The 140354-nt window shown below is 39.5% G+C and overlaps 3 protein-coding genes and 1 pseudogene across 4 annotated transcripts; 3 read left to right on the forward strand and 1 right to left on the reverse strand.

Moving 5' to 3' along the window:
* Positions 1-6234: 6234 nt before the first annotated feature.
* Positions 6235-116160, reverse strand: LOC135713614 (kelch-like protein 17). Of its 2 annotated transcripts, none has more exons than XM_065236747.1 (10): positions 116016-116160; positions 65593-66177; positions 40299-40491; positions 39974-40070; positions 26423-26544; positions 26196-26310; positions 21626-21732; positions 7510-7985; positions 6937-7449; positions 6235-6867 (listed from the first exon to the last, which is right to left on the reverse strand). In XM_065236747.1, exons 2-10 carry the CDS (start codon positions 65616-65618, stop codon positions 6657-6659), a joined length of 1860 nt encoding a protein of 619 aa, XP_065092819.1. In that variant the 5' UTR covers positions 65619-66177; positions 116016-116160; the 3' UTR covers positions 6235-6656. The 2 variants fall into 2 exon arrangements, with proteins under 2 accessions (XP_065092819.1, XP_065092820.1); XM_065236748.1 differs by lacking the exon at positions 116016-116160 and adding an exon at positions 97960-98522.
* On the forward strand, positions 28578-29131 carry LOC135713633 (probable valine--tRNA ligase, cytoplasmic; annotated as a pseudogene).
* Positions 50895-51948, forward strand: LOC135713634 (odorant receptor Or1-like). Its single transcript, XM_065236776.1, has 5 exons — positions 50895-51035; positions 51099-51277; positions 51337-51474; positions 51693-51825; positions 51898-51948. The coding sequence occupies exons 1-5, from the start codon at positions 50895-50897 to the stop codon at positions 51946-51948; spliced, it is 642 nt and encodes a 213-aa protein (XP_065092848.1).
* Positions 75781-76740, forward strand: LOC135713635 (nucleosome assembly protein 1-like 1). The gene has a single exon (XM_065236777.1). It carries the CDS (start codon positions 75781-75783, stop codon positions 76738-76740), a length of 960 nt encoding a protein of 319 aa, XP_065092849.1.
* Positions 116161-140354: the final 24194 nt, after the last annotated feature.

The following is a 140354-nucleotide window of genomic DNA, read 5'->3' on the forward strand; positions in this document are numbered from 1 at the left end:
GCTTCCGCAACAGGGTCTGACTTACTACAGACTTCTTCGCATATGTATCTTCCAGTGCCTTCCACATTTCTCGAGCAGTCTCCTTGTCCCGTACTATGCCTAGACATTCATCAGAAAGGAATACAACTAGCAAGGACTTCGCTTTCCGATATGTCTGCAAAAACTTCGCCCTTCCCTGGTCCGATTCACCGGGAACTGGCTTGGTTAATACGTCCGAAACTTCTGCCGCATCCAGGTACAGTTGAACTCGAAACCGCCAATTTTCGAAGTTCGTTCCATTCAACTGCGGAATTCCGGAGCTTTCCTTCGTAGACGAGCCCATAACCTGAAGAAACTACGTGGACAGGATGGGGCAATAATGAACAGGCCGAGACTTAACGAACAAAATAATGTTTAATTAAAGCAAACTGGAATTGCTCTCATCGAGCTCTTGAATTGGAATGACAGCGAAAAATAACAGGAGTGACCAGGTCAGGTAATCCAACGACTACTTTGATTTCATACAGTGAAGCTGAGCACAATTTAAAAACTATTATGGATAAATCCAAGGGGTGGTCACTCTACACACTTATTTACGCCAACATTTTTCTCAGCGTGCCTCAAGTGTGCCGCGCTGTACCAAGAGTGCCATGTCATCGGACTGATTTCTGTGTGTGAATTATGGTATGTTTGGCAACCCGGTATTTTGACAATTCAAATGTTTTTTTTTTTAATATCAAACCGTACGAGCTGTCGAAGACGATGGTCACGATAACGCCAGTCAACAGAATGGGCAGCCCATCAAGAATACTGATGCTGCGCAGCACTCTGATCGGCCCAGTTCCGTCTCCCGTATGTCGCAGTGCGATGAATATTTGATCCACGGAGAGCACAGCAAACAACTGACTTCGGATCGGTGACGTTCGTTCAGGAAAGACAACTTTTTTCTACCTTCTACGGTACGGCCGAGTACTGCAATCTGGAAGTGTTGGTAGGCAACCGCTACTCCTTCCCTAAACTGGAAATGTGGGCTCTCTGTGTGACACTGTACGTGTTGTTGTTCTTCGAGAACCCATTCGTGGACGTTGATGAAATTCGTTGACAAGCATCCCAAAACTCGGATCACCATCCAGGAACTACTGCAGGCGGATGACGCAGGAAATCAATTCGACACAGTTCAATTTTCCCAAAATCGTCCCCTGCTAACCGTACGAAATAAATCCATAGAAGTGCTTCGTAGATGCAAATATCTGCTCTAGCCAGACGGGACTGTCCACGTCACCGCGCAGCCTTTCGATGTTGGATGATGTCGATGGTGAAGATGAGAATGAGCATGTCCAATGTCGAATAAGTTAGAAAATATATGAAAAAATGATTCCCTGTTATCTAATTAATATATTTTTGGATTCATTTTTAATGATTTTTATTCGGGGACTGAGGTTAAAATGTTAAGTGGCGAAGTAGCAGTGATTCTATTTTAATCAATCCTGAACTAGTCCAGGTTGAGCTTACAATGCTTCCTGGTGATTCGGTCGGTTGGTGGTTCTGTGTTGTGCCGGATAGCGTTATGCCTGGAGCTTTACAATGTTTTGCTTCAAAATCCGTGAAACATCTGGAAGTCAATACAGATGTGCATAAACTTCCCAATTCCGTTGCAGTTTCTGTACTCTTGCGTTGGCTTTCAAAGATTAAATCCACCAAGTCGTCGTCGTGATGTCGGCATCTTCCGTTGCTTCGGTTGTGGATCATAGTAGTAAGGGTGAGTTGGAGGCTCTGGCGAAATTATTTGTTGCGGATACCGAAATTTTTTTGAGTCAACAAACAAATTTTGACACATCCTCACTGCGCATGCGCAGAAATAATGCAGTGATGCCAGTTACTTTAGATATCACAAAAAATATGTACCATGGGTGCCAAATGAGTGAACCATGGTGTGCCCTAATGTGTTTTTGTCACACTGTGCTGAGTGACCTACCCCTTGGGATAAATCACACCAGCACCAGTTGAAAATACATCAACAGCCACAGCGCATTCACCAGCAGTGGACCATCAATGAACACATTATCAGAAAGCACACCCCCAGAAAATGACCAAACCAGCTCCATCCAGAGTGGGACTGGATATAGGAAAACACAAAATAACAGTGAAACGAACCATAGCAACACATAGGGGAAAAGTTGGCTTCGGCAATGCCTTAACCTATAACCTAGGACTTTGTTTACCCCCCTGAGGATAATAGGAAGGTATTGCCGAAGCTAACTTTTCCCCTATGTGTTGCTATGGTTCGTTTCACTGTTATTTTGTGTTTTCCTATATCCAGTCCCACTCTGGATGGAGCTGGTTTGGTCATTTTCTGGGGGTGTGCTTTCTGATAATGTGTTCATTGATGGTCCACTGCTGGTGAATGCGCTGTTGATGTTGATGTATTTTCAACTGGTGCTGATGTGATTTATCCCAAGGGGTACCCGGCGTTCATTTTCTGTTCTGGCAAAGCCTCCTCGAGTTCTTTCATATGAATTGCTACGGGCCTTCAGCCTTGAATGCAAGTTCAAATCTCGAATTGAGCGCGTTCAAATGTATCAATGAAATCAGGTTTCCAGGACGCGAAGGACGCTGATCAACATGTGTACCTTTGTCATTCTAGACATCGCCAAGGCGTACAACTGGGCTTGGACTTTAGACATTCTGGCGCAGCTTCCGGACTGGGGTTTGTCTGGCCACATAATCCATTTCTTCAGGAACTTTCTACGGCATCCTCTGTCCAAGTGTGCAAGCGAAAAACTTCCCCAAGGATATTTTCATCTTTGTGTGTGCCGATGGACTCGTCTTGGTAGCAAGTTCGTGTCACAATGAAGGTGTTACGCAGGAAGTTTAAGGCGGTCATAAATGCGGTTCTGCGGAATTCTTGTCAGTGTCTGCCATCGGGTGTACCCGGGTGTACTTTCGAGACCACCTCCATGAGGTGAGGAGGAGCTGCTACATCCTTTTTGCTAAGAGGCACCTCAAGAACAACCGATCCATCCGCATGCGCGGTCGCAGACTCTAAGCAGACTTGTGGAATTGAGCTAGCCCCAGCATAATCAGGCTGACATCCAGACTTGTTCACTCTACTCCTATGCCGGCGGCCTGCGTGGAAAGCGGAGACTAGGCTTTAACAAATATGTACATTGCAGCAACTGTGTGTAGGAGAGCTATCAGTTTCGCGGGAAAACTACAGAAGTAGATGACGGAGTGTGCCTCCTCGTGGAGGCGAAGCGAACAGGCTTCCCCTGATATCCAGGGTCCACTGGGTTGGATCCAGGGATTGGAACCTGCCCGGACTTTCAATCAACTTGGCGACAATCAAGAACTTTTTTCGGGCGGAAACAACTCTCTCGCACTGCTGAGATTAGTCGCAGATAGTGTTCCCATTTCCCGGACATTTTTGGCTTCCCGGGAAACGGGGAACAGCTAATGGCTCTTCCCGGGAAGTCCTGGGAATCAGGAAAAATTTACGCTAACTCTGGAGAGTTCCTTTTTACTCAAGATATTTCCGAATTCTCCCAGAGGTCTCTTCCAGATTTCCTATGAATTTTCATATGATTTCATCTAGAACTTCTTTAGAAGTCCTTGTGGCTTCCACAATAGCTTCATTTGACTTCCTCTGGAAGTGCAATTCAACTTCTTCAGCAAGTTTCTATTCAATCGATTTTAACTCCCCAGAAGTTTTTTCGACGTCCCCAGAACCTTCGTCTATTTGGCTTCGCATGGAATTGTCTTCTGACTTCCCAGGAATATTTTCCTGACCTGGATTCCTCTGGAAGTTTTTTTTTTTACTCCTTTGGTGAATGCAACTTTCACCCAAAAATCCATCTGAAATTGATTTCTTGGGAATCGGGAAACGTAATTTTTGCGGGAGGTCTCGGGAAGGAAACACTAGTCGTTAGTCACAAAGGAGCAAATACCAAGGTCACCAAATCCGTTACTCAGACGAATAAAGAGCCAGGTATAGAAATATCGGACTCAGAACTAAGCGTTTTCCATCGACTTCCGGATCCTTGATGTGTCTTCTCGATTGGTGTGGCCTTGATTTACCTACTAACAAACCGATTGCTGTTTTTACAGATCCAGATGGTGTCCTATCCGCACTCGGCTCTGAAAACATGGATCCAGTGGATTCATAAGCTCAAAAACATCTTCTATCTGAATACCGGAGCACTCTGGGATCATGGGCTGATCATCTCATGGCCTTCGGCAGGCAATATAGCTTCTACACCAGAGATGTCCCGGCCAAGAACCTGAAACGCTGGATCCTCCCGACCATCTGGAACTACTGTTCCACAGAAGGCTTCCATTCAAGAAATTTGTTCATCAGGAAGATCAAGGATACCCGGATATAGGAGGATCTACCGGAGCACCAATTCCAAATTATCTTATCCCGGTTACGCTCTGGACACATCAAAGCTTCCCACAACATGCGACACTTTAAACACGATGGAACACTACATATGCAACTTCCCCTTAATCCTGGGAACGCGCTCGTTATTCGGAGTTGCCGAAACTGTCCCTTGGAATGGAACCAAGTCGAATCGACTACTTTCATACAAGCGGTGACTACGACAACTTATCACAAGAAAAACGAACCACATCCTGGAACACTTACTCAGACTCCGGCAACGGACAAAGACATTGAAAATGAAAGAAAGACGATACTGACCTACGGTCACGTTGCTGAACCAGAGAAATTCAGAATCGTTTAGCAGTGCTCTACTATTTCCTTCAGATGGATTTAGGCAACGTGCTTCCCTTCGGTTGCCTGAAAGAAACGCACTTCATAGAAGTGGCTGATGGCGTGTCTACGAAATCAGGTCATGTCTGCCATTTACTTAAATTCCTGTACGTTTTAGAAATGGTCATCTAGGTGCTGGAACGATCGGTTCAACAAAGCTATTCAAGCGCTGGACTTCACATGGTCAAAACACGTCTACTCAAAGCCGTAGACAATATGTTTCAGGTATTATGGCACTACTCAAGCAATCAAAAAGCCCGATAAGGGCACTTTTAGCCATATAAAACTGATACAAAACTTGGAAGCCCTATATTAACCTTATATTGCAAAAAGGGCTCTTATCGGGCTATGAGCGGGTTTCGTGGTTACTTTGATAGGCCAGATGCCATTAGGCGAAACGCCATTTACATGCTAATGTCAAAAATGTTATTGAATCGAATTTTGAATAATTATCCATAGTACGTCTGAGTATGGCCCATGTTGTTGTACCCGTTCCGTATCCTCCTGAAGCTGGACAACGAATTTCAACAGTCCCTGTATTTGCAATTGATTGATTGATTGCCTCATTCCACAAGTTTAATCACGAGAATCTGTGGGGCGCCCCAAGTCGCTAAAGAGTCCCCGATAAAATAGTCAACATCATCGAATTACCGTACGACGCTTTAACGTGCAGAGTTTTGTATAATTGAGCCTTGTCCTACTCTATCTGGGTAGTGTTGAGTGTTAGGCAAGCATGTATACTATTACAACTACTATTCCTCACCGTAATCGTCGAGATCATGGCAGGTGCAGTTGATCGTGTTGGAGCATCTCAATGGCTTCGATTTGTTGGATAATGTTGATCTTCAAACACAATCCCCCTTATTCTGCGCCGCTAGTGAGGCGAGGTTACTCGCTGTCACTAGTGACTCTCCGTGCAAATCAAATGGAGAGTCACCTCACTAGTGACAACGAGTCACCTCACCTCACTCGCGGTGTAGAATAGGCCTCAATGGCACTCTGACATGACATGATATGCAGCTTAAGCTCGACAACCTAGCCTAACGTTCCTCCGCGCCAGGTTTTACTAACAATGACCAAATAACTGAATGTCAACAAGGACATACCTTTTAACTTCTACGGTATCTGAGCAAGCAGTAAGAAAATATAAAAATTTCAATACCTTTCACCATGATTTAAGAAGGCTGCTGTTGCGAGTTAACGAAATATTTGGAGATCATACCGGATGTTCACTGAATTTTTATACTGTTTGTTATCCTCACACTTGGATCTCGAATGCTTAGCTCCATCGCCGTTGTCATCAGAAGCCGATATCAAGAAAAAAAAAATCGAGAAAGTACGTGGAGGTGGCCTCCCTTAGGCCATTCGGTAAAGGCGCAGCTATAAAGCAAGACGCGGCTGGGTTCGATTCCCGGTCGGGCCCTGGCATTTTTGGGTTGAAAAATGTCTCGACTTCTGAGAATGATTTTACATGCCACACAACTGCCTTAGAAAATTCTCAATTAACAGCTGTGGAAGTGTTAAAAAAACACTAAGTTTTGAGGGTCGACGTTAAGTCCCAGTAGGGACGTAATAAAGCTAAAGAAGAAGAAGAAGAAGAAGTGAGTGTGGGTAGGCTACACACACACAATCAAGCGCACACGAACCCCAAAAATCGTTGTTCAAATCCGTGTTGGAATCCGCCTCTATGGCGACACCGATAGATTTTCTACTTTGGCTAGCTAGCAAATTGGAAATTTCCTATTCGACAAAACTGTTTTCTGCGCTTACTACAAATTCTAATTTATGTTTGACTTTTGGATTCCTTTACAACATTTACCTCCCTGGGTTCTCACTGGGACCCACTTCCCGTGGTCGTTGTGCAAGCCGCTACACTTACAACCGGTTCGCTCAGATGGGCTGTGACCGGTCATATGCTGGTTTGCAGCAGACCCCGTTCCAGGTTGAAGCACTCCAGCACTGAGGCACCGATCGAGCTACGCCGCGTAAGCATCGATGTAACGATCGTCCATTTGTTGAGCTTCGGTTCGTAGCGTTCGACGGAGTTGAGTGAAGAAGAACCATCGTTTCCGCCCAGGGCGTACAGATAGCCATTGGCCTCCACGACTTCGTGAGTCGATCTGTGGAAATTAGTGTGCATCGATCAATAATCATACGACTAAATTCCAGCTATCTACACAGAAACTCACCTTCTAGAGTGCATCGCACTGATCGGTTCCCAGCTGTTGGCCCTCAGATTGAACCTTTCTCCCGTTTGCATACACATGGTTCCATCGCTTCCACCTATGCAGTACAGATACCCATCTAGTGCTGCCACTCCGCAGCTGCTTCGCCTCGAAGTCATACTGGGTACCGCAGTCCAACTTCCAACCCGTGGGTCGAACCGCTCCACTGACGATTGATAGTTGCTCGAATCGAAGCCACCCAGAGCGTAGATACAATTGTCCAAAACAGCAACTCGACAGTACCGTCGCCTGGTGTTCATCGCTGGACAGGAAGTCCAAACCGCCGTCAACGGGTCATACCGTTCCACGCTGGCCAAACAGGAAGCACCATCATAACCTCCGCATACGTACAAGAGTCCATCGAAAGCACACGTTCCCAGACACGATCGCTTGGTACCCATAGGAGTTATGTTGCACCACTCGTTGGTCAATGGATTGTAACATTCTGCCGACGCCAGATCGTTTTCGCCGTCATAGCTGGAAGAGAAATCTTTCATTAAACCCTATCCCCTTAGGAAATCCTCCGTAGAAACTCACCCTCCAACGACGTAGAGCAACTTCCTTAAGGCCGTTACACCGGCCCGCGATCTCCGGGAGCTCATCGGTGAAATGGTCATCCAGGCGTTCGTCTTCGGATTATAGCACTCGCACTCGTTGTGAATGGCAAACAAACTTCCGCCTCCTACCGCAAAAATGTACTGCCGCATTCCCTCTGGACGCCTCTCCAGTGTGCGTTGAGTCACCAGCGAACTTCTCTGCTCCGGCAGGAGGTGATATTTCATGGCTTCCAGTAGGAGCTCCTTGCAGTGGAAATCTTCCCGTACCAGGGGCTCGGTTTCGACGCAGGACATCAGAAATTCCCGATTCACCAGTGGAAGCCGCACGTGGGACATCAGCTCCGAGATGTGCTTTTTACGCTCGCTCAGGTCGTGCTTGACCCAGTTGAGAACGGCCATGAATACCTTCTCCTCGGAACAGATGTTCAGCTGACTGTTGGAGATGAGATCTTGGACCTGTTGGATAGTGTTTAGAAGTTTTAAAATTAGAATTGTTAGGAATTCATTAACAGATAGGAACGTTCACAGGAATTCCCGAAATAACTAGTAGTTACGTTGATTTTTAGGTACATTGGTAGGTACCTAGCATTAATGTCCCTAATATCGACCTAAGTTTTCCTAATATTGGGCCGATTCTTAAATTTCGAGGGAATGTATTTATGTTTCACTAGTATCCAAAATATCAATTCGTATTGTCCAGATGACGCATTGTTCTGAGAAAAACCTAATCTTTAGATCCATAGGCCAACATTAGAGCTATTTCCTCTATATGGAATAAAGGCGCAGGCGGTAGGTTGGCCTTACATCTAATTTTGGGCCAACTAAGCACAACCCGCGCTTTACCTCTATTTTGGGAGCGGATTTGGTTTTCTCAAAATGGAATGTTTTCGCTGAAGATGACTTCTAAATATGTTTACCTTTCCGTACGTACCGTAAAATTTGGTGAAGAGTACCTAATTGTTGAAATATTGTTAAAAATCTAACACTGCTTCTTGACCCCAAACTCGGCCTACGGATTCGCAATTCGGCCTAACGCATTAAAACGCCATTGAATCGCCATTGAATTCGGTCTATCGGAAGAAGATAAAAATTGATTTGTTCGAAGCGCTTATGTTGCTTTTGAGAATAATGGGTGCAAACATTGATATCACGCGTTTTTATTTACTTCGTTCGGTAGCTTTTGAGAATCGTACCAAACACACACTCACACCAAACACTGAACGCTGAAATCATGGATTTATTTGATGTTTTCTACTCGATAGGCCTAAAATGGGCGATTATGCCGAAGTAGTTTTCTACCTTATTTGATTTCAGGACGCTGTTTGAAAGGACCATGCGTCTCCATAAAATGTCTTATCATGTAGGGAACGTCAATTAATTTGAGTAGGGAATGCGGCAGTGGCCAGTGGGTTTGAAATGGAAGTGCGGTTTTTGACGTAGGACTACGTCTGTAATTTCTATATGGGGGTACACTTTGTGAAAACCGAGAATGGAACTTGTAACAAAATTATGAAAGATTTTGAACGTTAATAACTCAGCTATCCCTGGACCAATTTCAATAATTTTATCTTAAACCGATCAGATATATTTCTACGCATCTGTTACATTTAAGACTTTATCATTTTTCAAAATGTAACTATTGAAAATTGCACGAATGTGCAACTGTTGCTATGATAATTAAAATTATCACCGATTGCCTGCGAAATTCAATTTCCCTAACACAGATTTCAAAGTTTAATTCCATCCGGTCTCACCAAACGGTGTTTATTTAATCAACGCGTGGTGAGTGGTGGTGTTCACCAGTACACAACGAAAGGCTGCCTGCAAGCAGCGAGCTGCAGCCCACATAAGCATCCATAGAAAGAGGACGAAGCTGCACCGCTATTGATCGGAATCATTAGCTCTTCGTGAGTCGCTGTGGGCAATCTATGTCAAGCGCGTAATACTAAAGAGCATAAACAGAGAGAACCCCACTCAAGTTCTTAATCCTACACAAAACACAAGCTCCTGCTGCAATTAACAAATAAGATTTATTTTATAAGACCACGTAGTCCTACGTCACCAATGCGTACAACCCCATAGGGCTGTCCCTTGTAGTTTTTCTCTTATTTTTCAAACTTCAAGTTGCTAACTTAACAGTGGTGCGGCGATGGGTGGGTGGGTAGGTTTCATACTCGCTTTCGATTTACTAAACGGGAATTGGAGAAAATCGTAGCAAGTTTGTGCGTTGGTGTACAAAGTTATAAATAAAACGCATGGCTTGCTTGAATACTCGAAAGCATAGAAAGAACACGAAATAAAAAAAAAAAGATAAAAAATCATTGCATCGTCTGCAATGCCAACTTATACCATTCTTTGTAGTATTCGCTGCGGATGATGATAGGAAATGTTAGTAACATTTAATATAATTTATTTTTGGGTTTGCGTGTACAATTCAATTTTATGCACATTTCAGAATCGGAAATGTGTATATAATCAAGGTATACTTGCAGTAATATTCTTTTGCAAACCCTATTTTGTTTGAAATGCCACAGTTAAATGTTTAGTTCAAGAATACTACACTCAAAATAATCGACACGTCAAAGTTACGTGAAAAATCACATAAGGTATCTCGTTTCCCTATTCTATCAGCTTTACGTGACTCACGTAGCATATATGTGATACCACTTGAATATTAAAGAAAATTTATGTTGAATACTCTAACGCTCCCAATGAAATTTACGTGATTTCCACATAGACAATTTCTATGTGCGTTTCACGTAAACCTTACATGGTTTCTACTTCTGAAAAAAAAAAACAGTGTGACACTCAGCATGGTGCACAACATGGCGGCTAGATACAGAGATGTTTTCGTTATTTTTATAAATTAATTTCAAGATGTAAGTATAAAATACGGGTTGTTTTTCCCCATTGTCAAAACTCACTTTATTATTTTATTATTTTTCACAGGTAGGTGGAAAGCAATCCAGCAGTTCCCCGCGGAAAAATAACTTGGATTATCACCAACCTTTAGGTTATCACCCTGCACCTGATTGGAATTATTAGTGTTTCATCGGATTTCATTGCGACTTTTTTATTGAATAAAAGGGCATTAGTCTGATATGTTGTGAAAATTCATTATAATAATAAAAAAAAAGTATATAACTATCGCCAATAACAATAGTACTTAAAACCACCATGACATTCATTAGCAAAATCACGTAAGTTATATGTGATACTCATGTGACGTTGATGCTTGACGAAATGAGTGCATCTATATGAGAATCACGTAATTCTTACGTGAAAAGTACGATGGAAAAAATCTACGTATGTTTTCACGTAGCATTGACGTGAAGATTATTTTGAGTGTACAGTTCGGCCAATCTGTATGCGAGAAGGTCGTCCCATGCCAGCAAACATCCCAACGGTACTCTGAAACCAGTTTTGAAAGCGGTCACCGTCGATTGTCCTTTATATAAGGTCCGGGCCAACAGGCTTATTGGTGTTAGTGAAATGTGCAAATGTTTAGTGGTGTTCGTATTTCATTGCACTCAGCAATGTTTACCATATTTTTGCTTCTGACACCAGCAAACTGCCTGTTGGCCTTATATAAACGTTATTGGTCACCGTCAAGGGCGTAGCCGAGTTTCGAGCTAGGGAGGGACGAAAAAAAAATTAGTATGGAAAATTTGGCCAAATGCCATTTCAACGAACGCCATTTCACCGAAAGCCTTTGTGTTGCTGAGTTTAGGGGGGCAACTTCCCTCCTTTGGCTACGCCTATGGTCACCGTAGTCGACACATTTTCTGTGATAATTGACTGCCTTTGCGTCCGACACTTGCAAAACAAGCTATCAAATTACAGTACCAAACTAAAATGTCATATGACAGGATCTGTCATTCGGCACTGTCGCCGAAGACGGTCATTTTAGTTTTTCTCATACTAAGAGTTGCTGATGTTGTGCTTATGTGAATTCTGAAAGAAGCAAGCAACGGTATCCTAGTAATATCATTTATGATCAGAAATGGATTAATTTACACAGGAATTAGAACAAAATCACACATGTCATTTTAATGATAATATTATATATTTTTTTTGCTCAAACGATGTTCTACCGTTTGTGTTATGTAAGAGAATCAACGGTAGAGCATGAGAGTACGAAAAGTACGAAAACAAACTGTCGGGCACGACAAAGAAGCGAGTGTAGTAAAAAAGTCAACTGTTTCAACCCCTGGCTGAAAAAAACCTGGTTGCCAAAATCCGTGCTTAGAAGCTGTACCGAGCAAGTCATGATACCGATGTATTTTGATGGAAGATGAAACCTACGTAAAAATGGACTTTTGACAAAATCTGGGTCAAAAATTTTACCTTGCCAAACGGTGGGGGGGGGGGGGGTGCTCCGGTTAGGCTCAAATCTGTCTTTGTAAATAAATTCGGTCGCATGTTGATGACTTGGCAAGGTATCTGCAGTTGTGGAAAGAAAACAATGAAATAATTTCCTCAGTGGAGCGTCTATGAATGGACAACTTTACAAGTAGGAATGTCCCCAGAAGAGAATTTTGCCATTCATTCAGCCACACGAAGGTCCCGTAAAGTTCTGGCCCGACTTAGCCAGCTGTCATTACAGCAGAGATGTCATTGACTGGTATAAGAAGAATAATGTCGATTTTATTGAAAAAAAAGTATCAATCCACCAAATTGTCCAGATTTTCGTCCCATCGAAAATTTTTGACAATTATCAAGCGTAAATTGAAGGAATGTGGTAAAACAATCAAAACACCATCTGATTTAGATAAGTGGAGGAAAGAGATGGCAGATAAGGTTGACAGTACTACCGACCGGTGGAAACTAACGATTTTAAATTGGCTAACTACTTGACTAACCTATTGATCCTTAGTACATCCATAGAGGTAACTCTAAGACCAGAAGGTCCCGAAGAAACGTGCACAACTTTTTGGCTCAGCACTGGTATTATCTTCGGTCCACAGCTAATCGATGCACCCCTCGAAACATAGGAAAATCCACGAACCCCTCATTTTATCTGTCAAACTTTCATAGCAAATCAAAACAAACATAGTATAGTACTAGAATTTTGACTAGAATGGGGTACGTTAATCGATTTGCTTGGGACCAAAAGGCTAGTCAAGCAGTGAGCAAATTTAAAATCGTTAGTTTCCACCGGTTGGTACTACTGTGCAAGACATGATGGGAGGTTTTCTTTTTCCCTTAAAGCAAAATAAAAACCTACCAAATGATACCCTTAGCGTTTTTGTATATTTTTTCTTTTTGGAGAAATGACCCAAATGTGACAAAAAGAGATGAACTAGCCTCAGGCTAAAAATCTCTAAAATAAAGATTAAAAAAAAAAAAAAACAAATGTGACAAAATTCTAAATGCAACAGGCTTTAGAAACCGTTTTTGCTTACTGAACAGAAGATAGGTACACCAACATTCAATGCAACTTGAACCAATAGATCAGAAACAACTCAATAGTTAATATGGTATCCACAAAAAGTTTCTTAGTTCACAACAGAACAAGACAATAGAAAAGGTGTGGTTGCTTTCATTTTTTCATTCCTTTATTTAACGTCGGTCTCTGTTCCGCAATCTAGTGCCAATCACCGACGGACATCGATTGCCATCCATTGACGGCAGCTTCCACACCTGCGTAGGATATCGCACCCATTCAAACACACATGGGCCGGGACCAACGGCTTTACTTCCCTTCCGAAGGAAGACGTGACTAGAGATTTTTATGCCTCAGAAAAATTCCACCGACCTCGGCTTGGAGTGAACCCCGTCCCATTGGGATGAGAAAGTAGTCACGCTTACCACTACACCACCGGCGCCGGCGCTAGGTGTGGTTGTTGTTGTTATAAAAATTGAAGATAAGTGGCGGCGTTGAAGTCAAAGTTAGCTTTGGAAATGGTGCTGGAACCAGCTTTGTCAGATTGTTTTCATGCTTATCGGTATTATAGGTTTTAAAAATCGGTATTTATCGGTATTTCTTATTTTAATAAATTTTATATTTTTGCCGTTTTCAAAGGCGAAAATTTAAACTTTTGGACTAAGAGCGAAAAATCTACTTCCATCAGAATGAGGGACGTTCAACTTAATAAATCAGCTGAATTGTAAATACACACTTCAGAAAATACATAAAAAATACGTAAATACGTACACGCTGAAACTAAAATACCTTAATAAAAATACTCAAAAATACCTCGAACATACTTTGTACACGAGAATTACATTTCATAATGAATTTAATACACTTAAATACAAAAATATACTAAGCTTGCAAATGCTCATTACAGCTAAAATGCTATTTTTCGGATTTATGAAGCTAAGAGATATTTTAATGATGATTCTTATTTACAAGAACAGAAGGTAAAGTGTGTGTATGACACATAAAACATGTCAATTTAGCTTTCAGAGGGTTACAATAGCGATTAGCTGTAACGATGAGCAACGCGATGAGCGAGCAATCAGCGATCATAAAATCGCTAGTTGTGACCTTCTTTTTTTTCCTTTATTTAACGTTGGTCTCTGTTCCGCAATCTAGTGCCAATCACCGACGGACATCGATTGCCATCCATTGACGGCAGCTTCCACACCTGCGTAGGATATCGCACCCATTCAAACACACATGGGCCGGGACCAACGGCTTTACTTCCCTTCCGAAGGAAGACGTGACTAGAGATTTTTATGCCTCAGAAAAATCCCACCGACCTCGGCTGGGATTGAACCCAGACCCATTGGGGTGTTAGAAAGCAGTCACGCTTACCACTACACCACCCTGATGTAATGAACTAGCCTACGGCTAAAAATCACAAAAATAAAGAAAAAAAAAAAAAAACCACTACACCACCGGCGCCGGCTAGTTGTGACCTTCTGAAAGCAAAATTGACAAATTTTATATGTCATATACAAACTTTACCACCTCTTCTTGCATCTTACAAATAAAAATTATTATCATAGTATCCCATTGTTTCATAATACCGAAAAATAGCATTTTAGCTGTAATGAGCAATTGCAAGCCTGCGTTAAAAATACATAAATACGAAAATATACAAAATACACATTTTCAAGTCTGGTAGATGAATCGTTAATACTCAAGTTGACAGCTCCTCGCATCAGAAGCCAGAAGGAATTTGCGGGAAATGTTTGAACTAGAAGGAAGCTGGAAAACCCGAATTGGAAGAATGAAAACCCCACCTGGAAGAAGTTTGAAGAAAGTTTTTTGAAATGTCGGAAAAACATCCAAGGAACTAAATGTGTGGAGAAAATTTAAACGAAATTTCGGAAGTAAATGGATGACACATTCAGAGGAAGCTAGAAAGGTTACGGAAATCGGAAGAAAATACCAGAAGTATTTCCAGTGGAACCCAGAAGAAGCTCAGAAAAATCTTCCAATAGATGCCGGTAAAAATCTCCGAAGGAAGCATATTCCCTAATAAAAATTGTATGGTTAATTTGCTTAACGACGTGTTCTGGGTATCATCCAAACCATTTGTGGAATAGTTCAATGATTTGGGTTATCGTTCGTTTATGGTTATTTTTATTAGGGTTGCGTTTTGCGTCAATTACTGTTACAGTAGTGTTTGCTCGTTCTGATGACACAAAACTTGTCGAAACAATTACCCCACATCTCCTGTTATGGCAAACCGGTGCAAGCTAGAATGGACGACGATGTTTGGAGAAGATCATTCAAAGGGAGCGGTTTCTGCTTTTGGCTGAACAATCGAACTCGTCTTTAAATTTGGTTGTAAATCTTGTAATATTTTAAATTGTGATTAAAAAAAATCGGTATAAATCTGTATGAAATTTCCAAAATCGGTATTCTGAGGAGCTTTATCGGTATGTCGGTATCGAGCTTGGAAATTGGTATAAATACCAATAGATCGGTATATCTGGCATCACTGGCTGGAAGACCGTCGTTAGGCGAAATTATTAATTTCACTAAGGCGCACGACGCGGATCCTGTCCAGATGGAAACTAACTACAAAATAGCCGAGGAAGAATCCATGTTCATAAAATTTAAGACCGAATAAGCGAAGCTCCATGCACTACCACAAACGAAGTGACAGACGACTAACTGGCGTAGAAATCCATTTAAATAATGTGGTTCACTGTAATAGAATTTTCTTGGAAGCTTGTGCCATCATCCACCAGATGGGTTAGTTTTTTTGTTTTGATTTGAACAGAGTTGATTTTGTGTACAATGATTCTTTGACAGTGTGCAAAGAGTGCGTATCATTTTGTCATTTTTTTATGCATTTCAGTTTTGAGTAGAGTAAAAGAGATAGAACCAAAACATTCTAGTACATTTGGTGAAAATGCTAGTTCAATCTAGTAGTAGTGTTGCCATGTGGCACAATCCAGTAGTAGTGGTGTTGCCATGTGGTACACTGAAAAATTGAAATAGCAGGTTAGTCACCAAAGCTTTCGAGCCACTCCGTCTGTCACTTCGTTTGTGGCACTACTGCATAACACTGTGCTATTAATTTTCCGTAATGACGATAGAAAGGCAGTTGAGGTACCTATGCATGTCGAATGCGGGAGAATACATCAAATATGTGCAAGTATATGATCTGCCACCTGAAGTTCTTGACAAAGATCCAGCATTGGTACTGGTGAAATACGGTAAAGTGTAGAAGTCCACCAGAGCTGGGCTTCGATGCTGGGGTTCGTGGAGCACATATGGATGTGAACGAATAAATTCCTACATCTCTGCATTTCCTCAACCGGAAGCGGAATGTATTCTCAAGGGACCAAGAACGTGTGTTTTGTTTGCAAGATGAAGGGACACCGGATGAATTCCTGCCCCAAGCGGAAGCAATCAGTGAAGCAACATGAAGAAAAGCGCAACCAGGATGAAAGCTAGTTCGTACGCAGGAGTGCTAGCCAGATATGTCACAGCGGACGCGATTGAGGTGCTCGACGGAGAAGTGATGGCAATCGACAAGACGACCTCGGATGAAGAAAACATCGAAAACGAAGAACAAGCAAATGGAAACCAGGTTCAGACGCGGTTCGATTACTGTAAAGCCCGACTTACTTGATGGCAAAAGAATTGTTTGATCAACAACAGCATACTATGGGAAGCGAAGAAAATAGAAGAAAGGGAAAAGTTTCGGGCGCGGGAGAATGCAAGCAGCAAGCAGTCGCCTCCTTGAGCTTGAGCTTGAGCTTGAGCTTGATTGACCGCCCACGGTTGCTACTCTGTTATTGCCAGATCAGCTGTAATTACACAGAGAACCAATAGACGATGCTTGGGACTAGCAATCATCCTCAATGTGTAAAAACTGGTGATCTTGAATTAGGCAATACCAGCGCCGGCCGCGCCCGAACACAGGTCAAGAAAGGATTGTGTTGACATGACACTCGCTTTGATGGAAGCCGAGAACACCTCTGCACTTCCACGAGGAATCACTGGGATGTTGGATAAAAGGGTTGGGTTTGCAGCAGGGTTCGTTTTGGTAAACGATAAGCTGAATTAATGTCCTAACGATCATATAACGCGAAGGAGCTTGGGACTAAACCCACGGTCTTCTGCTCAGTAAGCAAAAACGTTTGCCACTAGGCAGACGAGCACCTTTTTAATCACCGAGTTGCTGTTATTACCATGTAGTCATATTAACAAATAAAACGATTGACGAATCTTGATTGTGGATGGGCCTGAGATTAGACTCATGATGTTCTGCTCAGTAAGCAAAAACGGTTGCTCTAAGGCCACCGAGCCCCTCATATCACATAATACCGTTGCTCAAATTTTTGTATCCATTCAAACCCGGAACCAACGACAACAACGAGTTTCGCAAAATACACGATACACAAGCGATTTTACTATAAATCTCTTTGATATGTAAGGACCTGGGACCGCGTTTTTCTGCTCAGTAAGCAGGCCACTGTAACCGACGATCTGTCAAATCCGAAAACTAAAAACTACGAAAAAGTACTTAGGCCTTCATTAAGTTCCACATTCACGCGACGTACAATGTTTCAATTTGCTCTTTACGTATTGTTCAGGCTAGGCCCTTTTCAAAATTTACGCGAGAAATACGCACAATCGTCACCTACCTCGCAAAACTGGTTCCAAACGACAACAAAGGCATAAGCAACGATGGATTGTTGAACTTTGCTGGCTCCGGTGGTGTAGTGCACAGCAAAAAAAAAATGTAATATCGATCAACGTAATTCAAGCTGATGTATGGAATAATGATGTAGGGTAGATGTACCAGCCATGGCTATACGCTCCTATTATGTTGTGTTCCAATCATGGCATATAGGATTTCCATAGGCCATGATTGGAACACACCACAACAGGAACGCACAGCCATAACTGGTACATCTACCCTAATTGTAATTTTGTAATTTATCCGCACACACCCTGGTCGACCACTGTAAACCAATCTGCCGTTCAGCGTTTTCGGTTTTTGTTTCTGGATCTTTAGTTGCCTCTGTGATATACTTACTTGCGGCATACTATTTTGGGAGTGTATATGAGCGTGTACCATGTACGGTAGCTCATCTCTCATCGTGATGGTGGGACATAGCAGACAAATTAGAGAGAAAACAAGGAGGTATTAGTATTAGTTATATGTAAACAAACAAAACAAAAGTTAGATAATGCGGCACTGTAACTACTACTATTTTAGAGGCATGATTCGTCCTGTTTAACTCAATGTTTCAATTGAGGCAAACTATCTATCTTACAATTACAAAAGCAAACCTAAACTTACAATTATATGCAAATGCAAAATGAAACTTGACAAATCATCGTCAATTCCCTTATTCCAGGGCAGGGCCTGACGATTTGAATCTAATTTTGATCAGTGAACGGGCACCATATGGTACATTTTCTCACCATGAACCTATCATTTCCAGCCTATCTGAACTATTTAATAAATGGAAGCCATAACATGGGTTACGCTCCCCCTAAGCGGGCCCTCCGCATCCTGTCTCTGTCTTATCTCAAATACAAAATGCCAATGGTATGAATGTATCTATATATAACTTGGAAATGACGTACAATCAAATAAACCCGTAACCCACTCACTTGGTCAGGCTTCAGAATCGTCCAGTGGGCAGTGCACTCTACACTCCAAGTTCCCTTTTTTCAAATTTACCGCAAATTTGATATTTTACCCATTGAGTGTTGATTAGTCACAATGAAACATTGTGACAGAAGTTGAGGTTACTAGTGTATTAAATAATCTAGGTCCTATTTAGGATTATATCTGAAAAATCCAAATCTGGCCAACGTCCACCCTAAACCTAAACCTGTTCTAATCCACCTGAAATGACTAACGAATGGAAGACTTTGACTACCCAGCCATGCAATAGTCTCATTCCGTGCCTTATGGCAACTTGATGATTCTATTGCGCTCATCTTCTGGCACCACCCAGGGGAGACTTGGTCCTGTACCCAATGCTTAACTTATCTCCATTTCACTCAACTACTCGCAATTTCGTGTGATATAGTGGGCGGAATATTATTATATGAGACAATTCAATGCAGACGTCTTTCCAAATTTGGCAGATCGACAGGTAATCGGTGAGTTAGCACGATAGTTGCTATTCAACAACTCGACAACGTCCCATCGTCAACGCCTGCTATGAGAATTTCCCATAGCAGACGCCAACGAAATGACGTCATCGAGCTATCGATCAACTACCCTGGTTATCGCCTGGTACCTTATAGCACGATGCTAGGAGGCGAACCGGAAGAATCGATGAGCTACCTCCCCCGCAGCAAGCAGTCGCCTCCTAGGAAGAAATTAACTCATTTATGACCCGCTTTTTTTTATCAAAAATTTATTAATCGGCTCCGTAAAGCTAACGTGGTTGAGCCTTCCAAATAAATGAATGGATAAAAAAATGTGCAAAAAACAAGAATTGGGTGACCTCTCATTAGCTACGTCAACAGTATTTATGTGTTTTACTTGCACTAAGGCCTGTACTCGAAAAAATGCACCAGACAAAAGTGTTCGCCAAACATTTATTTTAAGTCGGATTTTCTTGAAACGTTCAGGGAATGAAATAATACACATGGATTATGTTTCGGCATTATTACTTTATTCAATTTCCTTTGCATCGCTGAAAGCCCGCACCTTTCCCTTAAGACCCCTCATTACATTTTGTGCAATGGTGGAGCCGACCTTTTTGGTCACTTTCATCCATTCTTTCTTCAACTCCAGCTCGTTCTCAAACACCTTGGACGATTTTCGAACTTTGGCCTTCATTATGGCCCAAAATCTTTCCACCGGATGAATCTCTGGTGAATTTGGGGGGTTGGCGGTTTTTGGTTAAAAAACAACGTTATTGTCTCCGGCCAAAATAATGTCTCGCCTCCGTGGAACCGCAGGAAGGGCAACAGACGCTTCTGGAGGCACTCGGTGCGATGAAATTTCGCTGTTGATGGTACCCATTGTGATGTACGGTTTACTCAGTTTACCGCATTGGCATATGGCCAGGGTTGGCAAATGTTATTTTCAATGAAAGATCTCACGCGATATATTCTTCAAAATCTCATCAAATTTTTTGTCATGACAGAACGTGACAGTGTTGTGTTTATCGTAATTACTAGCTCATTTATTGCTATTAATGTTACTAGTTCCGAGAAAATCTTAATAATATATTCACTCTATCGATTAAATACGGTTGCTTGCCTTAATTCATCTAAATCAGTTAGAAATGCTGATGTCAAAACCGTACAAAAAATATTCTCATGAGTGCTTAATCATTGGAAAATGACAAGAATGCCAATGATAGGTAGTTTCGTCTCGTGATAGTGAGAGGGCCTGTTTTCTCATTGTCACATGACGGCTGTGATATTTACCAGCTCTGCATATGGCCAGCCAGAGCAAGTATTTTTTTAAGGAATTTGTCCATTTTCTTCTTCCTTATGTCTTTCGGAACATCAAACCGTGATTTGGCAACGTAGAACTCCAGCCCCGGTATCTGCTTTGCGTCTGCCTTTATGTAGGTTTCTTCATCCATAACCACACACATCGGTTTCGTTAACCACTCTCGATACAGCTTCCTTGCGCGGAATTTGGCCGCCGTGTTTTTTTGATCACGCCGGTTCGGTGCCTTCCGGACCTATAATACACGAAGCCCAGCTCGTTTCATGGTTTGCTGAACGAACCAGGCGGAACACTTTGCCTTCAGAGCCGCGTCGCGAATCGAAAGGTTCGGATTACGTTTGAAATAATCCAACACCTTCCGGGCCTTCACAGGGTCAGCTGTCTTTGATTTTCTTTCACTTCCAGCCCGCCGCTCGGACGTCTGGGACTCCTTAAACGATTTTACCACCCGAGACACAGTTGTATGGGTGATTCCCAGTTGTCTTCCGATCCATCTCATGGTCGCAGTGGATTTTCCATGACGGCGCGTGAAATTCTCCGGCGATTTTCTTCTTGTTTCGATGACATTTCAACAACTACTGAACCGATTGTTATGAAATTTTGCACATGTAAACAATTCACTCCAAACTAGTTATAAAGATTTTCATCAATTTTTACTCACGGATAAATGGCTCCGAGGGGTGTTTTGTATAAGTTCTCCTTACCGAGCTCGCTAACCGAAAAGGGACCTATAAACACTTGACCCTATTATAGCGAATCATTTGATTGAGTCCCATCAGCACACTTACACGCAAGTTGTTCAAGAGTTGTACCGTTGTACCTTACTTTCTCGTCCCCGTGGCCTTGCATGGTTGTTTACATGCATATATTATATGGGAAATTACATTTTACGGATCTAGCCACGGTAACTTTCGGGCAAATTTAATGTTCCCCTTCGCTTGAGCTTTTCTTCCGTTCAGTTACATAACAGAAGAAGGGGGTGGGAAAGCTTTCGAAGGTTGCATGATGTATGTATATGTTCATTGTAGTAAATCTTTTCGGTCGGTGCGGGAAATTCCCCCTTATAAACGACCGAACGGTTCCCTAGCGGTGTATTCATGGAGGTGTGTTTATATTTTTAGGGATGAATTAGTTTTGTAGTAAATCTTTTCTTGGGGGGTCGGTAATCCCTACACCTCATTTCCCGTAGGCGGCGATGCGGGTCAGTCGATACTAGTATGGTTACTGGTAAAGTGGATGTTTATTTACCTCATTAAATCCTAGCAATAAAAATTCCTCCGTTCCGACAACTTGTTGAAAGTTTTGCAGAGCATAACGATGCGAACGTGAGTGAAGTTCCTTGCACGAGTGGGCATCTGGAAATGGAAAGAATGGAAAATGATGTAGCAGAGAACAGAAACATGAGTCGTGTCGCGGTTTCGGCCTGGAACACTAACATTACGTGCTAATATAGCATAAAAGGCATGGAAACGTTGGCAAAGAAAAGGCAGAGCTGAGCTGGATACACCCTCTCCCACTACTGAACTCTAATGGCTTTTGGTCCGTAGCTGAAGGAACGTCGACAGTCAGCATATTAGTGATGGCATGAATCGGATGTACGTGATATGAAACTATTGAATAATGCATGAGGACCAAATTTCCTGAATGGATGCGAATGGGAAATGGAATGCATGGTTCGGCATTACGGACCGGAAGCGCAATCGATTATACGGTTTAGTGGGAATTGATGAACTATTGATTGCAATATGTAGCATACGGTATTGGACATAACAAATAATACACCGTGCTTTTTTTTTCTCTCCATGCAAGTTCGAAGAACTGTTACTTTTCAGCATCTTCATCAAAACTTTGAAATATTTGGCTGCTGATAAGTATTATTTGCGACTTGATTGGTAAATCGCATCTTATTTGACAATAATTTATTCCAAATTTGTGTAATTTTTAGCATTTGTAGGTAGCCATAATATAGTTCTTTTAAACTGCTCAAAATTTTATTCATTCCGTTCACAACGAAAAAAGTAACAATAGTTTGACTTGCTACGGTTGTGCTTCATACATACTTCAAGCTACAAATCTTGAATACTTTATTGACAAGCAGCCAAAATTTCAATATTGTTTTATGCAAATTCTGAAAAGTTACAGCTCTTTGAACTTTCATGCGGAGTCAAAAATTATGGTGTATTATTTTCTATGTCCAGTACTGTATGGGTTGCACTTTGATCTATGATGATAATACTGCCCTGAGAGGCATAATATATGGGAATTGATTTTCAAGTACCATAACTTCATAATAAACAACCTACTTTGGTCAGAAAATGTCGCGAAAAATACCAAAACAACGGTCTCCCGTCCATAAGAGTTCTTAGAAAAAAAAAAACTTCACCAGTGTTTTTCTCAGCTTGTTGTTTTCACAAATGGGACAACTATGCTGAAAAGGGCAGAGTATGTCGTATGAATAAAATAGTTTACTTTACTCGCCTCGTAAGAAAAGCACGGGAGAGGAAAGTAGTCTTTTTATTCATACGGCCTAATATGCGTCCTACTTTTGGAAACGCTTGCACACTCCTCTCATCCATTAAGTAAATCGAATTTCACGTTCCATCGTATAAATCATCACCACATCCGACAGAAGCAAACAACCGTTCGGGGCAATCATGACAAGTGTAACGATTAATTAAGAACGTCAATCAAACGGGGAATCGGTCTGGAAATCAGAAAAATGTACTCCGCAAGGGATAAAACCGCTCTCACATTCAACACCCTCCCAGGGAAAGAGGGAGTCCGGTGAACACGGTGTACTCGCGAGGGGTTCGTGTTGATTGGAGCTTTGCCATTTTCAGTTACGACATTTTCTGTTCTGTATTTTCCCCAAGAGGACAATATCACTGGCATACACACTCACACTCCGTAAAGGCACTCATTCGACTGTAAACAAATCCATTATTCATTATGAAAATTGAATTTCGTATTAGTCGTGTGATCGCAGTCCGGTATGTGATTTATTCGGAGTCGAACTTTTTGCCCATTTACCATGTTCTGTCAATCTTAATCGATCTCGACGAATTATTGTTGCGGGTTTTTTATGATGTTTTGAAAGAAAATCAACTTTCATAACGTGTTTCGAGTGGGTCAATAGAAACCGGTGTGGATATGTTGGGTGTCACCCCATTTCTTACCTTTTGTCATTTTCTTTTAAGTTCAAGCCCAAGTAACATTTTAGGTTTTATGAAGGTTCTGTAGACCATGATTTAGACTTGTAGAATACTATAACACCTCGATAAAACTTTCAATGTTCCTTGGTAGGGTACGCAGGCATTGGCGTAGCTAATGTGGGTTCCATGGGGGCCAGACCCCCTCCAGAATTATCTAGCCGAAATACGTATCTGTCATGGATACCAAAATTAATTAAGTGAAATTAAATGGAAGATAACCTTTTTTTGCTGTTTTATTTAAGCATTCCGCTAACAACCCAATTTCATTACTTCATTATGATGGCTACCAAGCCTTTGGGATTTTCCTTATTAGAGAGTTGAATAGATATTTTCTCCTTTAGTTTACTTAAATCTTTGGTTTTTATTAGTTAGGTAGGTTCCGATTTAACACATTGTAGTTTCATTTTTATACCTGTGATCTTGACTTTTATACCTAGGGATGAGTGGTTAGATTTTGATAAGTTCTTTAGTGGGAATGACACTGAGTAAGACTGCACATTGTAGTCGAAATACGCTCCTTCAACTTCTGGGAACTTCCTAAAACTTCAAGGACTTCTAAGACGTTCAGGGAACATCGTAGAAATTGAAGAAACTTAGTAGAAACTCTGGGAATGTCCTGAATGGCCTTCAGAAAAAAAAAGCGGAGAAACAAGGAACTTGGAAAAGTTCCTAAAAACTGCGTAAAATTGGAAAATTTATTTAAGTATGAGGAGTTTCGTAGAAGTTAAGGAAACATTATTTTATTTAAGGAAGCTCATTATTGATTGGGAACCACTATATAATTTCAGAGAACTTTTTTGAAGCCTCATGAACATGGAATGGTTGGGGAAATTACGTACGTTCGTGAAACTTCGTGGAAAATCAACAAGAAACGTAGAAGTGCAACACACTTTGTAGATGGTTTGCGAATTTCGGAGCATTTTGAAGAGCTGCGTAAAACTTCATATAAGGAATGTGTAAGGAATTTTGAAAAAGTTCAGGGAATTTAGTAAAAGATCGATTTGAAGGATTCAAACCGGTGGCCTATTTTGCTTACTGAGCAGAAAATCATGAGAAGCTCCTACATATTATAGGGTTATATGATATAAAGCGTATTGAAATTCGGGTGGAGGGACGGATACGTAAAAGATATAATATTTGAGTTGAAGGAAAAACGTGTTGATTGGGAATCCATACCAAATCGTTCTTAAGAGCAGTTGTTGTTGTCGTCGGTGTAGTCGCCGCCGGGATCGAAAACTAGTAACAACAAGTTGAACGGATATTTTATTGTAATTGTTTTGTGATATAAGGAGCTCGGTGGCCTAGTGGCGATCGATTTTGCTTATTTATTTATCTATTTATTTATTACTGAGTCTTACTGAGCAGAAGACCGTGGGTTCAAACCCTAGCTCCTTTACGATATTGAATCGTTGGGATATCAACTCAGCATATCGTTTACCAAAAAGAATCCTGCTGCAATCCCAACCCTTTTATCCAACATTCCAGTGATCCAGTAAAAGTGCAAAGGTGTTCTCGGCTTTTATTAAAGCGAGTTTGAAGTCCCATTCCTTTCTAGACCAGCATTCAGACGAGGCCGTCTCTGTTATTACCTATTTTTAGATCACCAGTATTTACATATTGAGGATGATTGCTAGTCTCAAGCATCGTCTATTGATTATCTGTGTAATTACAGCTGATCTGGTAATAACGGAGTTGCATCCTCGGTCAATCATGCTAATGCTCATGCTCATTTAGTATTTTCATGATTGAAATACCATAAATCAGGCATAACATTTGATAACGGCTCACAAGCTTTTGTAAACAAACTTTTTAAAGCAATTTACACGTGAATCGAAGTACGCTTACGCAAACCAACAACATCATCGGATAGGGGCAACTCTCATCTTTCCGAAAGTGGTATTGGTTTGCGTGGGCCTACTTTGGTTCACGTGTAAAGGGCCATAAAAAGTTTGTTTACAAATGCTTTTGTGTCGTTATCAAATGTTACGCCTGAAATTACTTCAAAATATGAATGCAACGGTTTCAAATTTGATGAACACCAACGATCTAAAAGAATTGCAAAATCATTTGCATGTATTTAATTAAAATGCAGCGATTGACGAACGCAGCATTTATCTGAATTCGAAGTTCTACCAAATTTATTCATAACATCATTACTTTAAATCATATTTTGTGGACAGGAACACGACATGGACAAAATTCAAACATTGTAGAATCATAATGAGCAAATTGTGTACCCGAGCCAACCATCTATCATGATATCCCAAGGCTAGATGGTGGTGGCATCCCCTCACACAGTTCATGAGCTACATTATGGCTGCTAAATGGTTTTGGTCTCCACAGTAAAACGGCAATTATTAGCCCCTAAATGCCAATTAAATGGACAGCAAACAATGGGTATTTCTGGACACTGATAGGCGAGTTATTTAGGTATCACTATGGTGGTGACCTGCGTGTATATAATACACACTGGCTGTCATAAACGAATAATGGATAATAACTGCCTGTGTGTGTGGGGGTGGGGAGAGGTCGTTGATGGAAACCAATTCAGTAATGATTTACCCAATACACGAAATCGTTTTACTGCTAGTGAAAATGGTACATACCTGCGAAACTTCGAATCCCCAGACAGTTGGATGGGTGCAGCTGGCGTAGCAGGAACTTGCAGCAGGCTTCCCGAACCGATTGAATCTGGAGCAAGCTGGATGCTGGAAGAAGGACCTGAACCGAGGAAAGGAGTGAACGGAAATCAAACATGAAAAATGAGCGCTCGACAATCGACCATGTTGTATGCACGGATGGGGTGTGGGTGAACGACCGTTGGGCCATTTACCTGTACGTTCTCCTCGGTGATGGTGATTTCTCCACTGTACGCATATTCTATGAGTTGCTTCAGCGACGATGGATCGATGTCGTGTAGGGTGACAACATCACGATTTCGTTCCAGCATGTCGTCTGAAATAGGGGAAGAAGAGTGGAAAAAAGTCCGTAGGATTGGAAAGTATTCAATTTCAATTTGTGAAATGCATGTTCCGTTGAGAATCACGTTAAATGGTGCCAGTTTTGACATAGGAAGGTTTTCATTGCCTGCACCAATGGCAGGGAAAAAAAGTAACATAAATCATGACCGCGATGTACTTTGAAGCACACTTGCAATTGACAAGATTGTCGGTCCTGTTGAGATATTTTTTAAACATTCCTGTTCAGGGCAAAGAGTATCATTGCACTTGCCAAACATTTTATACGAATGTAGAAATGGCACATCAGGCGTAGGAGCTCTCAATTTAAAACCTGAGCAAATATACAATTATTACAATATAACAGATTCATGCGAAATAACGCTTAAATTTATATGAAGGATCGTTTAAAATTACGCCAAATCTAGTGTTAATAACTTGTACGCTATACTGCCCCTCTTCGCATGTCGATCTTATAGCCGTTTTTGACAAAACTGAGTTTTTCAATGCAAATGGTAGCTATCACCCATATTTTCATAATAATGGATGAAATCAACAACATTGTTCTGAAAAAGCTTGAAAAGAAACACACTTAGAAAAAAATCCTGTAAATTTAGGTGCTCTAAGAGTAACATATACGGGCGTCAATTTTGACATAAATTTGAGTCATAACAGACGCGAAATATAGCTCAATCAAACGTACTTTACGTCAAGCAACGAACTTTTCAGTCTCGGAGTGCTTAATATTGCATGACATGTTTGTTTACGTCTCATCTTTTATGTCAAACACGGATTCCTTTCTCTTTTCTTTTTTTCCTTTATTTACGGTGGTCTCTGTTCCGCAATCTAGTGTCAATCACAATCACCGACGGACATCGATTGCCATCCATTGACGGCAATCGAATGTGCAGGAAGGCAGCTTCCATACCTGCGTAGGATATCGCACCCATTCAACATACATGGGCCGGAACCAACGGCTTTACTTCCCTTCCGAAGGAAGACGTGACCAGAGATTTTTTTACCTCAGAAAAATCCCACCGATCTCGGCTGGGATTGAACCCAGACCCATCGGGGTGTTGGAAAGCAGTCACGCTTACCACTACACCACCGGCGCCGGCAAAACAAACACGGATTCCGTCACGTGTAAAATTAGTTATTTCTAAGTGTGAGGCTAAATTGGATGTCCCATCATCCCATGTGAGGCTTTGGATGTCTCATATCTCGACTTGATGATTTTCGGACATGTGAAGAGCGGCAGTAAACAGTGTATCGCAAAATTGAGCGTACACCCTAGAGGAACATTTTTTTAAGCATTCTGAATAGATTTTTTTTAATTACTTTATTTGTACAGGCTCAATCGAATCTTTACACATTATAAATGTCTTAAATCTAAAATGAAAGGATTTGACCGATTACTCGCGGTCTTCTCGAGGTTAGTGGATGACAATTGTTTGGATCGGGAGAGGGAAAAGGAGATTTGGAATATGATTTATGATTCAAAAAATTCACTATTTCTAAAACATATACTCCAAACCTTTGAACCAAATCTCTGAATAGATATATTTTTTAAAATCTTGGCTGGTGGTTAAACAGATTGATTTATCGTTGTAGTTTTGGACTTTATTGGAATAACCTGTATGAAGTTAGATTGATTTTAGTAAAATGCTTTTGATTTGAAATTTATATGGAGATATTGGTTAAAATGTACGGAGAAATAATATTCCATCACTTTTCCTGCATAGAACTCTTGTAATAAATCTGCAATTTTGTTTATCGCAGCCAAGGACCAGATTTTTTTTCCTTGATTTGTTTTTCGTCGATTTTGTTACTCAATACGATAAACTCAAGAGTGTCTGCAGTGCCGACAATGCCGGACATCATGGTGACGTTGTATTTTTGTGAATAATTAAATTTTTGGCAACCCGGTATTTTGACAGCTCGCATGTTTCGTTTTGCTTGCTGAAACCACAATTGAACAAAAAAAATACATCGGGTTTGCGTGAACCGAGACACGGAACTGCAGCGAGATAAATGCTCACGGACGCCAGTGAGTTTGATCCAATGGATGTGGTTACCGACATCTCGCTGAAGGACCTGCACCTGCAGCTATATAAGTTTCCAACCTGCACTCGAGAGAGATCGAGAAAGCCAAGGCCGGCCAGAAACAAGACTCCCCAAACGGTACTCTGGAGCGTGGAACGGACCCGATGTATTTTGTCCTGTGCTCGTACAACAGCTAGGAACGGGACATCAACTTGGACATGATGCGCATCCAAACTGAGAAACGTGACTAAGTTTGCGCTAATGTACTTCACCGAAGAGAAGCAGTACGACGTGCTGCATGGCATGGTAAGTTTGTCACGCTCCACTTTGAAGTTTATAAAATAATTTTATTCTACTCTAAGAGCAACATCCTGTCCCGGGTGGCCAATACCATCCACATGTCATACAAGGGCTTCGAGAAGTACGAATTTGCCCAAACTACCAGCGCGTGCCTCAACTTTTGGCTGTAGTATCTATGTGATGTCTATTTGGAGTGCTTGAAGTGGATCCGATCCGTGGCAGCTAAAGTCTTAACCCGGTAGACGTTCTACACTTGCTTGAAACTTGATCGGAAGCTTCTATCGCCCTGCATGCCTTTTATCATAGAGCAGCTGTACTAGCGGTTGCCGTGTGCTAGCCACAGTAGGTAGCCAGTATTAGCGTGGCCCCGTAGCCGGAACTAGAATCATGCAACTGGCACAACGAGAAGCTCCAGAAAGACGTTGACATTGTGCAGCGTGTGGCCAAGGTCAACTCAAAGCAATTAAAATTTGGCAATTGACCCGAAGCGGTTACAACTTGTCGAACAAGATGAAGGCGGAAGTGTTCTTCCTGTGCAGTAATCATGCCACTTATGAGAGCAAAATTCCTGAGGAAGTTCGGAAGAACCACCAGGAGAAGCTCGAACAATCTACTACAGAAGCATTTTTTTTTTTGTTAGGCTTACTTGATACTTGATGGGCTACGAATCGCCAGGTTGATTCAACGCCGAACGAAGTACTCTTCTCCATTGGACTCGGTCCTGAGCCAATCGCTTCCAGTCGCCATGAACGTTTAGCGACCTGATGTCCTCCTCAACTGCAAATAGCCAACGTGTCCGAGGTCTACCCCGGAGTCGACGACCTCTACCGGGTTCTCTGCTGAATATAATATTTGCTTGTCGTTCTTCCGGCATCCGCACTACATGCCCAGCACACCGTAGTCTGCCGTGTTTTATAAGCTTCACTATATCCGTACCGTTATACACTTGGTACAACTCGTGATTCATGCGACGCCGCCAGATGCCATTCTCCTGTTTACCGCCGAGTATTGTTCGCAGCACCTTACGCTCGAAGACACCAAATGCTCTCCGGTCAGACTCTTTTAACGTCCACGATTCGTGGCCGTAGAGGGCTACCGGAAGTATCAGCGTCTTATACAGAGCGAATTTCGTTTTCGTTTGCAGGCTACGGGACTTCAGCTGGCTACGTAATCCGTAAAAGGCCCTGCTTGCAGCTGCAATACGTCTCTTCACCTCGCGGGTAACATCATTATCGCATGTCACTAGTGTTCCAAGATACACAAATTCTTCCACTACCTCAAATTGTTCACCATCTAACAACACTACACTACCAACACCACTATTGCTCCCACGCTGTCTACCGGCTACCATGTACTTCGTTTTGGTAGAACTTATCGTGAGCCCAATCCTCGCCGTCTCCCTCTTAAAAGGCACAAACGCCTCTTCCACTGCTCTACGGTCAATTCCGATGATATCGATGTCGTCCGCAAAGGCAAGGAGCATGTACGATCGTGTGATGATGGTACTGTTCCTCTGCACACCAGCTCTCCTAATCGCTCCTTCAAGAGCAATGTTGAACAGTAAGTTTGAAAGTGCATCACCCTGCTTCAATCCATCTAAGGTCACGAACGAGGTCGAAATCTCATCTGCAACCCTTACACTTGATTTCGATCCATCTAGCGTTGCGCGAATCAGTCTAATTAGTTTCGCCGGAAAACCATGTTCTAGCATAATCTGCCAAAGCTCATTTCTCTTCACTGAATCGTATGCTGCTTTGAAATCAATAAACAGATGGTGAGTCTGCAAGTTGTACTCCCGGAATTTATCAAGGATTTGACGCAGGGTAAACATTTGATCCGTCGTTGATCGGCCCTCACGAAAACCAGCCTGGTATTCACCGACGAAGGACTCCTCAAGCGGTCTCAATCTGTTAAACAGAACGCGTGACAGTATTTTGTACGCCGAATTCAGAAGAGTTATTCCTCGATAATTGGCGCACTCGAGTCTGTGCCCTTTTTTGAATAATGGGCAAATGAGGCCATCCAACCAGCTAGCAGGCAGTTCTTCGTCCTCCCATATCTTCGTTAGAATACGGTGGATTGCTTGATGCAGCTGCTCACTTCCGTGTTTGAAAAGTTCGGCCGGGAGCTCGTCCTTCCCAGCAGCCTTATTGTTTTTCAGCTCACGTATTGCCTTTTTAACCTCGTCTAGCGTTGGAGGCTCCACAGCTTGATCGTCGTCTGCGATGTTTACTCTGTTCCTCGATACTCCCTCACTCTCTCCATTCAACAATGTCTCAAAATGTTCTTTCCACCTGGCAGCCACCATTGTTTTATCTGTCAGCAAATTCCCCTCAAGGTCATTGCACATGGCGGGAGATGGCGCTGTTTTACTCCGCACACCATTGACAGTCGCGTAGAACCTTCGCATATCGTTCTGTTCCATACTTTCTTGCGCCTCAGCAATCACGCGTTCTTCGTATTGCCTTTTCTTTCTGCGGTGGGTTCGTTTCTCAGCTGCCCTTGCTACCTTGTACCGCTCTCTGTTCAGCCGGGTACCAGACACTAACATCCGGCTTCTGGCAACGTTCTTCTCATCCGTCAACCTCTGGCACTCCTCATCAAACCAGCCATTACGTGGTCGTCTTTGAGCTGTACCTATCACTTCTTGTGCTGTTGTGTTCACCGCTCCGTGGATTGTGTTCCACAGATTGTTGAGGTCCTCGTTCACGTTGATTTCGCTAATCCGCTCATCAAGCTTCTGGCGGTACTCTGCAGCAACACCTTCTACTGACAAGCGATGGATATTGAAACGCATCGATCTCCGGTTCGTTGAATTCGTAACGGTCGATAGACGCGCCCGAATTTTGCAGACAACAAGATAATGATCTGAGTCAATGTTAGGCCCCCTAAAAGTCCTTACATCAATGACATCTGAGAAGTGCCGGCCATCCACCAACATGTGATCGATCTGGGTGCAAGTTTCGCCATTTGGGTGTCTCCAGGTGTGCTTTCGGATATTCTTGCGTGCAAAGTAGGTGCTACTGATGGCCATACCTCTAGCAGCGGCGAAGTTTATCAGTTTCAGGCCGTTATCATTGGTTACTGTATGTAGGCTCTCTGTACCAATGATTGGACGAAAGAAATCTTCCCTCCCGACCTGCGCATTTGCATCTCCGATTACAATCTTCACGTCGTGTTTTGGGCACTCATCATAAGTTTTATCGAGACTGTCATAAAACGCGTCCTTCACGTCATCGGATTTATCGTTGGTTGGCGCATAGATGTTGATCAGGCTGTAGTTGAAGAATTTGCCCCGAATCCTTAATACACAGATGCGGTCGCTTACCGGTCTCCACCGCATAACACGCTTCATCTGCTTCCCGATCACTATGAACCCTACTCCATGTTCTGCCCTATCGCCACCGCTGTGATAGATATGATACTTGAAGGAAGTGTTGGCGATGGGATCCACCGCCCGGAATTCACGTTCTCCGGATCTAGGCCACCGTACTTCCTGAATAGCAGCTACGCTCACATTCACTTTTTGCAGTTCACGAGCCAAAAGGCCCGCTCGTCCAGGTTCATTTAAGGTTCTGACATTCCAAGTACCGAGTTTCCATTCATTGTCCTTATTTCGTTGCCGGGTCGGTTGCCGAAAATTCCGTTCGTTGTTTTCTCTTTCTTCGTTTTTCTGAGTAATGTTGGGGGTTTCAGTATGCTACCTTACCGGGGTCGCGATACCTACATCATGTTGGTGGGGCTGCCACCTTAGGTGTAGCTGACGTGATACAGCATTTCTTATTCAGCCGCTCGGAGCGAGCGAGACAGACGCTGTTTGAGCCGCACCTCCATGGTGAACAGACGCTCGAGGGTCGCACCTCCTCACTTTGCTATCACCACGATCCGGATCCATGTTTTTATCGTGGTGACATTGCCCAGGCTACGCTACCAGCATCTTTTGCTGGCGGTCTTTGTCATCGGCTGACCCGTGGAAGCGTGAGGTAGGAACTTGTGAGGACCAGAGCTGTTGGGACAACACTCCTTCCAGTTTGTCGACTCACCATTTGTAGCTTGTAGTTAGGCTATCGGATGCTAAAAAAATACTAATTGCTTATAGCAGAAGTAGTAATTTATTGCCTCTAAATACATGTAATTAACCATCAGCGTTGCGCCTTTATATACGTACATAGAACAAAAATGATATCAACACAGTTGGAATAAAATGAGCAAGCTGCTCCATGCATTTTTTGACATTGTTAATTTAATCCTCTAAACCCTTAAAGGGTGTCCATTCAAATCCAATTTTTTAATTCCCGGTTTTTCCCGGTTATTGAATAACACTGTGCAACAAGGCTTTCTAGGATGGAAAAAATCACTTTATTTGACTTTCTCGTGGTCCCCTGAGTAAAAGTCTCGAACAAACTTATACCCTAAAACGTCCTAATTTTTTTGGTACCGCCCTCTTTATGAATTTTGGTATGTTGTCCCGATGCCGTTTGTATACTGTCTAACTAAAGCATGTTAAGACATTGCCGTCCAAAAGCTTTTTTTTAGAAATTTACTTGAGGAACATTTTTTTAGAACATTTGAAAACGATATCTCATTGTCTTACCCCTCGTTTGGGTGATTTTTCAAATTGGGTACATTGAGGCATACGGTTCCAACGGCATTCCATCTCCTCGATCAGTTGTGTCCTTGTGGTTTTAGCTGGTGTAGGTTGTTATACAGCTTCTTTGTTTTGTATCTTAGAATATTTGTTAGTGGGTTAGTGGTATGGCCATTATTATGGTAGGAAGATCTTATAAGGATGTCTGCAGTTTCTTCGATATCCGGAATGTTAAAAGGGTGGATTATTTTGATGGTGCCTATTTGAATTTAGCATGTTCTCTCTTTCACGAGTAATAATGGGTCGTCTTGCAGTTTTCGTTTTGATAATTTTTGTGCGTGATTTGAAGTGCCCATCAATACAAGTAGTATGGTTATCTCATTCACAGATCGACTGGTGTTCCGCCAGCGATGCCAGAAGCAGATGAGGCCTCGTAGGTTCTTTTAGGGGTTAGGTTACGGAATCCTTGATTCTTGCCGCTGCTCCCTCCTGATCTTGGTGCTCTGGTACACGCGACACTTTCAGCGAAACAACACAAGTTTGCACCAATGACGGTATAACTCGTGGCACACTTAGTCGATTTTCAGTAGCGTGACGAAGATAGAACTCGATCACTCTCCCCTGGGAATTCGACTGCCTTTGACAAAAGATTGTTTTCGAAGACTGTACTCTTCTCTAGCTTCCTTATATCCGCGCCATTAAGTATTCCTATTCCTATTCCTATTAAATTAAGATTGTTTTATCATATAGATATTTACTTGCTACCTTATTTAAGTTTAGTTGGTCTTAGAACACGTCACGCAAACATAGAAACGCTGGCATTTTCTTGTCCAATGACTCAATAAAGTTTTTAACTATCCCTAGCGGATATGAAGGGGAAGAAGCAAGATTGAGTCTCTGGGAACGAGTGGTGGGCGGATTACTTTGGATTTCCTTAGCACGTGTTGTCCACGCATTTACCAAACAGTTTTCAGTATGGTCGTATTGGGACAACATACCAAAGTTCATAAAGATGGCGGTACTAAAATAACAATAAAGTATGATTAATATCATAGGATTTAGAATGTTTTCATTCTTTTGGGTTGTTAAAATAATTAGTTAACGGAAATCTCAACATACCAGCACATACTTGGGTTTTACAGTGATTTGACATAAATTCTAGATTTTTAGGGAAGTATCCAATTTGATAAATCACCCAAACGAAGGGTAAGACAACGAGATATCGTTTTCAAATGTGGTAGAAAAATGTCCCTCAAGTAATTTTCTACAAAAAAATTATTGGACGGCAATGTCGTAACATGCTTTAGTTAGACAGTATACGACCGACATCGGGACAACATACCAAACTTCATAAAGAGGGCGGTACCACAAAATTAGGATATAGGTATGTTCAGGACTTTCACTCAGAAGTCTACAAGAAAGTCAAATATAGTAAATTTTTTTCAGTCCTAGAGAAAAAAAAAGTTCCGATTTGTTACACAGTGTAATAAGCTCAACTCAAACATCACTCCTGTCTTAAACAAAAACGGCGTCCAAAAATAACCGTTTAGAAATAAACATATATTTTTTTTAGGAGAATTGCACTACAATAATTCTGCTTTGAAGAAAAAATATGAGATGAGATTTGCATTACTATGTTGATGATCTAGATCTCCAAAATATCATGGAATCATGAATTTGTATAAAATCAATCACTTCAAAAATGATCTCAAATCTTGTTTTGGTATGCCGGAAAAAAACAAGATCTGAGCAGGAGAAACTCAGTATAAAAAGTACTTCAAATCTTCCTGGAGTTACGATCTAAAAGTTCATTTTATAACATTTTGTGCAATACAAAGATGTGTTGCCAAAATATTCATCATTCTCCAAATTATCCTGTTGATATTTTACAGGTTAATCGAAGTCTTGATCGATGTCCACTCAGAATTTTTGTGCATTTTATGCTTCACGGAGACTCATAACATCATTTAAAATAATTAATTGTTTTTAAAAATAACAATGACAACATGATATTCCATGATTTTCTAGTCTTTTTTTCAGAAAAAAAACCGGGTATTGAAAATCAGTCACATTTTTCTAAATTCACAGATTTAAGACATGTTATGAGCCAGGTAAAAAATTAAAGCAGTAACCGGGGCGTAGCTTTGATTGATAATGTGTGAACGAAACTGCAATCATTTTCATATAAATCAGCTTGCTATCTTTCAATCTACAATAAATTAATTGATCGCCAGAATGTGTTCAACAAGTTCATGATCCCCTTATTTCCTCAATTTACTCACCCTTATTAGTTATTTGTTGACTGTTTTTGGACTTTCCGTTAGGATTTTTTTTATTATAGTCACTTTAACGCTCTTGGGTCATTCGTGACTTGTCCGGGGGTGAGATTTGAACTCGTGACTTTGGCGTGAGAGGTATGGATGCTAACCACTACGCCGGGGTCGCTCCCCTTCCATTAGGAATATTTCTCCGCATATGAAACACTTGTCTTTAATCCCTCGTTATAAAATATATTCCCCGTGCACAATTCAATGCCCATCTCATCTCCATTGAACATTTGTTATCGATAACACGTTTAACCAAACGCTTGATCGCAGTGGAATACCTCCGGTGGGAAATCTTTCACAAGCACGTATTGCACATCCCAGTCCAAGTAAAATTGCAATTTTTTTTAGGTTTTAAAGCACTCTACAAGTCTAAATCATGGTTTACATAGTTCACATAAAACCCAAATTATTACCTTGCAGGTAACCAATAAGCCCGCTAATTTGGATTGATTAGGCAAATTATTAGTTGGATTATTATTAACCAGGTTTGTTAATTACTTGGGATTGCCCCCCACTTTCTTTCTATCAACATAATCGAAAATTTGATATTCAGAGTTGTGAGTGCTTTCACAAAATTAGAAATGTGGTCCATGTGACCCTGAGTTCAATATTTAATCATAATCTGCTACTTCAAGCAATCAAAAAATCCGTCCATCCAAGCAGGATCATTGGATAGCATAATGTCTGAATTTATCCGGTTCTTAAGCACACAATGAGAAAATAGAACTACAAGTATTCAGAAATATATCTCTTATCTTTTTTTCCATTCTTGCATTTACAAAAAAGACGCTCCAACCCATTTTCTGAGGTTTAATTTTTATTGGATCGAACTGAACAGCGCCACCTAGAAACTCGCTAATCCACTTGGAGCATGTATTTTGTCACAACCAACAATGTAAAGCTCTACTCAGAGATGTAAATAGATTATTATCGATCCTCTGAATCCCACTTCAACTCAGGGATAGCCCAAAATCATCAAAATTCAGTTCGCCAAGCAGAATCTCACGAACACTAGCGTGTTTAAAGTCATAGTTCTTACAGTAATGCTTCTGTAATTTTGATACTAAACATATGCAGCTGGAGAAGACTATGTTCCTTATTTAATCAATTAAAATAATTCATTTAAGCACCCACAAGCTCACGATTCTATGGAAGATTTTATTAATTTACAAACATCGTAAAACTACACCGAGTAATTGAAACCGAGTAATACTGTTCGAAGAGGATTAAGAAATATTTCCCTAATTTCCAAAGAAATTCCTTGTGAATTCCTGATTTTCCAGGACTGAAATGGAATTCCCTGAAATTCCAGGTTTTTTTCAGGTAGTCGACACCTGCAGATTCAATAATGTATACGATGATTCGACTAAATGATAGAATGGTTAAACTTTTGTGAAACCCCTTAATATCATTGATTTTGTTTATTAGGTTTTTAAAAATGCCTGGAGTTCAGATCTTTATTTTTTTTATTATAGTCACACCAAATGAAATTCTAAAAAAAAAATACTCTGTATGCTATCGTGGTAGGAATAACAGCAAAATCACCAATTGCCCCGTGCACGAATATATTGCGAGTGAGAGCAAAATGTGCAATAAATTTGTGGATTTTTTTATACTTTACACAGTGAAAGACATAATATGACAGTTGTGAACAGATGCGTAAACATGAGAATTGTTTGATTCCAAGTAACATTGTAAGTTTTATAAAGGTTTAAATTATTGATCAAGACCAAATTTTGGCCTACATGACTGAGATAAAACCAAAATTGTTACATTCAATTGGCCTAACGGAACTATCCACCTACACTCTTCTAAAGATCATTCTCTAGCTAAGAAATCATCACACTAAAGCTTCATGTTAGCATTTCCAACCAACCCCCAAAATTGTTACTTGGGATCAGGGTTGCTTCCAATCACTTGCTATAAAAAAATGTTTTTCGGAATTATGTAATCATGAAATAGTATAATGCTAATTAGTAGTTGTAAGTTACAAGAGGTCAAGAAGTATATGTTTGACACATAAAATCTGTCAATATTGCTTTCAGTGCGTCACAATCAGCGATTTTACGACTCGTGAGCGCTCACCCTGAGTGAACACTCACACATCATAAGATCGCTGATTGTGACGCTCTGAAAGCGGAATTGACAGGTTTTATGAGTCAAACACATACTTTACACCCTCTTCTTGTTACTTATAAATACAACATATCATTGTAACATGTAATGATTGCATAATTATTTTTTTTATAGCAAGTGAGTGGAAGCAACCCTGCTTGGGATGATTATTTATGAATCCTCAGCTCTGTAAAGTTAATTCGGTTGAGCCTTAACAAATAAATTAATAAACAATAATCGAATCTTCTTTCGCTTCCTAGACCGTTCGAGAAATTCATGTTAATTTCTGCGAATATAGCGCACAATATTCTATGCAATAACGCATAAATTTGCAAGCTCGTAAACGATTTTGTTGTTTATGCCAACTATAGCTCAAAATTAAACGAAGGGAGATTTTACGCGATAGTTAAAATTCAGATTTTTTTTCTGTGTGGGCGTCGTAAATTCTCGGTGCTGTAGTGGCAGCTGGTTCTGAGGTGGCAACATTTCCCTAACACTCCCGTGCACTTTCCACCTTGTCACTATCTTCGGCACTGGCCACTACTAAATACCTGCGCCTGGGCAAAAGGATCTGCGCTGAGAAGCAATCCATTGCGAGACTCCACGGTTGTGGTTCCCAAAAAAAAAGTATGTATCAACAAACCAACACACTCAAAGCTCTTCATAAAGCGATTCCTTTAAGAGGTTTGACAACATTGAAAGATTGAACATTGATTCAATTTAATTTTGACACATGTGAACTGTGAAATAGTGCAGTGTTGCCAGCAACTTTAAATATTGAGAACGTTTCTCACCATGGGTACCATCCTCTTGACTAAAATTCGGGGGCAAATTGATTACATGAAACGTAATGGTTTCTAGTGACTTTCTATGGGATATACCTATTAAATTTGGGTTCCCTAAATCCTTGCACGAAATGAATTTTCTGTAGATATTATGGAAAATATTGTTTTAATGCAGTTACGCCTAAATGTATGATTTTTTTACATTTATCACTGGTAATTTAAGAGAAAACAATTAATTTCTAACATTGAAAGCATTTTATCATATAAAAAATCGATTGATTGACACTTCGTTCAATGAAAGTTAAGGACAAAAAGCGTTCTAACCCTATGATTCGTATGTTTGAAATACATATTGAATGATATTGAACGTCAATTAACTAAACGTGTACTTCTTTTTGCAAAAAGAAACTCGTCAATTCTACCATTGGAGTTTCACGAGAAATTTCATAATGAAATGCTATCATGATTTCTCTTGATATCTATCACCAACCAACCAATTCTATTTCGGTGATCAATTTGCCCCTGGAATGCAGTAGTTACATTTTTCATGTTAATTTTTAAGTGGAGGAATTCATATCAAGATGGCAGAAGGAAAAATACGATCGCGCATTTGAAATTCATGCTTCGAAAGCAGGTAATATGGGGGGAGTCCAAAGAATAGCAGCCCCACGCCGCCGGATCCTAAATCCGACACTGGTAACGAATTGGGGTCTCTCTTAGCTCAGTCGATAAAGGTGCAGCTATCAAGCAAGACCATGCTGGAGGCAGCTGGGTCCAATTCCCGGTCCAGTCTAGGAATTTTCCGGATTGAATTTTGTTTTCGACTTCCCTGGGCATAGAGTATGACTATATTTGCCTACACAGTAATATTAATGTTAAAATGGTTCAAGCTCTCAATTAACAACTGTGGAACTAAAATTCAAAGAACACTAAGTTGATAATGCTATATATGAAGAAGAAGGGTCACGAATTCATGAATTTTTTTTCAAAGTGGGTCGCAATCAATTGAATCAACGAAAGTTTGAGCAACGCTGCTATACAAAGTTTCGTTGATGGAGACGCTCTGCACAACAATATAAGTTCACTAATTCTCTACCTCGCTCAGTGAAAAGAATATGTCTGCAGCAACAGAATGAAATATGACTCTCACTGCCATGCCACTTGTGGCATAAACGCATTAACTTTAAATAAATATGAACACTTCCGAGCTAGGCAATCGTTTCTGCATTTCTGCACCTACACAATTTCGCACGTCTCTATGCCACTTACCATTGAACATTGCATAGAAATACGGTGAAACCGAAGCCAGTATGACTTTATGTGCATTTATGGTTTCACCTCCAACTTCCAGTGTAACGTCACAGAGCTACACCACGGGGGATGGGTCCAGCATGGAACGAGATTGGGAAAAAGGTACACAAATGGAAATTGGTTTTCAATATATCGGAAGAATTTTAGCAGATTTGCGTGCGTGTGTTGCTGTATATGTTGGGATGCAGCAAATATATGTGTGTAGGTGATAATTCGACTGTTGAGCGGTCGCTGTCAACACCCACAATTTGCATGTTTTTAGATTGGTTTGGGATTTGCTGACCTGAGCGTTCTGTCGCATGCGGTTAATTGCCGAGAACGATGCTATGCAATGGCCCGGATTTTGGTGGTGTGCTTGCGGCAGTATGTCGTCGCCGGACATGTTTGGCGGGCTGAGGTCGCTCGGTGTCTGCGTCGAGTTGCTGGTTACAGTGGTGACATCTTCTCCATTTGTTCCATCGTTGGCTACTGGAGATCTGCAAATGAAAAAAAAAAGAATAATAGAAGAAATCAGAATAAACCTGCTCATCACAAGTCGCATAATTATAGCCTCATCCATAATGATCAGGACCGTCTGTCGGCGGCAGGATGGTATGAATGAATAGACTTCAGCACGATAGCATCGTTGTGCCGGCGTAATGACAGTTGAGACTGTTGAAAGTCTACGCTTTTAATAAATTTCCACTCTCGTCTGAGGCGACAACGCCGAGTTTCCATTGTTGTTTGCGTATCGTGCGGGCTTTAGCAGCTATTTCTATCACTTCGAGGAGGAAAAAAAGTTCAATGACATGCTTTCCAAAGGCGACAGCATAGGACGGTTGTCGTGGGTGGCAGCAGTGGGCTAACACACCCCACTTGTGCCCATTGTCGAACAGTGTCATGCTTATAACACCAGCCGCCATAGGGAATGACTGGTCGGAGCAGGGTAGGATTTATGTTGGGGTCGTGTCCAGTTACATACGCTTCCGGTGCGGCTTGCCTTCTGCATGTTGGGTATTTTTTTGGGTCAAATGTTCTGGTTGACATGTTGTGACGTTTTTGTTTGTTCTTAAGATTCAGGGTTTCGTATCTAGAATTTTTTTCAAATAAATAATGTGCATAAATTTAAATTGCATAATATTGGATTCAACTCTGGCTTGACACCGCAATGAACAGTGATAGGGGCTAAAATGTTTTCTTTGGATCCATTTCGTGTCGGAAACTTAATTCCATGGCTTATAATAGCGATAAGAAATATAAAGGAGCTGTCTAATTCCTTGCCGGTTCGGTATATTGTTTCGTTTGCTTAACGGGATTATTGGTCTTTGAACGGGTGCCAACCCTACGCAAAATGAATAATATATATGTTGTGTGGATGGAGAACATTGGTTCCCGATGCCTTTTATAAGTGATATTTTACCCGAAGCAACGAACTTTCTCAGTCAGGTAAGCAATAAGGAGGTTATATAATGTAACAACGTTCCGGAAGGTCAATCAACTTTTCAGTAAAAATATTTATTTTATTAATTTATATATTTATTTACTTGTATTTTGTAACTTAAGACTTATGTCTTTCTGTTACATCGATTATATAAAAGTAGAACAAGCGCCACAAGTATATTACACAAAAAAAATCATACGTAACAGTAACTGAACTACATTTACTACTCAACTAAACAACTTTGTCTTTACCGAACCCAGAAATGTAAGAGTATATTACAGATTTGCATAAAAGCATGCAGAATTTGTAATGTTTAACCGCATGAAAAGATTCTGTAATGTGGTCGTCGGAAGGTATTTAAAATAATTTTACAATTTTGAGGCTAGATTTAACTATGCTAAATTTTTAAGAAAGTTAGTTTCTTCTAATAAAGGGTGCTACGATGAAAATGTTGTCAACAAGAATGCATGTAAATTGATTAATTTTTTTATTTAATAAATAAAATTATTTTTCCTTCTTTAAGATCAACTCGTATAAAAAAAATCAGCTAAGCTTCCAGTTGACCGAATCCGAAATGCCAGGCCATTCGTTTAACTCCTGCCAACAGATTCTGTTAGTTTCCACTTTACGATGGCCCAATGTTTTGACGTAGACTACGTCTTACGGGAAGATACTGGGGGTAAATCGAAAATCTTAAATTGCAGACCTGTAGGATTGCAACAGAGGAATACGAACCGAGACCAACGGCAACGACCCCAGCGACGAAATAGGACTTGCGATTGGAAACTCGGCACGTGGAACTGTCGATCTCTCAATTTCATCGGGAGCACCCGAATACTCGCCAATCTACTGAAGGACCACGGATTCGGCATCGTAGCGCTGCAGGAGGTGTGTTGGACAGGATCCATGGTGCGAACGTTCAGAGGTAATCATACCATCTACCAGAGTTGCGGCAACACACGCGAGCTGGGCACAGCTTTCATCGTGATGGGCGAAATGCAGAAGCGCGTGATCGGTTGGTGGCCGATTGACGAAAGAATGTGCAGGTTGAGGATCAAGGGCCGATTCTTCAACTTTAGCATAATCAACGTGCACAGCTCCGGAAGCACAGATGATGAAAGGGACGCATTTTACGCGCAGCTCGACCGCGAGTACGATCGCTGCCCAAGCCACGACGTCAAGATCATCATAGGAGACCTAAACGCTCAGGTAGGCCAGGAGGAGGAATTCATACCGACGATTGGAAAGTTCAGCGCCCACAAGCTGACGAACGGGAACGGCCTACGACTCATCGATTTCGCCGCCTCCAAGAACATGGCCATACGTAGCACCTTCTTCCAACACCACCTCCCCTATCGTTACACCTGGAGATCACCACAGCAGACGGAATCGCAAATCGACCACGTTCTGATTGATGGACGGCACTTCTCCGACATTATCGACGTCAGGACCTATCGTGGCGCTAACATCGACTCTGACCACTACCTGGTGATGGTCAAACAGCGCCCAAAACTTTCCGTCATCAACAATGTCAACTAAAGCAACCGGATGTCGCCTTAGCATACGCGCAGAATCTCGAGGCAGCGTTGCCAGAGGAGGGTGATCTCGATGTGCCCCCTCTAGAGGACTGCTGGAGTACAGTAAAAGCAGCCATCACCGACGCAGCCGAGAGCACCATCGGGTACGTGGAAAGAAGTCGACGGAATAAACGCCGCCTGGAAGAAGCGGAGTGCAAGGAAATGGAACTGCTGTGCCGTTCCCAAGAAACACGGAAGTTCTACCAGAAGCTCAACGCATCCCGCAACGGCTTCGTGCCGCGAGCCGAAATGTGCAAGGATAAGGACGGGAGCCTCTTGACGGACGGACGTGAGGTGATTGAAAGGTGGAAGCAGCACTTCGATGCGCACCTGAATGGCGAGGAGAACGTAGGCATGGGAGACCAGCGCAATGGAGGAAACGACTACGTCAGTGCAGCAGATGACGGAACTAACCCAACTCCCACGCTAAGGGAAGTTAAGGATTCCATTCAGCAGCTCAAAACCAACAAACCAGCTGGTAAGGATGGTATCGCAGCCGAACTCATCAAGATGGGCCCAGAAAAGTTGGCCACCTGCCTGCACTGGATGATAGTCAGGATCTGGGAAACAGAACAGCTACCGGAGGAGTGGAAGGAGGGGGTAATCTGCCCCATTCACAAGAAAGGCGACCATTTGGAATGTGAGAACTTCAAAGCGATCACCATTTTGAATGCCGCCTACAAAGTGCTATCCCAGATCATATTCCGTCGTCTATCACCTAAAATGACCGAGTTCGTGGGAAGTTATCAAGCCGACTTCATTGACGGCCGATCGACAACGGACCAGATCTTCACCGTACGGCAAATACGGCAAATATCGACCGCCCAGAGCCATGGAAAATCATGGACGAGAACGGCTTTCCTGGGAAGCTGATCAGACTGATCAAAGCAACGATGGACGGTGTGCAAAACTGCTTAAGGGTTTCGGGTGAACTATCCAGTTCATTCGAATCTCGCCGGGGACTGCGACAAGCTGACGGACTCTCATGCCTACTCTTCAACATTGCTCTAGAAGGTGTAATGCGACGAGCCGGGCTCAACAGCCAGGGTACGATTTTCACGAAATCCGGTCAATTTGTGTGCTTTGCGGACGACATGGACATTATCGCAAGAACATTTGGAACGGTGGCAGATCTATACACCCGCCTGAAACACGAAGCAGCGAAGGTCGGACTGGTGGTGAGTGCGTCAAAAAAAAGTACATGCTAAATAGTAGGCGGAACCGAACATGACAGGATTCGTCTAGGAAGTAATGTCACGATAGACGGGGATACTTTCGAGGTAGTGGAGGAATTCGTTTACCTTGGATCCTTAATGACGGCTGACAACAATGTGAGTCGTGAAATACGAAGGCGCATCATCAGTGGAAGTCGTGCCTACTACGGGCTCCAGAAAAAACTATGTACAGAACGCTAATAAGACCGGTGGTCCTCTATGGACACGAGACATGGACTATGCTCGAGGAGGACCTGCAAGCACTCGGAGTTTTCGAGCGACGTGTGCTAAGGACGATCTTCGGCGGTGTGCTAAGGACTATCTTCGGCGGTGTGCAGGATAACGGTGAGTGGCGGTGAAGAATGAACCACGAGCTCGCTGCACTCTACGGCGAACCCAGCATCCAGAAGGTGGCCAAAGCCGGAAGGATGCGGTGGGCAGGGCATGTTGCAAGAATGCCGGACAACAACCCTGCAAAGTTGGTGTTCGCTACTGATCCGGTTGGCACAAGAAGACGTGGAGCGCAGAGAGCACGATGGGCGGACCAGGTAGAGCGTGATCTAGCGAGCATTGGGCATGACCGAGGATGGATAGCGGCAGCCGCAAACCGAGTATTGTGGCGTACTATTGTTGATTGTGTCTTATCTTAAATGTGATGTTGTACAAATAAATGTATGTATGTATGTAAATTGCGACCGTCACGAAAAGGTGTAAGGTTTTGAACACTCATAACTTTGTTATTTATAGATGAAATTAAAATCAAAATACACCAATCGATAGAAAATACTTCTCACAGTTTGCTACAATAAATGCTTTTTCAATTTTCTCAAAAAACAAATTGTTAAAAAATCTACAAAAAGTGATAATTTTATCGATGTTTCAATGAAATAAACGTTCTCCCCAAACCAAGTCGTCATAATCGAGTACCATTTGGTTGCGCATCATTTTGCTTGAACCTGTAAAACTATATAAGAACTCTGCTGTCGTTCCTGCACTCATATCCCGTGCCAGGAAGCAACACGTACCAGCATCCAGACAGGTAAGTCATACTTTGAACCTTGACAGCCCACGCAAAGATCTTATCAGGCTCCGTAACACCAAATTTTGAAAAATAAGTCGAGCCCGATCCCTCCGCTTTCCTCTGTTGACCAGAACTTGGACCCATCCCTATTCATAACCCCAGTTGAAAGGCCAATGATTTTGGCCAACATTTTGTGATTTCACATAATCTTGGCCATACCATGGTGAGCCCCCATGGGCCTGCCGTACTTTAGGCAATGTCGTCTCAGAAACCCCGTAGTAGTGCACGATGATAGTAGAATATCGACTGATGAGGTGATAGCAGCTATTAGAAGCACTAAAACATGAAGGCTGCGTACATGGATGGTGTTGTCAACCTCGAGTTGTAAAATTTGAGAATTGACTTCTTCAACCATCTTACCCTTATCTTCAACAAATGTTTGGAGCTTGGCTACTTCCCTGCATGCCGGAAGTAATCCAAAGTGATTCCAATACACAAGCCTGGCAAAGATCCTACCAGTGCCAAAAGCTATCGTTCCATCAGCCTCTTGTCCTCCACCTCGAAGCTATTCGAAAAGTTAATACACAGCCGTCTGCTGGTGTTTTCAAATGATAATAACATCTTTCTCAAAGAGCAATTCGGGTTTAGGAAAGGCCACTCTACCATCCACCAACTCGCACGGGTTACTAACATCATCAAGCGGAATAAGTCCGTTTTCAATACATCTGCCATGGCATTGTTGGACGTCGAGAAGGCATTCGACAATGTCTGGCATGATATTCTAGTGTACAAGCTGCATCGATACAACTTTCCGATCTACCTCGTGAAGATCATCAAAAACTGCTTGTCCAGGTCTACTTGAACAATGTCCCCTCTGATACGTTCAACGTTGATGCAGGGGTCCCTCAAGGTAGCCTGCTTGGGCCTACCCTATTCACCATTTTCACGTCAGACGTTCCTCCCCTGCCGGGTGGTGGTATCCTGTCAATGTTCGCAGATGAAACCTCCATCATCTATAAGGGTCGAGTGATCCGTGCTCTGGCGAGTAAACTACAATCAGGCCTGGATGTTTTGTCCGACTATTTTAAGAGCTGGAAGATTTGTATCCATTCTGTTTCCACACACGAATTCACCTTGGCTTGTTCCGCCTGCTAACGTCAAGATCCATCTTGATAGCACTCCCATTGAATGGTCGAGTGAAGTAGTCTACCTTTGTGTAAGTCTCACTCGATAGCAAATTGCTATTCCGATCCCATGTGGACAAGACATCCACCAAGTGTAACACCTTGATAAGGTCGCTCTACGCTCTGATAAACAGGAAGTCCAGTGAAGGACAACAACAGGAAGTTCAAGCCTGCTTAGTAATAATCCGACTAATAATGCGCCAAAGCCCTGTTTTAATCGTATGTTAGCTTAACTGCAGACCATGATTTCGGCTTGTAGAGTGCTTTAAAACCTCAATAAAACTTGAAACGTTACTTGGGCTCGGATGTGCAATACGTGCTTGTTTTTTTATATCTTTATTAAGGAAACTTTCAGCCCTGTGCTGGTTCGTCTCCGGAATAATACGTGCTTGTGAACGATTTCCCACCGGAGGATAACAAATGTCCAACGGAGATGGATAGGCATTGAAGTGTGCACGGGGAATATATTTATAACAGAGGATTAAAGACAAGTGTTTCATATGCGGAAATATCCCTAACGGAAAGTCCAGAAACAGTCAGAAAAATAACTAATAAGGGTGAGGAAATTGACATGTCAAGGAGAGGAAATGGAGTAAATTGAGGAAATAAGTTACTTCTACTGTATTGTAAATCAATATCAAGAAAAATGCGCAAGAAGTTCACTAAACATCTCAACGTAGTCTACGTCAACCATGCGGTCGTGTCTTGTACACAAAACCACCTTTTTTTCGATTGGGCGGAACTGGATGATTTACGCGAGTGTATTCTCTCATGGAGACTCAATGACTCAAAGCTGATAGTAATTTTCAAAACACTGCTATTGGCACTGATTGATGATTCTTTGCTGTTAGTTCTCTCCATGGTTCAACAATATTTTAATTTTGTGAACCTGTTTTACCCACCATCTAGAGATCTTAAAAGAAATTCTATAGCATAAAAATATAGTGGCCCTGAAAAAGGCCATTTGGGATCCAAGAGATTTACACCCAAGTAACATTGCAGGTTTTATCGCGGTTTTATAGCATTATACAAGTCTAAATCATGGTCTACAGAACACTCATAAAACCAAAATTGTTACTAGGGCATGCTGGTACTTTCGGGATGGCATACTTACACCACGGTTCAAATTTGGCAAGTCATCAATGTTGTAGCCAGCCTAACGAAACGACTGCAGTGGAACGTCCGAAAGATTGTGAAGCTACTCAGAGAGCCTCCGATGTACGCGTCCAGTATTACGCAGGTGATCATTGTAGTCAAACTCAGCTGTTTAACGTTCAAAGGATGTCGTTACCGTTGTGTAATGCTTCTCATTTCGATGTCCGCGTCCACTTTCTGGGTCTTTTAAATTAGTTGTGACGACTGCCCTCACAGCTAATGGAATTGCAGCTGATCACGTTCACTGAATTATAGTCTTGACTCTTTCACACCAGTGCAAGTCGATGCCGACCGGATGACGGCGGCCAAGTCATGCTGCCTATTTCGGGAAACCTTTCCTCCGGTCCATGTGTGTGCATTTGTCGTCGTCTTCGTATTGGTGTGATGCGTCCTGTTCCACTCATATGTCGTGTCCGACGGTTATCCGTCCGTTGCTCGAAAGTAAATGACGAAGAAAACGATTTGGCAAGCGTTTTTATTACCGCTGCTTTTCTCCTCCCATTCATTGGTGAAATGGTGAGCGGTCAACTGAGAGGTGAGCTTGCTCATCTGAGCATGCGCAATGTGTCGTGTGTTCGATTTGCGCTCTATCGTTACGTCCGTGTTTGGGATTTTTCATAACATGTCTGAATTTTGATTTTTTTTAATGTGACCCTTAAAATTAGATCTAAGCCCTACTCTCAATTAAAAACTGTGGAAGTGTGTCAAAGAACACAAAGTTGATAGCGTAAACATCTAGAAAGCAGAAGGGTCAAAGATCACTTACATCATTTACAATAAGTTACTTTCACAATAATGTTGTTAAATTATTAAAAGTGATTAATTTTTGAAATTTCATATGTAAAAGTAAGTTTGCCAAGAGAAATCAAATCATTTGAGCAATGGAAAATTTGAACTGAAGCGGACCATTTTAGACACATCCACTTATGTTCCTGGATTTCACGGTTATGTGTCACGAACCTTGAACCAATTGACGGCCTTACGATATGGACCTCCTAGCTGAAAGCAGATTCTTGTAGCACTGCTGACCTTTATACTTGGTTTGATTGTGGTTTCAGCTTTCTGTATTAGACTGGCCCACATTTAAATGGGAGTATTTTTTATCATTTTTTTTTTCAACGGTCACGGTCAACATGTGCTATTAGGTGAGAAAACCACTTTCTAAAAATTTCATCTCATTCAGATGAAACGCGAGCTGGCGCTTTTGGTTTAAAGTTTATATGGGAATTTCTGATTGAAATTATGGGAAAATAAAATTCCTTCACTTTTCGTACATTCTGGGTTCAGCAAACTCGATTAGAATTTCAGCACATGTAGGAACTATAATGAATAATATTGCTGAAGACGGCATTACGATACAAGTTAGTATTCTAAAACGAATATCTCAATAAAAGTAACTGGATTCACGATGCAATAGTCAGAAAAGTTGCTACTTATTGTTTGAACTATTTCGTGTATTCTAACCAAAACCTCCATAAAAAAATCAAACTAAAAGTGCATGCTCGATAGACTGATGCAAAATTTGAAATTTTCGCTCCACAGTGTTCAAACGGTTTCAAATCGGATCCTGATTAGCCTCCAAAAGTTTAAACTCATTTGATAAGAGACTGACTGGCACAAAACATTTGAAGTTTATATGGAAATTACTATGAGAAAACAAAACTTTTTGTTCATTGTATTTTAGCCTTTTTACATATTGTACTGTTAATAAATTCCATTGCCATTCTTATGGGAATTGTTATCAGCTACAACTTTGCAGGAAATAGTTTTTCAGCCAAACGTCAAATTAAATAGTTATTAATTATTTAAGAGATTGATAATCTTATGGCAAGATTAAGCAACTGTCTTGTGGACAACACTGTCTTCTGCAGTGGGATTTCGCGCTATAAACACCAATGTTGCCTGCTGAACTGTTGTTTGAGCATAATCATAAGACATCAGTGACTTGAATCATTAATAACTTTTGTTCCTTACATTTGATCGAAAACTGGTCGTCAACAAAGTTGTAGCTGAAATTTTTTTTAACAAGCGCAATTATCATTTTTTAAAGTAAAGTAAACTGTATTTTGCGATCGATATGAACCGAAATTATGGTTTCTCCATAGTATCACTAAATGAGTTCAAATTTTGGGAGGCTAATCAGGGCCCAATTTGGAACCGTTTGAGCACTGTGGAGCAAAAATTTCAAATTTTGCATAAGTCTAATGCTCATCTTACCAAATGAGCTTAAACTTTCAGAGAACGGTTTTCTCACCGAACAAATCTATTGGTTGACCCGTGGAAAATTAGAATTTTTATTATTGTGCACCAGTCTAATCTGTATTCATTGTATGTAGCACTATCATTAAACGTAACATTTTTTATAGGTAGAATGTCAAGGTGATATTTGAACACGCATTTAAAAAAAAGGATAATCTCTGTATCAGGTTCAATATTCATAAATTAGTTCCTATGAATGATAAGGTCTATTTCGACAACAGAAAAGAATGTGTATAATTACTGTTTTCCTTAATTGCTTGGTTTAAATCTAGACTGGTAATTATATTTATTGCTTTCTTCATAAGAGCGAGAAAATCCAGCAAACCCCTTAGTTTCATTCTACCACTCTAAAGCACCAGTTAGAACCATCAGCCCGCCATGAACATCTTCCTGTTCATCGCACGTCGATTCCTTTTCTGGAAACCATGGAATCCAGAAAATCGACTGGAATCTTTTCAGCTGCAGCTGACCTTCCTAAAATATATTGGCCTCTGGCCACCGGAAGACGCTCCGAAGGCACAGCTAATTGCATACCGCGTGTACGGATGGTCTTTCCGCTTCTTTTTTATGTATCTGTACACCCTAACGCAGATTTTGTACTTTACGAAAGCGTCTGATTTTCACGTAAGTATTGTTAATGTAAAAGCAATCCAGCCTGTACAAATACTGTGAAAATTTAGGAAACTGTGAAAGCCATGTCCTTGCTGGTGACCCAGATCACGTTGCTCTTCAAGTTGGAGATTTTCAACAGTCAAATTGCTCGTATCCGGAAGTGTGTTTTGAAAGTGAGATGCTCTCTCTACCATCCCAGATGCGACGAAGAGATTAAGTATTGAGTAATGTTCTATAAGCGTATTAAAGAAACTGATTTAAGCTCTTCTATCAGAGTTGTAAAGAGTGCTATGAACCTAACGTGGCTATGGGGTGTCCTTTACATGATGTTCAGCTATTTGTTCATATTTCTTACCAGCATTGGACCATTTATCAAGTCAAGCAGAAGTCTACCCTGTTTGGCGTGGTTTCCCTTCGACTATGAAAGCTCAGCTGTGATGTATGGCGCTCTATGGTTTTATCAGGTGTTAGGAATCTTCATCAGTGCAAGTTACAATCTATCGACGGACACTTTGGTAGCAGGATTGCTGTCCCATATAAACGGGCAAGTAGCTCGGTTGGGTATCATGCTGACAAAGGTTCTGTAAATTTAATAATAGCTTAGTGGATCTTAATTCAAAGCTCAATTTTCATATTTCCAGATGGGTCATCAATCATCGGCGATTGCCAGCGTGGAAAATAGACGTCAGATTGACTTGACCTGCGAACTGTGTAACGAACTCAGTGGAATGCTAGAGGATATTGATTATCTCTCATCAGTACATGGAAAACCATATGGCTTTCTCGTCGAACTGGTGCTGTTCCACAAGGATATTCTGAGGTGAACCTTGCCATTTGGTTGTATTGACTGAACCGTCATTGAACTATTTTTGTTTATAGATTCCGCAATGAAATTGTCGCCATGTTCAATTTGTCAATCTTTGCCCAAGTGATTGCTTCCGTTTTCATCATCTGTTTGACAGCACTCCGATTGATCGGAGAATCGCACGATCCATACGCGATGGTTTGCTCGCTGATGTACCTGATCGTGATAATTTATGAAATTTTGCTTTTCTGCTACGTTGGAAATGACATCGCATATTCGGTAGGGGCCGGCTGTGGCTAATATGCTGCGAAAACGACGATAAATGTCATTTCTCTTTCAGACGGACAAATTCAACGAACGCGCCATGTTTAGCGGCTACTCACGCTTCAATAAGGCGACAGCTAAGATTTTCATCATTTTTTTGTCCCAGTATTGCAATCGTATGGAGGTGGTTTGATAGCGTTGTGATTATTTTCTCTTTATTTTTCAGGATGAAACAACCAGCGGAGATCAAAGTAGGATTCATTTTCAAATTTACCTTATCTTTGTCCACCTTTCTTTGGGTAAGTAGCAGTGCATTGTTTGAAACCTTCTTAGTAAATCATGAAAGTGATTACATGATTGTCTTTTTGCAGATCTTAAAAACGTCATATTCATATTTTGCTGTCCTTAAGAGTGTACAATAGTTGCGATTGGAATGCTATGCAAAAATGAAAATGATAGCAGTAACTCGCTGATGAGACAACGATATCTCATTTCCAGGAACCCCTTGATCCTGCCCTCAAAAATGTTACCCTTTTTAACCTCGAGTAATCCATGAGCAATCGGTCCATCCCTCCTCGACGTAGTATTAAGTTATTCTTGTTAATCCACAGAAAAAAAAAATCTGCTCCGCAAAGCTAACGCGATTGAGTCTTCCAAAAAAATTAATTGAAAATAAAATGATAGCACTTAGGATGGGTGATTCAGTCGTGGAGGAGCTAAGGCAAGTAATTTATTTAAAAAAATGATGTACATACAATGTTTGGATGTCAATCTATAGCTTTCAATATCTATTTTGCTAGAAAAATATAACATCGTAATCAAATTGAATACATTTTCCGAAAACTTGTCCTCCTTTAATAGAAACACATTTCCAGTAGTAGTGATAGTTGCCAGTGATGGCATGATCATTAGCAAATTGATATTTATCCGCTCTCATACGCTCTCAATATCACGCGTGATATTGGAGTAAAATATAATGCTTGATATTGATTTTACAAGCTCCTTTGATATTGAGAGACTATTCACATCGTGTAAAAATCAAGCTGTGAGTTGAATCGACGCAAAAATGAATCCGTTGCACCTCGTTTTCTTAGAAAGAGAAGGTATAATAATGCTATATCTTTTTTTATCTTCACCGATGGCAGACACGAAGCGACTGCTGCTAGCCGTTATGGATGTTTCGGATGCGTTCGGCTGTAAAGCAAAAATAATGAAACTCAATCTCACCACAGTTTTGAGAGATTTGCAGCTGTTGAGTTTTGTAAGCTTGATATTCCAAGCTGCGACATCACAGCTTGCAATATCAACTACAGTTGTTTATTTTTTCCTTTGGTTTGTTTTTTTCCGTCGATCTTGTTTTCCGTGCTGAGCACCAATGCTACCGACGTGCCAGGAAGGCAGCTCCCACACCTGGACCCTACCTATCGACCCATCAACTCATGAACCGGGGACCAACGGATTTACTTCCCATCCGAAGGAAGGCGTGATCAGAGATGTTATGCCTCAGAACATCCCGGCTGGATTGAACCCAGGCCTGCTGGGGTGAGAGGTAATCACGCTTACCACTACACCACCGGCGCCGTTAACTACAGTTGTGAGCTTGTTGATTTTTGTCTACGAAAATCAAGCGTGATATTTAGCATTGGTGAGATTTAATTTTTTGATATTTTTCGAACACGGATAGTTGCCAACTTTGGTTCCTATAATAGTGGAACGCATTGCTATTAATGGGTTCCACTATAGTAGGAACACTATCGCAACTATAGATGCAATGGAGTCAACATCTTAAGCAAAATTAATTGCTTTCCGTCGATTTTGGAAAAAAATAGTTTTAAATATGCAAATCTGCTTTATTTTAGGAGAGCTACCGATGAAAAATAACCTCATCTGGTTTTCTCGCATTATTCCGGCACAACCCCCATACCACAACTATAGGTACACCACTATTACTGGAACACCTACCCTAACATCAATGGAAAAGAAGATATACCAGCACAACGAATGGGTCAAGTTTTTTTTATTGTATTTTATATCATTTCATACGAAAAGCAAAAGCAGAATAAATCTAATATTAATTTATGTAAAGGGGTCATTCCAATTCTCCAATTTTAACCACAATAACTGCAAGGAAAGAAAACAGTACCTAATTTTGAGTTCCTATCACTCAGGTTGGCAGTTCCGTGGACCAACTCAATTTAGAGTACTACCGCCTTCTTTATTTTGAGTTGTTGTCATTGTTTTACGGTAAACAGGATTACCGTAAAACGGGGAAACATTGATAGTTTTTTGAAGCATATTCTAAATATTTTTTACAGCAATGAATGTTTTTCAATTTTTTTTAAACATGCACTGAGGAAACTAGAGTCAATCCGTTAGTAAAATGTTTAACGGAGATTATTGCATTTGCACTATATTTTGTGCCTCCGAACACCATTTTTTTATTTGGGGTTACTTTGATAATACTCGATGTAATGTAAAAAACAATGCATGAAACTCAATCGAATTAGTTCAAGAAATATGAATCTTTGAATGAGTATATAATCAGAAAACATCATAAGCAATAAGAAGACAACATTGAATTTGTGATGGCTATATCGGAAATGCATTTCATAAATGATGTTTTGAGTGCTTTTTCAAACAGCCGACTATGTTTGGAAAATGTGTAACACAGACTATGTAAAAACGCTACAATATGCAACCAATGTTTCAAATTCTGAATAAGTGCAGAGAGTAAATGTAATCATTATATTCAAAGTTAGCCGCATTATAAACGATACCCTGTTTTACGGTATTTACTTTTAAGTTGTTTTAACTCAACGTTCAAACTACTCAAAATTGAGTTACTCAACTTACTCAATTTCAACTTGGCGCACGGAACTGTCGAGTTGGGTGAATAGCAGGGGTGGAAAGCACCTCAGAGCGTTAGCAAAGCAACTTTGTGCACACATCTCACATCACTCGACAAAGAGTGTGTGGTTCTCCCATTTACTTCGCACACTCTTTTCCAACTAATCTGTGAGAAAGCAATCCACACAATGAGCAGTACACTCCGTGCGGCGCAGGGAGCGATTGTAATACAACAAGCGCTAATGTCTTCTGGGAATTCTTTTCAAACTGTATGCATAGGAGATGAAGAAGAGCATAACGAAGAAGAATTTTGTCTTTTTGCTGGCTTTCCCATTTGCAACCTTACACTGAGTGGCGCTCTTTGCGTCGGAGCCATCGGAGTGATTGCTACACATTGAGCTTTCATTAAATCTGGGTGTGTGTCTGTCTTCTCTTCTCCGCTGTTTTAAACTTGCGCAGGGTGAAAGACAAGCAAACTTTGCGTTTGATTGATTCTCACTTTGTTTATTTCAGAAAATCAGTACATTGCGCACATCGAATGATCAGATGACAGCCCTGGTGAATAGAACTAAATTTTGGGTTGTTTTGCTCTTTTCGTTTTTGAAAACAACAAGAGAGCAAGTGAGAGGCACCAACTGAAAGGTAAGTTTAAAGAACTCAACCGTTGGGTAGTTTTGGTTCTCCGTGTGGAATATACTCATTTTGTGACAAAATATTGAAGATTAATTTGAGCAGTACGGTTGACAAATCGTATCAAATTGAGCTGCAGAAAATGTTAGTGACTGTTTTCAGCTTAAAATTTAGCAACAAATCTGATAAAAATATTGTCTATTGTTGGCAGTGTTGCCAACAATTAATTAATTAATTTATCTTTATTAGGGAGGCTTTCAGCCTGGGGCTGGTTCGCCTCCAACTGTTGCCAACAATGTTATTTTTGCAAAAGTAATAAAAACGCATTTGTCACTAAATAGGGTAAATGACTGCTTCAGCAATACCTTAACTTATTGTCGTCAGGGGGTAAACAACGTCGTTGATAGCTTAATTTTGGCATTTGAATATTTGTGTTTCCGAGCATCTATTGACCAAATTTGAGTGCTCTAGGACTTTGTATACCCCCTGACGATAATAGGTTAAGGTATTGACGAAGCCAGCATTTCCCCTATACGAAGTATTTTTTTCGATTTTCCTGGAATCGTGTTCTCCAGGCTTTTTCAGTATAGAACACTCATGTACCTATAGTAAAATGCACGTTTGCTGAGATATGGCCTTTCAAAATAATGTAGTCAGTAAATTTTCATATAACATGTACATTTTCGTAAACCAGTAAACTTAGAAAATGACGGAACTTTTATCATTCCACAGTGGTCCAGAATGCAGATTTAGGTGGAATGATATGTTTTGAGCCTGAAATTGAAACTTTAGACTAAAAGCATCTGCTGCAAAGTTGTTCCTTATAGTTAGTCCCTTATTTTTATGACAATGAATTCTAGGGTGGTTCTTATTATCAATAAAATCAAAAATCTAACTTTTTTGTTTGAATAAATTAAGGTATACATTCTTCGACAAAGTCATAGCTGAGCTAATTTCAAGAACCACCCTTCGTATGAAAAAACTTTTTTGTATCTCTTCAATTGACCGATATAGAGCTATTTTCTTGAATTGAGTTAGGGCGTCTCTAGAAAAAAAAAACAATTGTTTTGCTCTAGTTTTCTTATTTCAAATTTCTCAGCAAAGATGTTTCAAATAACTTTTAAAACTTTAGAAGGCGGAAATTGTTGTTTTACAACACTTGTCAATATCTTTCGCCGATCACGAGTTATTGACGTTTTTCTACTTTACTTCTACTTTCAAATGTTAGTAGTTCTGGTTGGGGCAACAAAAAAGAAGTTTTTTTTACGGAATTTGAAAGGGCGTATGTTATTCTCAATAATGTGAAAAAATTAGATACATGTTACTTTTTAAAATCATATTAAATCAAATTGAATTTATTCATATTTTTAACTATAATTGGGTATATCTTTTTTATTAGGAGAGATACAGACCACAACTTTTACTATGAAAAGTGTATCTTAAATAGCTTTAAAAGTCTCTAGGCGATGACTTTCATGAGAAATTTCAAATAAAAAAGTTTCAATATTTGGACATTTAGTGCCTTAGAAGTAGTTTTTGTGCATAAAAATTCCCATCTTTTGGTGTTTGCAAACGTCAGGGTGGTCCTCAAATTAGGAGATTTTGAAAATTAACTTTTTTGTTTTACACAATAAAAACATGTATTGTTTGAAAAAGTTGTAGCTAAGATGATTTCTGTCTCTTAACGTTCTCATTTTTGAGTATTTTTTCGGAGTTGACTAAGGGTGTTCCTGGAAAAAAATAGTTTTTTAGCACTAACTTTTTTATATCAAATTTCTCAGGAAAGTCATCTTCTAGAGACTTTTAAAACTCTTTAAGACAAATGTTTTATAGCAATATTTGTTGTCTGTATCTCTTCTAATAAAAAAGATATACCCAAATATAGTAAAAAATAAGAATACATTCAAATTGATTTTATACGAGTTTAAAAAATAACATACCTCCAATTTTTTTTACATTATTGAGAATAACATACGTCCTTTCAAATGCTGTAAAAAAACTTTATTTTTTGTTTGCTTCAACCAGAGATATTAACATTTGAAAAGGGCATATTATTAGAATAAAAACGTCAATAACTCTTGATCGGCAAAAGATATTGAAAAACTTTGTGGAACAAAAATTTGCGCCTTCTAATGATCTAAAAGTTATTTCATGACACCTTTGCTGAGAAATTTGAAAGAAAAAAACTAGAGCAAAACAATTGTTTTTTTAGAGACACCCTAACTCAATTGAAGAAAATAGCTCTAAATCGGTCAATTTAAGAGATACAAAAAGGTTTTATCATACGAAGTTGCTTGAAATTAGCTCAGCTATAACTTTGTCCAAAAATGTATACCTTAATTTATTCAAACAAAAAAGGTAGATTTTTTTATGATAATAAGAACCACCCTATAATTCATGGTCATAAAAATTAGGGTGTAACTATAAGGAACAACTTTGTACAAGAAACTTTTATTCTAAAGTTTCAATTTCGGGCTCAAAACATATTATTCCACCTAAATGTGCATTCTGGACCACTGTGCATTCTATTGATGGATACACTGCGAAACAATAACCTAATATATAATTGTAGCAAGTTGAATAACATTGTTGCCATAATTGCTGTTATTGTAATTAATATCTATAAACAGAAGAAGCCCGAAAAACCTCTAATTTGAACCATACATCTGCATTCAAATGCTATCATATATTGATGCACAATATACCAGGATTTTGATTTTTTCGTAATTATTTAAACGAATGCAACATTATCGTACATATAAGTTGAAGAGTACTTAACATCTTTTCATTGATCTCTTATGCTCTTACATACATATTTGTTTCGTACATGTTATTATCATAATGTAGGTCAGCTGCCATCCATTTGCTACAATTTGTACCCCTAACCTCGAGAAAGCCGCGGGTAATCGGCCCCCGCTTTACTAACGTTAGTTTTAAGTAATTTTGTGATCTAAACAATGAATATCGGCTCCACAAAGCTACAGCAAATGAGCCTGGAAAATAAACGCATTATATAAAAAAAAACAAACAAATAGCAGCAGGTTCAATCCCAGTCGGCGCCGATAACCCAAATGATTGAACTATTCCACAAATGGTTTGGATGATACCCCGAACACGAAGCAAATTAACCATAACATTTTTATTAGGGGAGGCATAACATCTCTGATCACGCCTTCCTCCGCAAGGAAAGTAAAGTCGTTGGTCCCCGGTTCATGAGTTGATGGGTCGATAGGTAGGGTCCAGGTGTGGGAGCTGCCTCCCTGGCGTCGGTAGCAATGGTGCTCAGCACGGAAAACAAGATCGACGGAAAATAAATCAAAGAAAACAAATTGGTCAATTTCAATTATGCATGTTTCTGTCGCATGATTAATTGAAAAGTTTTAAAATCGTATTATGAAAAATACTTTGTTCGACAGAATTATGCCTTAATAGTAAAGTTAACCCATTATAAAAATTATTCATCAGAAATTTTCAAGTTTCATGAAATTTACAATTTCGTATGATTTTTAACATTGTATTTAAAAGATAGCGATTGTCCGGAGTTTAATTGTTTATGAAATAAGTAAGTTTTATAAAAAAAAAGGATTTGCATTTCCTTAAATGGACTAAAATAAAAACTTCTGTATAATAAAAACAAATCATACAAAGGTCATATAAACTGTTATAGAACATGTGTGTTGCTTGGGAAGAGCAAACTTGATAAGTTATGTTCAATCATCACTAGAATACATTGTGGAATAAGGGATGGATCATTTATTTTTAATTGGGTAATTATAGGGTGTCCCAGAATGTCTAAGCACGATTTATAAAAAAGGTTAACGTAACTCTGTTTACAGCAAATTCGATTTTTGTTTCGTATTGATGTTCTCTATAGTATTATTATTTATCTTTATTGGGGAGGCTTTCAGCCTTGGGCTGGTTCGCCTCGATTCTCTATAGTACTCTCTTACAGTTAAACGTAGAAAATCCGAGATCCGATCAGCGGAGCGGATTTTTGATCTCACGCTACTCATTAGCTTCAGCACAGATGCCTTTCCAACAATTTTGGATACTTTTTCCCAGTCTTTCGCAAACTTTGTTACGGAATCCGCTGCCTTTACATGTTTCCGTAAATATGCTTTGGTAAGGGTCCAAAAAGTTTCGACTGCCTTGGCCTGAGGACAGTTTGGTGGATTCATCTCCTTGGGTACGAAATGGACCTTGTTGGCTTTATGCCGAATCCGGCCAAAACAGTACTGAGGCGTCGTGTTTGCGGACCATGGGTAACAGACGCTTGTTTAAACACTCACGCACGTAAACATCGATTGTCATTGTCTCCGTTGCCACAAACGGTTTGGAAAGCATAACCATACTAACAAATGGCAAACCATAGCCTTCGAGGATCCCACTTTTTTAGCCACGTCTCGAACCGAAGCACTTTTTTTGCGAGTGAAAGCTTGCACGATATTCCGGTCCAGATTTCGGTCAGCAGGATTAGGTTTACGTCAAGATTTTTGCTTGTCCTGGAAAGTTGCTTCACCACCATACTTCCGAATCGCGTTTCGAACGGCTCCGATGCTTACACCTTCCAATTTCGTAAATAGACTCAGAGAAATGTTAGGGATAGTACACCATTTGTGCACGATCTGTTTGCGCTTCGCATTCTCACGGAAATGTAAAGAACCAACACTTGCGATACACGAAACTGTTGGTCGAAAAGTAAACAATGATTCAGTGTGATAATCAGCTGTTTAAACGTCATCTGAAACAAGCAGGGGTGTTCCAAAGTCGTGCTTAGACATTCTGGGACACCCTATACGTATGTAAAAAGTACTTCGGAAAAGGAAATTCATGCAAATATTATTGCTTAATTTATGAATTGCTAGGATAAGCAATATACAACAACAAAGTGAACTCTTTACATACATATCGCTTAACCATTACAAGAGATAAACTAGCCTTCGGCTAAAAATCTCTAAAATAAAAATTAAAAAAAAACTTAACCATTACTAGCATTTGTTACGTTTCCAGATTCTTTACTAGGGTGGTTCACTTAATACATAACATTGAGTATTTCCAGTCCAAATAGCAAAAAACTCAATCCGACCTTTTCCGATTTGCGTGAAATTTTGTATACATGTTTGTTATGGTCGAGCATTCACATTTGAGCAAAAATTTGTCAGTTTGGAATCTTAAAATAAACAAAATCTAAATGGCATATTCGACATTTTTCAATCAAATCGAAACTCAAAAAAGTCACGTCCAATCGAATGACGTCTGTGACCAAATTGTAGGAAAAAATAATGTCTTTTCTGAAAATGTGCACACGGTATACAAATTCTAGTAATTATGGGTAAAACAAAAAATATAAGGGGTAAAAATTTATATAACAATAGATAACTCTCTTCAATATTTTTTGAATATTTTTCATCAACACTAACTGGAACTTACTCGAAAATAAAAAAATAAAAATAATACATGAATCTGATTCCAACTCCGACTAATGACTTATATCGCGGAGACGAACCAGGGTTCGACTGAAAGTCTCCTTATTAAAGATAACTAACTAATGGCTTATATATTAACGGAAAATGTTAATTAAAAAACTAAGATGCTGGATCGAGAAGTATAAAAAAAAATATTTTCGGGCTTGACACATTTTCTTAATATTTCATACTTCAAAGAAATTCCTAAAGATAATCCCAAATCAAATATTTAATATTTCTTTTATAACACAACAACAAGGTTCTTAGATGTTTTAAAATATTCGGTCTTTCTACACAGAAAAAATCAACATTAGTATGAATATTAGTTTTCATTATAATGCAAGTAAAATCTGGTCCACTTAGAATTATAAAACATAAAACCAGGTGTTTCTTGGGATTGATTTGACGTAATAATGTAATTTAGCCAAAAGGAAGTTACTTTATGGAACTTTCATAAAAATATTGCTAAATTACTCCGACGGCGCTCGGATGAACTCGCGGACTTTCTTTGGAATTCCGACCATCATCTGCCGCATTCTGGTTTTGAGTTCACAGCTGCACACGTAATATAGGCTGTCTTGCAATGAGCACTCATACATAGGATTTCCAGTGAAATCTAGATGTATGAGTACTCATTGCAAGACAGCGTATATCACGTGATATATACGCTGTAATGTGAACGGGGTATTACCAGATCATGATGATGATGATGGTCCCACCTCTTACCCCTACAAAGGTTTGAGCTTCAATTGATCATCAATTTCCGGGCGAATTTATCGGCGAAAACAAATTTGAATTTCCTGGGAACATCACCCCGTGATGTGGCCAGATGAAATTTTTGTTGAGAAACCTGCCTGAGATCCATCCTAACATAGGTTTCGTCATCCATGAGAAGGCATCCTATACATTCGTCAGAACCCGATCGTACAACTTTCGGGCGCGTGTTTTGGTCACTAGATTCTGCTTTATCGTCTTGTTCTGTTGCTTGGAGGCACGGAATGAACGGTAACCTGCTCGCAGGCGGATCCACCGGACGGTACTACGGCTGGCATCCTATTTTTTGTTACATCCCGATCCGAGAGTCCTGGGTTTCTCTTGATCGACCTAAACACCTTCCAGTTCAGCTGCCTATCCAAAGTTCCGGCACGACGTTTACTTTGAAACTTCGGGACCACACTTTTGCGTTAACGGTTGAAACGGCAATTTCCAACTTTTTCGCGATATTTCGACGTGGGTGGGCAGGATCAATTTTCTTCCATCTAGTATAACTTTTTTAATACTGCACGTATCAAGACGAAACTTTCACCACTGAAACACGAGTACTTTTAAAACAAATCGCTGCCAAAAAATTTCAAATCTAACCGCTAGATACGCTGTTATAGATTTGTTTTTCCTCTGTTCGGGACCTAACACCACTGCTACCAGTATTTGTACATCAATTCCTAGTAGTATTAAATCTATAACTTTGCCGAAGAAAACATCATTCTAGCAACACTCAATTCAATAGATAGAATCGATGTTCTGAGGTATAACATCTCTGATCACGTCTTCCTTCGGAAGGGAAGTAAAGCCGTTGGTCCCCGCTTCATGAGTTGATGAGTCGATAGTTAGGGTCCAGGTGTGGGACCCGTCAAGGAAAAAAAAAATCAAAAGCTGGTCCTTCTTAAACCGAGCAACTTAGTGAATGATTGCATATTAGAGTGATGCAACATTTGAAATTTTCGCTCCACAATACTTAAACGATTCCAAATCGGATCCTGCACAAACCACCATTTGAAGTTTGTATGGGAATTACTATGGTAAAGCCAAGATTTTTGTTCATGTCTATCTAATAATTCACCATATCGGTCTGCTTCAAAAGTTTTCAATTGTACTTGTAGGAAATTTTTCCAGCTACAACTTTGCTCAAGACCACTTTTCAATTAAATGCAAGGATCGAAAGTTATCAATGGTTCAATGCGCTGATGATCTTATGATCAACTGCTCAGCAGGCAACATTGGTGTTTCTGGGGCGTTGAATAGGACACACAAATCATGGCTACTATGTCACACTGCAAAATACAGTGTTGCCTACAGAGCAGCTGCTTGATCATGTCATAAGTTTACCAATCTCTTAAACAATTAATAAATTTTTCCTGTCTCGTTTTACATAGAAACAATCTTCAGCAAAGTTGTAGCTGAGAAAATTTTCTATAAGATTGGCTATCGAACTATTTCGCAGCTCAATATGGAAAAAGACTAGAAGGTAATGAACAAAAAGTTGAGATTTCCCATAGTAATTTACATGTAAACTTCAAATGGCTTGTGCGAAGTCTGTTTCTAACCAAATGAGTTGTTACTTTGAGAGGCTAATCAGGACCCGATTTGAAACCATTTAAGCACTGTGGAGCGAAAAAGTCAAATTTTGCATCAGTCTATTGCATATCTGTAAGATGTATACCAATTTTACTAAAGGTTTTGGTCATGCTACCTGTCCTACACTGTCTTAGTATATACATCTCTCTTGAATTCTCTCGAATAAAGAATTGCTGTTATTTTGTCTCACTTGTATCGCATCGCAAGATAATCACGAACATTTTCTGATCATTGATTTTGAAACGATGCTATTAAGCTGATCATAACTCACGTCCCATCGAACTTCTAGTAATAAATCATAATTTATTCCAATTCCCAACAAAATTACCCAAAAATAAAACCTCACTGGCACAAGGGTGCTGGGATGCACAAAAATTCCGGTCGTAGCTCGTTTGATCAAAAACTTTTCAATTTCAATCCCTACAACTTTGTCGTCACTCGCACCAGACATTATAGAAAAAGTTTCCCTCCTTTTTTTCCATCTCTACACTTTCATCTCGTTGAAACAAAGTCAACAGCGTTAAAAGCGAGAGTCAAAGTCTAGTTCAGGCGTTCACCACATGAATCATAATTTTCCCGCTTACTTTCATGCCCTTCTGAGGGCTTGCTTACAAGGTACCGTAAAAAGGGGAACTTCGATAATATTCGATGAATGTTGAAAAACAATTTAGTTCAAGAAATATAAAACTTTGAATGAGCATATAATCAGAAACATCCTAAGCCAGCTCTGCAAAACGTACGGCTCGCGGGACGGACGTGGTCTTTGGATCTCAGCAAGGATATCATTCTAGGCCAATTTTTTATCATCATTATGAATTTTAGTCCAGAATGAATGAGAAATAAACAAAATGCTTCTTGAAACATGTTAATCGATCAAAGATACAGTGAAATCTGGTTTAGAAAGGTTCCCAAGTAACAATTTTGGTTTTATAAGGGTTCTGAAGACCGTGATTTAGACTTGTAGCATGCTTTAAAACCTCGATAAAACTTGCAATGTTACTTGAGTTGGGCAGGCCTAAGCAATAAGCAATATTGAATTTGTGATGGCTATATCGGAAATACATTGATAAGTGATTATTTGAGTGCCTTTTCAATCAGGCGAAAAAAAAAGAAAATAGATTTTTTTCAGATACACATACTCTAAGCTACAAAATGGATTTACCAATGTTTCCAATTCTAAAGTAGTGCACAGAGTAAATTTAATCTTTATATTCTACTTAAAGTTACCCGCATTATCAAAGATACCCCGTTTAACAGTGTCTACAAAAAGTGGGCACAAGGAGAAACGATAATTGAGAAGGCAGCAGATTTAGTAGGCCCGTGGGCAAGCATGTGCCCTATGAATCTGTGAAACCACAAAAAAGGAGGAATTCGGTATGGATATAGGACTACGTTACCACCATGCACTTTTTTTTTCAATGGTTGGAAAAGGGTGGATCCGCTGCCATGCGGATTTTTTTTTTTAATTTTAATATCATGCAACCCGTGCAGGTATCAGAAAAGCTCAGTTTTGTTTAGCTATAGCTGCATCGCTATGGCGGATGTCTGAGTGTGTGCTTGTCTCGAGGATCAAAAAGTAATGCTTGAGATTCAAGCAGTCAAGGATGGCAGGAAATATGATAAAATATTACAAAGCACGGCTGCATTTCAGGAAGGACTGTTTTTCACACAAAACTCAGTGGAGGTATCGTTGGCTTACTCGAGTAATTTTGCATTAAAAGCGATAAATTTTGTTTTTAGACTATAACAACGTAACAGGGCTGTGGGATGTAAAATTGCATGTATTCAAATTAGAAGCAAATTGTCTTTATTTTTTTATAGGAACCTATGCAATCAATTCAGCCCTGTTTGTACAGTCGGTATCTGGTTAGCCAATCACCTGGCTACGTCCTGTCAATGCCAGGGACAGTGTCCTTACTGGTGAGCTAATTTTGAACTGAATTATTTCCCATCCAATAGATTTTGCTCACTTGAATAAAATTGCCGAATCCTTTCTATCTAGTCAGGATCTCAAATTAAAGAAGAACACAACACTGACTGTTTTGCTTTTTTAAAGCACTGAAAGCGCACTTATCCACAATGCTCCTCATTACTAGACATTATGATTTTTAATTTTCAATTGAATCATACGCCTACTATAAGATACAAAATCTGACAACAGTTGTCAGTTACTCTTCAATTGCGTAAAAATGACAACAACATTGACATAAACAACAGTTAGGCAAATCTAATACCCCGTTCACACTACTACTTTTATTATGTGATAATATCTATAGTCTATACAGCTAGGTTTCACTGGAAATAATATGTATGACATTTGATATCAAGATAAGGTACGTGTACCAGTTATGGATATACGTTCATATTATGGTGTATTCCAATTATAGCCTATGAATTCCCATATGTCATAATTGGATACACCTACCCTATCACGCAATATAGTCTGTAAATTTGAACGAAGTATAAGACCATGCATCTGAACTTATAAGGATAACAAAAAATGAAAAAATGGTCGACTTTTGCAGTTTTTTTAGTCTAACTTTTTGCCATGATGATACAGAAAAAAATGTTTTCAGGTAAAATAAAAGTTTGTACCAAACGGTTTTTAAAATTGACGCCATTGATATTAAACCCACATGCACTGTATTATTGAGAAAATTTAAATTGCAAATGATGAATGCCTGATCTCGCATGCAGACATCAGAAAGTATTTGCCGGATAATCCCCGATTCATTGTTTATGAAATCAATCATCTCATTTGATACTCACGTATTGGATTTCACTGGCAGGAACATCTTCTTGTTGCACGCGACTAGCTTAGAAAGATGTTTGATGAGGAAAATCTTCACCCTCAAAGTGCATATTCCTCTGGAACTGACAAGCTGACCCGAAGTGGCGTCCTCCTCTGTAGCAGTGGTGCTGGTGGCGCTGGCAAGAGCAGCAGTTGCAGTTGTGTTAATAGTAGTGGTGGTGGTGGTGGTGCAACTTGTGAGCGACTTTAGCTGTGTGATTGCAATTTTTGGCTGCTGCCGTGCTGATGAAGCCGTGGCTGTTGATGCTGATGCTATTGCCTTTTCTACTACGATGGCGTCCGGCTTGCTTTTACGACATTCCAATGCCGCGTTTGGTTGCCGGCTTTGTCCAGGGCTATCCACCTTTACCGGAACTCATGCACCGTCGCCGGCTGCTGGGTGTGGGGAATGATGCTGATTGTTGGGTTTGCTTCTAGTCTAGAGGGGTTTCTTAACACTACACTGATTTGATTTGATTGATTCACAGAACACTGTCACTCAAGCGAGATGGAAGATTTTCGTGAAGGTATCGATGGTATCAGCATGACAAGATGACAAGCGTCTAGAAAGAGAAGAGAGACAATGATGACGATATCATTAAGACGATGAGGGCAGGCTGATTTAATATGTGATAATAGGCTTTTAAAAATCTAAACATGATGCTATAATGACAAAAGGTGATTCAGACCAAGCATGATAACAGAGAACCTCAAATTAAATTTAGGTTGGTTGAAACGCCTAAAATTAAATTCATCGATTTTTCAGACAAATCAATACTGATCTACCGATACTTCCTCGCTCATTCTGTCAAATGAATTAAATGCCAAGCACGTATAAAATGTTCCGAAAAACGCGGACAAGGTGTTCGTTTATTAAAGATACACGAATCTACTTCTGTCTTATTGCAAACAGCCGGAGGCACTTCGAAGTAGGTCCTTTTCTTCTTATCACGCAATCTAGATAACGAGAAACACCTTCTTCTCTTCCGACGTTCTTTAGCTTGGTTGTCACCGTAGTCGTAGTCGTCGTCGTCGTTGTCGTTGTCGTTAGACCTAATAATGATATAAGAGCGGCACCACAGCACTTTCACGCAAGCATTCGATAAGATACCACCAACAACCATATAAGTCCGGTAAATATAGATCTAAGTCTACAGTTTGGGTGTACCCACTTCCGTTATTATAGCAACACCCGGTTGCAATGCATGGAGAGGGAGGGGGGATTATGTTGGTCGGCGGCAGGAATGCTCTATTATGTAACGTGGAAAGTGAAAGCAAGCCAAGGTGAAAATCCTTACAGATTATTGCAGCACGTGGGCGGCCGAGCCTATTCGGTCGTTCGTTCGTTTGAATGCTTCACTGCGAAAGGGGGTGACTTAAAGTGTTTACATTAGCTTCCATTCGTTTACAGGATATTTAACTGTTTAGTCCGTGGGGACTCCGACGATGATAGCCACGTTTTCGCTATATTTAATGGATCTATTTTGCTTCTAGACGAGTTGATTGCATAACAAAGTAAATGTTTTTCTATTGATGGATTGCGAATTTATCATCCTCTCGATCGGGATAGTTCCGTTAGAGTACGGTAGTGTAAAAATTGTATATAGAGAATAGAAAGCGAGCAACAATAGCAGAAATTTCCAAACCTATCGACTAGACGCTTACGTCAGATCGACATCGCACATCGAAGGTACGTGATCAAATCGGCGATCATCTCTTTTGCCGGTTGTGGCGGGGAGAAATACCCCTCACCATCCCTCCCCAACAGGGGAGTTTGGTAAATTTTCACACTGCCGTACTCTAACGGAACTATCAACTCTACCCTGAAAATAAAATTTCGTTTATGCAACGAAATCGCTGGTGTGTTCTACGAATTTATTCGTTGTTTTCTGCAACGAAATTGATTTGTACATTGTACTAGTTTCGTTAGAACTGTCACACTCGCTATCGTTACACCCAACCAGCGGGTGTTGTGTTGGTTGTGGAGACCGAAAAATGTGGAGTGTGGTAGTAAGGATGGGTAAAAATAATTCATCATTGGAAGGAATAAACATGACAAAACAATTAAAAAAGACTTCAGACCGGGCTCGAATCATGAACCTTGTGATTGTCAGATCTGTGTTATATCCTTTGCTTTATATGTTAATCGGTAATTCGATTTCGTTTGGTTTTTCCGCTGCCTGCATGTATTTTTTTCCTCTGTACGAGACATAAAACCACCGCGACCAGTAGTTCGTTTTATTGTGGTAGCTTGCATGTTTTTTCAGACCGACATATTTCAAGAAAAAAAGTATCCCATCTCCAACACACAATCAGAACTTTAGGAGACAAGAAGAGCAGTTGCTGCCTTGATTGTACGAAGTTAAATTTGTATATTATACTAAAAAGGCGTAATATTAGCATTGCGCCAGATGACAGGAAAAACGAATGTTTCGTACGATTTATGAAAGATTTGCTTTATATACGATATTCATTTTTAAGAAACGGTTTTCTGAGAAATAACGAAAACGTATTTTCAGTGTATACTTTTATCTTCTCATCTATCGTATCAAATGACCACTTTAAGTCTGATATTTGACGTTAAGCATCTCCAACTAAATAAAATATTGTTTTTATTTTTTTTTTTTTTTGAAAATGTGTTAAGTTTTAAAATAACTGGTCCCACATTTTTTGCTTTTCTTGTACACCTTGGTGTACCAAGAGGCTATTATATCCCTTGAAAAGCACATTTTTGATCTAAGTATTAAATGGGTCATTCCATATCAAGTGACCGAGTAAATATGCAATGTTGCAAATCCAAAGTCTTAAGCCAATCGGCCCACCCCCGCCGCTGCACACCACCCCTTTTTTGCCGATTTCTAATAAACACCAGTTTTCAATGTTATATATCTCTGCAACCATTAAAGAAACAAACGGTACTGGGTATTGTTTAGTAAGGATTTTGGATGTACAATCGAATGGAATGATCAGATTTTTTTCTCCAGTGTTGCCAACTTTGCAACATTTGCATTTGAAAACTTAAAATACAAATATCTCAAAATTTCCCCACTCTTTTTTCAAAATCTGATGACGCCAACATGTTCAGCGGAGTTTTTGTTTACATAAGAATCGCCTGTCGACAAAAAACAAAATTTTACATTTAGAAGATATTGAATTTTAAAGATAACATGCGCTATGCCGAACGTGGTTTCAATCAAAGTGTCAATATTCCATGAGTTTGGCAACCCCGAGAGTGATGACTTTTTTTATTGTGTTTACATTCTCAATTTATCAGATGGATCAAAGCAATCATTCGGCTTCCCTTCATTCTTATTAGTGCGTTTGCGGATCGGAAGGTGAAAAAGGAAGTGGAGGCCTTCAATCCTGCACGGTGTTCAACCCGTCCACCAGATTCCGTCTCGATGTCCCTGCTGTTGATTCCTTGCAGATATATAGAAACGAAGGCGTAGCCCGATCGGTGATGGATGAAATCGCCACCTGGTCCCTGTTTAATTATTACCGACTTAAGTAACTCAGAATTTGAACGGGCGAGAATTCAATCCCACCCTAGGAGCAACATCCTCGGGCCAGTTTTTAATAATGCCTCAAATCCAATCGGTAGACCACCCATCGTTCTGGGGTCCCTTAATACGAGCTAGTTTAACAGAAAGATGATGCATCAGCAAAATTACCGGATCTGGTGAAGGGGATATGCTCGATGTCGGACTCGTGGAATAGAATGTAATTGCATTTTTAACTGCTATGATCCGTTCCTATAAATCCTATACTATTGCACTAAGGCAATCGTACTCCGATCCAGGTCTAATGGAATATGTGGGGTAAATACCTATTGACTTCCCCCAGCAGTACTGGGACTTCATTCACAATTATATGGACATTCCTTTAAAGTCCTGGGGATATCCCATCGTAGCCAATATCAATTGAGACCAATGACTGCGAACGTGTATAAACTGACGATCCAACTAGTTTGCACCATAGGTAGCTTTTGACCAACCGTCGGTCGCTGGAGATAACCAGTTTCAGCTGACGTGTGGATGAACTATATTGAAGTCAATCCTGAATAGAAGCTGTTCTGGATGAAATCACGAGCCGCTGGGATTTTTGCTGTGAATCGGATGAGACGGACTGAGTTTTGGTAGATTTAAAGAGATTCACGGTTCAAAGAATACTTACAGATTTTTTTTCGGAGCGATCACTCGAAACCGGTTTTTCGTTCGTAAATTCTTGATTGAATCGTTGTTTTACCAATTTTATACATGACAAATTCTCTCACTAGCTTAAATTTTGAGTAAACAAAGTACTCAACCGAGTAGTCAACCTTAGCAACGATTGACAAAACGTTAACACTCAACAGTGATGCCATTTTATATGATATCGTTCTTGTCCTACTAGTCAAAGTGTGCTCTATCGTGCCGAACAGTGTCCCGCGCTGTGTTTTGACACAGTGTGCAGAGTTGGTTACCCCTTGTTCCATAAAGAAAATTGGTTTCTTCTTGAAAACCGTTAAAAACGACGAAACCTGTAGCTTTACTAAAAATCTGAACCTGTCAACTTTCAATCAAACCAAATGCAAAAATGGGATTTGTTTGCCAGTGTTGTCAACTTTGAGTTTTTTGCAGTTGAAAACATTATATGAAAATTTCCCAAAATACCCCTACTTTTGACGAATTTCAACGATGCCCAAATGTTATTCAACAGACTATTTTAAATATGACTCACTTATCGACAGAAAACGATAGTTGTCATTTGGGATGTATTGAATTTTAAAGACAAGTGTCAAAACAAAATTCGTAGTATCAATTGGTTTCTTTAAAGAATACTGGCATTTTAAATCATTTTAATGATGGGTAACATACATATTTCTTTCTTCGATTTGTCTTCGGCTTACGTGAGGAATTTTGGCTTGGCTTTGAAATTACTTTGAAATTTGAGCCTGTTACTGAACATGCTACCTTTTTCATAAAAACTGTTCCGTCGGTTGTACGAGTTACTGAATGCATCCCGCGAATTCCAGGAATGGATCATGCCAAACTGAATCTGGTTTGTACATCCTTCTTTTCATCACTGCATTGCTCTGATGTTAGAAATTGGACATTCAGGTTACAATTTGCAAGTGCCCATTCATAAACGCTTTTGGCGTTTATTTAGTTTGGCCCTGCAGACTAGCTCTTGTCACCAACCTTTACAAGGTACCACCTAATCCGTCGCTTGTGTGGATCGTACTCATATTTGGCATGTTTGGAAATAGCGTGCAGTCAATCCTCCCGTTAAAACAAACTTTACGGCACTTGACTTCTTCACTGGGCTTAGAGCAACATCTGGTAAAATTTCAACTCTCCCAGATTCCCCGGAATCGTACGCCGAAATCGAAGATCGATAAGATCGACAGCTCTGGATGACCGCAGTTAGAGACGAGTTAAAATCTATTGAGGAGAATAAGGTGTGGACGACGGTGGAATGCCCTGCCGGTGTCAAGCCCTTGCAGTCGAAGTGGGTCTTTCGCGTGAAAGAGGATGAAGAAGGAAATCATGTGCGATGCAAGGCAAGACTGGTAGTCAAAGGTTTCTTGCAGAAGGCTGGCCTGGAATACAATGAAACATATGCGCCCGTTGCGAAGTTGACGACGATTCGAATTGTGCTGGCCGTAGGCGTACAAAGGGGATTACAGTTCCATCAGATGGACGTCAAGACGGCGGTCCTTCATGGTAAGCTACAAGAAAGAATCTTCATGGCTGTTCCGGATGGCGTCAAGGCAGACCCTGGGCTGGTGTGCCAGCTACAGAAATCGTTGTATAGTCTGAAGCAGTCTCCTCGTTGTTGGAACGAAAAATTCAATCAAGCGCTGCTGAAGCAAGGTTTCACACGTTCCAAGCACGACTATGTATTGCCTACACCCGTACAACCGTATCGACAAGAGGGGGAAAGACGTTGTTTTCATCGTGCTTGAAACGCGAACTGTCGGTGATGTTTGAAATGACCGATTGTAGAGAGTTGACTCACTTTCTTGGGATGAAGATACGGTACGATCAACAAAATGGTAGAATGATGCTGTCTCAAGAAACCAGCCTGGAAAAGATCTTGCAGAAGTTCGGCATGGTGGAGTGCAATGCAACAAGGACGTCAATGGAGAACGGGTTGAAATTGGATCGTCAAGTGGCCGAAGGTGTTCAAGAACCGTACCGTGAATTATTGGGAAGCCTGATGTACGTGATGATTTCCACAAGGCCGGACATTTGCTTTCCTATCGGATATCTGGGGAGATTCAACTTCAACCTGGACAACAACATTGGACAACTCTGAAACGGGTTGTACGATACTTAAAAGGATCGATGGAGTGTTGCTTGACGTTTACTCGAGACAATCAAGCGGTGCCACTCATCGGGTTTGCTGATTCAGACTGGGCCACCGATACTGACGACCGGATATCAGTAAGCGGATTTGTTTTCCGTGTATTCGGATATACTGTTGCGTGGTCAAGCAAGAAGCAAACAACAGTTGCAAGTTCTTCAAGTGAAGCTGAATATGTAGCGTTGAGTGCTGCAGCATTGGAAGCGATATGGCTAGTCGGTGTTCTAGGCGATCTCGGTGAGCTGAACATTGAACCAATCACCATATACAAGGACAACCGTTGATGCATTGGTATGACCAAGAACTTGGAGAGTGAGAGAACACATCGACATTAAACACCATTTTCTTCGTGATCATGTCGCTGCTGGTAAGCTATTGGTGGAGCCGATTGCCAGCAACAACCAGTTGGCTGACTTCTTCACTAAATCGTTGAACGTCGGACGATTTGAGGAACTTCGGACAATTCTGGGACTATCCAAGCGAGAGGGGGTGAAATCAAAGTAGTCGTTGACCTGATCACTCCTGTTATTTTTCGCTGTCATTACAACTCAAGAGCTCGATGTGAGCAATTCAAGTTAGCTTTAATATAACATTCTTTTGTTCGTTAAGTCTCAGCCTGTTCATTATTGCCCCGTCCTGTTCCTTTAGGAAACAATATTTGAGACATTCTTAATCGTTATCTGTGCAAAAATTACATGAAAAAGCTTGTTAACAAGAAGTTTGAAAATATGATCGAAAGTTGATGTTTTACGATTTTCGTAAAATTTTCAAATGTCCATGATTTCAAATACCCTGAAAGTTTGCATTTCCCATGAGGTATACACACTACCAAAAAGTCATGTAAATTTCCGTGCCCTGAGACCGACACATGCAAGCGGCCCAAATGACATAAGAATCAGTTGAAAGAAACGAGAAAATAAATTCAATCAATCGTACTTTTCGTCGAGTTGCGTATGTTTCGGTTTGGGAACACTTAACTTTACATGACATGTCGGTTTACGTTCCATAATTTACGTCAAAGATGGAATACGTCTCGTGTAAAAATAGTTATTTTTAAGTGTGTATATTATATGCACTATTTACGTTATATTTCAAATTTAAATACATTTTGTTTTAATTTGTTTTCAAAATAAATAAAAATAAATTACCGTGTATATTTATCTCTGAAAGACTTTACTTTCAAACCAACTTTGCCTCACACGTAATTTCGATTAGAAGTAGTGTTTTCCTGCTACAATTTATTGAAAAATGTCAAAGACGCCATTTTGAAAAAAAAACAACCAAAATTGTCGATTTTTTGCAAAAATGCGAATGATGGCCCATAACACACAATTATACAAAGTTCAATTCAAATAGGAGAAGGTCGAGTCCAAATTTTTATGTGTTTGTCCTATTTGGCCTGGAACCAAGGGTAAACAACTCTGCACACTGTGCCGAAACAAATCGTTACACACTGTTTGGCACATCATGGCACACGATGACAAGTTCACACAAAATATAATGCAAAATGTCAACTGTTTTGTGTTGACATTTTGCAAATCGTTGCTGGAAAGTCCAAACGAATTAGTCAGTCACCACGTCACACAAAATGGCCATAGGATCCGGACCGAGAGTCAATTGGATGGGTAAGGAGTACTGCAGTGCTAATGTACGGTGTCAACAACAGCCCGTTGCCGAACGATCCTACCATTCTGCAGATGTATCTGTAACCGCAGCAGTTTCTCCCGCAGAACCACTCGGTACGATTGATGGTTCATCAAGCAGTTAGACGTAGAGCTCATTCCATGGGCTAAACGATCTCGGAGATTCGATTGACTGTGGAGGCAGGTTGAGTCAGTGGATCTCGTTTTACATTCGCAATCTCTATACGCTTATTTGCAGCTATTAGTTTCAGCGACGGCAAAAGCAACATTAAGAATTGTAAAGGAACCAATCTGAATAGTGGTATTATTTAACGCAATCGGAACCGGAAGCAGTTTCACGGAGATTAATATGCGATTCCGGCATTTCCAAGCAATGATAAAAAATATGAAGGAACAACAAGCAGATACAAGAGGGAGGTAGTCATCAAACCACTGCAACCCAAGTTTCGAGATCCTGGATCAAATTTGGATACTGTTGGAAGTTATTGGAAGGAAAATGTAGATCAACAGATTAAAAGTAATAAGTGGAGAACGATGAGAAAGGACAAATCTTACCAGTTTTCTGGTTCTCTTGTTTATTTATTAGGGTGTTCAAAAGTTCTAAAGCATGGACGATGTAGTTTCGCTCTTTCATCAAAACAGGGATAGTCAGTTAGACGAATTTAGTACCTAACCACGACTTCTGACAGTGGGAAGCTACTGCTGGTCTATTGCTGCTGCTACTACCGCCGGTGGACATTTTAGGTCGAGTCCTTCCTGTTTTGTATGTTGTAGCATTGCCCGAGTAGCATGATGATAATTCAGACAAGATGTATCTTCCACTTGCCGGTTGGATACTTGCTTTCGGCAAACGTCTATCAGAATGACGAACGGTACAGAATTGTCTTCTCCAGGGGCTGAATTTCGAGTGTCACTTCCTTGAAGCGGATGAGCGGCAACGAGCTCCTTGAATATTATCTTGGGATTTATGTTCGCCACTTTTTTCCGTTCATGACTTGAAAATCTAAACAAACAATCACAAATGTCATAAGTGCAGGGTTGCCACACTCATGGGGTACTGAGACTGATACCTTGATTACCACACTTTGGCACGTTCGGCACAAAGCTTAACCCAGCTTTCGGCACAGATAAACTACTCGGGGGGATTGAGATTGAAGATGGGGATGTGCAGAGTTGAACACCCCTTGCCTGGAACTGGATTTCTGGCAATTCATTGTTATATTTCAAAACCTAGTTGATGCGTGCTGGCATTTTGTAAATTTGTGATCCAACCCAGCTTTAAAAATAGCCTTTATTGCCCTGCCGTCTGTTGGCTGTCGTCATCGGATCATGGCCGAAAACCGCTCGATGATGTTATCCATATCATTCCACTAACCGAACGACTTTACTACACACCACCGGTATATACAGGAAGAGTGTGCCGAAAGGAAATTGTAATGAGGCGACGAGTTGAATAGACCCGGTGTTTTCTTCAAGTCGGCTGCATTCACTCAAGCGCATGCTAATTTTTAGATAGGGTGAGTTTTCCCTATATTTGTAAAATCGAGAATTATCTCTGATTTAACCATTTTCTGTATTTAAAAGAAGGAATGGAAAATTGGGGTGGCTACCCTAGGTGAAATCCCGGACAAAAGCCCAAATTTACAACCCATGTGTTAGCTTGCAGCAGCTGCGAGGGTGGAATATTGCCACATTGACCTAGATTTCTTTTACGACTCTTGCCTATATATTTTACCACCGTCGGGAGGGTTTGCTTTGAAGGACTGGTCTGGGCCGGGGAAGGCACGCACATTGCTGTGAACGCTGCACCTTTTGAAGACAGGAATTCGGAGAATTTGAAAGGACGAGGAAGTTTTATGTTAGCAAGCATTATACTAGGATGGCTAAAATGCTTCGTTTGGAAATACAGGTTTGTTGAGTTAAAATGTTGCATTTAGTGTATCTATCTCTCGAATTATTACACTATAGTCTTGCTAGGAAGTTAAAAGATGCTACAAGGCAATCTTGATGATATCATACTGGTCGATAATTATTATAATATGTTAGTGCGAAAAAGATATTAGGACTGCATTAGATACCGATAAAATTTCATCAGCTACTATACTTATGAACACCATTTAGTTTTCCACATAAAAATATTGATTCAAACCGCTCGTAACTATCCTAGTAGGCATCATGAGAAGCGAATCGCTCAAAATCTACTTCCTGAAAAGTGTCATACGAAGTTTGATCACCGGGAAACCTTCATTCTCTTCGTGCTCCTGCCCAAAAACGGAAGCTACTTTGCCCCAGCTGTCCAATTTGCGCATAAAACTCAATCAATTGCATGAGATCGCGATGCTCCCGCCAAGCTTAGAAACGAAAATTCAAGCCCTGCAGAAAATCCAGCTGGAAATGATGAGCAAGGAAGCCGTGTTCCATAAGCACGTCCACTCGCTGGAAATGGAATTCCTGACGTCAATCGGAGAGCTGTACGAGAAGAGAAAGCAAATCGTATCCGGAACGTATCAGCCCATAAAGAAAGACCTGCTAAATCCAGAGGACTTTGAAATTAGCACGGACGCACAGCTCAAAGGAGTTCCGGAATTCTGGCTTACCGTCTTCAAGAAGACACCCGTCCTGCAGTGCATGATTTGGGAGGCGGACGAGCCAGCTTTGAAGCATCTGGTTGACGTTCAGGCAGTCATGTTTGATCAACCGAAAGAGGGGTTCACCTTGCAGTTTGAGTTCGAGCCGAACGATTTCTTCAGCAATGAGGTGCTGACGAAGAAATATTTGATGGAGTGTGTCCCCAACGATGAGGAGCCGTCCAAATTTACTGGGTTCGAAATATATGATACAGTCGGTTGCGAAATTGACTGGAAGGAAGGATTCAAATTGACTGCTCAGGGTGCGCCAGGAGTGGAACGTAGGCTGAACTCGTTTTTCAACTTTTTCGATCCGATGAGGGTATTGGAGGATTGTGACCCACTAGTAAGAAAACATTTTCTGGAAACAGACTTTGAGATAGGATATTTTATCAAGGAACGCTTGGTTCCCAGAGCGGTCCTGTTCTACAATGGGGATATGTCGGACGATGAAGACGAGCCTATGGCTGAGGAAGTGGTTGTGTCGGAAGAAATTATTGTCGACTGAGAGTTAGCAAATTTATATATTGTATCTTAAATAAAACTTTCAATAAACTGAATTGGGAACGATCATTTACTGCTGTACCGATAGTGCATGCATTGTTATTCAAATTTCAGCATAGATGCCGAAGGTAATCGAGCTTTACTTTCCGGACACGACAGTGTTCAATGCGTGCAACAGTGTCGTGCTAATACATATATAGAATGACAGAGGTAAATTGCATACATGGGTCACAAGCCTTTACGGTGGAGTATAAAACGTGCTATCATGGTAAATACTAATCAGCATAACGCCGTACGTGCACCCGTGGAGCTTGGACGAGCGTGCAGCGCGGTAGAATGAGTTCACGAATTGGTGACAATAGCTAAAATAAACACATCATGAGAAAAGTGCAAAAGGTTTATGTACGGAGCGAGCCGGTCTCATATACGTATTGCATAGAGTAGGGTGGGCCTATCGCACAACTTTATTCCCGTTTTTGATCAATGCGACTTTGCCATACAAAAAATAAGGTTTGTATGGGAAAACTGTTTTGATTGAAGTCAGAAGTTTTTGATATGATGCATCATCGACTTTTATTGTTGAAACACAATACACAACACACAATATACAAATAAACACAGTTATATACTTCCGTTATACGCATAACTGTTCAATGTCCTATGCAATCCTTATGCACCGTGGGACTCTTATGCGTATAACGGCAGTATAAGTCAAGAAGAAAAATTTAGCTCGCGATCTCCAAATTATTTCAAGTTCTAAGCTAGTATATTGAAATCTATAACACTCTTGGAATGGAGGTTATAAATCATCTTCAGATACCTAATCAATCTGGCATAATTTTCTTCAAATTTGATTTGAAAATTTCCCAGAAATATTTGGCCCTTTCAGCGCGGCGTGGTGAGTTGAGGTGACTCATTGTTCCTAGTGAAGTGAAAATTGTCACCTCGGATGAGGTGACTCTCCATTTGTTTTGTTCGGAGTATCACCTCCGCCAAATGTAATAAATATATAAAATGTTTGTATCCTCTTATAAACAGGAAATCCTATCTTGGCCTGAAGAATAAACTCTTAATATTCAAACAAGTTTTTAGACCGGCTATGCTTTATGCTGTGACTATTTTGGTTTAACTGTTGCACTACCAGGAAAAAAGCACTTCAAAAGATTCAGAACAAAGTTCTGACGATGATTTGAAAGTTATCTCCCTGGTACAGTAATACCGAGGTACATAGAATTTTGAATGTTGATACTTTAGAACAAATGTCCAACAAAATAATTAATAATTTCAGGCAAACATCGTTGCAATCCTCAACTGCAACGATTAATTCCCTTTATACTTAGATAAGATTTATTTTTAGTTTTTAGTTTTAAGATGTCAATTGTTGTACCACAGGCAAACAGACATAACACATTGAATATTTTTCAATTTAAAACATCGTCGCCTAAACACTACCGCCATCTGTTGAGTATACTGTGATGGGTAGTACGCTGAACAGATGGCGGTAGTGTGAAAACGTCAAACGCAAGGGAATTGACTATGTGCGCCACAGGTGGCGGTACTACCAACTAAAAAGCATTTCAATTGACCGTTAAATGCGTGTTCGATGAACAACATGCGAGTGTTATGTCTGTTTGTCTGTGGTTATACTGACATACAGGTTCAGAAAACAGGTTTTAAATACAGAATTGCCAAGGCAGGAATAATGTAATAACACTTAGATATATATCATAATAATTAATGCTGATAAGTTGGCCCGTAACGTGGGTAGATCACCTTTTCGTGGTACGTTACGGGATGTAAGATCTACCACCGATTCCTAGTCCTGACTACTTCAAACTAGGGGAACAGGATTTTTTTAGTAATCCAAGGAACACATCTTAGTCCTTGTTACTTTTTATGCCTTGTTTGATAGTGACAAGACTCGGCTTTGTCTACCGAGGATGATCTTGAAACAAGGAAAAAAAATGAGTTAGTTGTCTTCATCTATGTGATTCCTAATCTTCTATTCGTTGTTCCCTAGTTCCTGACTACTTCAAACTAGGGGAACAGGATTTTTCAGTAATCCAAGGAACACATCTTAGTCCTTGTTACTTTTTATGCCTTGTTTGATAGTGACAAGACTCGGCTTTGTCTACCGAGGATGATCTTGAAAGAAGGAAAAAATGAGTTAGTTGTCTTCATCTATGTGATTCCTAATCTTCTATTCGTTGTTCCCTAGTTTGAAGTGGTTAAGACTAGGGTTCTGATGCATGGTCATTATCGGTGTCATACCTTAATTTTGTATAAATAGCGGGACCTTTCAATTAGAGTCGGATCCTTGCGATAAATGCAAGAGTGGCAACTGTAAAAAAATCGAATACTTCATCATTTCTCAATAGTGATGGAGTAATACGACATGCACTAAACTAAGGACACGGGATATACTACAATAGATCAATTTACTGGTCGCAGTAGTGTTAGGTCCCGAACAAAGGAAAAAAAAAGGCTGATAAGTTCCTGCAGTAGATGGAGAACCTAGGTATGATTGAAATGTAATTTATTTTGAATTTGGACAAAGATCAGTTTACAATTCTCTTACTTCGTGGCACTAATGTGCATATAAACCTCCCACATAGATTATATCTCGAGATCCTGAAGTCAGAAATCGATTTCCAACGTTATTTGGGAATCCAAGATGGTAGCTGTCGGTTTCCGGAAATTGGCACATACCCAACAATATCGGTATTTCCGGTACGAGGACAACGAGACTGGAACTTAATATATGAAGCCATTTTGTAATCCAAGATTGCAACTTTTGGTTTCCAAAAAAAAAAAATGCAAGATATCCTAGAATATGAGTATTTTTAGAGCGACTTGTAGAGGCCGGAAATCAATGTCCGATGTAATTTACTCTACATTTTGTCCTTGATACGAAAAGACACAAATTGCATGGAATCTCATTTTTGTTGCAAACCGGATGCCGCCATCTTTAATCCCAAGGTGTCGTCAGCCATCGATTTTCGACCTCTACATGTTGTCGCTGTTTAAAAAATATACAAACTTAGTTTATTTTACAGAACTCAGTATGTATTTACACAGTTTTTCGGAAGCTGAAAGCTGGAATTCCAAAATGGCAACAATCATCGATTTCTGGCCTCTATACGTTGTCTCTGTTCCGAAGCAGGGCACCAAAACTTTATTGGTATCGACAACACCGGATATGTGTTTCCATTATCCTCAACCCCTTACTACCACAAATTGTTGTAACACAAATCCTCGGATCGTAGTGTCTTCTGTATCTCCCTTAAGTAGTAATTGTCGTGTTTTTTTGGCTTTGGCCGCAGTATGCACAGATTAAAGTAATCCTATATGGGAAAAGATATTTTTTATTTTTCCGTAGCATGATATGACGACCCAACATCATAGTCTCAATTTTTAGATGAGGCATCCCTAGCAACCATAGGCACGTTATTTCGTCTTTTTGGCTATGTACAGCTGGACAATGGCTATACCAGTGTTTGTAAGTACTGATGAGGCCCGTATATAGCCAAAAAATCGGAATAACGTGCCTGTGGTTACTGGGGATAACACCTGCATTGTATTGTTCATTGCTCATACAACATTCGTATTTCATTATGCACCAAATAACAAACAATGCTGCAAGGGGTAATCAACTCTGCACACTGTGCCGAAACACAGCATGGCACACTATTCGGCTCTTTAGCACACACGTTGACAAGTGGAATACAATCAACATAATATAAAACGGCATCACTGTCAAGAGTCGACGTTTTGCCAATCATTGCTAAGGTTGACTTCTTTGTTTACTCCACTGGGCTTCACATTGGGTTTGGATTTCAAGGGAAAATGCTGTGAGCAGGGGTGGAAACAGTCGACGTTTTTTACTACGTGCGCGACAGTCTGTTTGTATTCGAACACTCATGCTCTACCGTCGTCTCTCTCACACAACACGAGCGGTAGAATAACATTCGAGCTAAGAGAAAATTATCAAAATAGCTATCATATGACATGTGTGATTTAGTTGTAATTCCTCAATTCGGTGTAAATCAAACCATTTCTGATCAGAAATATTATTGCTAGGACATCATTGCTTGATATTTTCAGAATTCACACAAGCACGCCATCAGCAGCTCTTATTATGATAAAAACTAAAATACATACATTCGTGACGGTCTTCGGCGACAGTGCCGTATGACAGAGCCTGTCATATGACATTTTAGTTTGGCACTGTACTATGAAAGCTTGTTTTGCAAGTGTAGGAGGCAAAGGCAGTCAATTATCACAGAAAATGTGTCGACTACCGTTGCCTTCACCATGGAACTAAGTGTATCTCGTCCGATTCGTAGCGAAAATCCCAGCGGCTCGTGGTTTCGCCCAGAATAGTTTCACGCCAACAGAGTTCTTCCACACCATGGTCGGTCCAGAGGGTCAAGATGGCCAAAATGTGTTCCCTCCAGCAACGGTTGGTCAAATGCCTGTAAGATCGTCCAATACGACAATAGTGTGCGGAATGCGATCGGCTAATTGAATGGAAAAAAATCCTCTGAACGACGACAATATTGTGCCAGCTGCAGAAGATTTTTGTTTTGTTTTACAAGGTTGTTATGCAGAACGAACGATATAGAAAAAAACACATCATAGGGGGTGATGGATTTTGTATTTCGGCCAGGTTTGAATCCCTGTCTTGCCAAGGGTCTTCCGGGATGAAAATTTTATCGTTTTCTCCTACGTTTTTCCTTAGGTATCCTTGCCAGTCATTGGTTGCAATTGGTATGGATTTCGATGGAAAATCTACAGGACTTTATAGGGATGTCCATATAAGTCCCAGTACTCATTGGGAATTACGATACGTATTAACCCCAAATATTCCATTAGGTCTGCTGGATGATTTCTTTAGCGAAACAGTATAAGATTTATAGGAACAGATAAATGCAATCAAAATGCAATTAAATTCTGTTCCATGAGTACACCCCATCATCAACGATCCAATCTGCACTAGTTCGTCTCAAAAGGATCCGGTGCAATGGGTGGCCTACCAACCAATCTCGAAAGTGCATGACGCATTACGACACTAAATAATTTGCTGTTCGGCAAGATCCCATGGCCGTGCAGATGAACAACAACAACAACAAGGTACAGTTGAACCATAGAGGTAACTCTAAGACGAGTAGGTCCCAAAGAAACGTGCTAAACTATTTGGCTCAACTCTGGTACTATCTTCGGTCCCAAGCTAATCGATTCACCCCTCGAAACATTGGAAAATCCACGAACCCCTCATTTTATCTGTCAAACTTTCATAGCTAATCAAAAAAAAAACATAAGGAAGTACTGGAATTTCGACTAGAATGGAATACGTTAATCGTTTGCTTGGGACCAATAGGCTAGTCAAGTAGTGAGCCAATTTAAAATCGTTAGTTTCGTATTGATTGTTGGTTGGACTGCAGATGCGAAGTTTATCTGGATCGTGCACCATTTCCAAGGTATGACAGATATGAAGTGGGGTAACATTTGATGGCTTTCACTGGTGGTACATTGGCCATTGGTTTTGATTGGTGGTACCTTGTGGAAGGTATCACAACAGCAAATGATCGTGAACTTGATATGCTTGAACGTGTGTAATTGGGCGATGGTAGGAGACATCACAATCTGCGATACGATATGCTTGGGTGATGTCTTCGAGGTTGCGTAGTTCTGAGACGAACAGAACTGTTTAGAGGATGTTGTTTCTAGGGTGGGAGTGAACTTTCGTTCATTCGAGTTCTGGGTTTGATTTTTTCGGGGACCATTTTACTGGCAGCTGGTGAAAATTTCCCTTTTTTGTGGACGGGTCGTTAAGGTTGTATTTCTCTTCCACTGCCCAATCCGCTCTCATACTCATGAGAATGAAGATCAATATTTGCCATGAACCATGGTTATGAATTAGATAAATTGATAATGTAAACACAATCACAAAAAAATCTAACTTCAGGGTTGCCAAACTCATGGGATATTGACACCTTGATTAATACATTTCAGCCTACTTCGGAATGATCGGCACAACGCTTGGTACAGCTTTCGGCACTGCCAAAACTCTTGACACAGATTAAGGTGTGCAGAGTTGAATACCCCTTGCAATGCTGGGATTGGGAAGGACCCGATTAAAGCGATTTGGACGGGGAGAGTGGGAATGCCAACTCTCTGTTGATAACATTTCGAGGATAAAGGACAGGCTCTTCTCCCCACTCATTGAGGCATCTTTCTGTTTGGGGGCTCGTCTTTTTTTTCCAATTGTGCGATCATGTTTCTTGAAGGAGATTCTTTACTGACTCGTAGATGCGTATTGACGACTTTGCCTATCGAACCACCCAATCCATTTTTGGCCTTTCATACAGGACAATCAGAGTTTATTTAGCTTGATCAAGACAAACAGACAACAGAGCCAACTGCTATCGGACTAGTTTCCGTGCTACAAGGGGTGGTAAACCACTATCATCATCTATACGTTGTCCCCGTTCCGAAAATAGGTATGCAGGAAGTTCACATGCTCTGCTCTGCTCTGCAGTTATCTGCTTTTACCATCTGGACGGCCTGGGTAAACTGAACAACTTTCACGATTACAACAACTTCCTTGATGTTCAGGATCTAGAGTGTAGTCTATGTAGGAAGTTCAAATGCACACTAGTGGCACGTATGGATAAAACTGTTATCTTATCTCTCTTCCATCCAGAAGGCCTCAATCACCTGAACAACTTTGTCTAAGACAGCAACTTGCTTGATGATCAATATACAAATATATAGCTTAAACATGAAGCTCACATGCACACTAGCACCGCGTAGTGAGATAATCTTGGAGAGAATTCTGAAATAATCTGCCATTATCGGAGAGGCCTTGTTCATCAGAACAACTATCCAGAAAACAGCAACTTCATAGATGGTCAAGATCTCAAGCAATATATAATACAAAAAAGGCCTCGTTGCGATACAACATGTAATTGATCTTCCCACTATCCAAAAGGTCTTGGTAACTTGAACAAATTTTCTGAAGACTGAAATTTCCCAAGTAACCACAGCCACAATATTTCATTTTTTTTTTTTTTTTTTTTTTTTTTTTTTTTTTTTTTTTTTTTTTTTTTTTTAACTCTTTATTTGTTCCAAATTCAAAATAAATTACATTTCATTTTTAACCTAGGTGCTCCAGTTACTACAGTAACTTACCAGCCTTAATTGTTATGATATATATCTAAGTGTTTTTACATTGTTCCTGTCTTGGCAATTCAGTATTTTAAACAGGTTTTTTTAAACCTGCATGTCAGTATAACAATTGATAGCTTAAAACTAAATAACTAAAACTAAATCTTATCTAAGTATAAAGGGAATTAATCGTTGCAATTGAGGATTGTAACGATTTTTGCCGGAAATTATTAATTATTTTGTTGGACATTTGTGCTAAAGTCTCAACATTCGAAATTCTATGTACTTCGGTAGTACTGTACCAGGGAGGCAACTTCAAAATCATCTTCAGAATTTTGTTCTGAATCCTTTGAAGTGCTTTTTTCCTGGTAGTGCAACAACTAGACCATATTGGCACAGCGTAAAGCATGGCCGGTCTAAAAACTTGTTTAAATATTAGAAGTTTATTCGCCAGGCAAAGTTTGGATTTCCTGTTAATAAGAGGATACAAACATTTTATATATTTGTTACATTTGGCTTGAATGCCCTCAATGTGATCTTTAAAAGTTAATTTATGGTCAAGTATTAATCCAAGATATTTCACTTGGTTTGACCAGGAACTTGGAACTCCGTTCATAGTGACTATGTGACTACTACTAGGTTTCAAAAAGGAAGCCCTGGGCTTATGTGGAAATATTATAAGTTGAGTTTTGGAAGCGTTGGGAGAAATCTTCCATTTTTGTAAATAAGAAGAGAAAATATCTAAACTTTTCTGAAGTCTGCTGCAAATAACACGAAGACTTCTTCCTTTAGCGGAAATGCCTGTGTCATCAGCAAACAAAGATTTGTGGCAACCCTGAGGCAAATCAGGGAGGTCCGAAGTGAAAATGTTATACAATATAGGCCCAAGAATGCTACCCTGAGGAACTCCTGCTCTAACAGGTAGTCGATTAGATTTGGAATTTTGATAATTTACCTGCAGAGTTCTGTCAGTTAAATAATTTTGAACTAATTTCATAATGTAAAGTGGAAAATTAAACTTTTTCAATTTAGCAATCAAACCTTCATGCCAAACACTGTCGAATGCTTTTTCTATGTCTAGAAGAGCAACTCCAGTTGAGTGGCCTTCAGATTTGTTTGAACGAATTAAATTGGTAACTCTCAAGAGTTGATGAGTAGTTGAATGCCCATGGCGAAATCCAAACTGCTCATCTGCAAAAATTGAGTTCGTATTGATGTGAAGCATCATTCTATTCAAAATTATTTTTTCAAAAAGTTTACTTATTGAAGAAAGCAAACTTATTGGACGGTAGCTAGAAGCTTCAGCTGGATTTTTATCCGGCTTCAAAATTGGAACAACTTTTGCATTTTTCCATTTAGCAGGAAAGTATGCCAAATGGAAACATCTATTAAATAATTTTACCAGGAAAGACAAGGTACTCTCTGGGAGTTTTTTGATGAGGATATAGAAAATTCCATCATCACCTGGAGCTTTCATATTTTGAAAATTTTTAGTTATAGACCTTACTTCGTCCAAATCAGTCCCCCAGGAATCATCAAAAATATATTCCCGAGAGAAAATATTCAGAAAATCCCGAGCAACCTGATTCTCAATAGGACTAGTAAGACCCAAACTGAAATTATGGGAACTCTCGAATTGCTTAGCAAGTTTCTGAGTTTTTTCCAAATTTGTGATCAAAATTTTACCACCTTCTTTAAGCGCTGGAATTGGCTTTTGAGGTTTTTTCAAAATTTTTGTGAGCTTCCAAAAGGGTTTGGAACTCGGGTCTAATTTAGAAACATTATTTTCAAAAGTTTTGTTCCTCAGGGCAGAGAATCGCTTTTTAATTTGTTTTTGCAAATCCCGCCAGATAACTTTCATGGCAGGATCGCGTGTTCTTTGAAATTGTCTCCTACGGACATTTTTAAGACGGATCAAGAGCTGAAGATCATCGTCTATTATAATTGAATCGAATTTAACCTCGCATTTTGGTACTGAGGCAGCTCTTGCTACAACTATAGAAGTAGTCAGAGATTCAAGAGCATAATTAATTTCATCTTTGGTTTGCAAAGGAATGTTTGGATCGAAGTTATATTCCATAAATGTTCGATATTGCTCCCAATCAGCCCTATGGTAATTGAAAGTAAAGCTGTTGGGATTAGAAATTATTTCTTGGGATATTTCAAAAGTTACTGGAAGGTGATCAGAACCGAAGTCAGCATGGGTAACCAATTGGCTACAAAGATGACATGAATCAGTTAAGACCAAATCAATAGTTGAGGGATTTCTTGCAGAAGAAAAGCATGTTGGGCTGTTTGGATATTGAATAGTGTAATAACCTGCAGAACAATCATCAAACAGAATATTACCATTGGAATTGCTTTGAGCATTATTCCATGAGCGGTGTTTTGCATTAAAATCACCAATAATGAAGAATTTAGACCTATGACGGGTAAGTTTCTGGAGGTCACCCTTGAGAAAATTCTTTTGCTGGCCTACGCATTGGAATGGCAAATAGGCAGCTATAAACGTAAGTTGTCCAAATTTTGTTTCAACAGAAACTCCCAAAGTTTCAAAAACTTTGGTTTCAAATGAAGAAAGAATTTTATGCTTGATTCGTCTATGAATAATGATGGCAACGCCACCACAGGGTCCATCAAGACGATCATTTCTATAAATCAAGTAATTTGCGTCCTTCTTAACCTTATGGTCAGGTTTAAGGAACGTTTCAGTTATAACGGCAATATGCACGTTATGAACTCTCAAAAAATTAAATAGCTCGTCTTCATTATCTTTAAGAGATCGAGCGTTCCAATTTAAGATGTTTAATGCTTTAAAATCCATTACTGAATTTTAAAGTCATGACAATATTATTAGCAAATTTTACTCCAGTTTGAATAGCATCAAACATGGAGTTAGATTTAAGCATATCAGAAATCATGTCAATTAATGAATTCTGTAAAAATTCCATTTTAGGGGCAGTAATGCTTCCTAAGTCAAAATTGTCAAAATTTCCGTTAGAACGTTGGTTAGTATTTTTATTTCTACCCGCTGCAATAGCAGCATAGGTAGCTCCATTAACTCGCTGAACATTGTTAGCAGCGAGGGGAGTAGGTACAGATGAAACATTTGAAGCAGGGGTGATATTTGTACCTACGGGTACGAATGTAGAATTTGTTCCTCGCTGACCGTTGTTAACAGCAGAGGAATTTGTACCTGGTCGGAAACGTGGAGCGTTTCCTACCTGTCGGTTAGAACGAGATTGTAGGATCGCTTTGCGAGTGTTACATTCCCAAAAATTGGATTTGTGGTTTTCACCACAATTTGAACATTTAAATTTCTTAGGATTTTCCTTCACAGGACAGTCGTCCTTTGCGTGAGAGGAATCACCACAATTCATGCATTTAGCTGGCATGTAGCAATTTTTAGTTCCGTGACCCCATCCCTGGCACTTACGGCACTGAGTGAGGTTTTGGAAATTTCCTCCAGTCTTCCTGAAGTGTTCCCACTTCACTCAGACATGGAGCATAAGGCTAGCTTTTTCTAAGGCCTTAAGGTTGTTTAGTTCACTAGACTTGAAGTGAACTAAATAAAAATCATTAGAAATCCCGTTGCGCGAATCGCCAGGACGGGATTTCATTTTCATTTTGATTACTTGGAGTGGCACAACTCCAAGTAATTTTGCCAGTTCATCTTTGATCTGATCCAGGGATTCACCACTGGGCAGTCCTTTCATGACAACCTTGAACACACGTTCAGTTTTGGTGTCGTAAGTAAAAAATTTGTGCTTCTTCTCAGTAAGATACTTGAGAAGACATTTAAATCCGTCCAAGGTTTCAGCCAATACACGGCATTCACCCCGACGTCCAATTTGTAGTGAAAACTTAACTTTCACGAAATTCAAAAGTTCCATGCGAAGAGCATGGAAATCGGTAGTGGTTATCACAATAGGGGGAATCTTTTCCTTCTTGGCATTAAGCCGGGAAAGTTTACTAGAATTTTTCTGGGATGATGGATCATTCTCATCATCCGTGAGCAAATCAAATTGATTACTCAAATTAATTTCATCAGAAGGGGGGTCAAGAGTTTGCCCCTTTCTTTTGCGTTTAGGCGCCATGGCGGCAGTAAATTTTTATCCAAATCGACTTCCAAGCAGATTACTATAAGAATCTGAAGGATCGAAGAGGAATTTTCCAAATCGATATCCAAGAAGGATTACCTCGGGTAGGGTCCAAACAAGGATCGAAGAGGAATAAGAGGAGTTGAACAAGGTAGAAAATTTTTACAGGTTGAGCACTGAAAAGTGCTGTTTAAATTTGTTGTAGCTTTAGGTAGTAGTAACACTTCCTTAAGCAAAAAGCAAATAGATCCGCACGGCAAGAGAGCACGATGCGGACTGCGCCACAATATTTCATCTTTTTGCCTACATACGGGCCTCATCAAAACTTACAAACACTGGTAAACTACCTAGAATCGCAAATCAGTCCCGTATGTGTTTTCGTCAATTTTGAGGTAACCCCGCTCTCCACTATCAATTGACATCTACTTTCATATTATGTGATAAAACTACAGACTTCGATCGTGAGAAATATGAAAACAACAAAGTATGTTCAAACTTTCTTATAAACAATTAAATTGACTGCAAAGTCGCTAAACCGTAAATCAAAGTAAAAAGTAATTGATGAGATTCATCACTACTGCCATTTTCTCAATCACAGATACCAATTGTGAATTTTAATTGTGGTGTAAACATTCATTCACGTAAACTACGTTCTAAACATCTTTATGAGTCCTTGAGACTCGAGAGAGCTTCCTGATAAGATACACGTCGTGGAATGGCTTCATTACGATATTTGTTGCTTTCCTAAGTATAGCTCAGACGTCATTTCGGTTAGAAGAGCCGTTTTTGAACTATGATTTATTTAAATATGTCGAATACGCCATTGTTTAGCAGAAGAAGCATATTTTTTGCCTGAACAAGCTGTTATTGCAAGCATGCTTGTTGGGACTGCTCATACAGTATACCAAGTTTCAGATCCACCCCAACGCCCGCCACTTTCCAGCTGTCGAACACGAGGTCGAACGCAGTCCAAACAATGATGAAAGCACTGTGACGACAAGGTGTGTAGCATACAATATACCTACCTACCTAGTAGGGAAAAAAATAGAAAAAAGAGTGGGCCAGTCAACCAACCAGGTATGCTCTGCTCGGTACCTACGTTCTTTCGGCAAATAATGACGTGGACATCGCCGGTGAGTTCGTTCGTTGATCTAATAGGTAACTCTCGCTTTACCGCATGGGTGACGAGCAGCAGTGGTGGTGAGACAATCTCAGCTGGAATCGCCGTCGTCATCCACTGGAAATTTAGTGGCTGGACGTGATTCGTTCGCAAATATTGTTTAAGCCTCTGTCGCTGTCTGGATTTAATTCAGCAAAATTGTATGCAGTTTGTTTATTTTGGGGGGCACAGAACAGCGAGTCGGCTTTCCGTCTGTTAATCCAAATGAAGTAAAATAAATTCCATTTTGATTTATACCGGTTCGGTTGGGCCTTTTAGATCGAGTTATAATCGTGTCAATTTCACGATGACCGGTCGAAATGGGAGTGGATAATTCAATCAACTAGAATAAATCGATTCGCTTCACGGAATTCTGGGTTAACACGACATTCATTTATCTTCATTAATATTGTGAGTGACCCTATTCGGTAGGAGTAGCGGGTGCTGAGTTGTTGGTTTACAGTGCCATAGCGTTGCTGGCTTCATGGCTCCAATTGCAAATACCAGTCCCACCAATACAATATTTCAAAGATTATCAGCCGTTTACGATTTCTGAAGAATGTTCTAGTGAAATCAATAACTGACTTTATGGTTTGATGGCTTTTATAGACAGCAGAAAATACAAAAACCACGAATTGCCCAAAAACGGGAAAACACTGTAGCTATATTGTATTCGAAAAATAAGGGAAGTAAAAAAATCCGAGAAAAACTTTTCATTAGAAGCGTTGGTCGAGGGATAATGACATCCGAAAACAACCGTCCGTTGACTTACATAATTGGCACCATCAATCTCAGCTGTTGGTGTGGTGTTTTAGGTGGAAATTTCAGAACGGCGTGTTAGAAAGCGATTTGCATTGTCGTTTGTTTGTCAATGGAGGTGGAAAATTGAGGTTTTGGGTGGTAGAGAAGTTTCTAGTAAACACACAAATCTGTTCCCAAAATAGCAGTGACGGGCTTTGCGAAAAAGATAAACAGTGAAAGGGTTTTATTGACATTTGTTTTCTCTCATTCATGCTTTCATCGAAAATGCTAGCAGCTTAAGAAGGATATACCGTAAAGAATTGACAGCCATCCACCCACGAGCAAACATATTTTCAATACTCAAAAGTATTGATTCCTATATTGATGGTGAAAATATTTATGCCAATATTGACGCAGAATCAAAAAAATGAGCAGCAGCTCCGTATTGATGACCCACCAAAAATACTGTTGGAAAGGTCGATGTGAAAATATTGAAGGAAATATCTACGAAGGTTTTGTCGTATAGGCCCTATTGTCGATCCACTCCGTATAAAAATAGTTGAAATATGCTGTGAATGCAAACTAAGGGTATTTTTGGATGATGATCCGAAACACCCTGATCTAAAAATATAACTGACTAGGGTGGTTCAAATGCACCTCTGCGACTAGAGTGCAAAGCGTCTCCATTGATTTATAGCGACTGTAACATGGTCACGACACATGGTAGGCTAGTCGCATAGGAGTATTGAGCGAAAACCCAAAACTTGATAACTTCAAAAAATATAACTCTATATATGCTGTGTAAAGAAGTCTAAATTTTCAAGAAAACATTTAAAAGCATATTGCGCCATCTGTCTACAATCAATGAAAACCATAAAAAACAAATGCAATCAATGTTTTCAATACAAAATCCCAAGTTTTTAATATCATTATATTTTTTTCCAAAAAAAAAAGTGTTTTAATTGCTGTTGCGACGCCGTTTACACCGCTAGTTGCGGAAATCTTGCGTTGCAGTGGTAGTGGTAGGAAAATAGTAGTAGCGTAGTAGAGAAGGTGGTAGATGATGATAAATGGAATTCGCCATCGCTTATTATCATAATCGGTTTCAGAATAAACAAAGAGTAGTTTAGCAATTCAATTGAAATAAATCGTAATTAATTGGTTGTTCGAGTGGTTTGATTAATTGCAGAAGGAATCAAAACGGTTCCAAATCATCCGCCAAACCTCGACGGTGAATCACGGTGGATACAAAGGAAACATTCTCCAAATTAAATTACCACTCTCGTTGGACTTAGGCTCTGTAGATGGGTAGTCAAACGAAGTTAGGGTAGTTGCACCGAAGTTCGGGTCAAGAGCGAAGAATTTTCAAAGCACACCGTAAGTTTAGTAGTGATAATAATAATGGTGGGTTTTAATCAAAATTGAATTAATTTATTAGGATTAAGTGAACGAAATCGAAGAGGGAAGGAACGGAAGCTGTCTATTGTGGAAAGGAGACCACTTATTATAAGTCAAGTTTATTATCCAATCAGATTGTTTACTAATGGCAATAAATGTTTACAGTTTACGATGGCTTCCGATGCCGAATCCGAGAAAGACCAAACTGTCCTAAACTTAACGGAGACTCCGTGTAGAATTTACGGTTCGTCAACATGCGACGAACAAATGGTCGGCTGTTACGGGTGTTCCGGTTGGTTCCACAACCGCTGCGTGGGAATCGCGGAAGGTCAATTGCCGAAAAGATGGTACTGCCAAAGTAAGGCCTGCAAGGAGAAGGCTCAGGAGTACCAGAAGCAGAAGGACGCCAAGATGCGAAACCGGAATATCCAGCGTCAGTTCTCGCAAAGGCTCGTCTACCGTGGAGGCTAGGGTGAAAGCACTGGAGGAAAGCAGAAGAGGCAGTGCGAAGAGCTGGAGAAAAAGAATTTCAACGTGCGTTTGAAATAAAGAAGCTGGAAATGGAGCTGAAAATGCGCGAAGAAGATGAAGTCGAACAAAGGGCTCTGCAAGTAGAGATGCTCCAGAAGAAGAAGAAGAAGCAGATCAAGCGGATGAAGGCGAGTCAGGAATCGTTCGAGAAACATATGGCGGCCTTGGATAAGGAGTTGGCAGGGCTTTCGGTCGTCAAGGTTCCCAAGACAATTCAGGAAGACGTAGCAGGACCAGGCAAAGGGAACAAAAAACCCTGAGGCTGACCGAGGAGAATTTGAAGAAGCATACCGAAGGCAACGAGAACACCGATGACGAGGACGAGGATGAAAATGATAACGAAGAGGATGACGAACATTCGGAAAGTTCGAATGCAACGAGCAGACATTCCGAGCCGTTCGTCAAAAGTATGTCGCAGAAAGGAACGGTTGATGAAAGGAGCCAAAACGGGCTGGGGGCAAAGCCTACAAGGGCCCAGCTGTCCGCGAGAAAGGGATTAACCTTCGAACTTCCCAAATTATCGGGAAAACCAGCGCAATGGCCATTGTTTTACGTGGCCTACAAAACATCCAGGTATCCAGGTATCATGAATTCAATAACAATTTTGAGTAATGAATACTTTATTGAGTAGAAATAAATTTAAGCTATTAAAGTTATTGATTGTGAAATTTGGCTGCGCTGACAAATTTACTGCCAATATGAACTATTAACTCGACGAAGAATCAAAAGATTTATAATAAATTAAATATTTTTTTTTTTAATTATTTTAATACATGATGGCTGATAGAGTTGCATATAACTGGATAATAAATAATTCTTCAGCATTTTGTTAAAAAAAATATGCTTTTGATAGATATGTTATACAAATATTTCCGATCAACACCCCATCAACCAACCACTGACCAACTGTTAATTGTTAGAGCAGCACCAACTCGCCATTTATTCTTCATTGGCTTGGTTTAAATATTAAGCAAAAAAGATCAACTATTCTTAGATAAAATGATTGTGCACAGTACAAAACTATTCCCTCTCAATTAAATCAACTTTAAACTTAATTGGTTTTATTCAAGGTTTTATAGAATTCTTGAACAAGAAGACCCACCGCTGGGCGACCAACAATTTGTTTGTCTCCATTTTGACAGAAGCCAGAGATCGAAATTATCGCTGATGTCAGAAAAGAAACGGCACTTTTCACCCGTATAGAGAATGAAAAGTTAAAACAAAGAGCCAGAGAACTTTTTTCAAGCAAAGTAATTCTCTCGAGAAAAGTAGCTATGATAATTTCTTCTCACTCGGTACTTTTTTTTCCAGTGGTTATGATTTTTCACCCTTCCCGAGAAGCCGATTTTAAGCCCAAACCGAGCTTGTGCCATACGGGACTAGATTCCCAGCGTTATGTGAGAGACAGCTAGTACTCAGAGATGCCACATATGTTTCGAGTATCATCCATACCATTTGTGGAATACTTCTATCATTTGGGTTATGTGGGTTATCATTCGTTTATGTTTTTATTAGGAAACATTCAAACCGCAGCAAACAAAATAAATCTAGCGTTTAGAATCATAACTGCGATGATCGATTATCTTCATCGATTTTCTCTTCCCATTACTACAGTTAAGTAAAACAAATTTTCCGAAATTGTTCAAGTAAAGTGTACTGAAATGCTAGCAAAATAACCAACAAATGCTCAATCAACCGAAAACCTAATAAACCTAACGAGTTAGTAACAAAAGAGAAAATCGATCATCACAGTTAGGCGCTTATGATTTTGAATGCTAGAAATATTGCTTGTGAAAGAAAACAGCGAAATCTTCTTTTTCTCTTGTTTTGGTCCTTAGTTGGCTCAAACCAACAGTGAATTTTATGAGACGTTTTTGATCAGCTGATTTTTCAATTCATGAATAATTTTTGGCCTCCTTTGTCAAAGTTTATTCATAAATTGAAAAATCAGCTGATCAGAAACGTAACGTAACCTAACGACTGTGAGAAGCAATATTAATAACACATGCTGTCAGGCAAACTGGCTCCTGTCATTTCATAAAATAGACTATGTGATGTACTATCAACGTTCTACCACTGTTTAAATGGTTGATGGAGTGTGACGTTAAACTTTGTCATACATTTAAACAGCAGGCGGATCATCTGCACAGAAATTCAAAACAACCCAAAATTAAGTTCTTTTCACTCATCTCCCATGTTCCATACGATAAGCCAAATTTGGGTAAACCGGCTCAAAGTAGTTTGCATTTAAGCACGGCAAAAAAAAATTACCCATCGCTAAGTTATTTTCAATTTTTTCTACCCAAAATTAAGTTCAATTAACTCAAATTTTGGGTATATCGCATATTACTCAATTTTGGCTTCTCGTACGGAATTAGACGGTTGAGTCGAATCTTTCGTTCTATTTTGGACAACAATAGCGAGAGGAAATGAAACGGGCAGAGGTCAAATAACTCAAATTTGAGTTTAAAAAACCCAAGCGGTGGGTAGTTTTGTTTTTCTGTGTGGTTACATCACATTGGGCACAAACGATCAGATGCTGCACTCCTGCTTGGACTCCAGCAACACACTATCGAATATTTTCGGTGTCTAATGGGAGATGAAAAAGTCAAGCTGAACATTGCATTAGGTCCTCAGTAACATTGACAGATTATCTTCGTCGACTTTCTCTTTGCATCCCCACGGCCATGTAGAGACATTCCCAGGTATTTTCTGCACACAGATCGATAAAAAAAGCTTTTTTCTAACATCTAATAGGGTAGAGCACTACTTCGTCGTAATCGCCCATTTCGTTCTATCGATCAGAAAAGATCAATAATATCAATGATTTCACCGTGCACAAATCAATAATAAGTTTGTTCCGATGCGTTAGTTCATTAGCTACAACATAAATCCTGTTAGAGCGCATTGTATGAATATTTACGCTCATTGTTCTCAAAACAAAAGAAGCGCTCCTAGCAAATCCCCTTTTTCTACGTTTATCCGTAGGACGAAGAAAATCTAATGGCGTTTCAATGCGTTAGGACGGAATGGAAACTCGTAGAACGAATTTAGAATCAAGAAGCAGTGTTAGATTTTTATCTTTAGATTTATCTCAACATTGTTTGACTCTTTATCGAATCCAACGGTACGTATGGAAAGCTGAATAAATTTAGGAGTCATCTTTGAAAGAAATATTCCATTTTTTATTTAAACTCGTTCAGAAAAGAGAGGCAAAGCGCGGGTTGTGCTTAGAAGGACGGAAATTAGATCGAAAACCCTACGACAATCACATCAAGAAACGGTTCCGTGTTCAAGTTATTAACGAAAGAGAAAGTCGACGAAGAGAATCGATCAATGTTACTTAGGACCTAATGCAATGTTCAGCTTGAAGTGTTTTCACCGATTTTGAGAGAGCGATATTTTCATGCATTGAATGGGAGAGGAAAATGAATAATCGTAAATAGGGTTAACTACCCCTTTTCCAGCCTATTAAGCACAACCCCCACTTATGTCGTTTTCGTTTTTGCGGTGTAGCACTGATGTAGTGTAAGCAGGAATAAGCGCGAGTCTTTGATAGCTCAACATGATTTGTTTGTAAACAAAGGTGCATCCTATATCTACACCCTAAAATATTTCGGTGTACGGCAGTGTAGCACCGGTGTAGCTACACCGCAAAAACGAAAACGACATTAGTCTTTCTTAATGTAGCGCAGTTTAGCACCAAACGGTATGTTATTATTACTGATGCTTTCCAAATTTATTTACCTTTCCGTACGTACCGGAAGATTTGATAAAGAGAAACCAATCGTTGAGATATTGTCAAAAATCTAATAATTCTTGACGCCAAACTCGGCCTACGGATTCTAAACTCGGCCTAACGCATTGCAACGCCATTGAAACGCAAATGAATTCACTTCGCCCTATCGGATGAAGATAAAAATTGATTCGGTCGGAACGCTTCTTTTGTTTTTGAGAATAATGGGTGCAAACCTTCATATCACGCGTTCTCATTGACTTCGTTCGGTAGCTTATTAACTAAAGTATCGCACCAAATGCATAACAGACTTGTTAACTCTGAAATCATGGATTTATTTGAAGTTTTCTTTCTGCTCGATGGGCAAAAAATGGGCGATTAGGCTGAAGTAGTTCTCTACCCTATTGTCCATTCTCAGATCTGCGAAAAGCAGCTTGAGTGATGCGTCGGTTATCTTGCAGCTGAGCGATAATTTAGAGCGCTGACAGAAACCTTTGTTGATCTAGTGTGCTCTTGAATAAAACGCTGACCAGACTGAGCAGTTATAACAAGTTATAACGGTTGTCAAATAATTGCAGCACAGAAACTACCATCAAACATCAAACATTGTAAGTCTGAACGTACTATAAGATTCATTACACTTGCATAAAGCAATGTTTTTTGAGGGAGATTTATGCAGCACTTTTGAAGTAGATTTATTCCCATAATAAATATTGTCCTCGCACACTAAGATTTTGTTTTCGTGTTCGGTAAATTTTACCGAAATCAGAACAGCTGAATGTTCGGTAAAACTTTGAACTTCAACTTTAAAGGCTATTGAATTTTAAAATAATTTCAAAACACGTTCAACCTTGTTTAAATGATAAAATCTTGTCATTTTAGTGGAGATTTAGTTTCAAAGTAGCCGAAAAGCAATTGAATTGAATTGCATATATTTTGCCGAATGGTTCAGCTGTTCAGATTTCGGTAAAAATTACCGAAGTCAGCGATAATTTCTAAGTGCAGACAACATCCCCAAGTGCTTCATAAAAGTAGTTATAAGAATACATAGTCTCAAGTAAAACGAAGTATAATAAAGCAGTAGTCAACATAAAACAAATATTTCGCAATTAAAACTGCTTTAAGAATAATTTGTATTTACAATTCTAATCGAAATCAATAATAAAAAAAGCCTTGAGATTGTCTTCTTCAGAATTTTAAACATCAAACAAAACTTTAACATCGCTTCTTTTCAGTCATTCAGCTTGGGAAAACTTTCCTATCCGAGATGGAACCAGCTTGTGTCGTCCAGCTCCAATCAAGCGGATTTCCATTCTGTTTTCTCACCACACACACCACATGGGAAAAATGATAATCAACTGATGGAAGCAGATTGCGAGTTCATGTTACGCTTCTTCATGGGTCTGCCGGGGCCTACGTACATATGTTGCAGATACCGCATATTTATTCAGGGTTTTTTACGACCAACAGACGTTCTGATGCTCAGAGTACAGGCCAACACGGGAGCCTCCTCATGGCCCCAAGGCGTACCACAAGCTGGAAGTGGCGGACACGATACCCCGGTGTGCCCACAGATTTTATCGCGTTGGCAATTTTCACAACTTTCCTGAGCACTTGAAATGATAAAAAAAAAAATAAAGTTATGCTTAGACACCTCTGTGGAAGAACTCAAGGAATACTAAGTTGAGGACAGACATAATGTTCAGTAGAAGCCTAATAAGCCAACATGAACATCACATTTTCTAATTCAGTGTCAACATTTCAAAGGGGCGTAATTGCTTTTGTAAACAATGGCTTTAGTCGTAAATTTCTCGCGAATAAAAGCTCACACATGAAAATCAATGGCACTAACAGGTATACATGAATCTTTCTTCTACCACCTAACATTGTTAATTTGGAGGGGTGAGCTTCGATTCGCGAGAAATCGATGGCTAAAGCCATTGTTTACAAAACCAATTATGCCCCTTTGAAATGTTGACACTGAATTTATGAATTTAGAGGCCTCAGATAGCCTCGGTCAGTTAGGGCACTACATTACCAAACCGAAGGTGGCGGGATCAACTCCCGGTCCGGGCTAGATAATATGTCGGGATGCCTCGGCTTCCCTAGGCATAGAATCTCATTGTGCTTGCCACACAATATACAAGTGCGTACATTGGTAGGCATAGAAGACTCTCAATTAATAACTGTAAAAGTGTATAAAAGAAAATTAAGTTGAAATCAGGCCCAAGCTCGTATGAGAGCTTCAAAGCAAGGAAGATGAAAAATTAATGAATTGGATAAGCTTTACTGAACCTTTCCTGAAATATTCAAAGCAGATGTCACATAATCAATCTGAGATCTCAGACTAATAATTTCATCTGCAACCCTGTCACGCACCAAGCTTACCTTTAGCTAAACGTCTGTAAACAGTGAAACCTGTAATATGATATTCTTATCGAGAAAGCTGCCACCCCGGAGCAACAGCTGAACGGCTTCCAATGGATGCTTCGATAAATCACCGGTAATTCAATTAGTCACAAACGCCACATCGGTCACGTCTCTGTCATCAACAGCGAGATAAGCGAATCTTTCCTCTTTCAGTGAGGGAAACCACCATACTCTGAGCAGACAATTGCATTAAAATTCAATTAATCTTATACTTTGCTCCATTTCCGTCAGGTGACGTTAAATTAAACGTATTCGTCGGTTTTTTGAACTAAGGCCACTGAACTCGCAATTTGTTTTCCCCTGGAAACTCGATAATGCTGTTGTCGTTTGTTCGGGTAGCTTTTTTTTCGACCGTTTGGAATCACGTAAGCAAAGCTCATTAACATCTATTTCCGAAACTTGCACCACTTCTACCCAGTCTTGAAGCGCCAGTGATTATTTCATGTCGACGAATTGTAACTACACTCGCTCAATTTTTAAGCACGAGCCGCACAATTGTACCATTGTACCCGAAAATTCACTTCCCGAGAGGGAAATCCGCGCTCAAGAATTGCAACCAATTCTACCGAGTTGCTGTTGTCAACTGAAGTTCTCTCCGGGTAGATTCTGCGAAAACTGGTAGCCGACAAGTGCCACCCACTACCACCTGCCCGATTCCCCACGGTTGGTGCGGTATGGAATTTACACGCACACAAAAAAGGTAGACGGAAAACAAACAGTCGTATTCGGAGACTACCCACCATCAGAGCTCCACAACTAGCAGCACGCACGCGGTGCTCCACCGAAACAGAGAGAAAGTCTCCACAGCGACGTCTACACGCGGTGCTCCATTAACCCCCCCCCCTCAACATTTAACACAGGGAGTGAGTACGTTACTACAAGTGAGGAATGCAAGAGTGTTGGTGGATTTGCTTACTGGTTTCCAAACGGTGCTGCGGGTTTCAACAGAAAATGGAAAGAGGAAGTTGTTTTCCCTCTATTGTTCAGTTTGATGAAAAAGTTCGGGAAAAGTTGTCAATTGAATCGATTCTGAAAAAATATGTGAGATAGAGTAGAATCATTGATAAGTTGTGGCGCTTCGGTTTTGACGTGCTCAAGAGGTAGGAGTTGTCCAAGTGAATTTAAGATTTTCTCCAACAAACGTAGCGATGATTTATTACAACATAACTTCCGTGAAATGCAAAGTGACATAAACCTTCAACAAATGCGTAGTTAGTAACACGAAACCCAAAGGGAAGGAAATATTACGCACTTTTATTTGTGTAATCCAAATGGATAATAAACTGGTGGAAAGCAAATAAAGCACAGGATGTGCCCACAAGGGTGAAGCTGAGGGGTAGGTCAATCATATAACGTTAGGGCTAATTTAGAACGTGATTACCAAGTAGGAAGCAGATTGATCAGTTGCATATAAAACAAAGTAAAGTAAGTAAGATATAATGATTTCTATATGTCTATCTAGATTTCTGTCCATATATGTCAATCGTCACAAAACAATGTAAAATTATTAGAGGGTGTATTCATGGAAAATGGCACACATATAAACAGTTGTAACTTTTTAGCTATAATCCATATGATTTGAAATTAACAGTGTAGAATGTTTAATCCATAACGTACATATTTTAGTTTTATGACGGTATTAGAGGTGGTTTAACTCGAGTTATGGTCATGAGACAACATGCTGTCTAATAAATTGTATACAATCCCAAATTTGAAATCAGCGGTTATGCAAGGAATTTCTTTTGTCATTGTTGTTGTTGAATCTTGGATCCAAACAATTTTTTTTTTGCAAAATATTATAATTCAAAATATTGTCCAGTTAGTCAGATGTTTCACTTAAAAAATGTGGCTCATTTTGCCATAAAAATCAAAACTTTTCTAAGTTTTTCATTTTTTCTGTCACACTCTAACGATTCATAATTAGTGAATAAATTGAACAGAGAGTGGAAAAATAAGTAAAAATAAACAAAATGCAGTTGTTTCACTGTAAAAACATTTTAAGACAACATTTTGTTTTGACGCAGGTCTACGTCTGTGATTTCTATATGGGGGTTCACTTTGTAAAAACCAAAAATGGAACATGTAACGAAAGATTTTGAACGTTAATAATTCAGCTGCTCCTGGACCAATTTCAATAATTTTATAACCAATCGATCAGAAATATTATTTTTAATTAAGACTTTATCATTTTTCAAAATGTTTCTTTCAAAAATTGCACGAATGTGCAACTGTTGCTATTATAATTAAAACTATCACCGATTGCCTGCAAAAAGCGATTTCCCTAACACAGATTTCAAAGTCTCACCAAACGGTGTTTATTCAATCACCGCATGGTGAGTGGTGGTGTTCTCCAGTACACAACGATAGGCTCCCCGCAAGCAGTTAGCTATCAGATCGATTCTCTTCAACGACTTTCTGTTTCGTTAATAACTCGATGGCAAACACATTCACTGATACGTTTATTGTTCTGGATGATATTCAGTCATCGTCATAGCAAGAAAAACTAGTATCGCACCACTTATGGTTCTTGGCTTACACTTGCTGGTTGCAATTCTGCTGTTCGACATTTTCGAAGGACCACAAAAAACATGAATTTACACTATTTCCTAGGGATGCCTACAGGTCCAATTATTCGATTAACGATTAAGATTAAGTAAAGATTTTTCCAGCAATTCAATTATATATTTATTGAATTTTCATTAACTCGAGCGCGTAATCGACACCCCTTCTTATATCTACTCGTTTGATTTAACGCAGTAGAGAAAATAAATAAAAATCGGAACAGGCATAGAGAAGAACCATGACGTGAAACAGAATCATAAATTCGCCGAAAAAAAGTGTTTAGTGCCTTTCTGCTAAAGGTTGAGATTTATCAACTTGTTGAGAGAAGAAGTTTAATGAGAAAAACTAAAAACGGGATGAGCTTTAGCTGGGTGGACACTAGACTGATGCAATGATGTAAAATTTGAAATGCTCCACACAAACGGTTCCAAATTGGGTCCTGATTAGCTTCCGAAAGTTTAAACTCATTTGATAAGAAACTGACTTGGCACAAACCATTTGAAGTTTAAATGGACATTACTTTGAGAAAACCAATTTTTTTGTTCATTGTCTTCTAGCCTTTTTTCATATTGTACTGTTAACAAGTTTTATTGCTATTCTTATGGAAATTTTTATCAGCTACAACTTTCCAGAAAATCGTTTTTCAGCCAAACGTCAAATTAAATAGTTATTAATTGTTAAAGGGATTGATATTCTTCTGGCAAGATTAAGCAACTGTATTGTGGGCAACACTGTATTCTGCAGTGTGACATAGTAGCCATGATTTTTGTCCTCTATTATACGCGCCATAAACACCAATGTTGCCTGCTGAACAGTTGATTGAGCATAATCATAAGACGTCAGTAACTTGAATCATTAATATTTTTTGATCTCACTGATCGAGAAGTGGTCTTGAACAAAGTTGTAGCTGACAAAATTTTCAACAAGCGCAGCTATCATTTTCTGAAGTAGAGTGAACTGGTGAATTTTGAGATAGATATGAACCGCAATTATGGTTTCCCCATAGTAATTTCCATATGAACTTGAAATGGTTTGTGCCAAGTCAGGTTCTTACTAAATGAGTTCAAGTTTTGGGAGGCTAATCAGGACCCAATTTGGAACCGTTTGAGCACTGTGGAGCGAAAATTTCAAATTTTGCATCAGTCAGTCACTGATATTCTGCGCCCTTCCAAAGATAAAATTGTTTATGTGTGAAACATTTTCCACGAATACACCCTTTAGTGATATTATAAACTTTCAAATATGTTGTGTTGGAGTGTTCGACTGTGAGGTTTTACAATAATCGGTTACAGTTTCGGCTTGGCAGTCTGGAAATCACTCAATCAGAACAAATTAATTTTGTAATTTGTCCCTATGTTTCGGCTCTGATTAGGGCCTTCTTCAGGGGAAACTGAGGGGAATTTTATTTTTAGAATTAATTGTTTCACATTTAATAAATATTTCACACTCACAATTGTTGAATTTGTTCTTTGTCTAATACTGTTTGAAGTTTAACGTCTGGTTTTTTTGTTGGTAAGTTTTTATACATAGCGGTTTTTAGTTGTCGGGGCCTTTCGATAAAGAAAGTTTGCTCTATCAGATGCTGGTGTTATATTTCGTGGGTGTGTTTTTGATGGTTGAAGGGTTTGTGTTTGGAGCTGTCGTTTACGGATGGTTGTTCCGCTTGTTTCAAATGTTAACCCAGAAATAGCCTGGCTTTTGGTTCAAATGCCAAAAGTTCATCCAAAGACACCAGGAGCATAAATTAAACATTATAGCAATTATGCTCCCAACGAAAACATATAAATACTATTATTCAATTGTAACTGGAAGCGTTTGGTACGGGAGGTCCACGCTTTCTTCCTTTCCCTTGATCTCAGGTTGTGGAGTGGTTTCAGATATTCATTTCTGACATCACTTGACTCCTTGAAATCCTCTCTGCGGCACATGCTGCGCAGTTGAACTGGCCGTTGACAAGAAAAATGACGGATTCGTGAAGCCGTCATTTTCCAGGATGCTCTCAAAGTATTGGCTGCGTTAGTGTGAGATTAAATTAGATTAGATAGCGGTTTTTAAATAGTTGAATATTCAAAGTTTTGTTGATTTTTCTATAATTTGTGTCGGGTATTGCGGTTGTGCACTCTTTGAGGGTTATGGTGGCTATGGTGAAATGGTGGGAACGGGTATTATAGTTGAGCTTTTTAGTTGGATTCAGGTGGGCATAATTGGTATTGCTGTTGGGCATTGATTTATTTGGATTTTAGTGATTGTATGTGAATTTGTATTTATTTTCACCAGAACTAAGAACACAGTACATTTTTTTTTAATATTTGTTGTCTAAAATCTCTTTGTGTAATTTTGGGCCCCTCAATGGTACAGTTTTTTTTTTAATTGTGCATACATTCTTTCGAAAGGCCTCCATGGCGATATGAAAGAAATCTAGATCTATAAATCATTTTTGCTTGTAGGGACGGGCACAGAGGCTAATATCCATACCTCTCATGTCAAAGTTACGAGTTCAAGTCTCATCCCGGACATGTCACAAATGACTCAAGAGTGTTAAACTGACTATAACAGAAAAAAAAAATATTAGGGGACGACGGGATAAGATGGCCACCCTTTGAAACAAACAACTCCTGAAAAAAAAAATGATGTAGACTTCTTTGTTATAGTATCGTAGATGTTGTAAAACCCTCTTTAGTTTGATAATAGGTGAATCGTCAAAATGAGAAGAGTTGGCTGTGCATGTGATCAAACGTGACGTTTGAACCAGGCTCAGGATACGATTTCCAGTTCCTCAGCGAATTCACTAGCACAGAAGAAGTCCTGTGAGAGCTACATCTCATTCTATCTAGTTCGACGTCCCTATTATTTGCCGCTGACAAGCCGTTCCGAAGTCAAGTAGAACCTTCATGGAACCCTCAACATCATATCATTTGTCCCATAGTTGAGTCGCAGCGCTGAACCTAATTATTGGCCACTGTAACGGTACATGGGAGGGTTAAATCTCGGATGTAATACAACCTCCGCTTAAGCGCCAGGCAAGCTTTATCTTGCCGCGAAGGAGCACGTTTCTCGACAAAGAATCCCGTACCCGGCTGCGAGACCTCAGGGCGAGTCCTTAACTGTTGCCTTAACCTACGGCCGAAACTTCTACACCCAAACACCAACGACGAATGGACCTACCAACCCAGTTCAACTTCCAGGGTGGGTAGGTTTCCTTTGTAGGTTTGCATACCCAGAGCCTATTCTACTCGTCCCGAAACCGAAAACTGCAACAAACGATATCTCTCCACCAAACTTAAGACTCGTCAAGAAAGCGAACACACTAACTACAGATCCTGATGTTTATTAAGCGAAACATTTTTCAAAGGAAAGACATTCGTTTGTATATTATCTATCGACTCGAAAGTGTTTTTCTAGTAGGGTTAATATAATTGTACAATTTGGTTCGGTCTTACTTGTTTTCTTCCTCTTTCCTGATCCTTTCAATCCTGTTCCTGAACTCCTTGATCCTTATCCTCTTCCCTCGTCGTCCTACGTTGTGCACGTGACCTCCTGCAAGTGCACTTGCCGACGAAATTCACACGTGTAATACTTCGAACTTGACTACTTGGCTACCTGCCGGCGACTATCCGCAACAGGGCGTTACTCGAATGGCGAATGGTGAGCTCAACGCTAGGGTCTTCACCTGGCGGAAAGTATGCAAAACCGCGTGTGGTGAATAAAGCGATGCGACGGACGGTTGGGATACCCGGACCACGTTGATGATTCTCGTCAATGAGAGTGCGAGGTTAGGACTGACTATGTTGTATGCCTCATCCGCCGAAGACGCCCGTTCTATGTGGCTAACGATTAGAACGGACCCCGTGGCGTCCTCGGGGTGCACCTTCACTCGAAGGAAGTTCTGGCAACCGTACACACAAGGTACAATACTGTACGGAATTACTTCTAAGACACGTTTTTTAAAAAGCTTAACTATGTGCACTGAAAATCGTTCTTTAAAATTTCTAGCATTACGTGCAATAGCACGGTAATCATTTTTCCTTGGCACTAACTATGTCGCACAATTTCACTACTATTGGCTTGCACTAGAGTTTTATCAGCCTACCGAACTTTTCGATCCTGACTTTTCCGCGGTCTGGGCCTGAGAGATCGCCTATTGCAAAACTCATGGGCCTTTACCCCGAATATTCCGACGATTCCCGAGATCGTTATTCTTCGTCGTTTTTGTGTGTATCCGTTTTCAAACGCACAGATTAAAAGATCTCAATTAAGCCTCTACTGTGGAATCGCAACGAGAGGGGATCAGAGATGCGGTACGCGAGTTTGCTACACGGAGAAAGTGTTACATGCATTTAATTATTTTTATCCCTTGTTGATTTTGTTTTATTGTTTGTGTACTTGTAACATCGTTACACCACGAAAAGGCCGTTGAAATAAAGCAGATGACAAGGGGCAATCAACTCTACGCACTGTGCCGAAACACAGCATGACACACTGTTTGGCACATTAAGGCACACTTTGACAAGTAGGATACAAACAATTTAATTTGAAACGGCATCACTGTTGACTGTTGACGTTTTGCGAATCGTTGCTAAGGTTTACTAATCGGTTCAATACTATGTTTACTCACAAATGAAACTAGTGGGAGAGTGTCATACATAAAGGTGATGCAAGTATTCAATCAAGAATTTAAAAACGACAAACGGTTCCCACCGGTGTTGAAAATCGTTCGAAAAATTCTGTAATTATTGTCTTTGTCGTGAATTGCTTCAAACCTGGCAAAACTAAGTCTGTCTCTTCCGAATCTCAGCGTATCGAGTTTTCATCTATAACAGCTTCTATTCGGGCCTCACTTCAGTCGAGTTCATCTACATCATGGCCAGTCCGTGTCGGCACGGCAGCCGTCTAAATGGGTTACCTCTAAAGACGATTCATTTTCGATTGATGAAGGAATCATTGTGAAAAATGCGCGATGGTTTGCCTTTGATGATAATTTTAGAAGGCCACACGCCCATTTTCTTTGATATCAAGCAAATAGATTTCAACTATACGACGGGGATGGTGGAGCACCTACGCTATGCTGTTAATCGTACGGAAAGAAGAGTACCATAAATCCTGCGAAGATCGCATTTAATTTTGGAACGATGAGCATCGAGCTTGATGAATCCGAACACGTTTTCCTTGATGATTTTCTTGAAATAACGCGAACTTTTCCAACGCTGCTTACATTCTTTCCTACATGATTAGCGTTAGCGTAAGCGTTGTTATGATATACTTCGTAGATTGGATACTAGCGACACTCACGTCTCTTCTGAAATTCTCAGTTAGACTACTTTCAGGAATTATTGCTGGGGAGTAAACATTGGTTCCAATCTAAACAAGAGTAACAGAAGCATGGCTTTTGCTATTCCCGGCCACGCCCATCTTTACCATAACTAGGGATAGGGAAGGAAATGTTGATGTAGTACTTACTTAACGAGAGGCCACCGACTTAGCGTCACCCTCATAAGTGCTACGGAGTTGGAGGGTTGGGTAGGGTATTCGGTTGGGATTCACCTCAAGTTGGCAATGCAACCAAAAGTATGTATTGTTTATTTGTTGTTCATTTAATCTCTCGATAGCTGACTATCGAAAGAACATATTCATTTTGTTTAGTGATCATGAATGTTAAGAGTCAAGACGGAGAGCTTGGGATTAAACCCATGATTTTCTGCTCATTAAGCAAAAACGATCCCTCCAGGGTCATCGAGCATCTCAGAACCATAACGCTTCGCGACAATACAGGACTACATTTTCGCTTGATATGCAAATAGTTTCCGAGGTTAATGTTCAATATCAAATATACAAATGATGGTGCCGATTTATTGTGCTGATTTTCTGCTCAGTAAGCAAAATCGATCCTTAGTACGATTAAGTTTTCTTTAGGTATGTAACGAACGATTAAGATATGCAGAATTTATATGCCTTTTGTGGCCGGTAATCAATTTAAAATATACAAATAGTACTGCCAACGACAACGACGATTATAGCGAATTTAGAGCTTACCCCTTGCCTAGGATAAAGACACCTTGGCACCTCCACAGGATCCTCATGTGCATCTATCACTGTAACACTCTCGGCAGCAGGAATCTTTGACCATATTCTTTCCTACAGGATTGACCCAAAAGTCACCCACTGGAACTTTATTCCAGAATACAGTTCTTATTTTTGAACTTAACATTTTATACTGTCGTGGCTATCCAATCTCAAAGCGCACAACGAAGGATCAGAGCAGATTCTTCTGCGAGAGTTGAGGTACATTAACAATTTGTTTTTGTAGAATGAACAATAAAGAAGACAACAAGCTTATCATAGGGGGCGGCCATATTTGAATCCCGGTCTTGCCGAGTATCTTCGGGATGGAAATTTTCACATTTTATCTTGTGTTTTTCCTCGGATATTCTAACCAGTCGTTAGTCTCAATTGATATGTACCTCGGTATTAACTTCGATGGAATAACCTAGAGTACTAAAAGGATGTTTATGGAATTTTGAAAGATGTGTCTGTACTGCTATAAGCTCTTGAATTGCGAATTGCCCACGTCTGTCATCTGTGTGGAGTTGAGTGGATTGGGCTGAAACTTCTCGAGTTCTATAAAGACCTACAGGCACTGGATAAAGCACTTCCGCTGAAGTCTGCGGTGACCGAGAATCCTATTTTCGAAGTATGACAAATCTTCAAGGGTGGATGTCTGATAGTTTTCATCGGTGGTATATAGCGGTAGGTTTCACAACTGCATCAGATCGTAGCTTGGTAATCTTGGACGGTTGGTGGTGTGTTATTAGGAGGTGGAAGAAGGTTTCATAATCAGCGATACGATAGGCTTGGGTTATATCTTTGTGGACACACACTTCTGAGTCGATCAGATGATTTAAAACTGGTTCGACGATGTTGCTCCTAGCGTGGGATTGAACTATCGCCCGTTCGAGTTCTGGGCAGTGCTGAAAAATCTCGACAATACACGGCGATATTCAAAATTCTGCTTTGGTCGCTCATTTTAGCTAACACTCATCGTCAAGGAAAACCATTGACCATTGACGAACATGTTCAGATTTTTTTATTAGCTGAATTTGTAACGAAATTAAATGACTTGAGCAAAACAAATACATGGTGCCGTAAAAGTGAACAAGCATCTACGTCCTGAACTGCTTGGATAAGAATAATGTGACATAGAATACACGAAATTACACTTTTTGCTACCACGTGAATCTTTGTCATTGACGAAAAAATGAATGAGATTTTGACAAAGGTTTTTTTTTTAAGGATCAAGTCTGTCAGTGACTATGTGAAAAACAATTGTGTCAATATCGCGCAAAAGTCTGTCAATGACAGTGACAAATCTCTGGACTGGTTTACTTTAGTCGGGGAGAATTCAATACACAGGCATTTCATTCATCATCAATCTGGTTTCTCCTGTGTTTCTGTATAACTACAAGAAATCAACAATTCAAAAGGACATCGAGCCAGAATCTTGGGGACGGGTTGAATTTGCTTGATGGTTTGATGGTTTTCAGTTCCACTTCCACCTCCCGACCCGCTAACACTCTAATGAGCATGAAGATGAATGCTTGCCATGGTACATCAGAGAAATTAAGAATGTAAACACAATCACAAAAGTCATAACTTTCAGGGTTGCCAAACTCATGGAATATTGACACCTTGATAGGCATATTTAGATTGACCTTGATAGGCACGTTCGGCACAGCGCTTGGCACAGCTTTCGGCACGAATTAAGGTGTGCAGAGTTGAATATCCCTAGGCTGACGATTAGGTTCGGTTTTGCACATGGCTCAGTGAGGTAATCTTTGAATGAAATAGCAAATTTCGTGAAAACGCTGGACGTGGATCCCGTGCAGACTATCACTACATAGCGCCAAATGCCACGTTTGTTGAACAACCATGAACAAATAACATTTAACATTATGCCGATGGGAAGTCAGTCGGATAGTGATCTAGCACTGATGCTAGGGAAATACGGTGATGTAAGCATGTACATAGTTCGGGAGAAATTTCCAGCTGCCTTGAGCCTTGACATGCACAGAGGTGTAGTATATAGTATGCATTTCCTCAATCGAAAGGGAAACATATTCTATCAGTCCGATGAATTCCTGCCCCAAGCGGAAGGATCGGAAGCAGCCAGCACAACAACGAACCGAAGAAAAAACCAACAACGGAATGAAGAAGAGAGAAGTACCAGTACGCACGCTGATGTAAGTGACTGGTGGTGCATCGCCAAACGAGGAAGCGATTGAGGTCCTAGAAGAAGAGGTGGTGAATGTGGTGATGATGGATGTGACGTCCACGGACGCCAAGACGCACAGTGCATACTGGGCCAGAAAAAATATTAACTCCGAAACGAAGCATTTCCGCGGCAAAATTTCTCATCATAATAAGGACCATCTATTGACATGAACAAATAGTTCTAAACTCTTCCGCAAAGATGGCGCCACAATCTAACTTCTTTCTTTGACATTTTTAAGACTTGATGTCTTGAGCAAAGTTGTTTATCTTAACAAATTAAATAACTCTTTTGAAGCCGTAAAATTTCCACAGCTTGCTGGTTCCGAGTTATATGGAGATAAAGAAAAAAATGTCGAAAATATCTTTTTTTCTTTCTGTTTCGTTTTTTTTTTTGTTTACAACCATATAATGTTATATTTTTGTCTTATGCAAATGCATTAAACAAATAATTTTTGGGGAGAAACATACTGGTTTAAGCTTAACATTTTAAAGATATTGTTGAAAAAACAGCAATTTTTGAACTTTATTATTTTCCAAACTGCAAAAAATCGCTACCAGACATTTTCAGCAAAATAATAAATTTTGCCTAAGACATCATGTCGCGGAAATGCATCGTTTCGGATTTTTTAATTTTGCTCAGCTAGATTGCACTCCTGGAGATAAAGCAAGCCAAAATATCAAATCGAAAATTCTAGACAATCGATGAGACCAACTCAAAATTGAGTTGGGTCCAACCCAATTCAGCAAAAAGTGGATTTACTTACAAAATGAGTTGAAATTTCCGAGATTTCCCTCAAAAATCTGCTCGAATATGCTGGAGAATCGAAGAAAATTTTGAACACTTTATGAGTAACCCAACTGAATTTTGAGTTGGTCTCATCATCCGTGTAGGGCTACTTTCCTGCTGAATTCCCATCCTTGACCACTGTGCACTGCACTGTGCGGTAGTTGGCGGATGTTGAGATTTCTACGGAACTCTGGTAATGACTCAAACTTCTGCTTTTTCTTCGTCTTCGCAGTTCAAGCTTATTGCTTATCGCATATTGCGTGCTCTCAACTTAGTTTTCTAGATGCACTTTCACAGTTATTAATTGAGAGCTTTCGATGCATGTAGCAATTTTGCATTAGTATTATTGTGTGGCAGGCAAGTACAATCATACTCTATGCCCAGGGAAGTCGAGAAATTTTCTTACCCGTAAAAAATCCTAGACCGGACCGGGAATCGAACCCAGCTGCCTCCAGCACAATCTTGCTTTGTAGTTGTGCCTTCATCGATTGAGCTACGGGAGGCCCTCGACTAAAATATGTCATACTTAGAATGTTGTGACGACAGTTTATAATCTAAACATATTTTGTGATTTCTAGACCAACAATTGAAATAGTCGGAACAACCAAACGTAAACAATGGCTTTAAACGCAAATTCCTCGATAATCAAAACACATCGAAGCAACCTAACACCACCATCTGATAGAGTAAACTTTCTTTATTGAATGGCATGGTTAGTTTGCGTGGGAGTGTTTTGATTCTTGAGGAATTTGCGTTTAAAGCCATTGTTTACGTTTGGTTGTTCCGCCTATTTCAATTGTTGGTCTAGATTTATTTATTAAAAATAACTAAATTCAACAAGATACATCAATGTATATTCCTTGCTCAGTTGCCCAGGAATGAAAACTAGGAGAACATTAATATGTTGATCCAGAATCTGTTAGTTTAGGTGTTTATTGCCTTGTGTGAAGTTGTTGCTTATAATAAGGCCTAAATTTTGAAGAAGAAAGTTGCAAATAGGGTGGACCGTAAAATGACAAACATAAAAATTTAACTTATTATTTTCTGATTATATCATGTTGGAATTTTAATAATCTTTACTGATTTTTTTTTGTTTATTGATTTATTTGATAAGGCTCAAACGAATTAACTTTACAGAGCCAAGGATTCTTGGTCACTATACAATACATCTTAAAACTATAGTCAAAAGGTACAACACAATACACACTTTATCTTCCGCTATCCAAAAAGCCTCCTCCATCAGAACTGGAGCCGCTTCCAATGGTTTCATTGTATGGCAGTTACGCCAACGTAGGTCAGAGCGCTTCCATTGCAGCAATGGACGCAAAACGTGGTCAGCACTCACACACTCATCACGAAACGGTTGTTTTCCAAAGTCGACGACGCATCGACCGAAAGAACTGCTGATGAAGAACAATGAGGATGACCACACAATGGTTGCTGCCGAGAAAACAGACGATCGCGTGGCACACATCGAGAGTGATCTGCTTTTGTCGACAGCCGAGTAAACACTGAATCTTTGCTGATGAAACTGAACTGAGCTAATGATTATTATTCTATAACGTTTTATATGATTTAAACCCTATCTCCCTAAACGATTACTTCTTATAGAATAACTCTTTTATTTAAATTTTCACAGACAGACAGACAGTTGTGACCTTCTGAAAGCAAAATTGACAAACTTTATACGTCATACACAAACTTTTCCCCCTCTTTTTGCTTCTTATAAATTAAAATTATTATTATAGTATCTCATAGCTTCATAATTACGAAAAATAGCATTTTAGCTGTAATGAGCAATTGCAAGCCTGGTTTCATGAAATGTTTAATTAATTTTCATTAATAATTATACCTCCTTACTTTTAAAATCACAAATTAATTGCAATTTGCAACGCGACAAACGACAGCAAGACCATGAGACACTTCCGTAATTGCATTTTAATGACCTCGGTAAACACAGCTCAATAATTTAAACGAATTGCATTTCCTGTGCTCCTTCCAGACTGCACTTTTCCTCCTATACAATCGGGTCGATGTCCTCAACTAAATCTTGTATGGCAGGGTCCTCCTTGATGCAACCACATACATACAAAAGTTCTCTTCTACCCACAGCTCAGAAAAGCAATATACCCCCCTTCATACACACCCACACACTACTACACGGAGAAATTCATAATCATGAACTTCACCAGGATGCCTCATGGTTAACGTCATTCAATATTCATGCTAACCTCCACCGTCGCTGTCGTTGTCGACCGCCGGTTTCGTTACATAAACTTCCTGACGAAATGGATTCTCTGCCCATTTTTTATGTTCCCTTCGCTTCATCCCTTTCCTACTCAACCCCTTTCCCAGTTGACCCACAGACGCCCAGCAGCACAAATATATCTGAATTACTGTGGGAGAATTTTCCTCCATCATGCAGCTGGTGGTACACAACATAGCACAGTGGGGGCGAAGCCGGTCGTAATGGAAATTAATTATTAATATTTTTTCAAGACTTCCCGATACTTTTTAGCCTTGAATGCATAATTTCAGGTTAATCCGGCATGAGATGAATTTTGTGCAATGCGGTAAAGATGAAAATTCGTTGAAAAACTGTAAATTTGAACAACCCTATACATGTATATCCATATGTTGGTATTAGTATAGCATTTCCTCTCAACACTGAAAATCGTAAACTTCACGTATGAAGTAGCACAAGCACTGTGATTGAATGTAATAACTCAAGGTGGGAGTAACCGTCAACAATGCTGATGATGGTACAGCATGCAACACCACCCTATTGCTTTTTCTCTGAGATGACTACGTTGGTCATTACGAGAGAAGCAAAACAATAGTTGGGTAAAGAAGAATTGCATTATTACACACCCTTGCCTGGAAATGCTTTCAGCAACGTGGGGCTTTAGATAGTAATAAACGTCACTTGAACTAGGGTTACGGTATGTAATGTGGGTCTAGTCCTTTCATTCGGCCTATCACGCAAATAAATAATTAATTAAGGAATATTACACAAAAAATAAGGAAAATATTGATCACTGATGATTGATAAATGTGTACCACACACAAATCAATTTATATCACAACATTTCAATACATTTTCAGCTCTCGTAAGTAATAAAACTGGTTGAGAATATCACTCTGTTCGGAGTTTTTAGCCGCCATGACTTCTAAGGTTAAGATGGGAAGGTTGCACTGACGATCATCAAATGGCCTGATTATGGCATTTATTGAATGGAATTACCTGATAATACACACTAGACGTAAAACTCACAGTTACTGTTTGAATATTTTATGTTTATTTTAATTGTTTAACAACGTTTTCACAAGTAAATCATGGACCCAACTTTAGGGACACATTTCTTTTCTATGTTCCTAACTTTGGCCCATGAAATTCATTTGACAGCATATAGCAATAAGAGTAACGTCAACAATGTGGTTTGCATTTGGATGATAAGGAACGAACAGGAAGGGAGATTTTTTCTGCCAAATCTGTATAATGAACATCACAATGTTTTGATTTAGATATTCTGCGGTCGAAAGACGATAAGCGAAATTTTTAATTTTTAATTTTTAACTTGAGTGATTTAATGTAGTTTTCGTAAAATTTTCTCTAAGAAATGTTTTGAGGAATGAAGAGTATTAAGTTAACAGTGATAGTGATAAAAAAAAATACATAAGAAAACGTTACCAAGAGCGTTTTTTTTTTGAGAATCAAACAGGATAGGACGAAGTTGCATCCATAAATAGACCCAATTTGGGGACAATAGACCGATATTACATACATTTCCCTGGTGAGTTTTTGTCTTAAAAAAAATAAGTTTTTCAACTTTTTGCGGTTCCTGATAGCAAACGACATGATAAGCATATCTAAGCATACCATTTAGCAGTAGAATATCGTTTGCAGGTAAATTAATTGATGAGTTATGATTAAAAACGTAATCTATGGCTGCATATTAGACCGAGGTTAGGGACGTATACCCTATTCCATAGAGATTGCTGACGTTTGTCGTACGCAAAATGTTTTCATCGGGAAAAAAAACTTCATAGCGGAAAATTTTCCCGATGAATACAAATCACTTACACAATCATACTTTAGCAATCTCTATAGCCGCAGACAGTATATGAGCAAGTCAGAAGCGCACTCTTTTGCCTGTGGATTTGAGAAAATACCTAAAATCTCCTCAGCCATCAAAGTGTGAGTTAGGTAACGGAGTGCACATTTGATTAGTGTTGTCTCATTGTTCAATTTCAACTTCTGTTCAATGTTGACACTACCGTGCTCGAACGGAACTATCAATCTATCCTATTCAGAACTTTCTCTAGCTAATAAATTATCGCACCGACAAACCGACATGAATGACCATGACAAAAACAATCAAATTTATGACCAAAGCACACTTCTGACATCTGGGTCCGTGTTCGCGGGAAATATGTAGCTAAGCCATGAACCCGCTTGCAATGAATTGGTTCGTGTCCGATGTATCCTGGACAAATTATTTTTATCTAGATCAAAAAATCCTATGATTTTGACAGTTCGGATCACTGCACATTTAAATCGGCCGTTTGCGGTTTTTGGGCATAAGTCAGAATAAAGTGTCATGTCGGTTTGTCGGTGCTATAGCTTCATGTTGATATTAGTATAGCACTTACTCATAACTCATAAGAAAGAGCTTAACGAATTGTTCGGGGTATCATTCAAACCATTTGTGGGATAGTTCTACCATTAGAATTACTGTTCGCTTATGGAAATTGTTTATGTGGGAAGGCGTACTTCGGTTCGCGTGCAAAGGGCCTTACAAAGTTTATTAACAAAAGCTTTTGTGCCGTTATCAAATGTTATGCCTGATATTACTAAATCACTATTTTAAATTTGTAATAATCTATCAAGAAAATACGTCTAATTGCGTCGATATTGGGTTTGTAATTTATTTAAGGGTTTTCCATGACCTTTCTAAATATCTGTTCCACATTTTGCTCAAGTTTGTGCTTCTGTTTAATAGATGATAATTTTTAACGAAGGTCTATTTTTTCGGTTATGCTTAGGAACCACCATAGGGTACCGATTTTATCTTAATCTATATCGCTAAAAATATGCCCCTCTACATACCTGTACCCAGAAAAATATGCCAGTATCGTTTTCAACATTATATGCTATTTGCTGTAAAAAAAAACTTAATATTTTTTAGAACCACCCTATAATTTTAAAATTTTAAATAACTCATTTTGAACGCAAATTGTGGATTCAGGAATATCATATGACATAGAAACTATGTTGGTTACGATTTTAATCAACAAATTTAATTACGACCGGTTTCTGCATGAAGTCGCCCCACTGTGCAAAGTGGTTCAGCCAGAACGAAACGTCCTCCTCCTGCCGCCCACCCATTTCCATTTACCAGTGCGGTGAGGAAGGTCTTCCCTCGGTTGGGAACATGAATGGGATGAAAAGGGATACACCAATACAGAGACATTTTTTGGGGGAGCCACCCGAGCAAAGTCCAGCATCAAAATGACAGCAAATTGAAATCAAGTTTTGATATCAACATCAAACTGAAATCATAATTTGATTTCAGTTTACACATTGACAAATTTGACACCAAATTTTGTTTTCATTTTGCTGTACATTTGCTCTTTAACAATATGTTGTTTTGGGTTTGTTTTCATCGCCTTAGCATAACATCAAATTAAATAGGGGAAATGTAGGTAATGTCGGCCTACATGTCCCTAATTTGGGCCCATCGCTAAAAGTCTGCTATTTATCCATTTTATCTATATGAACGCGTTATTGGGACGTTACTAATGGATATTTTTGGTTGCTATTGAAAATTTAGTTGATTGCTGAATTTATGTATGGGCCCAAATTAGGGACACTTAGGCCAACATTACCTGCATTTCCCCTACTTGTTTTGTTATCAACAGGAAAAATTGATATCAAATTGAGTTTTCAGTTTGCTCTCACTGATAGCAGAAATAGTTTTCAATGTGATGTCACAGGAAGATTGTTTTGCTCTCAATTTTGATATTTTAACCGTTAAAACGACCAAAACGACAGCAACCTGAGCAATCATTATCAGCGAAATCACAACATCAAATTTAGATTTCAATTTGATCTCAGACTTTGCTCGGGCATCCTAGCACCATCACAGGGAAGACTATTTTTTGACGTAATCGTCAACAGAATATTCTTTATCTTGATGGGGAAACTGGGATGTGCGGAAATTCTATTCAATGAAACCGTTGGAATTTTTTCTTAAAAAAAACTGAATGAAAGTTTGAAATCCTAAAGATGTTGTCTTAATTAGAGATGAAAAGAAGTTTCGACGAGCTTATGCAGTGAGGGATCAAACAGCTGGGCGTCTCCATTTTTATGGAAAATCGTTTCAAAATCTATCATTACCTTCGAAAATGTCAGCTGCTACAAACTATGAATTATGCTGAACGTTTGTTATCACTTGTTGAAGTAAAAACCACTACTCTAACTGAGATTTTCACTAAAATGAAGCCAAATCTAAAAATCCACGCTACACACTAGAGCTAGAAGAACTACGCCCGCTTTTCACACGATGAAAGCTCCCGACAGACTGAAGAAAAATTCCAACCATACGCATACGCAAAGGGGATCCTGGTAGGTCCTTTCGTGTGGAGTATGAAGGGAGCTGAGTAAACTCTCCACAGTGATTGCTCCCCCACGCGCTCGCAGCATATGGATTTTGCTCCACAAGTTCCGAACGTTTGAGAGACAGGAAGAGCGGGAGCCACATGTCGATATGGAAGCAAGCAATTTGGGGTGGCAAAACATACGGATTTGTCTTGGCATGTGCTCTGCTCTATACCAACCACCACCCGACGATCGGATCCATCGACGACTACGACGACGACGACGTCTATGTAGAGGTATGTATCTATGTTGACGCTACCGATGACGACGACTTGTTGTCGCGTCATGACGATTCAAATCACCACGCGGGAAATGCTGCTCAACGCTCTGGTAGTTTGTGCCGTTCTCTCGTAGTCGTCTGCCTAGTTGCTGACAACGTCTATGGCTAAGGGCAGTCGGTGGCAGGTGCTGTATGCAACGTACGAAAACAAGTGCGCTTTCCATGTGGTTTTGATTTACGGTGGGGCGACGGTTAGATTTGTTGATAAATTTTATTGTTGGAGGAAATTTTTGGATAAGTATACTGCATGTTGGTTTACGAACTTAAAGCGGAGTACATATTATAAAACTTGAATGTGCCACTCTTTTATTCCACAGAAACGCAGTTACTCACTGATTTCTTAGATGTGCGCGCCCTGCCTACCTGAAAGTCATTCTAATATAGGAATGATTGTATATCCATATATGCATACAAATTAGTTCCCTCAAAATGACACTGAAATATGATTAAAACTTGTCTGCATTCAGCTCGCCATAAAACTATCTGAGACGTAGTTCTTGGAACTGTGCTGAAGTTTACGACACTGTTTTAAAAATCTATAAACATTTGTGAAACTCCCTCTGGACTTCCTTGAAGTTCTCTGGAAGCCCTTAAAACTCTTAAAAGCTACAAAATTTTCCTGAAGTTAACGGAACTGCCCTGAAGCTCATTCAAAGTTTTTGACGGTCTCTCTGTATGAAGGTACCGAATTTGTATCAAAGATTTCTCTGGAGATCTCTGAAGTACCTTGAAATTAACAGATTTTTATAGGATTCTCCAATGTTCTTTCAATTTTAATAAAGATCATGTATCATCTTTGAAGTTTCCGCTATTTTTCTGGAATTCTACTCTCAAAAACTTCCACACATTTTTTTTATGAATTTTCATGTGAAATTTAACATGATTCGCAAATGACCACCCATAAACAGAATCCACTCAGAAGTATACATGAAATGTAAGTGTCAAATGAATAGTATGTGTGGTTAAAAATGACCTTTATATGTACACATATTAAGTATGTGTCATTGCAAAAATTCATGTGTGGGACTCATAAAAACAATCTTTGAAATTTTTTTAGTGTGGGGACTCGTGTAGACCAGGTCCACGACAAATAGTATAATATCGATTTGCATTATTGTGTGTTATGAGCAATCATTCACATTTGGGCAAAAAATTCGGCCATTTTGGATCTTGTATTTTTTTTTTCAAAGTGACGTCTTTATCATTTTTCAACGTCACGGAAATGTCACTGCTGATCGAAATGTAGTCTGAGACAAAGTTGAGCATGAGTATAACCATGATCATGATTGACCACCCACGGATGCTAGTCTGTTATTACCAGGTCTGCTGTAATTACACAGAGAACCAATAGATGATGCTTGGGACTCATTCATCCATAATCTAAAACTAGGCAATACCAGTGCTGGCCACGTCCGAATGCTGGTCATGAATGGAATGGGTAGGAATATGTTGACGTAATAGTCATTTTAATGAAATCCGAGAACGCATCTGCACTTCCATGAGAAATCACTGGGATGTCAACTAAAAGGGTTGGGATTGCAGCGAGGGGGCATCTAAATCTCAATTCTAGTTGCTCGAAAAACCCCACACAATCTACGAAAAATCTTCTTCCATTTCTCGCATCTACTTGCATCGCGCATCATCTTTTTGTGAAAATCTTCAGAATCGTCATCAATCTTCTTTCTATCTACTCAGCGTGCACGCAGCTAACCACAAAAAAACAAAATCTTTCCTGCATCGTAAATAGAGCCGTCCCCCTAGGATTGTAGCAGGATTCGTTTTGGTAAACGATATGCTGAATTGATGTCCTAACGATTCAATAGCGCGAAGGAGCTTGGGTTCGATCCCACAGTCTTCTGCTCAGTAAGCAAAACAAGTTCCTTATATTACGATACATTACATAAGATCTATTTGTTGTTATTACCATATTATTGACAAATAAAACAATTAACGAATCTCTAATGTGAAGGGGTCTGTAATTAAACGCATGATGTTCTTCTCAGTAAACAAAAACGATTGCTCTAAGGCCACCGAGCTTCTCATATCACATCATGCAATCTACGATCGTTGTTGTCGTCTACGTTGTTGTTGCAACCATTCAAACTTGACACAGGCAACGATAACGACAAGTTTTGCAAAACACGACGGTTCGACCAACTAAAAGCTATGAAAAATCACCTTCATTAACACTCCGAACACGATGCCTCCGGTAAAATGTGTAACGGCAAAGTAGCAATGTTTGAAAAACCACTGCTCAGCAATTTATCGATGGTTTGTAAATCCATTGATACCGAATAAATCTTTAAAGTATGAAGTTACAAATGGCGTCAATAAATTTGAAAATTCGTCCATAAATGGCTGAGCAATGATTTTTTAAACATTGCATGATTGTCGTTACACATTTTACCGGAGGCATCGTGTTCGGAGTGTTAAATTCTACTTTTACGCCAAGTTTATTGATTCGTTTTGATCTTTACACAAGATGAGAACAGAACCCATAAATCTTTCACAATGTTCAGGCTATCGTGCGCCTTACATTACAACAAGCTACGACCGATGCGAAAATTTTCAAGCACTTTCGCAACGAAATTAGTTTCATTTGTGATACGATAAAACCAAAAAAATATTATAACTTAAACCGGACAATAAATCACGCGCGATTGTGGCCAACCTGCCGGGCAAGAAAGGGGTTGTTTTTAACTGGAACGACCTCATTAAATTCAATTTACATGGCAACACCAGTACAACGTTTCCATTCCTGACAACAACAGTAAATGCTTATGTTTTTCAGTGATAAATACAGTGGTTACACCGCTGCTTGTCGTCGTCATGGTGAACTCATCGCATGAGGAAGTTGTGCAGCGCGAATGTCAGCTTCTGATGACATCATCGTGCTTCCGGTGGCTAAATGTTTGATGTTCTAATATTTTTTTTTTGGTTTTGTTTGGAAATCTGAAATGCGCATGAATACACACCTAATTCTCTTGCAGACATTAGCCACGTCATTCGGAGTAAAATTTAAAAAAAAACGAAATAGATGAAGTAATTTCAAAGGAAATTCAATTGGGATAATCTCATTCAGTTCCACAGCGAATTAAGGGCGCAAAAGGGGCTCGAGTGTTATCTTATGGTACCATAAAACAAACATTTGCGTCATATTAAGTCATCAAACCCAAATAAATGCAAAAGAAAATAAGATTCCTATGGTTCAAGGGTGATGAGACCGACCAAAAATTGAGCCAAAGTCGATTCAACCCCCTCAAAGATCCAAAAACACACAAAATCAGTAATTTTAGGAATGGTAAAGATGGCTCTATTATTGTTGAGTGTGCAACAGGAGCTAATCTTAATGATGTAAAAACTGGTATTGAAAGCAATCTGGGTGAACAATATAGTGCTGTTGTTCCCACTTCGGTGCCAAGATTGAAAATAGTGGGCATGAGCGATCAGTTTTCCTCCGATGTCTTCATTGACTACTTAAAAAGTCAAAATGAAGACATCGCTATAAATGATGTTAAAGTAGTGAACATGTTTGAAAATCCACGCTTCACTTATAACAAGTTTAGTGTTGTAATTGAAGTCGATGTCGATACTTATAAATGTTTGTTATGTGCGAAAAAAGTAAATGTAGGGTTTGATCGGTGCTCGATAGTTCCCGCGATTAATGTGTTGAGATGCTTCAAATGTGGAGAATTTGGGCACAAGAGCATGGATTGCAAAAATTGTGATAGATGCTCTAGGTGCAGCCAACAACACAAAACGTCGGAGTGTACGTCAACTGTATTGAAATGTATTAATTGTTTGAAAACGAATAAAGAACGAAAAATGAACTTGGACGTCAACCATGCCGCATTTAGCTCGGAATGTTTGCTTTATAAAAGACTTTTTGATCAGAAGAAAAGCAGCTTGCGTTTCAATAAATAGCAGCCAAGTTCCAGGAATGTGAATCAATTCGATTTTTTATACTTGAATATTGCGGGGTTGTCAACAAACTACGTAGCATTACGTCAGATTGTTGAGGAAAAACGTCCTCTTTTAGTTTTATTATCTGAAACTCATATTGTAGAAACTGAAGCTTTTGATCGGTATAGTATTCCGGGATATATTGTTGCTGCTTGTTTATCACATTCTAGACACACTGGCGGTGTTGCTATTTATGTCAAAGAATCAGTTCAATTCAACCTTCGTACCAACGAAGTTATTGATGGCAACTGGTTCTTGGGCATTACAGTTGTACGTGGCATGAAGATGGGTAATTATGGTGTTTTGTATCATTCTCCCAGTTCTAGTGACCAGCGTTTTGTTGAAGTTTTAGAGAACTGGTTTGAGACATTCCTTGATTCTAGTAAATTAAATATATTGGCTGGTGATTTTAATATTAATTGGCGTGATAACCATAATTCGAATCATTTGAAGCGTTTAGCTGAGTTTTTTAATTTAAAGCAAACGGTAAATGAGTATACGCGTATTTCCAGGCACAGTAGAACTTTAATTGACCACGTTTATTCCAATTTTGATTCCATTTGTTCAGTTACGGATACTGATTTGAAAATAACCGATCATGAGACTTTAGTGATTAACGTCTTAGACCATGTTAACGATAACGATAATTTTGTAAAATTGAAGTGCTGGAGGAAATATTCGAAGCAAGCTGTTTCAAATCTTGTTGAGAGAAGCCTGGATTTTCCATTCGCGGACGGTAACTTAGATGAATCTACAGCTGTTCTTAATAACGCTTTGAAAACGTGTACCAATCAACTAGTTGAGCAAAAGTTTGTTTCTTTGAAAAACTCGAACAGCTGGTACAATTTGGATCTTTTGCGTCTTAAACGGAAAAGGGACAAATTGTACAAAAAGTTTTGTAGATCTAATAATGACAATCATTGGACTAGGTACACAATCGCGCGTAATAAGTATTCACAATCGATAAAGAAAACTCGTTGTGAATATGTTCAAAGGAAGATTGATCAGCATCACAACAACAGCAAAGAGTTATGGAAAATTTTGAAATCTTTATTAAAACCTAGTAATTGCAAACCGCGGTCCATAACTTTTAATGGCACATTAGAACAGTCAGAACAAGTAATTGCAGCTAAGTTTAATGATTATTTCGTAGATAGCGTTTCATTGATTAATCAATCTATTGAATTGGTCGATGAACCTGACGAAATAAAACAGCCAGTTAATAGTAGTTGTAGATTTGAAGTTTTTCACCCAATCACATTAGATGAACTTAGAGTTATTTGTTTTTCATTAGGAAAATCGGCTGGAGTAGATAATGTTAATGCTAGAGTTATTCAAGATTGCTTTCATGTCATTGGCCACATCTTGCTGGACCTTATTAATGAATCATTACAAACTGGACATGTGCCACAAATTTGGAAGGAATCCTTAGTGGTCCCTATTCAAAAAGTTGCTGGAACGATTAAAGCCGAAGAGTTTCGTCCCATCAACATGTTGCACACATTAGAGAAAATTTTAGAACTTGTTGTTAAAGGTCAGCTGTTGGAGTATTTAAATAGTAATAGTTTGTTGATACCAGAACAATCGGGATATCGGGAAGGTCATTCTTGTGAAACCGCGTTGAATTTGGTATTAGCGAAGTGGAAAAATAACTTGGAGTGTAAAGATACGATTGTTGCTGTTTTTTTGGATCTTAAACGCGCTTTTGAAACAATTTCTAGGCCCTTATTGTTAAGATCAATCAAGCGCTTTGGAATTACGAGTACTGCATATAAATGGTTTGAAAGCTATTTGTCTGACAGAACTCAACGGACTGTTTTTAATGATTCTGTTTCCAGTCCCGTGGGGAATAACCTCGGAGTGCCCCAGGGAAGTGTATTAGGGCCCCTGTTATTTATTATGTATATTAATGACTTGCGACGTGTTTTACGATTTTGCGACATTAATCTTTTTGCAGATGATACTGTGTTATTCATTGCAGCTAAGGATTTAGATGATGCCGTTTTACACTTGAATGAAGATTTGCGTTCTCTAAGTAGATGGTTGAAGTATAAGCAGTTAAAATTGAATACAAGTAAAACTAAATTTATGGTAATTTCGCGGAATCGAGTAAATGAGAACGTCTCTGTTGTAATTGATGATGAGACTATTGATCGCGTTCGGGAGATTAAATATCTTGGCGTGATTATTGATGACAAACTTAAGTTCAACTCTCACATTGACAATGTCATCAAGAAAATTGCCAAGAAGTATGGAATTCTATGTCGACTGAAAAACGATTTAACTATTGCCAGTAAAATACAGCTATACAAATCAATCATCTCTCCTCATCTTGACTTTTGCCCTTCCATTTTATTTCTGGCCAATGCAACACAAATATCGAGATTACAGCGCTTGCAGAATAAAATAATGCGTTTGATTTTGAGATGTAATAGATTCACTTCCTCAACTTTGATGTTAGACGCCTTACAATGGTTGTCGGTGAAGCAAAGAATTGTATATTTGACTATGGTGTTCATTTTTAAAGTAATTAACGGTTTGCTGCCTCGATATTTGTGTGATCGAATTGAAAGAGGAAGTGACTTTCATAGATATAATACTAGAAACGCGGTTGAAATAAGAACACCACATTTCTTGACTTGTGCTTCACAAAATTCATTATATTATAAAGGAATAAATGTTTTCAATTCGATGCCTAGACATATCAAACGTTTAGCAACACTTACAGAATTTAAAAGACACTGCATTTCACACGTTAAAACTGTCTTTTGAACAGTTATCCAGTGATTTTTTTATGAATTGACAAATTATGTATCTTGACGAAGTTGTCTCTAACGGATTATTTTATATGGATAGCTGTCATAACGACTTTTTAATAATTATTGTAGCACTGCAAAAACTATTTCTGTTCGCCACGAGGGTGATGATGGATTTTTAATATTTGATTTTATAGTAGATTAATTAAAAAAAAAAAAAGTAGTCTACAAAGGTTTGAGCCTCGCGCGCGTATTACGGATATAGAGGACTGAATTTAACATTTGATAAAAAAAAAAATGCAATTTTGAAGCTTATTTGAAAGATACCTTGAGTTAGTAGTAAGTTTTCTGGCAAATGTTAGGGGTTCGTGAGCATTCCTGACATTGCTGAAAATTATGATAGCATCAGATTGCGGGGTTACTAGTGTAATAGGATGCTTTGTTGATTGTTCATTAACTCTTGATTGCTTGTAATACTTATGAATATTTTAGGTGGACAAAAAGGCGAACTAAGAGGTGGACGCCTGAGCTTTTCCACATTTATATCGCTGTGAAGCAACTGTAAACTTTAGAGGGAATCTATATCTGTAACTGAAACCAGTTCGATTTTGTTTGCCAACCTGGTTAAAATGTCATATTAAATTATCTTAAAGATAAATCGTCCAGCTCAAACCTTTGTAGGGGTAAGAGGTGGGACCATCATCATCATCATCATCAAAAATCGAACCCCCGAGACTCCCACGAAAAACCTCACAAGCATGAAGAAAGTCGGGAGACGTTTCACACTTCTAGAATGAGTAAAACTCTAGTAGTCCCTCCCCATAACCGAGCAGATTCCCGAGGAAAATGTCGAAAATATCAGCCAACTCCGCCGAATCCAACCCACCCCGAGTCAGCCCCATCGTCTAAGCACCCGCAACTAGTTACAGAGTGCAGAGAAACATCACTGTTAGTGGGACAGGGGCCCAGCCAAGAATCCCCTGGACACCCTGATATCTGACTTCCGGTGATAACGATACCGTTTGTGGACAATATTTCCACCGCCAGAGGCAGATAAAGAAAAAACGGCATCTCTGCAACTGGGATGACCACCACCAGCACGAGCTTTGCAGATGCGATGTCTCATGTTGACAATACGTACCTCCAATCTACACACACGTGATACAAACGATAGCCGCAAGATACGCAAAACGAGTTTTGTGCTGTCTACCTTGCTCCATAGGCCACTAAACTCCGCCTTCCCGAAAAAAGGCTTGATGATGTCAGGGTTCTGCATTTTCGAAACAAAGCAAAGAAAATGAACTCTTCGCAGAATCGCTTCATTTCGAGCAATATCATTTTCGTGTAAGTCATCGTGTTTCTTGTTAGGGGTTGTTCATAAACTACGTAGACAGTTTTTTGGGATTCTTGACCCCCTCCCTCCCCCTGCGTAGACAATTGTCAATACAAAAATTTTAAAATTTGTATGGGCCGTGGATAATTGTCAACCCCCCCCCCCCCCTAAACTGTCTACGTAGTTTATGGACAGCCCCTTATCGAGTCACGATGAACATTCCTCTTTTCAAACATGACTGGACTATCAATTGTTTCGTTCGTCAAGTACTTGTTCATTTCATTTGAAGCAAAGACTTGTTTCAATTGACGCAATGAATGACTCGAAAACTGCTTCCTTCGTTTTTTTCACTTTCACTTCAATTCGGGGCTCATTCGACTTGTCAGACCTGACGACGCAGGCATCAAAATATAGTATCCGGATAGTATCTACACAATATTGGTGGTAATAATAGTTTTTTTTTTTTATAATAAACGAAAATTAAATTAACGAGGCCATTCTGGAGTCCAAGATGGCAGCCATCGGGTTCAGAGAAAGTCTCAAATACCCTACAATACGGGTTTTTTTTTCGGAACGGAGACGACGCGAAGGTGCCGAAAATCGATATTCGACGTTATTTTGGAATCCAAAATATCGACCATCAGGATTCAGAAAGTATCAACTATCCTACAATATGCGTATTTTCGGAACGGGGATGCCGACAATTGATATTCGACGCCATTTTGGAATCCAAGATGGTGGCCTTCGAGTTTCATAAAACGTGTCAAATACCCTAAGATGTGGGTATTTTCGGAACGGAGACAACGCGTGGCTGCGAAAATCGATATCCGATGCTATGTTGGACTCCAATATGGCGGCCATAGGGTTTCAGAAAAAGTGTCAAATACGCTAAGATCTGAGTATTTTCGGAACGAGGATGAAGCGTAGATGCTGAAAATCGATATTCGATGCCATTTGTAGGCTATTTTACACTTTTTCTGAAATCGGAAGCCACCATCTTGAATTTCAATATGGCGTCAATCTTAATCAAAGCCGCCATCTTGGAATTAAAGACGGCGTGACATCAATTTTCGGCATCTACGTCTCATCTCATTCTGGAAATAACCATATTTTAGGATATTTTACACTTTTCCGCAAATCGGAAGCCGCCGTCTTGGATTACAAAATGGCGTCGGATATTGATTTCCGGCTTCTAGCCGTTACCCAGATTCTAAAAAAAAACCGTTTGTATGGGTATTTGATAGAATGTACAACTTTTTCTCAAACCGGAAGCCGCTATCATGGATTTCAAAATGGCGTCGGATATTGATTTCCAATCTTGATTCCAAAAATACCCATATTGATGGGACGGCATCAGCATTTCCCATTTTTCTGAAATAGGAAGCCGCCATATTGGATTTAAAAATGGCGTCGGATATAGATTTCCGGCCTCTAGACGAGATCCCGATTCCAAAAATACCTATATTGATGGGTATTTGACAGTATTTCCCACTTAATCTGAAATCGGAAGCCGCCATCATGGATTTCGAAATGGCGTCCCATATCAATTTTCGATCTGTCGACTTCATACCGATTGCAAAAATACCAATATTGATGTTATTTGACTGTATCCAATTTTTCGTGAATCGGAAGCCACCATCTTCGATTTCAAAATGGCGTCGGATAGCGATTTTCATCCTCTAGATCATCCCGATTCCAAAAATACCTTTATTGATAAGTATATGATAACATTTCCCACTTTTTCTTAAACTGGCAGCCGTCATCTTGGATTTTAAAATGATAAATTTTACATCCACGTGCACAGATCTATGCGCATACGCTTATATGAACCGAGTGAACAAGCAACAAAAGGCATAAAAACTTCACGAATTTGGATCGAACAGCTTCGTTTCAATGCAAAAGTAAGTTCATTTGACAATGAAAGAAGAAATGAAGATTAGTCAAGCCAACGCAAACAGCATGAAAACTAATCGAAAGTGGTTCTGTTGATGTTGATCGGCTCGAAGAGAAGACAGAATGATTTTCAATTGAAAATGATGGTTGACATCGTCGCTTGAAGATTTTCGATTGAAAGTGACTTTGTGGGGCCCTGGATGTAGACCTTAAAATTCTGCACGGCGAAGCATAGGACTGAAATTCTAAAACGCCTCAAAAAAATCTATCAACATTTTCAAAATATTTGATGATAGTGGTCCAAATAGGTTGATTTCGACCTTTCGTCCCCCACAGTAACACTCAAATTAATTTAAAGTACTAGTTATTTCATGAAAATCTACATTTCCCGGTTTCCTGTATACAAAATAAATAAACGTAACTTTTAGGAAGCTACTATTACTAGCGTCATCTGATGTAAAATTCAGATACGCTTTTAATGCATTGTTAATCTCTAATGTATCACGTTTTATACATGTTGGTAACAAAAAACATCATGGGGCGACCCCTAAAAATCTGTTTGATTAAATTAAATTTTTTTGCATGCCGTAATACTAGGTAATTGTTTTGTTGATGATCAACGAAGCTGTAGAATGCTGGAATCGCTAACCAGTCTCAAGGGTGACCGGAACAAAAAAAGGATTACTTTGGCGTAACGACGACATCCGTCTACCCGACAGTCGGCCAATGGCATTACGTCGGCATAGCTTGCTGGAAAAGCGCATGAGGAAGGATCCCGATCTGGCCAAAGCCCTGTACCAGAAAATTGCAGAATATCTTTCGAAAGGATACATACGTCAGCTAACCAAGGAAGAAGAAGATCGACCTGTTTCACGTGCTGCACTACATGGTTGTACGCGGGAGCATCACGCGCTACTTCACAACGAGAATCAGAGCAAGAAAGAAGAGTAAAGAAGTAAAGAAAATCAACTAACTAAATAATTAAATTCACATAAAACTTAAAACAAATCTTTATTTGCACTAGCCATCCACCCCTCCACTCTTGCAGGTGTCTACGTGGTTTACAGTCCCTGATATATTTGGCAGAAAAAGAGATGCGGGCTCTCGCATTCTCGTTTGATAGCCGGCGTGAGCTTGATCACGCGTGATCTATTGTTCGGTTGATGTGATGAGCCAGGCTTTTGTTCACGCGAGTGTAGTTCAAGATAAAAGAAAAGATACTGTGATCTTGGCTGATTGGAATGAATGACCGGAAATAATTATGAAAGTGCTTGCCACGCAGAATGGGTTGTACCATGGAATAGTGTCAGATAGAAATGTGAATTGTGATAAATAGTGCGCATGTGGTTGTCTATATCGGGTTTCGCGAAAGGTAAACAATGTTTACGAGTTCCCGCTGGTGATGATATGTCACCCAATAGACCCATCCCATAGACTTTTCAACTGCGTTTCATATTTTCTGTGTTATTATTAGTTTAAGTTCAGGTTTACTTTAGACAAAGCTTGTAAAAACCGTTTGAATTTTTCAGCGTAATAACAAAACAATTTTAGTTTTCGGAAATGTGAATAATTAAACCATTTTGGTTTCGAATTAATTCATGAGATAAGGCCCAACCTACAATTAAAAAGCATTGTGTGTATATACAATCCATTTTCCACTGGCCGACAGTGCTTTTATGGAAGAAAATTGTTTGCACCTATTTTTATACATAGATGCAAACATTTTTAGTTTTGGCGATGGAAGGATATCTCTACTGTACATCCAACGACTCATTTTAAGAATACCTGTTCATACTAGAGGTGAGCAAAACAGCTCATCTGGCTGAGTGGATAAAACCCAACTAGCTCACTAAAGGGAGTCGATTCTTTTGAACAGCTCTTCAGCTCACATTGAAATTATAGAAATTATGACACAAATTCAAAATCGGAAAATTAATTAGTGGTTTTAGTGCTGAAAACTGCATAAAACCGTAAAAGTATTCTAACCAAATAAATCCGTACCTTACAATATGGCTCTACTTTTCAATGGAAAACGCCACTAACGCAACAATGATCAACCATCGCGTAAACTAAAATGCGCGCAAAATCTGCCAACAACATATCAGTAAAAGCAAAAAATGTTTACGAGAGAGCTACGTTTTTTGCATCCCACTCTCAATTTTTTTTGTTGTTGTCAAAAATGGAACGAGAGGAATGTAATGCTTGTAAAATTTCGTGAAGCTTTTAAATCAATGTTGAAAAGTGCATAATAGATACGCGTGTGAATTGTGTGCAAGATGAGAGGGATTCAACGCTCTTGCCGATATGGATGTTTCGTCGAGTCCCGCCAGGCATGAAAAATCATTTGAATTCATTTCATGCATTCATTAACATTCATTTGCCTCTAACTTTTTTCATCAACAGCATTCCGCAAAATGATGTATAGAGCTTTAGTAGGTTTTGTTATTAGCAACTCAAATCTGTCTCTCTTATGCATCACGAATTAGAGTGGGCAGAACTTTTTACTGTTTTTTAGTGAATGTAAAATACATTCACTGAAAAACAGTAGTGGCTTCTGTTCGCTATGGTTCGTCATGCATAAGAGATTTGTTGTAGTTAATAACAAAACCTACAAAAGCTCCATACATCATTTTGCGGAATTCTGTTGATGAAAAAGGTTAGGAACAAATGAATGTAAATGAATGCACGAAATGAATGCAATTGATTTTCCATGCCTGAGTCCCGCTAAGTTTCCCGAAATGTGAACCCACTGAGGATCGTCGAGAACCTGGAGTATGGGGTTTTGAAAGGTTCCTCCATTAGTTTCTAGTGAATTAAACGATCTCCATCACATCACTAAACATAACCACGACCAATGACGAGGAACTGCATTCTAAACCCCATGACAAACAAGGAGCGGATGCATGCAACGAAACTTTTAAGCACAAAAGAATCATTACCAACATAGGAGAAAATTCGGTAAGATCCTTCCATTTTATTATTTCATGATTCTTCAATATTGTACAAATATTTACACATTACACACAACTACACATTGTAACTCGGAGCGTTTGGTACGGTATGTCCACGCATTCTTCCAGTAGGCTTGGCCGAATTGATGTTTATATCATATCTCAGATATGCTGTAAACATCAATTAGACAAAAAAAAATGAGTAGACCTCATCTAACCTAATAATTTTCCAGGATGCTTTCTCGTACTGGCTGCGTTTGTAATGATTAGATTAGATTAGATTAGATTAGTTCAGATTAGATTAGATTAGTTCAGATTAGATTAGATTAGATTAGATTAGATTAGATTAGATTAGATTAGATTAGATTAGATTAGATTAGATTAGATTAGATTAGATTAGATTAGATTAGATTAGATTAGATTATAAAATGTTTACGAGAGAGCTACACCTATGTCACATGCGATGATATAATTCACATAGTGGCACACGATGTTATGCCTTTTCTCAAGCTATGCAATCCCGTCTACATACAGATTTTATTTCGGATGTTGATTCTCCAGCAGAATCTCTCACTATTATCGGCTTCAGCTCCAGATCATCAGCTCAGATCCGGATGCGGAGCTGAATCTTCAAGAATCGAGAGAGAAAAAACATTCGAAGAGCTGGACGGGTTCGAGAGTTATCATCCTAAACAGCTCCCAGTGAATTATTATATAAACTGTGATATCAGTGAGCTGATGAGCAGCGGTTCCTAAAAAATGAACGGCGGGTCATCAGCTCACTTGAGAGAATCGGGTCTATAGAACAACTCGGGAGTGGATCGCCCATCTCTAGTTCATACAACTACATTCTGAGGTTGCCTTCATATACAATAAGCCTCGCATGAACACATCGATATATCAGTTGGATACATGTGATGCATTCAAACTTCCAGAATAAAAAAAATCACGTATTTAGTATAAGAAATTTTTGTATAAACATGAGCAATAATAGTAATTTTAATTTAAACCGATCTCACCAACTTTCACTGTTCCTTCACTCTTATGTCCAATTTATGTGCCTATTAGTGAACTCGTTGTCCTTCTCTGCATCGCTGCTAGTCTCCCGAAAGTTGAACTTGAGTTCCTAGTTGCGTCTTATCTGTAACACCAGCGCGGAAAATAGACAGTGCACATCTCCGGGTATTTTTGCAACGAGCACCACTCCATTGTTGTATCACATGTGCTCCATTTTACTGCTCTTCTTTCACTTTTACTTTGTTGACTCCATGGTACTGGAAAAGATATATACACTGGAGTCGCTTTTTACGCGGGGGATACGTGCTGCGTAAAAAAAAACCGTGTAGAAAAAACCACCGAGATTTTGATTTTTCACATGCTTAAATATGTTTTATAAATCGGATTTTGATGCCATTCGTAATTATAGCATGCTATGGTCCACATAGACATATTTTCAAAATTTCTGAATTTACACCAAAAATTGTGATTTTTTTTTAAAGTATGCCATGCGATTACCTATAGCTTGAAACGGATAATGTGATTGAAATCAAGTTGATAGGTTGTATCGATGTCGAGAAATCGTTAAAAACGTACCGCGTAAAATGCGACTTAGCAGCACTAAGCGTGTAAAAAAAAACCGCGTAAAAAAAGACTTCAGTGTATATATACATTATTGGCAAAGCTGTGATATAACCACAACGGGATGGCCGTTCAGATTGGTTCAACGGATGTGAAGTATTTCATGGAACATTAAATTGTTTGACTAACAATTAACATACTTTTCAATACGTTATCTGAACATATTTCTGGAAGCATTTACTTGTGTTTTACACATTTAGTATCAATGTTCCATTATATCGTATCTTCAAGTGATCTTCGCATGCGCCACATTTCGTTCAGGCTCTGTGAAACTATATGCGGGCAAATATGAAACGCACCTTTTAAAGTGAATTGCACATTACACCACTACAGTGGTGTTGAGTACTTGGCTCTGATGAAGTCTGCAAGTAATAGACGAAATATGCGTCAACAGATAAGCAATTATAACGGAATTAAAAGAAAATAAACCAACACACTCAAAGCTCTTCTTAAACAAATTTAATTAAATATAGCGTTTCGTAGAACTACGGAAGAACATAGCAATCAGAAATTAATCCACCTATTGGAACACCGCCTCACATGTGTATGCATACATCAACAAGACAGTACATTTTGGAAGAACCAAATATATATACTATCCTACCCTTCATAGTAATCACATACAAAAAAAATAAAGCAAACTAATACAGTATAGCAAGAAGAGCAGCAATGTGAACGAGATTGGGATAGAAATGCACAAATCGGGATGTAGAATTTTGCTGGCACAGGTCCACACATCCTCTACCTCGCGCCCTCACGTAGGAGTTATTTATGTGGTTGTTGCTTTGCACGGAGCAACTCCTGTGGGTGAACATCGTAGAACTTCACTAGACCGGATGTGAATGAGTGGGTTTTCTTGTTTGGAGGATGGAAATTGTCTAGTAGCGGGAGTTATGACAGTTTGGAGAATGTTGTTTTCAGATTTAATAACTCTTATCGCGGGATGTAGGGTTGTATGGGATTCGTTTGGGTATTGAAGAAATGATGAAAACAAGCAATAGATCGCAAGCACAGTCAGATTAACCAGCGGGATTTATTATAATTCGATTAAATTGAATATGGATGAAACCGCAATTTCTACTGGTCATTCGATCCATTGACCACAAACACACGGATTTCCTTTGTACTAAAAGCAAGGTGTTGTTTGTATAATGACATTTATCAGCACGAAATGTCATTACTGGTGGAGTAAAGCAAGCCAGGATAGGTATTCTAATGGGTATTACTCGGTCCGTGGGCAAAGGAAAACTGCCATTATGACAAGTAATTGCCCAGGCTAGGCTATTGAACTTGACTTGCGGTTTGCGGTTTGCTAGACTGTGTAATGTTCTTTTAATTATAGAGTCTGCAGTCTGGGTGAGAAATGTGCCATTACCTTGTCAGATGGTAGACTGATGTAGATTACATTGAGGCAGGTTCGTGTCCCATAGTTTTCTATTCTACATGGATTTTGTAATGACATAAACAGCATTTCATTCCATGTCTTTTGGATTTAGTGCTGCTATTAACAATGCAATTCATCTGAATGGAATGCGGTAAATACGACCGATGAAAGTATTGCGCCTTAGTACAGGTTAAATAAAATGTTTGCTTATACGATGTGGTGGCGGGACATGGAAGATGCTAATATTTACATCATGATTAGTAGAGTTGCTCATCTCAAATAGAGTGCTGATATGAATAGTAATCATTGCAATGCAGAAAATTCCAGATTTTTATTGATAGTTCAAGAATACTTGTCATAAACTGAAGATTTACAGACTGAAAAACAGTCATTTGGAGACATGAGCTGTAAATTTGTTTAGTATAAATCGTAATTTTAATTTACAAGGTCTTATACGGCAATGCAGTCTTGGTGCGAAATCAAACGATTGTTTCTATTAGTGTACCGAAGTTTCGACAGTGTCAAGGGTTCGATTCCCGCTCTAGCCGGTGGAACTTTTCGTAAAAAGAAAATAACCTACTGGTCTACTGGGTGTTGTGTTAGTCCATTTGTGCAGTAGAGTGCTTCATTAAAAAAGTAAGTGCAATGTTATATACCACCCTCCAATTTATTTCATATCCCCAAAATATAAGCATGTGCAAAAAATGGTAAAGATTGATAAAGGTTTGAAGTTTGTATGAAGATAATGGCGAATTACTATGGAACATTGAATTTCACTTATATCGCTCTAATGATGGATCTAGTTGTACAAACGCTGAAAAAAAAAATGTGATTGTCATGACAACGATTAACAAAATTGGTCTTGTTGTTAAACGCTGGCCAGACTGGATAGTTATAACATGTTATAACGGTTGTCAAATAATTGCAACACAGAATCCACCATCAAGATAGCGCTATAACATGTTATAACTCTGTAGTCTGAACGTACTATTACGCATATATTCATCCATCCAATATCTTGTTTTTTTTTTGCATTTTTATTTTCTTGAATTTCTACCAAACTAACCGCAACAACATATTTAATTTTGTTCAGCGATTGGACAACTAGTTCTGGAATTAGCACGATATAAGGGAAATTTAAAAAAAATCTTAGTAATTCCCATACAAACTTCAAACCATTTGCGTCACCTCTTAAAACCTTCGTACATATTTACCATTTTTTACACAAGCTCAAAATTGTTAATTTTTAACTTTAGGCCAAGTGCTACGCGCATACCTACAAGCTCATATAATACAAGCCTGTAGGTATGCGTGGCACACTAGGTCAAACGAACAATGTTGTTTGCCATAATTTTTCCAACCTAAATCTCAGGGTTGATCAATATTGAGCAGTTTCTGAATTTTAAAAATCTACTGAATAGCTTTGCTGAATGTGTTTTAATGAAATATATTGTTTGATTCAAATCTAAATATCTCAAATATACCTACAATATACCTCTGAAACAGCGCAAGTTTCGAAACGTTATAAAACAAATAATTGGTCATATAACAAGTTTTGAATAACATCGTAACAACCAACAAATTAAATTACAAAAAAAGTATTCTGCAAAACAAAAATAAGACATAGCCGGACATGGGATTCAAAATCAGGTATTCAACGTGCTAGGTTGGTAGCTTCTCTAGTAGACCAACTTCACTTGTTGATAAACCATTTTTTACAATACATCAAGTTCTCACACATGGCAGAAAACCAAGCGATAGGAGGAGCTTATAAAAGTAGATTATGGTCTTATAGCATGTTTTGGAAAACATCATAATAACCAATAAATTTGAGTAGCAAAAATATAATAAAATAAAAACTGATGAGCATGGGACTCGAATACTGGTCCTTGGCGTGATGAACTTGTTTCTTCCTGACCAGACAGATTCCGATAGATGATTAAATTAGGCTTACTATCTATCATGTTCTCGCCAATGACAGGCAAATCATATTCTAGAGAAAATGCGTTTGGATTGTCATAAAGATGTTTTGAAAAGTACTAAAAGAGTGATCTGAATTATCATTTCAACTCCTTTATGGCAGCCTGCACTTTTCAGTTGAATTAATTTCATAGAAAATGTCAATCATTGTAAAGGCAATTTGGAATATTTCATGGTTTTCTGTGGTATTATAAAAGTAAGATGCACATTTATATAACTGTTAAAGATCAGATCCAAAAATTATCATTCTGAATGATTAAAAAATCTGGGAAGTAGCAAGAAAACATTTAACAGCTCTTTTAATACACGGAATGTTTTTTTTGCATCACTTATAATACATTTGTAGAACATGTATGTATGTATCGTAGACTGATGCAAAATTTGAAATTTCCGCTCCACAGTGCTCAAACGGTTCCAAATTGGGCCCTGATTAGCCTCCCAATATTTGAACTCATTTAGTGAGACACTGACCTGGCACAAACCATTTGAAGTTTATATGGGAATTACTATGAAGAAACCATAATTTCGGTTCATATCTATCTCAAAATTCACCAGTTCACTCTACTTTAGAAAATGATAGCTGCGCTTGTTGAAAATTTTGTCAGCTACAACTTTGTTCAAGACCACTTTTCGATCAAATGTAAGAAACAAAAGTTATTAATGATTCAAGTCACTGACGTCTTATGATTATGCTCAATCAACTGTTCAGCAGGCAACATTGGTGTTTATGACGCGTAGAATAGAGGACAAAAATCATGGCTACTATGTCATACTGCAGAATACAGCGTTGCCCACAATACAGTTGCTTAATCATGCCATAAGATTATCGATCTCTTAAACAATTAATAACTATTTAATTTGACGTTTGGCTGAAAAACGATGTTGTGCAAAGTTGTAGCTGATAAAAATTCTCATAAGAAAAGCAATAGAATTTGTTAACAGTACAATATGTAAAAAGGCTAGAAGGCAATGAACAACAAGTTTTATTTTCCCATGGTAGTTTCCATATAAACTTCAAATGGTTTGTGCCAAGTCAGTTTCTTATCAAATGAGTTTAAACTTTCGTAGGCTAATCAGGACACGATTTGAAACCGTTTGAACACTGTGGAGCGAAAATTTCAAATTTTGCATCAGTCTAATGTATATGTATGTATATACAATCCAACTTCCACTGTCCGGCAGAGTTTTTATGGAAGAAAAATGTTTGCAATATAATCAATTATTATCTTATACTGATCCCATTGCAAACAATTTTAGTCCGGAAGTTGAAAGGTGATAGCTCTGTTGAGATTCAGTAACCCATTTCAGAATGCCTGGTCACCCACGTCCATTCCGAGGTTACTTTCACTTACAACAAGCCCCGCATACACGTAGTACTGATATAAAATGTATATTGGTACTGCGTGTACACTTCCATCATCAAAGCAGTTCCTGGTTTGTAGATGGCACGTATTTAGTAGGATGCATTTCATATTTTTATATCTACTTGTAATCAGTTAGATCTCACCGCTTATGTATTGTGTCCTCGACGCGGAAGCATCGTAGTCTAACATGCAAAATCATCTTTCCCGGTTATTGTCCAGGGGGCAGAACACCAATACCAAATAAGTAAAAAGACACGACAAACGTTGCTTCCGGGAGTGGAGGCGTAGCACGCTACAGCAACACAACTATTCAAACAAAATGCTTGCCCGGGAATTTTCACAATAATTTACAATATTTTTAACTGATAAATTAATCATGATGAATCTATATACACATGATAATAATGAAAACGAATTACTTTTTGCCTTGGTACAAGCCAAAAAGCACACGGAAAATACGGAATTTGTGACAGTGAAATTAAAACCGACCGTTTGCGGGCAGAGCCTACTGCGCACTCATAATACATTTGTAGAACATGCTTTTATAATTATTATTTAATTATCTGTGTGTTACTTGGGCACCACATTTGGCAACAAAACGGCCCTTTTCAGGGCCAACAAGCTTTTTACTGTAAAGAGTTGGAATAGAATTTATCTGCGCCTGTTTGTCCATATTCAGAACCACATGCCCCCAACGACCACACAAAATGCTCTCCAGAGTTGTAATCTTGTAACCAAACGGGTGCAAGTAATTTTGATCGATTCTCTTCATCAATTTTCTCTTTGAAAAAAAAAAATACAAATTTCGTACGCCTACAATTAAAAAACGGAAGATAATAGAGGATCGATTAATTAAAAGAACTAAATGCTCTTCACATTTGTTCCGTCAACTAGTGGTCCTACGTCAAGCTTCCGTTCGTGCCCCTAGGCATAGACCCTTCTACTTTTTTATCATCCAAATTATAGTCCTTACTACACACTTAAATGGTTTTCCGTGATTCCAACAGCCGAGTAGATCTACAATTTATTTTGCTGAGATTCAGCAAAACATTTGCCGAGACTCAGCTAACAAATTAGATATTGAAGAGGTAATCGGTTGTTGGAGATTTCAATGATCTAGATTGAGTGTGTAAGCCAAGAAAGTTAGCCAAAAACGTCAAATCAATTGGAAGCAACCCAGTGCGTTATTATTTTTTCCTGACAGATTTCATTCCTGGTCCACTGTGCCTTCTAATCTAGAGGGTACTAGGACTCTACACAGTGTGCCAAAAGCAAACTTGGACACAGCCGAGTGCAGTCATTGGAGCTGTTTGGCACCCATGGTTACAATTCTTTTTGATCTTTAAAGTTACTGGCAACACTGAAATTTTTCTGCGCCAGCGCAGTTTGCATTAAAGAGCCTGAATTAACCACTTTATTCGAGCACTTAAAATGACGTTTACTACCACTCGAACATTGAAATAAAACATCATTTTGAGATTTTTTCTTCTAGAATCTCGAGAAAACTAGCCAACATTTGTGCGTTTCATAAAAAAATATAAATTATTTGGTCCAGTTTTGTGAAACCGCTGGTAGAAAGTCACGCCAAAACTGCTTGACAAAGTGGTCAATTTATAAAGAGACGACATCTTATCCATTTGACAGGTCTTCTGCTCGATTGGAATGACTTTTCCTATGACTTTGACAGACAATCGATTGTTCCAATTTTGACATGTCGCCTCTTTATAAAATTAGGCTCTTTAGAAAGTCAAAATTGTTATTGATGTTGCCGCAATATAATCAAATTATTTTCAAAACACAACCGTGAATCTCAACCGAAGCTCACAATCGTTACACCCGTGATGGCAGTCGCGTCCACATTTCTTCCTAGACGGAAAACAGCTGACAGCGGTATCTTGACCTGACCGAGGTTTCAGGCCATGGCTACACGAACTAGCGATGCAGGTTCCACGGCTGCGACTGCTTCCAATGTTGCTGCTGGTCCGAGTTTTCTGATGAATTTTATAGGAGACGGACCAGCAGAAGGAACAGCAGCTGCAGAATTTGAAGCACCCGCAGCCGTGGGAGCTGCATCGCTAATTCGTGTAGCCGTGGCCGACGCTGGAATTCTTGGGCCGGTCACGACAAATGGTGCTTGAGTTTTAATCGGAAAGTCAACAACCAAACAAAAACTATACCATCCGACCATTCGAACTGCTCGAATACATCCATGGCGGTGGCTGCTACACCAACCATTCCATCGTCCAACATATAATGTTGGAGGACCGTCTTGTCAAAATCTCAAATAGTTCAACAAATTATTTTTACTCTTCTGCCTTTTTACACTTCCAACTAACACAATAAGAAATTATAATTACGAATCATTAACTACCCAGAAAAGGAAAATCCTTTCTTTCTTTTCTCAGAAAAAGAAGCTTCCGCTCTTTCCAAGCTTACGTGTTTTCGATGTTCTCGTTGCTCCACGCACCCTTCATAGACTTGGAGGAGGAGAAGCACAGCTTCATAATGAACGGGAATTTTGTGCCTTTGTGATCGATCGCACTGTGGTTGCACTTCATGATGGCGTACACCGCCAGGGCTTCACTCGGGAACTCGATAAATCCGAAGGAGGAACGTTCCGATTTCAGCGGGAACATTCGCATTTGCGACGGGTGGCAGTCCTTGGTGGTGAATGCAGTCAGAAGTAGATCCTCGGACATACCGGGTGGGGTATTGAAGAAGTAAAGAAGCTTGCTCGGGAATGGAAGCGATTGTTCTTGGAGGTGCTGTACACCTTGGAGATGATCGAATTGTCCGGCAGAGTATACGGGTTGGTGGACGACAAGTAGTTCTGCTTGGAAAATGCAATTTGAATTTTGCTACCATCATTTCCATTAATTCAATGTTGTTCAAGTGCTGGATGCTGCGTTCGACTGTGATGGCGTCTCCCATCATCGGGTCGGGCCCTTCGTCAGTCCGACGTGTGGTCCGGCCGGTGTTGGTTCCCTAATAAACAAATACCATAAACGAATTGTATCCCGGATGGGTAATCTATCCCACAAATGGTTTGGAAGATACCCCGAACACGTCGTTAAGCTCTCTTTTATGGTTATTTTTATTAGGATTTCCAGTTTTCCGACGGATGATCCTCGGGCGGTAAAAAAATCGGTGCAAATCCGTTTCCTCCGCCGGCTCCCAGAAGGGCTGCCAAAGATGGAAGGTTCGTGTAGCAACGTCGTCCGTTGCAGGCATCCTTAGAGACGGATGCAACCAGTGTGTAGTCTCAACTGGAGTCCGTGTCGTTTTTGAAAATATTAAAAACAAAACAAAAACAAGAGCTGTTAAAATACCGGGTTGCCAAACAAGGCATTATTCACAAGCAAATAAAAGTCAGTTCAATGACTTCTTGGCACTGCCTGTACAGCTGCGGCACACTGAGGTACACTGAGAAAAATGTTGGCACAAAATATGTGTGTAGAGTGACCACCCCTTGACTAGGACCCAATAATAGTTACCAGCTTAATACATTTACAACTGCATTGTGTGTTTCACAATGCTCTATTGAGGTCTTCCAATAAAGAAATAGTGATGATCATTGATCAACTGCCGCTCATCCATCAACTAAATCAAAAAAATTTGACACGCAATTTTTATTCAATTGACTTCCAGCTTCCAGAAACTTTATATTGGTTCTGGTCGACCCAGAACGATACGCATACTTTAATATTTTCAGTCTTTTGGATATTGGATCCCAAGTAACATTGCAAGTTTTATCACGGTTTTAAAGCATGCTACAAGTCTAATGCATAGTCTACAGAACCCTCATAAAACCCTTATTGTTACTTGGGATATTTGAACAGAGAAATTACCCAATCTTTGACCTTCAAATACCTTGGAGTCTAGTTTGACTCAAAATGCACTTGGGGTACCCACATAACGTATAACGTATATCGTATTTGAAACAAAAGTGTCAACAAAGGATCAACTTTCCACGATCAATTTCCAGGACATGGTGGGGTGCTCACCCGGAAGACCTCATTAATCTATATAAAACGAAATTCTTTCACTTCTTGAGTATGGCTCTTTTTGCTTCCTCTCGGCAAGAAAAAGCCACTGAATCAAATTGGAACGTATTCAATATCGTTGTTTACGTATTGCCCTTGGCTGTATGCATTCATCACATAATATAAGCCTAGAGGTTCTAGCGGGCGTAAAACCCCTTCAGAACCGTTTCGGGGAGCTCTCATTAAGAGTATTGATAAATTGTAGTATCAGTAACTTCTTTGTGATTGAAAACATCGAATCTACCTTAATTATATGTAATCAGATATTAGCTTTCCGTGTTATAACCCCCCTCGTGTACGCTTTACTAACTACAGGCCCCCCATTGACTATGATCTCTCCATAAAACAGGCTATTCAAGGAGTACCAGATCAACTTCGACCTATCTCAATTCCCCGTATTTTTGCTGAAAATTACCAACAAGTCAATTGCAAAAGAAGATGTTTCACTGATGGATCACGCATTGATGGATCCACTGGCTTCGGCGTCTTCAAT

Source organism: Ochlerotatus camptorhynchus, unplaced genomic scaffold (assembly GCF_037179485.1).
Source record: "Ochlerotatus camptorhynchus isolate MF236.1 unplaced genomic scaffold, CSIRO-AGI_Acam_v1.1 ptg000574l, whole genome shotgun sequence".
NCBI lineage: Eukaryota > Metazoa > Arthropoda > Insecta > Diptera > Culicidae > Ochlerotatus > Ochlerotatus camptorhynchus.

What these genes read in the sequence shown, in the direction of transcription:
- LOC135713634 (XM_065236776.1), top strand. Translation starts at nt 50,895, where the DNA reads ATGTATGGCGCTCTATGGTTTTATCAGGTGTTAGGAATCTTCATCAGT. An exon ending in TTCCACAAGGATATTCTGAG is followed by an intron (nt 51,278 to 51,336) that starts GTGAACCTTGCC and finishes TTTTGTTTATAG; the next exon opens with ATTCCGCAATGAAATTGTCG. An exon ending in CTTTGTCCACCTTTCTTTGG is followed by an intron (nt 51,826 to 51,897) that starts GTAAGTAGCAGT and finishes GTCTTTTTGCAG; the next exon opens with ATCTTAAAAACGTCATATTC.
- LOC135713614 (XM_065236747.1), bottom strand. Translation starts at nt 65,618, where the DNA reads ATGTTCCTGCCAGTGAAATCCAATAC. An exon ending in GCATGCGACAGAACGCTCAG is followed by an intron (nt 40,071 to 40,298) that starts GTCAGCAAATCC and finishes CCCGTGGTGTAG; the next exon opens with CTCTGTGACGTTACACTGGA. An exon ending in TTTCTATGCAATGTTCAATG is followed by an intron (nt 26,545 to 39,973) that starts GTAAGTGGCATA and finishes CCCCTATTTCAG; the next exon opens with ACGACATGCTGGAACGAAAT.
- LOC135713635 (XM_065236777.1), top strand. Translation starts at nt 75,781, where the DNA reads ATGAGAAGCGAATCGCTCAAAATCTACTTCCTGAAAAGTGTCATACGA.